Source organism: Notothenia rossii (assembly GCF_949606895.1).
Source record: "Notothenia rossii genome assembly, chromosome: 1".
NCBI lineage: Eukaryota > Metazoa > Chordata > Actinopteri > Perciformes > Nototheniidae > Notothenia > Notothenia rossii.
Window position 1 is genome coordinate 68,659,231 of NC_136912.1, and position 114,852 is coordinate 68,774,082.

The 114,852-nt window shown below is 40.8% G+C and overlaps 7 protein-coding genes and 4 long non-coding RNA genes across 28 annotated transcripts; 6 read left to right on the top strand and 5 right to left on the bottom strand.

Annotated features, from left to right (window-relative positions):
- Nucleotides 1–2,410: 2,410 nt before the first annotated feature.
- Nucleotides 2,411–10,467, top strand: LOC307035712. The gene is made up of 2 exons (XR_013807164.1): nt 2,411–3,769; nt 10,289–10,467. It is a non-coding gene; the product is annotated as an uncharacterized lncRNA (long non-coding RNA).
- On the bottom strand, nt 8,951–19,203 carry LOC307035601 (uncharacterized protein). 9 transcript variants are annotated; one of them, XM_079675143.1, is made up of 10 exons: nt 17,455–19,203; nt 14,616–15,841; nt 13,643–13,787; nt 13,221–13,292; nt 12,319–12,375; nt 11,899–11,980; nt 10,639–10,736; nt 10,323–10,526; nt 10,000–10,194; nt 8,951–9,083 (listed from the first exon to the last, which is right to left on the bottom strand). In XM_079675143.1, exons 2-10 carry the CDS (start codon nt 15,839–15,841, stop codon nt 9,045–9,047), a joined length of 2,118 nt encoding a protein of 705 aa, XP_079531269.1. In that variant the 5' UTR covers nt 17,455–19,203; the 3' UTR covers nt 8,951–9,044. The 9 variants fall into 9 exon arrangements, with proteins under 9 accessions (XP_079531269.1, XP_079531268.1, XP_079531265.1 ...); XM_079675142.1 differs by having other exon boundaries at nt 13,628–13,787; nt 17,455–19,202; XM_079675139.1 differs by having other exon boundaries at nt 13,598–13,787; nt 17,455–19,202.
- Nucleotides 19,204–21,342: 2,139 nt separating this feature from the next.
- LOC307035704 lies at nt 21,343–25,812 on the top strand. The gene is made up of 2 exons (XR_013807162.1): nt 21,343–22,784; nt 25,630–25,812. It is a non-coding gene; the product is annotated as an uncharacterized lncRNA (long non-coding RNA).
- Nucleotides 25,625–31,305, bottom strand: pycr3 (pyrroline-5-carboxylate reductase 3). Of its 6 annotated transcripts, none has more exons than XM_079675251.1 (7): nt 31,202–31,305; nt 28,879–28,972; nt 28,731–28,795; nt 27,908–28,087; nt 27,608–27,820; nt 26,231–26,323; nt 25,625–26,093 (listed from the first exon to the last, which is right to left on the bottom strand). In XM_079675251.1, the coding sequence occupies exons 2-7, from the start codon at nt 28,964–28,966 to the stop codon at nt 25,911–25,913; spliced, it is 822 nt and encodes a 273-aa protein (XP_079531377.1). In that variant the 5' UTR covers nt 28,967–28,972; nt 31,202–31,305; the 3' UTR covers nt 25,625–25,910. The 6 variants fall into 6 exon arrangements, with proteins under 6 accessions (XP_079531377.1, XP_079531375.1, XP_079531373.1 ...); XM_079675249.1 differs by lacking the exon at nt 31,202–31,305 and adding an exon at nt 31,046–31,194; XM_079675247.1 differs by lacking the exon at nt 31,202–31,305 and adding an exon at nt 30,246–31,029.
- On the top strand, nt 31,305–37,795 carry bmb (brambleberry). Of its 2 annotated transcripts, none has more exons than XM_079675222.1 (13): nt 31,305–31,470; nt 32,235–32,464; nt 33,323–33,451; nt 33,555–33,740; nt 33,820–34,042; nt 34,405–34,521; nt 34,631–34,810; nt 35,820–36,026; nt 36,116–36,242; nt 36,544–36,605; nt 36,711–36,838; nt 36,928–37,022; nt 37,528–37,795. In XM_079675222.1, exons 1-13 carry the CDS (start codon nt 31,320–31,322, stop codon nt 37,655–37,657), a joined length of 1,965 nt encoding a protein of 654 aa, XP_079531348.1. In that variant the 5' UTR covers nt 31,305–31,319; the 3' UTR covers nt 37,658–37,795. The 2 variants fall into 2 exon arrangements, with proteins under 2 accessions (XP_079531348.1, XP_079531349.1); XM_079675223.1 differs by having other exon boundaries at nt 31,420–31,526.
- Nucleotides 37,796–37,890: 95 nt separating this feature from the next.
- LOC307035674 (GDP-L-fucose synthase-like) lies at nt 37,891–42,344 on the bottom strand. Its single transcript, XM_079675299.1, has 10 exons — nt 42,244–42,344; nt 40,916–41,073; nt 40,710–40,824; nt 40,415–40,543; nt 40,250–40,323; nt 40,034–40,167; nt 39,630–39,761; nt 39,468–39,547; nt 38,485–38,584; nt 37,891–38,371 (listed from the first exon to the last, which is right to left on the bottom strand). Exons 2-10 carry the CDS (start codon nt 41,071–41,073, stop codon nt 38,316–38,318), a joined length of 978 nt encoding a protein of 325 aa, XP_079531425.1. The 5' UTR covers nt 42,244–42,344; the 3' UTR covers nt 37,891–38,315.
- An 891-nt stretch (nt 42,345–43,235) lies between these two features.
- Nucleotides 43,236–48,027, bottom strand: serpinb1 (serpin peptidase inhibitor, clade B (ovalbumin), member 1). Of its 3 annotated transcripts, none has more exons than XM_079658556.1 (7): nt 47,904–48,027; nt 46,687–46,875; nt 45,196–45,333; nt 44,987–45,104; nt 44,768–44,910; nt 44,497–44,664; nt 43,236–43,700 (listed from the first exon to the last, which is right to left on the bottom strand). In XM_079658556.1, exons 2-7 carry the CDS (start codon nt 46,852–46,854, stop codon nt 43,293–43,295), a joined length of 1,143 nt encoding a protein of 380 aa, XP_079514682.1. In that variant the 5' UTR covers nt 46,855–46,875; nt 47,904–48,027; the 3' UTR covers nt 43,236–43,292. The 3 variants fall into 3 exon arrangements, with proteins under 3 accessions (XP_079514682.1, XP_079514681.1, XP_079514680.1); XM_079658555.1 differs by lacking the exon at nt 47,904–48,027 and adding an exon at nt 47,707–47,851; XM_079658554.1 differs by lacking the exon at nt 47,904–48,027 and adding an exon at nt 47,632–47,815.
- A 9,641-nt stretch (nt 48,028–57,668) lies between these two features.
- Nucleotides 57,669–70,971, top strand: LOC307019408 (uncharacterized protein; the record flags this gene model as incomplete). Its single annotated transcript, XM_079650269.1, has 3 exons — nt 57,669–57,875; nt 67,677–67,929; nt 70,774–70,971. The coding sequence occupies exons 1-3, from the start codon at nt 57,811–57,813 to the stop codon at nt 70,969–70,971; spliced, it is 516 nt and encodes a 171-aa protein (XP_079506395.1). The 5' UTR covers nt 57,669–57,810.
- Nucleotides 70,763–100,326, top strand: mylk4b (myosin light chain kinase family, member 4b). 2 transcript variants are annotated; one of them, XM_079677467.1, is made up of 13 exons: nt 70,763–71,184; nt 90,938–91,019; nt 92,311–92,695; nt 93,148–93,371; nt 94,386–94,491; nt 95,631–95,724; nt 96,476–96,585; nt 96,685–96,826; nt 97,142–97,212; nt 97,292–97,420; nt 97,517–97,748; nt 98,811–98,859; nt 98,964–100,326. In XM_079677467.1, exons 1-13 carry the CDS (start codon nt 71,047–71,049, stop codon nt 98,972–98,974), a joined length of 1,773 nt encoding a protein of 590 aa, XP_079533593.1. In that variant the 5' UTR covers nt 70,763–71,046; the 3' UTR covers nt 98,975–100,326. The 2 variants fall into 2 exon arrangements, with proteins under 2 accessions (XP_079533593.1, XP_079533594.1); XM_079677468.1 differs by lacking the exon at nt 70,763–71,184 and adding an exon at nt 87,760–88,990 and having other exon boundaries at nt 90,944–91,019.
- Nucleotides 77,530–78,502, top strand: LOC307036872. Its single transcript, XR_013807503.1, has 2 exons — nt 77,530–77,658; nt 78,179–78,502. It is a non-coding gene; the product is annotated as an uncharacterized lncRNA (long non-coding RNA).
- Nucleotides 88,841–108,955, bottom strand: LOC307036866. The gene is made up of 3 exons (XR_013807500.1): nt 108,889–108,955; nt 108,353–108,413; nt 88,841–88,967 (listed from the first exon to the last, which is right to left on the bottom strand). It is a non-coding gene; the product is annotated as an uncharacterized lncRNA (long non-coding RNA).
- Nucleotides 108,956–114,852: the final 5,897 nt, after the last annotated feature.

The window sequence follows — 114,852 nt, forward strand, 5'->3', positions numbered from 1 at the left end:
ATGATGAGAGCCGGAGTGAAACGCAGCGTGTGGAGGCTCCCTGGCATGGCTCGTTGCCATGACGACCACAGAACATCTCGAGCATGTGCGCCCGCTCTTAGAGTGTCTCTCAAGCCTGCTGTTTTAACCTATTGGTTTATAAACTGCAGAACTCGCGGCATTCCTCTGTCCCAGATATGCCTCCTACACACGGTCATAATAACCCACGAGCACCGTTATAACGCCTCGTGTGGACAGCATGCACACACGTCTCATCCCCTGGGCGTGTACGCGCCTCATGAGGAGAGACGGAGTGAAAGGCAGCGTGTGGAAACTCCCTCGCAGCCCTTTTGCCTCACGGACAGCGGCGGCGATGGCGTGGCTCGTCACCATGAAGAACATTACGGCACTTCAAAGAGAAGCCTCTCCCCCCAGCAGTTCCATGGGATACAAGAAACACTCCTGTCATCCCAGGAACAGTGTCTTGCGCGGTTTTTACCCCCGCTATTTGTCTAAATCTCCTCTGTCCTGTGCGCGCGCTGTCTTGCTATGTGGCGCGCACGGCTGCCTTGCGCCATTCTCAGCGCCTGTTTGTGCACTGTAGAGAGCGCTCGATCGGGCAACCTCTGTCTGCACAACAGCTGTCACACAGGTTGTGTGAGGCTGTGTCACAGGCATGTCTCCTCTGGGGTGGAGCCCCCAGAGAACATCAAGGCGCACTCCACCAGAGGAATTTCCTCCTCCACGGCTTTGCATGGAGGAATGTGGAGTGGAAGATATTTGCAGTGCTGCATCTTGGTCTTCCCCCTGTTCGTTTATTCATTTTTATTTGAGGGATGTCTCCCATTCCTCTCTGACACACCCTGTACTGGGTGTCCTGTCGGAGTGAGTGACGTCAGGGAGCCAGCTGTGCGCCTCTCTCCTGCCTCTCGGCACGCGGAGAGCGGCCCTTTTCCCACACTTTGTACGGAGTGCCTGGTCAGAGTGAGTGACGTCAGGGATCCAGCTGGGCGCTCTCCTACCTGTCTGACACGCAGAGAGCTGCTGTTCCCCCTCTATGATCGCTGCGCAAGGTGGGACCTTCGTCTCTACTTTCTCACAGCGGCCGGTATGTATTGTTCCCAGCCTTCACCCCGTCGGGAAGATAGGCATGTTTTGCTATGTTCCAGGGACGGTGATGCGCCATTACGCATGGCACAACAGGCATGGGGTGTTATGTAGCAGGTGTGTCTGTGCTTCTAGTGCCGGGCGGACCCAGTGGGGCGCAGACTACATCATGCTTCGCCCTTAACCCAATAGCGATAGCCTTAGAGGGCGAAGCCATATACGAAATAGAACTGAGGTTACCTACTGTAACCCCAGCTTCTATGAGTAAATGGCGCAGCCCTCTAAACGCTGGGCCCCACTGGCTCTACGAATAGCTGAAGAAAAGTTATTTGGTACGGGAGCAGATTGCCGGGGCTCCTTCCTATTTATACCGGAAGGAGGCCCGAGGGTGGGGCGCACCTTGCGGGTGGGCGTGGACTACAAGTGTTTCAGTGCTGCGCGGGGGCGCAGGGGGATTACCCAATAGCGATAGCCTTAGAGGGCTGCGCCATTTACTCATAGAAACTGGGGTTACAGTATAACCTCAGATCCTCACGAAACTGATGTAACAAGCTAGATTATTTAGCTATGCCAAACAAACTAATATAACAAGCTAGGTTACTCAGCTATGTTCCACAAACTCATGTAACACAATATAATATTTAGCCATGTTCCACAAACTAATGTAACAAGCTAGGAAACTTATATGTTACACAACTAAATGTAACAATCTAGGTCACTTAGCTATGTTCCACAAACTAATGTAGCAAACTAGGTAACCTAGCTATGCTCCACAAACTAATATAACGTTATCTTACCTGATCGTTTTATCCAGCTAGCAGGCATTGTAGCTTAAGAGAAAGTGACCAAGAAAAAAAAAACAATTAACTTTCATGCTCTCTGCACATTCCTAGAGGTCAAAGTCTGTAGGCTACTGGATATAAAATCAATAAAGAATTTTACAATAACATTTCTGCCATGAATAGACGACTTCAAGGTTGTGAAAAAATGGTGAGCCTACACCTAACATCTGGGACGTCATCACTGCTGCTGAGTTCAATACCATTTATTCTTATATTGCCCTTAAAAAGAGTAAAAAAAGTCTGGCTCATTCAGATAGGCCACCGAGGGATCGTACTTCGTAAAATAAGTAGAGTAAACAGTGAGAGACAAATAATATTTTGTATGCCTTTTTTATGGCTACTAAAGGTCAAGAAAATCAAAAAAGTTGACGCTGGAAGTGTCTGAAAGAAATCCTCACTGTTATGTAGTAGTGAATGTGAAACAGAGTAATATTGAGAAAGAGCAAATCTGACCTCTTCCTATTCAAGATTCAAGGCTTTATTGTCATGTGCACAGTAGCTATAGTGTAGATATGGCAATGAAAAACTGAAGTGAGGCTCCTCCAACAGTGCAACATGAATATATATAGGACATAGAACAAATAAAACAGATAAAATAGTGCAAGAGAATGTTTTGAGTTGTGCAAGTAAATACAAACAAGATTGAAATAGTGCAAAAAAAGTCTATATACAATTAAATGGAATACGATATATTAGATAAATAATTAGCAAGATGCAAACAGATAAATGTTTATGGATTTTCTTTGAAAAATCCAGGTGTTTAATAGTCTTTCATTTTAACTTATTAAACTAAAGCTTTCCCTTGTAATTCTACACGAAAACAGCACATTTGCAATTTACTGAAGATATTAGATTGAGAAAAGTTCTGTATAGCAGTGCCTCCAACTTCCATCCCACTAAATGAGCCTCAGCTAATCTGAAAGTATGAAGCCCCCCCTACTGGTAACATGAGGGGAAGAGAAATTGTGTCCCTTACCGGGAAGACACAGAAGCCTATACAGCTCCTTACAGGACGTCCAAACCCTGAAGATTGAAGTCTCTGTGGAGGTTTGGATACCTCTGTCAGTACAGATCCTGCCAGCCTAACCTCCCGCTAGAAGCAGCCTGTCTTCAGTGTCTCTGGCTGTTTGTTCTGCAGGAAGCTGACCCACTGATGTTCCTGCTCCTGAAAGTCTTCATGCGCCGCCTGGATGAAGACGTAGTGTTTTGTCGACCGTGCGTTTTGGTTCCTCCTCGGTACGTGCTAAGTAATCAGTGAATGGTGTGTCGGTGCGAGTTGAGAGACGAGTGGGACTGGTTTTGTGAAGAGGAGTGTGGAGTGGAAGTGTGAAGAGTTTGATTCCAGTTATTATTGCAAAGGCTTGCAGAGGTTCATGTCATCTTATCATCACTTGAATTGACCTAAAACACACTCAATACAATCTCTCTAACAAGCTGCCAGGAGGAGGAAGGGGAAGAGGAGGGAGAGCAGAGGCCCTGAGGAGCCCCTGCAGAGATGACTCCGTGAGGGAAGCCCAAGCCCTCCGCTTCCCCCTCCACCTCCGTCCCCCCACAGGCCATGCTGGAGGATGTCTGGCTGGATGTGAGTCCTTCAAATGTTTCGTTTAAAGCCTGCTTCTTCTTTTTGTGTCTGTGCAGCTGTCTGACCCTAACCCTCTCTTTCTGTGTGTCCTAAAGGTTCAGCCAGGACCCCTCCAGGAGCCTGTGGAGGGCCCCCAGCCTGACCGGGGCACAGCCCTGCCCCTCCTGTCTGAGCCCTCTGGTCTCAAACCCGCTGAGTTTGATGCAGTGTCGGAGACGATCATGGCCCGGATGTCTCACACTCCATACAGCTGAGATATGTGAGCGTCCTGCAGGAGACAGGGCCACTGTTGAGACAGTACCTCTCTCTCACACACACACACACACACACACACACACACACACACACACACACACACACACACACACACACACACACACACACACACACACACACACACACACACACACACACACACACACACACACACACACGTGGGTTTTACATATTTTAGGAATTTAAATGGAATGGTCTTAACATCCCGATAGCAATGAATACATTAAATGCTTGGACAATAAATACATACAAATATTTCATCTGTGGAAGCCGTAGCGATGTAAAAAGCACGACCAATCATTTGAGCCGGCCCGGCTAAAATAACTGGATGGCCTACCTGCCTGTCAGCCTTCCATCTCGTGCACAAACTTATCTCGTGCCCTCATTGGTCATGTGCGCGTTTGTGTGTGTTGGAGGAGGGGCTCTGCAAGGAAGTCTGAAGGAATGGGAGATTTTTTCTGGTTGTGTATTTTCAAATTCTAGCGCACTCAAGCTGGTTTCTCCATTCTTACCTACCCTACCTTTACATCTATTCCATTAACCTGAGTTAAAAGTTTAACCTATGGTTAAAACCTGAATTAGAAGATTCTCTGTAACTTCAGCTACTAGAGGTCAGGAGCCGTATTCCCAAAGGATCTTAGGGCTAAAAGTAGCTCCTAACTGGCGAATTTAGGAGAAACTCCTAAACATAATGGGTGTGTCAGTCTTAAATGTAGGACTCCTAATTGTATTCACTAAGAGCAATTCACAAAATTGATCAAGAGATATAGGCTAAATCGTGAGGGTATCAAACTTGTTGTGGAATTAGTGCGGGTGCAATAACATCCCCGACTAACAGGAATAACCCGATTAGTCCGGAAATAAAATGTTTGGCAACACTACGATATTTAGCAACAGGGAAAATGTAACTTTCCAATGCCGACGATTTAGGAATATCGCAACCATCAGTCAGCCGTGCCAGAAACCAAACCATCTACGCGCTCTCTAGACCACATATCATCCAACAGTTTATCCGGTTTCCTTTGGACAATCAACAACTACACAGGATCAAAGCCAACTTCATGGCAATTGCAGGTATGCCCGGTGTGGTCGGTGCTATTAACGGGACGCACATACAAATTATTGCGCCATCAAAAGATGAGGACGTGTTCGTCAATAGAAAGAAAGTACATTCCATCAACACGCAGATTGTTTTCATTCATCATGATAGGCGGACTTGAACGGCGGTATGGGCTGTAATTGAAAGTGTTTAAGTGCTGGAAATATGCTCATTGGATAATAGTTTGCGGGGTGCTTTTAATTGCCCCCTTGATTTAATGCAATTTAAGTATTTTTATGGTTTGCTCTCTCTCTTTAACGTGCATATACAACGTCATTATGGTGGTCTGCACAAACTTGTCATCATGCGTGTATTCTGCTAACTGCACTGTCCATAACTATTTGATAGGAATACATTTCTAGCCTAGGCTATTTCCTTGTTTTTCGGTGATTTAGTGGGCTCGTTTGTGGGATGTTGCGGATGAGTTTCACCGAGACCGCCTGCTCTGAACAACCAATCACCGTACTGACCGCTTCTAAACTGCACGAGAATCGACGTAATCCATAGCAACGGCGCATCACTCTTAGTTCACTCTTAATGATTTATCCTTAGTATGAGTAGGTCTCAGCGGCTTTGTGAATAACTTTTAAGAAAAAACTCCTACGTAAAATGTTTTAGCGCGAGTTAGGAGCACTCCTAGCGGTAAGATAAAATGCTTTGCGAATACGTCCTCTGAGTGCACAACACGATCATCACGTTAATATAGTAATAGAAAAAATACAAAATAGTGTCTTTAAAAGACAATAGTACGTTCAAAAAAATAAGTGATGTCATAAATAAATAATAGTGTGTCACAAAAATATATTACCACATAGAAAATTCATTGCATAGTATGCTATAAAAACATATTAATAAAAAGTGGTTAATAATAATATGCCATAAAAGTATTGTTTTTTTATAAAGTCAAATTGAAGGTAGTCATAAATTGTTCATAGTATGTCATAATAAATGTATCATACAGAAAATCACTAAAAAAGTCCTATTATAGTATGCCACAAAAAAGTGTGACGCGTTTTTTAAATACTCATTGTAGTAGGCCTATGTCAAAACAATTATTGATAATATAGTTTGTCCAAATAATCATAGTATAGTAACTATAAATAAAGTTAATACAGTATGTCATTTAAAATTGATATTGCATTATGTAATTTATTATATAGTCAGTCTTTGCTAAGGCTTTAAATATAAATAAATAAATCTGTGAGATGTCTTTTTCCACCTTAGTGGTACATTTGCATCCACTAAGCAAGTTCAGTGCACGTATCTTTTGATTTAATTTGGATAGGTATATATTAACACTTTTTTTATTCAAGTACCATAAACAAAAATCCTCTTAATTCTAATTTATTGAGGTGGATGGGGAGGTCTAAAGATCTATACAAAATAAACACAATTCTCTGTGGCCCACCTAGAGGCAAGAAGTGTCATCTGGGAGAACTGATCCTTTTTAAAAATAAAAACCTTTATTTAACCAGATGGTTCCATTGAGATCATCAATCTCTTTTTCAAGGGAGACATGTCCAACATGGCAGCAAGTAGGTTACAACATGAACATAAAACAACAGATAACACAAAAGGACAGGTCTCCCTTGAAAAAGAGATCATTGATGTCAATGGGATTTTCACCTGGTTAAATAAAGGCTACAAACCAAAAAACAAGGACACTGTATTTACAGGGCTACATTTACATACCTAGAGACATTGACAAGTAGCAACAGTATCAAGTATCATTGCACCTATCCAAGCTTTAAAAACAGGCAGTGGAACCAATTTGTTAATTTTCAAATGTTTTGGAAGACTGTTTCAAGCAAGAGGAGCTGCGCACATAAAAGCTTTCGTACCTAAGTCTGTCCTTGCACTTGGCACATGTAACAAAGCCACATCATGTGATCTCAGGCAATAGCTACCTGCAACTCTCTGTGTGATCAGAGAGCAGATGTAAGTTGGGAGTTTACCCAACATGGCTTTATAAATGGACATGTATGACTGAGCCTCCGTACAGGGTACAGTGATGAGTAAGTGCTTCACAATTAGTAACAAATCTCAGTGCACTGTGATAGGCGGCATCTAACTTGTTCAGGCAATGGGCAGGTGCATTCATATAAAGCAGCACCGTAGTCCAGCACAGGTAAAAAGGTCACAGAGCCTTTTCCTGGCCTCAAGTGAGAAACAGGACTTGTTTCTGAAAAAGAAACCTTGTCTAACCCTCAGCTTTTTAAGCAGATTATTGACCTGAAGTTTAAAAGAGAGGCAATCATCCAGCCAGATAGCAAGGAATTTATAACTGGCAACCACTTCAAGTACTTGTCCTTGCCAGTAACAATGTCCAAAGTGGTCTCTGTTGTCTTTTTAGCTTTTGAAAATAGCATTACCTTGGTTTTATCAACATTTAAAAGAAGCTTTAGTTCAGAAAACTGAGTCTGAATAATATTAAAAACAGCCTGTAATTTAACAACAGCCTCCTTAATGGAGGGACCTACACAATACATCACGGTATCGTCCGCATAAAAATGTGAAGTTGCTCCATCCACATTTTGACCTAAGCTGTTTATGTAGATGGAGAATAAAAGTGGACCTGAAACAGAACCCTGTGGTACACCATTAGTAATGTTTAACCACTCAGAAGACAGCCCATCAAATTGAACACATTGGGACCTTTCAGAGAGGTAGTTCACAAACCACCCTACTGCATGGCTGGATATGCCAATACTGAGTAGCCTCTGCTTCAAGATGCGATGATCGACGGTATCAAACACTTTGGACAGGTCAACAAATAGAGCTGCACAACTCTGCTTATTATCTAAAATACCCGCAATATCATTTACCACTTTCATTGTCGCAGTGATGGTGCTATGTTGCTTTCTGAAGCCTGACTGATGTTTACATAGGATATCATTTTGACTAAAAACTCCTTTACCTGTTCACTCACTAGGCTTTCAAGAACCTTAGCTAGAACTGACAATTTAGAGATGGGCCTATAATTATTTAATAAGGTGGCCTCCCCTCCTTTTAGTAAAGGCAGGACATAAGCTGACTTCCATACTTTTGGAATTTTCTTAGTGCTGAGGGAGAGGTTAAAAAGAGAAGTAAGAGGTGGTGCAATAAATTCTGCAGCTATCTTTAAAAATAAAGGTTCTACGTTGTCTGGACCAGCCGGTTTCTTAAGATCTAACTTGGTTAAGGCTTCATGAACAACATCAACAGTAAAAGGAGTAAAACTTTAAGGGTTTTCCAGACCACATTGTTCAGAATCACAGACTGTGGTGTTCACAGAAGCAGAGTTAGTGACAGAATTAAACAGAGCGCCACAGGACACAAAATGCTCATTAAAGCAATTTAACATAGTGGCCCTGTCCGATATAGTGCCAGATGCAGTGGTAAGGCACGGAGGTAGCTCATTACGGATTGCACCGGTGGATATCGATTTTTATGGCTTTCCAAAATGTTCCAGGATTATTCAGGTTCTTTGTGGAAACTGACCGATAATACTTAGACTTAGCACTTTTGATTTGTTATGTGAAGCTACTTCTTAGCTGCCTAAAACGTAGCCATTCTACCTCTGAGCCTGATTTCCTAGCCTTTGCCCAGGCCTTGTTTCTCTCATGTAGGAGACGAGACAGTTCAGCAGAAAACTAAGGGTTGTCTCGTCCCTTCACTCTAAATGTACGCCGGGGTGCATGTCTATCAATAATTGCCATAAAACCAAAATAAAAATAAGACCATGCAGTTTTATCATCACACAGATCGATTTATTCCCAATCAAAATCAAACAGATCATGAAAAAAACCCTGCTCCACAAAATGTTTTGTGTCTGTCTTTATAATAATGCGAGGTTTACCCTTTTGGACTTTTGTGTCCCTAATTGTGGCTACAACACAGTGGTCACTCACATCATTTGCAGATACTCCCACAGATGAATATTTATGGGGAACATTAGTTAAAATGAGATCAGTTAAGGAGGATTTACTAGGGGACTTAATACTAGGGCGAGTAGAACTGTCTAAAATCTGAGTAACATTTAATGAAATACAAAAGTTTTTTTTAAATCAAGAACAAGAACAATAGTTTAAGTGCAAGAGTTTGTTTTTATTATTATTAACCGTTGACACATCATCAGAGAAACAAGGCGTGAAGAAAGACAGAAAGGGACATACTGGAATCAGATCTTGTTGAAAGCTGCGACGTCGACACTCTGGATCTGAAATAGAGAAAAGGAGGAACTTAGATTAGTTTACAGAAGATGGCTTGTTTTGTCAAGTCACTGAAGTAAATCTAATCTTCTCAGCTTCTGATGATGCTTCATGCTGATCCCAGAAAACTAGCAATGTGCTGACACGCACAATTGTACGTCGATTGTGGAGCAGGGACATTACAAAATGGCATTTAAAATATAATGGAGGCATTCAAATAAATGTGGTTTTCAGTTTTAACTCTGTATTGACATGGAGGGGAGGAGGCAAGGAGAGGACTATATCATCTGCATAATACAAATATAACTAAATATTTTGAGCTTGCGTTTAAGCGGAGAAAAACACGAGTAAGCGTGAAAACAATGCTAAGAACTTTAACATCTGGTAGAAAAGTAATAAACGTTTTCATGTATTCCTTTAAAAAATATTCATAATTTGTAGTAGAAGGTGGACTCAAGTCCAAAAACAGATTTTGTGTGTCCTAGTTGTCCAGTGTAGTAATAATATCTGGTACGGATTTGAGTCAATGAAATGGAAGCTATTGAAAAAATAAATATATATTTTTAAGTATTGTGTCAAAATCCATTGATGATGATCAAGTGTAACACCATTTTAAAGTGTCACAAATGACAGCTTCTAACTAGGAAACTTAACCATGTTTCACAAACTGTGTTAACAAACTGTGTTAACCTCTAAAAATAACTGGAAATCATAACCTCCATCAAGGCAGGATTTTTTCCTACATTAGTTTTAACTAGGTGTCGATAATAATCAGTGAGTCTGCAAACTGCTGCCATCATGTGGTGAAAATGTGTTGAACCGAGATAAGTTTACCCGTCAGGAAATTTGATTTAAAAGGATGTTCACATTTTGCAGTTCTGATTTTAAATATCAAGCTGAGAAGTCAAGGCATGCTGTACTTACATAGTCTTCGAACTTGGTGATTTCTTCCTCCAGCAGGTCTGTTCCCACCTTGTCGTCCTCAACCACACATGCAATCTGGAGCTTTTTGATACCGTAACCCACGGCAACCAGTTTAGACGAGCCCCATAACAGGCCTTCAGCCATCACCGAGCGCACACACTCCTCCAGCTTCACCATGTCAGTTTCATCGTCCCACTAAAATAAAAACAGAAAGGGATAATCACCTATTAGTATTTATAAAAAAAGTTCTACGTTTTTCCAACTCCCTGTATGTGGTATATTTTTTTAGGATTTTTGGGGAACCTGGTCTGAAGCAGACTTACAGGTTTGACGTCCAATAAGATGGAAGACTTGGCGATGAGGACGGGCTTCTGGGATTTCTTCGCTGCGTACGCTTTCAACCTCTCCTCTTTGAGTTTCTCTGCCTCTTCATCGTCCTCATCACTACCAAACAGGTCCATGTCGTCATCATCATCCTCCTCCTCCACTTTAACTGGGGCGCTTTTCTGCTGCTGGACGGTGGTGCCCTGAGCAGAGTGAAAATAATGACACACTTACACAAGGAGTAATCGACCGGAGGTTGGATAAAACTAGAACACAAGATGACTCCTTTGATGAGAACAATATGTAAGAACTCACGTTTGTGTATGGTACTGAGGGAGCAGCGGCAGGAGACTTCTCAAGAACTGCTACCCGACACTCCAGTTTGGAAAGTGCAGCCCTCAAGTCGTCCACCACTAGAGAAACAGGAATACAATCAGAATACTATTTCAGGGGGAAATTTTGTTTCACGAGAGTTGCTCAATTTGACTTTGACACACACACACACACACACACACACACACACACACACACACACACACACACACACACACACACACACACACACACACTAAAGTATATTGCAACAATAAATACTCAGAAATTATTATAAAATATATGAATGCTGTATTGCAGAGGTATTTAGCTGCTGACAGTGGAATAAGTCAAGTGTCAGTCTATTGACTCAAAAAACACCTTGGCAGTGTTGTGTGTAAAAAAGGGACAGGAATAAAAAGAGAAAATCCTAAGAAAAAAGTATTCCAAACAAGCTTCTTCATTGGATAACAGAGAAATATTTTGTGACATACTACTAGTGTGTTATTTTATGTTAGTTTTGTATTTAATAGTGTACTATTAGGGTGGTATTCTGTCTAAGGGCTGGCTGCAATTAGCGACATTGGACACACCTGGGCTTGGTGTGCCACATGCAGGAGGCAGAAAGGCAGCCAATCAGAGGGCAGACCCCCATTTTATTATTTTGTGTTTTAAAAATGTGCTGCAGACTGTTGTGTTTCCTGTTTTTGTCCCAGTCTAAGAGCTTGGCGGCAAAATATGCCACAGTCATAGTATAGTAGGGCCAAGAAAAAGTCATAACATATGTAGAAGAAAAGTAATACAATAGAGTGATAAAAGTTTTGCAGTTCATAAGAAAACAATGTTAAAATAAAATTATAAAAATACTATGTCATAAATGTCATAGACTAATTTCATAAGTCAGTAAGAAGTCAAATAATGATACAATCAAAAAATGTAGAGTATGGTATGTTATAACACATACATAAAAATGGTTACATTATAGTATGCGATCAAAAATAAAAGGCAGCCAAAATCAAAATGTCATTATAGTATGTCAAAGATTCAATTAATTGATGATGTACAATGTCAGAAAGGTCATTGCACCACAAAACGGTTTCTTTGTCTGTGATACAAATGGTTTGTAATATAGTATTTCAATTGAAAAAGAATGTCCTAAAATATATAATTTTAACAAGTATGTCATTCAATTCAAATGTTAATATATATATTTTTCTCTTAAGAAAACAAAATAGATTCCTATTTAATCAAGGTTAAACCCACCTTGGTGTAAGCTATGGTTCTCCAGCTCCAGGCCCTTGATGCGACAGATGATCTCTCCTGTATCACCTGCACCGCTGACGCTCTGCAGAGCCAAGAGACAAAGGCAGGAAATAATGGACACAGTTTGTAGACAGAGAAACATTTAATAACTAAACCAGAATATTATTCCTTTAATCACACCATAATCAATCAGGCAGACCCCATATGTGAACACACACACAGCAAGTGTCCATCTCGGCAGGAAATGCATAGAAAGAGCGTGACAGAAATATGAGTGACAGGCAGCTATTTGGACAGGGGGCACTCCACACACAAATATAATATCTAAAAGCCGACTAAAGGTCTAACAAACTCAAACTCTAGCAGGGTCCACTGATTGGCAGAAGATTCCAGAGACACACGCGGCTCGGAGGCACTTACAAGCTGGGACTGTTGGCTCAGGGGAGGTTGCCCTCTGTTACACAGTGTTGTCTTCAGCTGGGGGAGGCAGGGGATTAAAGCATGAAAAAAGGGAGGAAACTGAGGGAAGCATGTAGAAAAATCGTGTCAGAGAGTTTCAAACCGGAAGCAAACGAGCAACAAAGGGAGCTGGGAGGTTAAGGAAGATTAAGGCACAAATCACAACGAGATGTTGAAGATTGGATGCTGAATACTTAGTGAAGATCATGAAAAAAGACCAGGACAAGATAAAAGATTATTAAAAGATAGCATCCACCCCCATTTCTGTAGAGTAACATTTGTCTGGCATCAGCTGACCACCAAGCATTTACTTTTATTAGATATTGCAGATGGGCAAATTATTATTACCTCTAACATTTCAGCAACAATTAAATATTAACGAAAGAAGCTCAAATCTATCAAACAAGTTGTTCAAAATACATGTTCAATATACAAAAGCCTGATTTAAACCATCAACAACAAACATGCTTGTATTATCACCAGCATCGAAAAGTCTAGGTCCTTAAAATAAAAGTTTGGCTTGACAAAGGATTCAAATATGACCAAAGATGAGTTTATTGGTATTGTATAATTCCCAAATGTGTCCTTTAAAAACAAAGAAAAAAGTAGAGGAACCCTTAGGAGAAAAGATGCAGCAACTTTTGCCACTGCAAGATTGTGCAGAATAACTTACTATTTATCACTGTAGTTATCACTATTCATGAAATTCAGTTTCATCCCATGTGTCTTTTCCCTGGAAATTCTAAAGCCATGTGACGGGACATATGGCACGTTGTTGGCTCAGTCAATAGTACATGAGGTACCTGAGTAAAGGGTGATATTGTGTGATAAGAGGCAGAACCCCGCACAGAATGCGTACTTACTCCTGCTAAAGATTTCTGGATGTTCTCCCGGGCCCTGGCGATGTCCTGCAGAATGGTATTGGATCCGACATCCTTAAAAGAAAAAGAAAAAAAAGTCAACAACTTTCAAGTACTAAATATATATAAAAGGTACAATGCGTCTCAGTAGTTCTATCATTTCAATTTAGCACATTGACTACTTAATTCTATAACCTTACTTTTATGTGCATATTTGAAATTGTAATAGCAAGTCAGACTTTGCAAAAAAAACAACTGTCAAATTCAACATAAATCTTCTTGTTTCTTATGTCATGTAATGTCACTGGTGTAAGATTTTCACAAAAAATGAAATGGTCTAAAATCAGGATATAAACTCAAGAGTGACGAGACTTGCATACCTCTGTTGAGCGTACCTCTGTTGAGCGTACCTCTGTTGAGCGTACCTCTGTTGAGCGTACCTCTGCGGGCACCTCTGTGGTTTGTGAGGAGCCGTCTGTGCGCTCGTAGAAGCGTCTCTCTGCATCGTCATAGCGAGGTTTGTCAAACCAGATCTTCTCCTGGGCCAGAAAGTCCACGGAACTCATGGTGCTACAGAAGAGAGAGTAGAGAGGGACAAGAGAGGGATGAATGAAGATAACAGAGAAGGTCAAAGACATTTATTTTATAATTATTAGAAATAACCAATAGGTTATTTATGATCACAATGATTTCTTAGCAGGGAAACACACATTTTATCTTAAAGGGGCCCTATTATGCTTTTTTTCAGGTTTCTTATTTGTATTTTGATCCTCTGCTGTGAGATGTCTCCATGCTTTAATGTTCAAAAAGGTCTTAATTTTCTCATACGGCCTGTGCTGCAGCACCTCTTTTCAGCCTCTGTCTGAAACCAGAGCCCAGTCTGCTCTGATTGGTTAGCTGGCTGGCACGTACAATGCGTTGGAGCGCTAGCCAATAGAAGCACAAGTGTTATGTAGTGATGTCACTAAACAAAGGACTACAATCAATGCATTTCAGGCCTTCACCTGAAGTCAATTTGGGATTTTATTATTTGCAGAGCCTTTGCATGCACAAGAACTATATAAAAAAACTACAGCAAAGGGAGAACCCCAAAAAGCATAACATGGCCTCTTTAAAATGGCTTATTGTATGTATTCTTTTAACTACATCACCACGAAAAACCTACTTTAAATGAGATAAGTTGGCAACAATGGTTCATACGAACATCAATCACACAGTCAAATCTCAAACAGACAACAAGGAATAAAAAAAAAGGCATGAACCAACACAAATTAAAAAAGCAAATGGGCACACATTCCCAAAAAAAAAGAAGAAAACTCATGATTATAAAAAATAAAAAACAATGAAAGGTAAAACGGAAACATCTGGAGCGACTCCATTCTCCCGGGTTGGTCATACTTGTCCCTCAGTGGGGCGGTGGAGGCCGCTGATGCTGCTTCTGTCCGCCGACCCTTCTTCACCACCACAACATCACTCCCAGTGTAGCCATGGAAACGGCTCTCTGCAGCATCATACCGCCACTTGTCCAACCACACCCGCTCGCTGTCTGGGTGAAGGAAGCAGCAGACTCCGGTCCCCGATGCTTCAATCTTCTCTTGGACCTCAGCTGGCTCCTCTTCCTCCTGAATAGGAAGCAAAGCGTGGAAGACTTCCGCTTTCCCCTGCGGGACCACCCGTTTTTCCTCCACTGCCTCTTCCTCAGCTTCTTCTTCCTCCTCCTCCTCTTCAACAAGGCTTTGAGGGTGGTCGCTACTTCTGGAAGTGGAGGCGCAGGTGGAGCGTTTGGAGGAGTTGTTGCCATACAGGTTCTGGTAGAAAGTTGCTTCTGCACGGTCGTACAGAGGTTTCTCCAGCCACACGTCTCTGAGCAGCTCCACTGGAATGCGGGGCAGTCCGTTGATCGACTGACGATTGGTTGGGGTGACGGCTGCTTGCCAGATGACAGGGGTTGCAGGTGTCGGGGCTAGAGACTGATATCCTTCATCCGGTGTTTGAGGGGTGATGGAGGGGTTAGGTGGGGATGTGAGGACCAGAGAGTTTGGAATTGGTCGCTGCACTGATTCTTCAGCATATTGGCTTTCTGCCTGGTCGCCATGCTGGCACACCGGTCCTAAGGAAGATGGAGCCACAGACGACTGAGAGTTTGAGTGTTTGCCGGGGGCTGGGGAGGAACGCTTTGACTTGGTGGCCCCGTTGGAAGAGCTCGCTAACCAGCACTGGTAGAGGCTCTCGGCTTGCTCGTACATGCCCCGCTCAAACCACACATTAGCACACTCCGACTGCAGGCCCATCAGCCCAGCGCGGGGGTCAGATGCTGGCTGGCTTGTCCGTTTGTCTGGCTTCTCTTCTTTTTTGGTCTTACTGTCAACCGTCCCCTCAGGCTGACTCTCAGGATTGGATGAACGCTTCTTGCGGCGACGGCTTTTCCCACTGCGCTTTCCCTCTCCGTTTAGGCTGCCGCTCTCTGGGGACGATGATGCCCTATCTCCGTTTCTTTGACCTGATTCAGCCTTATTCATACACGGCCAGGCTGCAGGTGCGGACCGGTCCACCTGACAGTGGCTGGCTTTCTTATCTAACTCTGACTGATCAAGTGCAGAACACGAGGGATTCTTCTTAGACATCTTTGATCCGTGGCAGCGGAAAAAAGAGAATAACAGGTACAGGCTTTTGGGTTAGTAAGATAGACGCAGGAAGGTTTGGAGACACAAAGGGATTGATCTTTTAGACTCAGTCGTCCAAATGCAACAGTCAAAGAGCTGTACGTTTGAAACAGAGTCTAGAAATCAGACCCAGAAGGAAGCATGCAGGAAATTGAGAAGAAATCCATGCAGATGAACTAAAAAGGTTTAGTGAATGGAGTTACATGTTGGTGAATTGTTAGTATTGTCAAAACTCATGCACAGGAGATGCTGACTAAGTCGTACCAAAGCTCGGAGAGCGTTCAGCTGAGTTTACATGGTTTAAACTCAAGAATATAAGTAAGGGGCAATTAACACTGGGGCGCGTGCTTTTTTAAGTCTGAATGCCAGATTGAGATTGTCTAACTGAGTCCTTAAAATACAAAAAAATCAAGTCTGAATTGCAGTTTCTCCTCCAACACAATACTTAAAGGTGGGGTAGGTAATTTTGGAGAAACCAGTTCCAGTGGCTAGAATTTGAAAATACACAACCGGAAAAAATCTGCCACTTCCTTACAGAGCCCCTCCTCCAACACACACGAACGCGCACATGACCAATGAGGGCACGAGATAAGTTTGTGCACAGATGGAAGGCTGACAGGCAGGTAGGCCATCCAGTTACTTTAGCCGGGGCGGCTAAAATGATTGGTCGTGCTTTTTACAGTACTACGGCTTCCACAGATGACATTTTTATGGATTTTTTGTCAAAGCACTTAAGATATTCATTGCTATCGGGATGTTAAGAGCATTCCATGGAATATAACAAAGTGTAACTCGAGCCAGTTTCTCAAACTTACCTACCCCACCTTTAAGCAAACCCCCCCCCAAAAAAGCAATTTATTTTTGCCAGACGGGGAAATTTCTGAGTGGCCATTGCCATTAAAAAACTAGAGCTCATATTAACTATGCTCATCCCACAAAAGGCAATTTACCTGTTTTTTGATTAGGTGAATTTCTATGTATAGTAACCAAAATCATGCAACGTTATATTGATCTGACACCCAAGAGACCCTGGTCCTTTGTTTACTCAAAACATAAATAGCTGCAGTATTATAATTATAAAATGGCTTTTAAACATTCTTGAACAAAATAATATAACATGTTTAACCAACACTTAATTTAGAGCAATTTTATCACAACTATTGTATATTGTTCTTGGAACAAGACTTGACCAATCATGACACAGCAACATGAAAGCATGCAACAACAAATAAGTGTGTAACAAGTGCAGAGCAAAATATAAACAGGTTTAAAAACTGACATTAAAGATCAATTAAAATGATGTCCATGCAAGCAAACTTATTCAGTCTACAGCTTTGCGGTTTTCTTTCCGATACATTTTTTTTTTTTAATCAAACATTGCACAAGCCATGCTGTTTTTATGAAGTTACATTATTCTGTTGCAATACAGGAAATGCATTCCCTTAATGTTTCAACATGTGGAGGTTAGTAATATTACGATGAATAGTGGCATACTGAAATAATTTTGGGCACCATTTGGGAAAGCATTTCCTGCTTAATGCTTACAAAAAATCTTATTCAAGCTCTTAACTCACCTTCCTTGGTAAAAATGTGTTGAGCTTAAACTATTACTCAAAGTCAAATGCTCAACACGTTCTTTTCATCCAGTTAAATCGCAAGCCATTCAAAAGAAATGTAACAATCACCACCTTGCAAAACAAAGACAAAACTATGGACGTACCACAACTCGAATGGGAAAATGTCAACAATGTTATCAGGAGTACTCACTTGTCAAATTCTGAATGCAAGATGAGAGGAAAGAAGCTTGTGTTAAAATGTGAGTTTTCTTCATAAACAAGTTGACATGAAACTATCTACTCAAATGGAAGATACTTGCACTATCATCTGCTTTAGTTGATAAGAAAGAAAATCAAGCAATTACTTGGATACATCTCAAAGTTTTCCATTTGAAAGGCACCAGGGACCGTCTATTTTTGTCAATTTCATCAAAAATGAAATGTTCCATTAAAGCAGCTCTATCGAAAATGTAATCAAGCACATTAGTGGTGATATTTCAATTAAACAGATGTCAATCTACACAGACCACTGCAACTACAAATGCATTAATATGCTGGGTTGCTAGGCTGCACCCATTTATATGTCGCTCTAGGGACACTGGGACAATCTTTTATTTAAAGAACTAACAGAAAAAATTCTATATGTTGACTTCTCTACTCCGCCCTTGACACTCTGCATTTATACTAGCATATCAAATTAAAACAACAAAGGGTGAATAAGACTAGGCACTGAAGTTTTTTAACAAATGCCACTCAAACTGGGCTATTTTAAGCATCACTAGTGAGCATTTCTGGCAGCAGTAAGGTGTATGAGGGTACGATTGTCTTAAAAATAAACTGCAATGCTCATGTTAATTATTATGAAAGAAAAATGACCCTGGGTGCATCAATGTGGCATATTGATGTGTCATGTTTATGTACAACAAGAGTCAAATCAGTGTTTTATGTGGTCTTTACATGGAGTTTAATGATAATAAATAAAAATTGCCAGCTTTAACCTTTCAATATGCTTATGAGTGAATATCCCCTTTTGAGGAAGTCACCTCAAATAACCTCAGCCAAGTGTCTGATGCATTTAAGCACCCCAGTAAGGGTGAGGTACAGTGATATGCAAATGCTTAACTATACTATCACTGATATACTAACTAATAATATTGTATTTTAAAGATTGACGATAAAACCCACAGCTTACTTACAGGACTACGCCATCATCACGCCCTACAACTGAAAATAACTGCTTTATATCTGAAAACGTGCTATTTTTCTATTGAGAAAACAGGTCCTTTCTAAAATAACATTACATCCTAAAACAACGCAACACTTTCACTTAAGGTCAGAAAAGTGTGACTGTTAAGGTCATAAATGAAAACCTGTCATGCAACATATTAAACAATTTATGAAAGGCAGGGAGCTGTCTTCAGAAGGTGCGCCCTGCTAACCTCAACATTAGCCATCTTTCATCTGTTAGTAGGTCCTAGCTGCGATTAAACGCCGTCAGTGGGTGGTTAATATTAAATGCGACACAATTACTACGCGTTACAATTCGACACTTGGCTATTGTTTTCGTTTACTAAGAGTAAAATGTAAATGTGAAACAGCGTCTGAAGCCAGTGTCCAGCCGGCGTGACAGCCACTGCGTTAGCACCGCGGATGTTGAGCACTAGCAAGCTGTTAGTTCAGCTAGCCGCTAGCTAGCCTGGGCTAACCCACGCCGAGCACCTCCGGTCTGTAAACCGCTGAATCTCCATTCATTGCCCAAAATGTCTCTCAAATGATTGGAGATATTATTCCCCAGACTGATACCCCCAGCTGTCAGTCAGTGTTAACGTACTTACTGCTGTGTATTTTGTCTTGTCGGTGTGAAGACAGGCCGGTGGATTAAACGCGTGTTTCTCCAGCAGTCGGTGAGTGACAACGGGAAAGAGGAGGGAGGAAGGACAAGGAGCACCGGTGATTGTGTGATGTGAGTATGGGGGAGGGGCCATTTTCAATCTCAAATGTGTTGACATTGCATGATCAGATTAGTATTTACTAATATTAGTGGAGTGGATTCATTTGCATAACTGAGACAGAACAATGATGGGTATTTGGTTTAAATAACTAATACCCCAATGTTCAACCTTTGTCCTATTACAACAATCCCCAACTCTTTATGACGTTATGTTATTGTATAAAACGAAATCCCAGAACCTTGTTTTGCAATGGCAAGTAGGACCTTAAAACAGTGAGCAAGAAGTACTCAGACTTTTAGTAGTAAAAGTCATCCATTTAAAATCTGATTTAAATAAAAGTACACAAGTGCTTTAATATATTAGATTATGATTAGTAATGCAATAGTGTGTTCATTATTTTAATGTAGCAGATGGTTAAGGTAGGGCTTTGGATTTTTTTTTGTATACACTAGGGCTGCAGAAAAATAGTAAGTTAGTAGTAAGTATGTCCAAATGAATGAAATGTAGATTTCCTGCTTTTCAGTATTTTATATAGCACTCTTACTCTTTAAAAACAAACAAGAAATTGGAAGAAATCACCTTGATAATTATTTTATTATCCAACATTTTGGTTGTGTGCTTAATTTGGACAAATATTAGGCCTTTATATACATTGTTTCTTAGGTTGATGCTACATAATAAAGTTTGAATTTAGTCTGACACCAGTGTGACCCTCTGTATTCACCCTACATTGCCTTCAATAAAAATGCCTCAACATTTTAAAAAGTACATAAAAGTACTGTGCATCCAAGTGTATTTACAATACTAGCGAATGCAATTCCTGAATAAATTGCTAGTGGGAATGCTTTATGCTGAAAATCTGACGCTGAACTGCTATGCTGAAATGTAATGTGTAAGAAGAAAGTGAAGAATTTAGATTGAAATTACAGTTGCAAGAAAAAGTATGTGAACCCTTTGGAATTACCTGGATTTCTGCATAAATTGGTCATAAAATGGAGGAAGCCACTGCTGTCCAGAAAAAACATTGCTGCACATTTGAAGTTTGCAAAAGAGCACCTGGATGTTCCACAGCACTACTGGCAAAATATTCTGTGGACAGATGAAACGAAAGTTGAGTTGTTTGGAAGGAACACACAACGCTATGTGTGGAGAAAAAAAGGCACAGCACACCAACATCAAAACCTCATCCCAACTGTGAAGTATGGTGGAGGGAGCATCATGGTTTGGGGCTGCTTTGCTGCCTCAGGGCCTGGACAGATTGCCATCATCGACGGAAAAATGAATTCTCAAGTTTATCAAGACATTTTGCTGGAGAACTTAAGGCCATCTGTCCACCAATTGAAGCTCAACAGAAGATGGGTGATGCAACAGGACAACGACCCGAAGCACAGAAGTAAATCAACAACAGAATGGCTTCAACAGAAGAAAATACGCCTTCTGGAGTGGCCCAGTCAGAGTCCTGACCTCAACCCAATTGAGATGCTGTGGCATGACCTCAAGAGAGCGATTCACAACAGACATCCCAAGAATATTGCTAAACTGAAACAGTTTTGTAAAGAGGAATGGTCCAAAATTCCTCCTGACCGTTGTGCAGGTCTGATATGCAACTATAGGAAACGTTTGGTTGAGGTTATTGCTGCCAAAGGAGGGTCAACCAGTTATTAAATCCAAGGGTTCACATACTTTTTCCACCCTGCACTGTGAATGTTTACATGGTGTTTTCAATAAAAACATAAAAACATATAATTGTTTGTGTGGTTTGTGTGGTGCGGCTGCTAACGTGAGGAAATATCTGCCTGAAATTACAATGGGGTTTAATGGAGACATGTTGAACGTTTTTGTCACTTCATGCCCTCAAAAAGCATTTGGTTTAATTATTTTTGCTTAATTATTTGTCATTTTTCAAGCTACGAGATGTTTTCCTACATTTGTCATGATAAATTATGTCTCAGGAATGTAGGGTTTGGGAATAATGGCAGTTTAAAAAAAAAATATGAATGCGAATTTCAAGCTGTCCTCCACTCTAGCTGTGACATCACGCACTCTAGTTAATGTTAAAATGTGAAGAAAACCTCTAAAACAAGGTCTGAACAATGTTTAATATCTCTAAAAGTAAGAATCAGATTTAAAAGTTGTATTACACGAATAATATCAGAAAGATGTGTAAAATGTTAAAGTTGGAATGAGGTTTCTGAGTGAAAGTATGAATGAACAGTTAGCGGTTGAAGTCGCATGAAGATTTGTTGAAGTTGAAGATTTCCTCCATTGACTTCAATGTTCAAAATTTGATGTACCGGTATTATGGGATGTATCTCTGGAATTACGAAAGTTATGAATGAGAAAAGTAATAGCAATCGATTCCCGACCGAGCTGAACGTTTTGATGTTCGAACGGAGTTTCTGCGATGTTCAATGCTGGAGGATAAGAGGGCCAAAATAACCCGGCGGAATAATAATAAAAATGTTGTCCCTTGAAGAACAGTTAGTTGGAATGCTGTTAACAGCATTCCAACTAAATTACAAACTATGGGAGTAATCAAGTTTGGATTTCACCTTACATGTATTCAAGATTGAATTTTTGGTGTGCATGTAAAAGTAGTAATTCTCTCAAAAAAACAATGTCATGATCAAATAATTTACTTGTCAATTTCAAGATTCAGACAACATTCCTTTTTGATTAAAACAAATTCTTCTTGTCTAAGACATAAAAAGGAAGTATAAACTGCACTTGTTTAAAGGTCCCATGTCATGCTTTTCTGGTTATTACCCGTCCCCTTGTGTGTTATGTAGCTTTTTATGCATGTAAACGGTCTGCAGAGTCACAAACCCTCAAAGTACACCCTGTAGCGAGTAAAGCTCTAACACAGAAAATACCTGTCTATGCTGCCCCAGAACGCCTCGTTGGAGATTTTTATTTTTCCATTTTTTTTCCCAGAGTATAGTGACGTAACCATGCCCAGGTCCAAATGGACCAACCCGTGGAGCTCCTCACACACAAACATTCACTCAGCCTTATATTTTCACAGCAGCGGATCCGCGGATTACTCAGCCTGAGACAGCGAGACATCGCAAAAGAGTTTGTGTGTGTGCTCGAGCTGAGTTTCGTGGTGTGTCGCAGACCCCACGCAGCAAACAGGAAACAACACCAGGAGCTCCTACAAGCTGTTTAGAACAGAGTGAGCACACCTACTATACAGAGATGCTGTATGAGAAACCAATGTGAGTTTGGAAAATTGAACAATGTAAATCTATTCTAGTAGACCTCAACAATGGAATTATGATCAGTAGAAATGGCCATGACATGGGACCTTTAAGTTAGGATGGCGTCTTCATTCATGCACAGGACCACCATTTTTACAAAGCCAAGGAACAACAAAAACACTCAGACATTCTTAAAGTCCATGTAATGTCCAAAATAAAAGTTATTCTGTGTTAATAAATCGCTTCATCACTTTCCACTGTTTCATTTGACATATCAACATCAATGATTCTTTCCATAAATACCCCCCAAATAACATGAAATGTGTGCCACTTTCCCGTGTTATTCCGCTCCGGTAGCGAAAAGCTTGCCAGCCATTAACCCAGCTGTGTGACGTCACACGTGGCAAACACCAGCCTCGTCTGGATTGTTTGTTTTGTATCCTTCCGCTATTTTCGCTCAACATATGTGTAACCGGACCTCGCTAAACTTTTTTTATCTAACAATTCATGATGGGGAAGCGATGTGTAGTTGTGAGCTGTGAATGTTTCCTGATTGCTATAAAACATTGATCATGGGTGCTGGAAGATTGTGCACAAAACTCGGGTCAGAATTAAGTTACTACATGTGTTATGCCAGCTTGAGCTAAATGTCACCAGAGTACAGTGAACTTGCCTAGTGACTGAAATATATAAAAGTTGAAGTGAAATAAGTAAGGCAAAAAATGAATTACGTCTGAATATCTTTATTATTTTTACCACTTTTAATTATTTGTGGGCTCGCACATATACCAAAATAGACTAATGTACACTGCAATAAAGATAAAATGTTACAAGTGAAAAATTAACAAAAGAACCCTTTTTTATTTATCAAACAGTAAATTAATACAATCTTACAAATTTGTGATTTGGAAAATGTTGTTATATTTACATGTTTCTTTGGAAAAATAATATTGTAAATGATGTACTTTGTAAATTATTTACATCATGCGAAACCATTTTAACCAGTTCAGCTGCATGATTTATGTCAAATTACAGATTTGGCCATTGAAATCCCTGATAGCGGCCTCCCGGCTCAGGGTAAGTCTTCCGTATCTCGGTTACAGCACATGCAGCGGGACTCTGATTTTTGGGCCGAGTAGGCCTACACCCCAGCACCAACGTACAAACTGTCGATAAGCTGTATATCGATACTTCCTAATGAAAAAAAAGTATACAGATTATAAATATATTTGGAGAAAAATAAAATGTTATGTAGTAGCCTACTATTATGTAGCAATGGTTACAAATTGGCTTATAACATGATATTTGTATTTTACTTGTACAAAATAAATATGAGGTTATACATGACTGCTTGACAGAATCATAGACCTCTTATATATTTCCTCACATGTGTAGTTGTTTCTTTTCTCAAGCATACATTGAACTTGCATACACAGAAAAAATAAAAGCCAAGCTGTTTTTGACTGCTTGAAAGAGTTTAATGGTATCTTTAAAAGTGTACCATATCTGTAGCGACTAAAAGTATTATATGAAAGCAAAGCTGCAATAGGCAGTTGGGTCAATCAATATTTACTTACTGGTGTAGTGGGCCATCAACTGCTCTGTGTTGTTGTTTGTATTGAAGATACGCTATTTTCAGTGTCCAAACACTGAGACAGCCTTCTCTAAAGCCTGGGTGGCTAATAATGCACCTTGGTTTCTCGTCGGTGTCTTCTATCTGGCAGAGTCCTGCACGGGTCTGATTTTCAAGACCCGCTCCCGCCCCGCACCCGTGACGTGCAGTACCGAACCCGCCCCGCTACCCGCACATATTGCCAATTAGTCCCGCAACCCGACCCGACCCGCCGGCACATGATCCGCAACCCGACCCGAACCCGCATATATGTGACAACGTGCAATTATTAACACACGCAGTTGCATATTTGGCTCAAAAAGCCTGGGATGTTGTTTATTTTCTCCATCTAGGATGACACCAAAAGCCTCCCAGACGTTGGATTTTGCTCTTGAGGAAGAGTTATTGAAAATGCTGTATTCTCCGCTATAGAGAGCTTCACCTCAGCCATTCAGAATGTGGTGCGCTCAGCAGCAGATAGATGCACTGCAGAGGTTATGATTATGCTCGGTACCGCGGAGGAGAGGTCTGAGGATTTAAACATTAAACTAAATTATTATTGTTTAAATATATTTATTATGCAACACCCGCAACCGGACCCGCATCATCTTTGTTTTACCCAGAAGTGAACCCGGAAAAAAGCGTTTGAAAAAATACCACCCGCAAATCACCTTTTTTGCGGGTCACCCGTCGGGTACCCGCGGATACCCGACCCGATGCAGGACTCTGCTATCTGGTCAGTAGGTTGCAAACTGTCTATTTGTTCCATCACCTGCCAGATCTCTCTGCAGCATACACATTCATCTGCAGTGGGCATGCTTTCACAGCATTGACATGTAGCCCTACACCTGAATATTGTACATAACATTAAAAAACAAAACAATATCTGCCGGACGTGTGAGGAACAGATGACAAATTAAGATCGACATTTAGTGCAGGTCAAATTAAATAAAACAGAATTTACCATTCAGTATTGCCGACTCGAGTCTCGCCGGCTGCGGAATCCGCTTCTCTTTCACAAGTTTCTGCCTCGTTGTTCGATTGCTGGGCAGGAGGCTCGTACTTATAAGGCAAAATGCCTTGAAGTGAAAGGCTAGCTGGTTCACTCTCTACTTCTGTAACTGAATCCAGATAACCCACTGAATCTGAGCTTGAATGATCGCTGTCGCTGTCGCTGTCTGAAGTTATCGCGTTGCTTGCCATTTGGACTGATTTGATCAAATGGCAATGTTTGCCACGTGTGACGTCACCGCTCGTTCGGGAGTGATCGGGGGCGTACTCGGCAAACTTCGGAACCAACATCGGTTTTTAACGTATATGTCATTTAATTATGACGAAACTTTAAAAAAAATTATTTATTTTTATTCTGGTGATATCTAAACTACATGTTAAAAAACACCTGTGTTAGATGCATTACATGGCCTTTAAGGGCCATGGCCCATCACATTCTTTATGATACCTAAAGGCCACTGCAGTTTCTCTGAAAGGGAGGGGTGAGTGGAGAATCTGTCAGTTGGTTGCAATCTGCATTCTCACTAATTGATGAGAAAGGGAAAGAAATGAACAAAGAAAAGATGACAAGTCCTCCTTTGTCTTTGTGTTCCATGGTGAAGTTGAGCCAAAAAGTCAGTTTGTTGGAAGGCTTGTATTAAGTCAATGGAGTAGTAGTAGAAAGGCAAAGAGCAGCCGTTATTTCCTGGATCTTTCTGCTCACTTTCGGCCGAGCTCCCTGGCTCTCTCAGTGGCAGATTCCACGGCGCTCATGGTCGCCGCCCTCAGACCGCCCTGCTCCAGAGTGTGAAGCCCGTAGATGGTTGTTCCACCCGGAGTGCAGACCTCAGAGCGGAGCTGAGCCGGATGCTTCCCGGACTCACGTAGCAATTTCCCAGCACCCTGCATCAGATGGAATAAAGACCAAAATAATTATGGTGGGTTCAAATATTTTGCTGTCGAACAAACAACACAGTATTTCTTAGAAAAGTGCTTATGTTGCTAGAGAGAAACAGAAGCATGCACGCAATAGAACTGACCAGAACAGTTTGAGATGCGATGCTGTGGGCCAGAGCACTTGGCATTCCCATTTTTACAGCTCCTTCTGCCAGCGCTTCAGCAAACAGATACACCTGCACAGAGGGGGTCACATGCATCAGCATCAAAAGGTGCTCAAAATAAGTCCATCAAAATAAAATAAATGTGTATGAATTTGTATTACTGCAAAGTAATTAATTGTCACATATCACAATGGTGTTACACTCAATGTTTGCATTAATGACCTTTGTTTGATTTTCTTTTTCAATTCTCAGACTTGAAACATACTTCCAATAGGTTATTCATTCCAGGGACCATCTTTATAAGCCCTATTAATACAGGGGTAAAGTGTAAATAATTATATGTTGTACTTTATGTTACTTAAACTGACTGGATATGTATTTTAACTGAGGATTCAATGCAGAGCTTTCAATGTGTGCTCATGTAAATCAGTAAATCACTTTGTATTCTGCACCAGTCCCAGTAAAACACTGAGATGAATATAAAGTCTGCACCACTCTGTCAACTCAATTCTTGGATTCACATGCTTAAGAGGGCATTTAAAAACTTCCATAAATATTCTGTAGTAATGTGATGCAGACTTACTTTTATCAATAATAATTACCATTTTACAATAGTGGCAATAAAAGCTGCACCAAGATTTATTGTGATTATTTAACGGGTGGAACTTTCGAGTCTCTAAAAGATGAAACCTGATAAATTCATTTTCAGAGTAAATATTCCCAATCTTATTGTACTTCAACTCCCACTGCTATTTATTTCATTTTTACTTTATTATTTGCCTTACTTGTTTGTTTGTTCACAGCATGTAAAAGCGGCCATGGGTCCCTTGAAAGGCGCTATAAAAATGTAATCTATTATTATTATTCCTTCTTGTGTATATTTATATATTTTAAGAACTCTATGTTTGCTACTTTGTTTACAACTGAATCCCTCTTACTGTGTGTTTGTATTTGCCATTATACACCACAGCAAATTCCTTGTATGTGTGAACCCTACCTGGCAATTATCAGTACCTGGCCATTTTAAGGAACATGTTAGAAGAATTACAGGTTTCTATACTATTTTAACTAGTAATAAGATGGTCTGATCGGACTAAGAACGGAGTGTGGACTGCTAGCTGGAGAGGTGCCAGTTCACCTCCTGGGCACTGCAGAGGTTCTCCTGAGCAAGGCATCCGTGCTTGTGTGCACCTATATACCTATGTGTATTTGTACTGTGTGTGCATAAACCAGAGTGGAAAACTGAATTTCCCCCTAGGGGGATCAACAAAGGTTCCTTATCTCCTTTTTCTACTACAAGAGTAGGCCAGCAGTTATAAGGACTTTAAACAAAGCATAAAATCCTGGCCCACTCACAAAAGCAACTCCGCTCCCGCTCAGTCCAGTGTGGATGTCGATCCAGGCCTCCGGTCCCTCCTCCACCAAACCACAGCGGTGCAGCAAAGAACGCAGCAGAGCTCCGTCTTCCTGTTTCGCATGGGATCCCCTGGCAAACAGGAGAGCTCCCTCCTGAACCAAACATGGCAGATTTGGCATCAGCCTGATGGCGACTGAATTCTCTGGCAAGAGCTTGAGATCGGAAGAGAAAAATAATGTTAGTCTTCTTTAGATCCACACAATTTTAATTTGAAAAACCATTTCACATTATGCTCTCACCTCTTCTACTGTTGCCAGTGTTACCCCCGCTGCCACAGACACAATAATGTGTCGCTCTGTGACGTGTTCTGAGATCTCAGTGAGAACAGGTGCAACCAGGTGAGGTTTGACCGCAACAAAGACCAGATCTGACCCAGAGACCACCTCTTCGTTGGAATGAGTGACGGCAACACCGAGCTCCTGAAAGACAGAGGAAAGGAGGTTACTGACACAAACACGTGTTAGAGGTATAAATAAAACATAGTTAGTTAAATCATTGGCACGTTACATTCTTAATTTGGGTTCAAACTGAATGATAATTCATACACATATTCTTTAGTTGAAATAAATGTAAAGGTAATAAAAAAATAAAGGCAACTGAAAACCATTTTGATATCAGATTATATATAATTTTTGACAAAAAAAGTGTAGTGTGCATCACTAGTCAGTTTTATGGTAGGCATTTTTCACCGTTTTCTCACATTTTATAGACAAAACCAAAACAAATAAAATCAAGAAAAACGATTTGCAGACTTTTTATAATGGTAACATTTTATTTGTTTATGTTAATAAACAGCAGGGTCAACATAACTACTGTTTTTGTAAAAATGTAATTCATATCTTAATATTCTGTTAGCACACAAGTTTCAAATTTCAGTTACTTATTTGTCTCCTGCAATTGTTGAACTATGTGCACACATTCAAAAAAAGTGACACCTACCCGACTCATCAACAACAGAATAAATCACTGTAACTGATCTTACAAACAGTTACCATCATGCTCACTGTCCTGCAATCCATCCCATCCTACTGAGCACTGATAGAGAAGTAAAGTAAAACGTACCTGAAAGCGTCCCAGGTTTCTTGAGGATGGTGCGCTAACTTTGATGTTTGCAGGAAGAGCATTCCCTTTGATGGGAACAAAAGGGACAGTCAACACCTTTTTTTGTTTAAAACCTCTGTGCAGTTTCAACAACTTTATCATATCTTACCAGACAAGATGCCCTTTGCGATGCCGAATGCCATGTTCCCTGCACCAATAAAACCGATCTTCAGCTGCGAGTCCATCTCGGGGTCCATTTTGATCTAGAGAAAACAATTGGAAACATCAAAGAGTTAAACAATTGACCAAAGAACTGAGGAAGTGAATCACGAAACAATTTATAACACATTTCCAATGATGACAATGGTGTCAGACATTATCACAAATATACATCAAGATTATGCTAGACCCCATGTGTGCAAGACAGTTAAAGCTGCAACGATTAGTAATTAAATTGATTCATTTATGGAAAATAATGGAGGCAACTCATTTAAATTATGTTCTTGTTTAAGGTATTTTTTCAAGCATACACACGTATGGACAAGTAAATTATTTGATCATAACCTTGTTATTTCTTATGAGGGAAATGTGCACCAAATTTCAAATAGAAGTTGGGGGTTATCGTTATTACAGTTAGATGCCAGACACCATTAGTGTCATTTACCATAGGCAATGCAATTATTGACTGTGATCACATCATCACAAGTAACTGGATTACTTTCGGCGTCAGGTTAAATGACGAAAGATAACTTGTAAACTCCTGGGTGACAGTCATCAAATGTCTTCGCTTTCAGTGTAGTTGCTCTGTCCTAGGTCTTTTTGTCCTGCAACTGCATCGCTTACTGAGATTAGAGTTTAAAGGGCTAACACAGAGCTGGCAGCTGAGAAAGCAAGCAGTAAGTCTATCTGTAAATCACATGTCTTAATATTTGAAAGAAGCTTATACGGTAAACAAATGGAAGGCATCATGGTATTGATATTCGTCTACCGACAGAAAATGTTGATACTTATACTTGCAGATAATTTCTAATGCTAAAATCCCTGATTCAAACTGGTAAAAAATGTTGTTAATTTGAGAGATTGCAATGGGCATTATTCACCCTTACTGGAAAATAAACAATGAAACAACAGCTGGGATAGTACTACAGACCAATTGATATTACCATACTACACCAAGTTGACAGTTTATTATGTCACATTCAGTTTAAATCAACAGTCCTGCAATACATCTTAAATATTTTGTTTAGGTTTTGTAAAAACTGTGTTATTCAAGAGTATTGTGATTTTGACGAAAGTAGATTTTAATTAATTGCCTTATGCTCATACTCAAGACGTTTCTTGTGCTCATGTTGTCTTGTGAATATGAGATCTGAGCTCAATGAGACTGCTTGTTTAAAGATAAAGATACAAATCAAAACTGTAGTATCACACGGAGACATGTTCACAAGCGGTTGGGTAATGAATGCATGCATCATATGGCAGAAATGGTTACGATCTGAAGACAAGACTACATCGCATCCACGGCATCACCCCTACAATTAAACCCAGGTTTTGGGCGGTATTGTCCGGGCAGGGCTGCGGCCAGTGCAGCATCGATGCTTCTCCATCCGAGTCTTCTGTCACTTCATCATTCCTGACAGAGTTGACACCAGCTCCTAACAAGGGGTGTCTGGACTCCATGATAGCTATCATAGTCTTTTCATACCGCCACCAACCTTGTATTTTGGTCGTTGCCGGGAGGTTCGGTTCCCTCTTGCACTTATAATACGCACTTTTGAGAAGTTTCCAGCGAAACTTTAATTGGTCCACAGTTCTGTGATAACCAGCCGCTGTCATCCTCCTGTGTGCCACCTTAAACAGTTTATTATTCCTTACTTTCCTCCCGTCTAAGCATTTTTTCATGTCCAGGTCCTTCAGTATTTCCAGAAATAACTCTGTCTCCTTCACGTCCCAATTCTGCTTCTTGATACCGGGGTCGTCCATTGTTATGACAATGTAGCCACACTAGCTTTACGGTTAGCCCAAAGGTAGATTATCCACACGGCTAGGTTGCTAATGTGGTGCTAGAGTCATTTATGGTGTGGCAAGGGGAGAGTGGTACTGTAGCTAGCTTACATTTTAGCTGGTCGGTTAGCAGGTCGCAAAAATGCGTGACAAAATGTAAAAAATCCTGCTTGCTAAGGAAAGCGACAAAATAATCCGGCACCTATTAGCAATACAATGCACGTGTTACTTGTTGACTGGACAACCATAAAATAACACGGAGTGACATAACAGGTTGTCAGGCGATGCTGTAAATAACACCGGCTGACGTTGGTGGAAGGATATTTATTCACCTGATATGTTTCAGATTTGTTGACGTCCAACGTTTAGTAAAACCCAAACTGTAGTTTATTGAAACTGTCTGTCAGGTCGATAACACCCGCAGTATCCACGAAACTAACCACCTGAGTGCTGAGTCCCAGTGAACTATCGGTGAGTTTGTTTTCTACCTCCGTGCTGCTGCACCAGGTGGGCGGAGTCTACAGCATCCTCAGCTATACATTTCCAACAGATGATTCCGCACCTTTACTATTCCATTTCAGCCGTGACTCACATCTAACATACCCAATGTCCGTCCCCCCAAAATGCGAGTTATTCCATTGGCTGTGTCCTCCTCCTATAGCGCGGACGGGGGCTGGACAAGAACACATTTCTGTCATTGCAATCAGCTGTGTGAAGGAGACAACTCCAGAAAGAACCTGCACAATTGTAATAAAAGGTACACGTTTAAGCAATATTTTTAATGTTTGTTTAATCCCGTGTGCATTGACTAAGGTAAATCATAGTTTATTATGTTTTTCTTTTACTCGTATATGTTGCTGCAAACAATGTCGCTGAGTGTTTTAAATGTGTTTAATACAGTTTTAAATATGTTTGCAGTTTTTCAGGGTGTATGGGTGATGGGCTCCCCGGTGCTTTAAACAGACGGGCAATTTAGATTTAAACATGCTAACTGTTATATTATAATGTGTTTTGTATCATTTAAACAAATTATCGCATTTTTTCAACTCATACTCATAAACAATGCTGCGGCAGATCTGTGCTGTGTTGAAGCGCTTCAGCAGGGCAGACATGCCTGGGCAAGCCTCCGTGTGGTCTCCATCCAAACATATGGTTAAATACATTTTAAAAATTTGTGATATTATGCATATAGCTTTGACCATTCAGTATGGTTTTTATCACCACATACATTTAAATAAACCAGATCAGGAATATTGCATATATACATTTTCAAACAATCAATCAAAAATAATGCCACCGTTGTTGTCGCCATCTAGTGGCATCCTAACCTTTTTAGGGACATTACATCTTGTCCTGCGAATGAATGCTGATTTAAAATATAATCAAAGGACAAGGTGTTGTAACTTAAAATACAGGACTATAATATATTTATTTTTAGCTGTTATTTAGTGTTGCAAATCGCTCGCCTATATATATTTGTGTGGCAAATTGACAGTGCATTCGTATTCTCTTTTGTTGCAGACATGGCTCACCTCTACCTGCTGATCTGCATGCTGGCCTGTCATTGTCCTGTCAGCGGGCTGTTTGATTGGCTGAAGGGAGGGTCGGCACCCAAAGCAGCAGCAGCAGCAGCACCACCACCTGAAGCAGCAGAAGTCCCAGCACAGTTTGAGATGGTAACTGCAGATGAGAGGTTTTTGGCTGAAGCAAAGCAGATGGAGATCAGCCCGTTAGACGGCTGCCACTACAAGGTGAACAAATCAGGGTTTGTTTTAGTCTGTTGCTCAGAATTCACCTATGGTAACTTTTGTAAGAACAGGGTCATGATTGAATAATTTATATTAATGTTATTTTATATGTAAGGCTGCAGCCAGTATTTGTTTTCATTGATTTAATCTAACAGTTGCATACGTGATACATTGATTTGTCCAAAAAATTAAAAACAATTACTTCCTTAAGGCTAAAGAGATGCTTGTGTTTTTTTTTCACTTGTTTAAAAGGGGCCTTATTAGGCGGAATTCAGGTTTCATAATTAGATGTTGTGCCTCTGTGACCTGTCTCCATGCTTTAATGTTCAAAACGTTTTTATTGTTATCATACTTCCTGTGCTGCAGCACCTCTTTTCACCATATGTCTGAAACCAGATTGGTTATCTGGCCAGCTCTGTTGTGATTGGTCAACTGCTTAGAGATGTCCTGCACCTTAGCCTGTCATATGTGTTTGAGCACTAGCAAATAGAATTGCGAGTGTTACATGTTGATGTCACTATATTGTGGAAGTAAACAATGGACTAAAATTGAGGTGTTTTAGGCTGGGTAGAGTGTGTGGGAGAGAAACGACCTTTGGGATTTTGGCCTTTGCAGACCATTTACATACACAACAACCTGTATAAAACACTACAGGAAAGGGAAAACCCCAAAAATCATATTAAAGCCTCCTTTAAGACTTAAAATCACATGAAACCCTAAAATGTTTTGGGATCAATAATACACTCCAGAAAGGTTGAGAAACAACATTGTGAAGCCTTTCCATCTTTTATCATGAAGGTGTTAGAATGTGTCCACTGGTTTATCCTTGAGATGTAAACAAAGCGCTATCCTCTTGTATAGGTTGTTGCCCGTCTGAAGGTGAGCTGTGAAAACCTCCCAGAGGAACAGCTCGCCAAACTTGGAGTGGTTTTGTTTAACTGCCAGGCAGAGGCTGAGGGGCGTTGCACCTTCCCATGTACAGAGGAAATGGTAAAACATGATCCAAATTATCCAAATGTTTTATAATTGAAACAGGCTGTTTTAAAAAAAATCTTTCTGTGGAGCCATTCCTGATCTTACTTTGATGTTTCAGTCGATAAAAGAGTGTACAGCAGACATGGATTCAGACACATGGAATGCGTACCACATAGTGAGCAACAGAGCGCGCTCAGTCTGCTACGCCACGCGCCAGCAGCTGTTCCGGCGCAGAGCAGAGCACACCGTCAACGCTCTCATCTCCACGGCCACCAGCCAACTGAATGCAATGAAGGACCTGAAGGTAGGTCTCAGTTCAGTTTTGGTCTTCACGTGCACAGTATGCATGTTGGTTCTTCTTTGATTGTGGTGTTTTATAACAGGAGGGCCAGCTGGAGCTGAAGGAGCTGACTGCAGCATCCCTGGACAAGGTGCTGGACGGTCACAGCGCCCTGCAGGCCCAGCAGGGGAAACTGTTTGAGGGCCAGGGCCAAATGGAGAGCTCACTGAAGGACAACCTGGAGCAGCTGGGCCAGGAGAAAGCCCTCATCGCCTCTGGACAGGAACTGGTAGCCCAGCTCATTCAGGGCATTACGAAGAAGATGGGTGAGAGCTGTCATGTTGAGAATTGAGTTCACTGCTTAATGATTTGTGTTTACATTAAATGTGGACAAAGTCAAGGCTGCACTTCTGCTTTGCATTGCTGTGATTTCCTTTTTACTGGCATAAAAGTGTGTGAATTACGATAGAAAATCCCAGGCGCTATACCTGCTTAGACCTTTTGTGCTCTCTTTTTAAACACTTGTTTTAAAGAGAATTTCCCCCAAAAACTTGTAATTCAAAAACGATTGTGCTATAATTCATGTGTTATTGGACATAAACACTCCATCTAAACCAGGGTTCTGTCGTCATCTAGTATGAAATGTTATTTATTACCTCATGCCTGCATTCCCTTCATTTTTTTATAGAGAATGTGAGTGAGCATCTGCAGACCCAAGGCTCGGAGGTGCAGGACAGCCACAAGGCGATTGTTAATGACCTCGCAGCCGTCAGGCACCAAGCTCAGGACATCCACCAAAAAATTGGTAATCAAAACGGAATATTGCAAATAACTTAAATTCTAGAAGCTTTGAAAACGTGTCCTTCAAAGGAATTCTGTCTTATCTTTTATTTCCTTTGTGCCTGCATGATCAGACCACAGCGTGTCGGAGTTCCTGCAGTACCAGGACCAGACCTCTCAGTACTACACCGACCTGATGAAGAAACTGGAGCACATGAACGGCACCCTGGGAGCCACGCTGCACTTCCTGGACAAAATGCAGAGCCGCATCGAGGAAAGGCTTCACATGATCCAGAGCTACCTTTGCTGGGCAGGTGGGACAGTACACTCTCACTGAAGTATCCAAATGTGTTCACGTGACATCTTCCCTGACTATAACAACAAACATTGAGCTTAAAGGGAACCTATCATGCAAAATGCACTTTTGTATGTCTTTTATACATGAATATGTGTCAGGGAACTCACCAAGTGTCAGAAAACACAACCCTCTCTCTTTTCCTGCATACCCAAATCTCTAAAAACGGGGCTGCAACGGATCTGATTATTATTTGAATTTTTCTGACGTCAGAAAAGGGATGCTCCGCCTATATGGGCAACTCTCCACCTATCAGGGGAATGAGAGGTTGCCGTGGCATGGTAACACCATGGTAAAATGATGCTCGTGCCTCGCCCCCCTCCTTTGCAGGGGGGCGTGGTCAGCTGCAGCTCATTTGCCACAGAATCAGCCCTTGTGAAGACAGGGCAAATAGAGCGAAATGAGGCATGGCTAAAATGCATGATCTGTTTGGTATTTTCACAGACATGTTTTTATATAGGTATGGCCCTACAATATATTATTCAAATATAGCATGATAGGTCCACTTTAAATGATGAATTGATCAACAGAAAACGGCAAGTGCGCTAGAATTTGAAAATATACAGCAGGGAAAAATCTGCCACTTCCTTACAGAGCCCCTCCTCCAACACACACGAACGTGCACATGACCAATGAGGGCACGAGATAAGTTTGTGCACAGATGGAAGGCTGACAGGCAGGTAGGCCATCCAGTTATTTTAGCCGGCCCGGCTAAAATGATTGGTCGTGCTTTTTACAGTACCACGGCTTCCACAGATGACATTTTTTTTTTGATGGATTTATTGTCAAAGCATATGTATGTTAAGAGCATTCCATGGACTATGACAAAAAGTGTATCTCGAGCCGGTTTCTCAAACTTACCTACCCCACCTTTAAGGCTTTTTGAAATGATGATGGCCAATTCTGGCATGAGGTGTTAAATATAGGGAAAATAATATTGATTAATCTTATTTACCTCATGGTTACAGGTTTGAGCCTGACAGCCATGTGGACGTGTATCACACATGCAAGCTACTTCCTTCTGTCTGCTGTCCTGCTGACGTTCCTGCGTTGTCCCGGTTTCTCCCGGGCCATGCTGCTACTCACCGTGCCTCTTAACGCAGTCTGCGAGATGAACCAGCAGCCGGCGCTGGATCTCACCGGCCTCAGCCTGCTGCTACTCCTCCTCTGCCTGGGTACACACTGAAAGCTGCTTACAAGGCAAATACAAGGTCTCCATTCCTAATGTATTTGTCACAAAATAGTTGTTGTTTCATATCTGCAGGTCACTGGTTTTTAAGCAAGGCGTGCTTCCTGATTAGAGGAAAGCCAGCGACCCCGCTTGCCATTGAAGAGGCCCTGAAACCAGATCCAACCTGCGACTCATATCCAACGTCCTCCACCCCGCAGAAGTGAGTCAGCAGAGTTCCTTTGATACTGCACACTTGGTTTGTTTATTAAATGTCCAAAACATAGTTTAAAAGGCCCAATATGCTTTCAAAGAAAATCTAAATGTTGTGTCCAGCTGACCAAGATAATTAATTTACAATTGTATAAACAGAAAAATAATAATGGTATTATATTAGGCAGACCCTGATTCAAAACGTATAAACATTTGTTACAGTAAAACAAAATCAATTCAACAAATGGATGAGATCAGCACTTATTTGTGTAATTTATTTGATGTGGGCAATCTTGTTCTTTTATCCTCAGAAATGAATCTTATGGTTTCATGGCAAAAGACGACCTGTTGAATCAGGAAAGCTTCATATCAGGTTTGAAATACACACAGTAGATTAACTGTAAAATGTATTGCAATGAATTCCCCTGAAGTGACACCCTGCTAGATTTAGTTATCACATTTGCTCTCACTTATACAGGTAACTTTGGGATATCAGCAGTGTCCCCCCCTCCCAGGAGTTCGATGCCAGAGTCCAGGTTTACTCCAATCATTGGGACACCAAATTACTCCACCCCCAAGCTCGGGCCACAGCCACTTCTTTCAGCGGTGAGCAAACTGAGAGTGTGTCATATGTAGGATAACCAGAGTACCTTTTTATGAATAAAAATAAATCCTCATCCATTTACTTTGTTTAGGCTTTGTTTGCTGATAACCCCCCAAGGAGCTTGGGATGTTTTAATGATTCAGGGAACATCTCACGAGCTGCGAGTCCGACCCAGTCACCAAACAGGTCAGTTTTTTGTCTTTCCGATCACAACTAAAGTGCCTTTTTTAAAGGGGACCTATCATGCAAAATGCACGTTTTCATACATGCACATGTGTCCCCTCTGTGTAAAGAAATTCTGAACATTTCAGGAAAAAAAATTAGCTCACTTTTTGTCCTGATCCAATCACCAACCAAGGTACCCTCCCCCACCCCACCCCGATCACCTGAATCTCCTCCTAGCACCATTGAGTTATTTTTAACCAAATATCTCTCAGAGGGGCGTGGGGAGTGGCTCCTTATTTTCATCTAAAGTAACAGACAGAGAATCAGCACTTTTGAAACAGAGGGGATTATTGGATGCTACAATGATCTGTTTGGTATTTCGAGCCAAACACTTCAGAGACATGTTTTGTGTATATCTGAGACCTATAATATATTGATGGAAAACAGTATAATAGGGGACCTTTTTAAATTAAAACTAAATTTGTATCTAGATTTTTATGTAAACTGATGTTTTGTGTCATGGCAGCTCTCTATCAGGCCGTCAGCTGTGCAATGGAGTCACAAAAACAGGGAAGGCCTGTAAGAAGAGAGCAGTGCCGGAACAGGAGTACTGCGGGGTCCACAGAGGGGGGTACACCTCCTATGTTGCTAAATGAGCACTCCTTTTTTTAAGACTACAAAGGTTTTTTAAAATGTATTTTATTGCCTTATTTTTAACTGTTCTACTGTTATTGTGATGTCATTGTAAGTTCTGCCTGCGGTTCAGTTTTCACTTAATAAATTATTTCTTTACATATAAATCCGTCTGTAGTGTATTTAAACACCAGTAGTAGCATCAAAGTTGAATTCACAACCTACAGATTGATTGAGGAAAGACACACAAGATATATTATAGGCATAACATATTTATTCTGCTAACACGTAAAAAAACATCCAAGCCACCAGCTATATGGCCATTCCGTAACCCTATTCCTCTTCATTTAAAGTAAATCAAAGCTTGCAAAACCTTCAAAAATGAAGGCAATTCAGTGGCGAAATTGTTGAAAAATAAATGTATAATAGACAGATAATATAATATTAAACTGTACCAGCACCTGGATATCAAGATTAATGCAGTCAATTAAACTTTTTAATGATTAACAGCATAGTGAAACAAATCAACATACAGTATGGTGTTGCAGACTTGATTTCAAAGTGAGATATTCATTCCAGCTCTGAGTAACAGACTCAAGCTGACGGATTCTTTCTGTAACATGTACCCCTTTGTTCTCCTCCACATCTTCCAACAGAGGGGGCACAAACTTGTTGGTGTTTTCACTTCCGCGCTGAGTCATAGTTGGCAACAAACCAATCACAGGTTTCTTTTAAAGCTGTAAGTGAGAGCAGGAAGAATGAAAACGGGGAACAGATGTAATCAAAATGTACTTCATGTAAATATTCTGCATCGATGGCATCTAAACGGCCACTCAACGGTCAGTCCCACCTTGTGTGAATGGTGTGAAGGTGAACTCTGGCAGGTATCGGTGCAGCTTAGCATTGCTGGCTGTCTTTTTGAATTGGCCGTCTGCTTTACTGGTATCAAACTAAAGGTCAAAGATTAAGGTAAGTATACAGAACTGATGAGACATATTTTAAGCAATAGTAAATGGTTATAATTACACGATAGTTGAACAGCTAATATCACGGTATTTTAAAATTAATTTGAAGAGAACCTTTAACTGACTGCAATGAGAATATATTTATCAGTGAAGAAGTTTGCAGCTTTTATTTTTCTCATAGTATAAGTGTTTAAGAATACATACATTGATGGATAATTGACTGAGATGGGATGACCTTTGTTAGATTGCATTGTGAATTGTATGGTTTACTTTGATGGGCAACAATGCTTAAAGGTGGGGTAGGTACATTTGAGAAACCGGCTCGAGATACACTTTGCTATATTCCATGGAATGCTCTTAAATTCCCGATGGCAATGAATATCTTAAGTGCTTTGACAAAAAATCCATAAAAAAACGTAATCTGTAGTACTGTAAAAAGCACGGCTAAAATAACTGGACGGCCTGTCAGCCTTCCATCTGTGCACAAACTTATCTTGTGCCCTCATTGCTTCAAGCGCACTCAAGCGGGTTTCTACAAAATGACCTACCCCACCTTTAATATTGGCAATTTGTACCTGTAGTGTCCCCACCAACATAAGTCTGAACCAAGAGGAAGGTTTACAGATTAATCCAAACAACCTTGCTTGATAAAAACTGAAACTGCTGCACATCTAACATTTTCAATTGTATACCCCGTTTATCTAGGCCTGTTTTGTTTTATGTATATATTTCACACTGCGGGACTGCGGGAAACGGTATCTCGAGATTTCTGGATGTATAACACATGTAGTAATTTTGACAAAGCTGACTTTGATCTGGCGTGCAGACTATATAAACATTGGTTCACTTGGACTAATTAAAAGGATACCACAACTTCTCCTTTAAAGTCCAGTGCTTGCACAACTGCTTCTGCTGCGTCTTTGATGGACACTTCTTCTTCCTCTCCAACTGGAACCAGTGCACAGGACAAAGGCATTCATCAGGATTTCATTCTGCCTTAACTACTTGTATGCTTTGAATAAGAACTCACCAGAGAGAATGACTGGATCGACCTCTGGATACTCCCTCAGGACCCACAGGAAGAGACGAGCCAGGTCTAAAGAGTAGATGAACTGTCTTCTTGGAGAGCCGGAGCCCCAGACCACCAGGGGCTTCCCCTCCTCTGATCATCGGACAATTGAGAAAAGGATTTATATAGTTCCATGTATCCCCACTAAACCCTTAGTATCAGCTTCATAGTCAGATAATAAATATATTGCAACAACGCAATCAATTTTCTAAAACAAAACAAATGTTATACAATTACGAATCTGAAATGAGCATAATAGGGCCCCTTTAAATAAGACAAAGGGCAGCAAAATATTTGGTGTTGTCAGAAATAGTTGTGTTACATCAACAGGGAAACGTAACACTATGTAAGAGAATGTAACTTACTTTGAGCAATGTAAGCTTTGTGTATGAGGCCTGGCAGCACATGGCCGTCCTCAATGCTGAAGTTGTCATGGGGACCAAACACATTCGTGGGAATGACAGCTGTAAAGCAACGCCCATACTGCTGGAAATATGCCCTGTAAAACATACAGTTTAACAAACTCTTATTCACGCGATTGTGGTAATTTACTAAATAGTACAACATCTACAAGTTCCCACCTGTTATGAACATCAATCATCCTCTTTGCATAAGCATAGCCGAAGTTTGACTCATGAGGTGGACCGTTGTGGATCTTGTGCAGAGAAGTAAATTAAAGTTAAGTCGCCATTGTCCATACTTGCTGATACATGCTAGTTAACAGTACACAAATGGGGGCTTATCACCATGGTTTCATCGATAGGGTAGCTGGTCTTATCAGGAAAGATGCAGGTGGACAGACAGGAAACAACTTTGACCGCGCCGACTTCATGTGCCGCCTGCAGCACGTTATCATTGATGTAGATATTGTTTCTCTGAAAGGCACAACATATATATCATTGACATCAAAAACCCATCTGTAAAGAAATGTTAGAAAACAACAATCTACAATACAACAAATTCTACTTTCAACACATTTCAAACAACCGTTTCAACCATCTGTGCTACTTCATTAGCAGTGATTGCACAACTTCTTCATACCCAAAAGTCCAGGTTGTATTTCATGTTCTTGAAAAGCCCCCCAACCATAGCAGCCAGGTGAATGACGTGTGTTGGCCGATGTTTTTCAAACACTGCCCTTGTCTCCTCCATACTCCTATCAATCAATCAGTCAATCAGAAAAGTGGACAGACATTGTTTTTTTTGTCACAAGACACATGTTTCAGGCTAGAGGAAGTATGCCTTACATCAGGTTGGCATCCTTGGAGGTGAGGAATATCCATTCTTCCCCCTCCTTGGCTCCCCCCTCCTCTCTGACCACATGCTGTATGGCCCTGCCCACCAAGCCAGACCCTCCTGTCACCAACACCCTCAGAGGAGCGGAGTGATCACTCTGACAGTTCATCTGGAAAAAGCAAGGCACATGAAAACCTAAAGAGCTGAAGGTATTATACAAACAAACAAGGTATGAGTCTCTGCATATGATAGTGAGGTTGTACACCCATGAACAGTTAATAAGCTTCCTATCATGTGTACAGGTGGGCGTGTTGCAGGTGAATGCCACGTCATTCAGCAGGACGTTTGTCAATATGTGTTTTACAAGTCCAAATACATGTTCTTACTTACGAAGACATGGAAAACCATTTGTGAAAGTGTATGAACCCTGACTTCTCCATGATTTACCTAATTTTCCATGACCAAAGAAATTACTCTCAGCGGTACCACTGAAAATTGTTTATTTTAACATGGAACAGGAAAATAAGGTCTGAAGCATGTTGTGCCAATCTAAAACAAATCAAACGGTAGACTTACTAGCTTCTACACGCAACTCAAATCTCTCACCAGCAAAATACCTCGACAGTTAAATGCCATTTTACGTTTCATTACTATACGATACAGTATTTATTATCATTACAGTATTATTATTTCAGCGATTAGATAAAATATAAATTATATTTGATGCAACTTTAGTTACATTTCCATGACTTTTCCAAAACTTTGGGAAAGATATTGTTTTCCGTAACTTTTCCAGGGCCTGGAATTAGCTTTTTGAATTTCCATGATTCTTCCAGGTTTTTAATGAACGTAGGAACCCTGAAAGAGCATTTAACAAGTTAAGAGTCTTGGTCAGCAAACTAATGCAAGATAAATACAATGTCTAACAAATTCCTCGTATGTGAACCTACCTGGCAATAAACCCGTTTCTGATTCTGATAACTAAATGAATGAATATCTAACTTTCTGTGGCTATATTAGTTATTCGCTTGGATCTATTTTAGTGCATCCCAAGACAAGCTTGATTTGTTGTTACCTGCTTCTCATAACAGTTAACCCAGTCTGAACAGAACTATGCTGTGCAAAGACAGACAAGCTAACGTTATTAGCCAGAGTTGAAGTTAGCTATGCTAGCATGTAACCGCTGTCATATTTAATCCTGTGTTGTGAAAATGTAGCAAAACTAAACCTGAATGTGGCAACTCTATCACAAGTAAAAGGTATTCATCTTCGTTCTCCTAATGCAGTGAAGCACACCAAGTCAGATCCAAACAGACATGTAAAGTAGTAGTTGTGTTACCTGTTAGCTGTAAACTACACGGACTATAGGAGCCAGTGTAAAGAGCATGGATGGTAAAGAGTGGCAGATGGAGAACTCGGCTTCCGGTCAGAACTTCAAAATAAAGTTTCATTGAGGAGCTGGGTCGTTTTCCTGCCACAAATAAATTCAATGTAAATCTCTCCCTCACTTTGAATTATTGCAAATGTGACAAAAACAAGAAACATTCAACACGTTATTACCTTTCATTAATTTATTGTGTTTCTCACGGAATGTTTATATGATTAACTTTTATTTTGACATATAAAAATACGCTTTTTTTACATGTCAAAATAAAAGTGAATTACAGAACATTCCAAAAACAACTGCACGTTAATTTGATCTTTGTCATGTCTTTTAATAATTTAACTGCCCATTCTACCTCATATGCAAGAGCAAATCTACTGTATTCTATGTATTCTAAAGTAGAACACTGATCATTTAAATTACTAGAAATGGTTTCTGAATAATTTATGATTTTGTTTTAAATTTGGTCAAAGTAAATATTTTAGATGAGCTTCCGACCAGGTTGATGAAGCAATAATTGCTTCACATTTTGTGTCAAAATGAGTCTTAGAAACACATTATAAGCAGAGACTGATTATTAGTTATCACAGCCCCTGAGTGGACAGTTTCAGCTTCAGTTTGGTGTTTGATTTTCATTTTTCAAAACATTCATTTTTTTTAGCTAGTTATGCAATAGCATTTATTACATTTTTGTAAAAGATGTGCTGTCTTGTAGATTTATAATGAAACCAGTATAATGTACTGGACTTCTAATCATTGATGTTTATTATGCTTCATCCTTTTTAACCAATCCAGAACAATTATGTTTTCATTCTTTTGGCCAAAAATAATACAAATCTTGAAATATACAGACGTGCACAATAACCAGATAGCTACATATCTAATTTCAGTACAAAACCAGATCCAAAAAGTCAGTTCTTCATTTGGAAAAACTTCACAGAAAAAGAAACTTTCAAAGATTTTTTATTTTAGTTGGTTAAACATTTATCATCGGCTGTGTTTGTCTACTGAGGAGACGAGAGCCTGCCGAGGAAGAGGATGGACTTGGTCTTATTGTGCCTGATGAAAAAGAGGAAGGGGTGGTCTGCTGTGAAGTGTTCCTCCCTCAACATACAGAATGATGCCATTCCCGCTGTGGCTGCAGCCGCCTCCGTCCCCTCTTCGTTCACCTCCACGAAGGCTTTGTGGGCCACCGTGGACAGGAAGAGACCTCCTTCACCGTTCATGCCAGACAAATCAGCCTTTGCAGAGCAGAACACGTCCGTCATGCCCAGTTTGGAAAGAGGCTCGTTCAGCTCGTAGTCTTCCTCAAGCTTGAACCTTGGCAGGTGGACGAGGACTTCAGAGTGGACGTCCATGTTTTCCCTCTTGGTCCAATCGTCCAGCTTCTCCTGTGTGAGCTCCTTCTCCAGCTGGAATAAAACACACACCGATAATTAAGTCTTTGTTTAGCTAAAACAAATGCTTTTATTTATTTTAGTGATGTGCAGAACAACTCTTTTTCACAAGTTCAGTTCCCTTGAGTTGTTAATGAACTGTACCTTTCAAACCTTTTGAGTTTGGATAGTTTTGCATATAAGTGACACAGTTACACTACATACACATTTGACCCATAGTGCAGCCCGCCTCTTATAACATGTCTACAATGCATTACTAGTTTAAATTAAAAGAGATTAAAAACACCTATTATATGCCTAGACATAGCATCCCACTTGTAGATAGACTATGTATGTTCAGTAGGACGTTACAGAAATGGCCCTAAAAACCGTCTTTAGTCATTTGTGCATGCTTTCGTGTGATGTAAGAATTCCTGATCATATTTCAGTCATATCCGAGAAAGAAATACAACAAATCTTCATTGTAACATCTATGCTTTGTCCACATTATGACGCAAAGCTCACTAACTCTTCCAAACCCTGGACAAAAGACCAACCAAGGAGCTTTTGAATGTACCATTAACCTGCGATGCCGTCTCAGAAGCAGGCATGCTTACCCGTTATATAAAGACAATACAAATATTTCAAGATCTCAAGATCGTTATTGCAAGACGCAAAGAATGGGTACTTTCAGAGTCATTCCCCCGCATATCATTAGTGGTATAGATTATTTACTTTTGCAAGACTGCAAATTGTTCATTATTTATGAACACCTTCTAATACACCCCTTGCAACCCTGGTTATGCCAGGTAGTTGCTTCTAGGTTCATCACCTTCAGCAGAGGGTCAGAGCCGTCAGCGGCCTCCTCAGGCAGCAGGATGAACATGCTGAGCTCCTCATCCACATATGGCAGCTCCAGGATCTGCAGGCCGTGCTCATCGATGAAGTTGTAGGGCAGCTTCTTCATCTGGTACATCATCTGGACCGGCTTAGATTCATTCTGTAGTGCACAAAAAAGAAAAGAAATGCGGTCGGATCACCTTAGAAAGTCTGAATTTAGTTTGAAGCTCAAATATACATGTCTCTACATCTGCAAGCCTCACCTGGTTGAGTTTAAAGGGCATCTCTTTGGTGTTTGCCTTATCAAAGCGGTTCATCCAGTTTCCCTTGAAGTAGATGGCATTAACCAGGGCCAACCTTGTCATAGGCGTGACTGTTCCTGACTTCAGAAGATCTTTAATCTTGTCTGAAAAGAGGACACTATCAAATGATTGCTTTACAAGAGAGAGATATAATTTTTGTGTTCAATTAAGATTGCTCACTCTCTGTCTGCTGCTCGACCCAGCCGTTGATCTCCGCTCTGCACGCCTCTGCAGCTCCGATAAAATCTACAGCTTTCATATCTGCCTTGTAGTACTTTTGTGTAGCTGCAAGGAATTTCTGAAAAGAGCAGATATGTTGTGTCATTTAGAGTTTTTGATTTAGTTGAAGTAATTAGACATTCTGTGATGAGTGAAAACTGAAAGCTTACCGGGAGGAAGTTGGCAGTATTTTCTCCGTACAGGCGGTTAGCTACTTTCAGGATGTATGATGCAGATGGCGAGTTGATGTCAGCGTTTAGAGACTGGAAATCTGCGTGGACGTCTTTACCAGAGCTGAATGAGAGGGCCTGTGTGTGAGGATGGAACAACAGACTTTATTCTGGGATAAAAAACGTGTTAAAGATTGTGAAAAGTAAGAATGGTTCACTTTTCTTGAGCTATGCAACTGTAACAGCTTTTAAGACCAGATGTTTAGTCCTACGTGGTGCTATACATGGCTGCTATGAAGCATATTAGCTTGCCTGCCTTATGGAAGACATTTTCTTTATGACTTTATAATATTTTGTTGTGACTGTTGTTGTTAAAGCTATGTGCCTGTTCTACAAATCAAACAATATCATTCTATAATTAAGGTATGCAGACATGCAGGCCTCCATTCTTTTGTGTACTTGTTGTTAAGGTTTTTTTTTTAAGGCTAAGGTCCAAATAAGGGAATGCAAGTGTATACAATTATAATTTAGATAGACAACAGCGTTCTTCCAACTTTGTTTCAACAGTTTTAGGAAGGCTATTTCCTGTTTCTGCTTCCCTGCTAAGAGTCACGAATGTAATCCAACAACCTCAGGGTGAACTGGTTCCACATTTATCTAAGTTTACTGAGGAGTTTGGATGCTGTTGCAGTAATCGATTTGTGATGAGATGAAGGCATGGATAAGGGTTTCGGCAACAGAAAAAAATCGTATTTTTAACCCATGTTAAATCTTTTTCGAGGAAGGAGCATATTGTCCGGATGGTTAATTCTCTCCTGTAATGGGATTCATTTGTATAACTTGACTTAGTATCCAATTTGACTAATGCTCTAATGCTCTTGAATGCAGCCTTTAAAGTCAGGAGGAAAGCCTTCCCAGAGAAGAAGAAGCTGATATAGCAGCAGATTAATGCTCAATCATTTGGAAACAAACAACCACACATGGGTGAAATATTCATACCTCTTTATACCTTTGGATTTATAATGTATTTCTATATTTGGTATGCTTTTGTGTTGCTTGTTTTTATTCATCATTAACCTGCTGAACATGAAAATATTCATTTAGGCTAAAGCTAACACATTTCCAACAAATAAATCATTAATCAAAAGAAGAACTAAGCTCGTAGGATTTACTAACTTTAAAAGCAAACCGGTTTCGTGAATTGAAACAACTCAATGTACTACTTCAAGCTTTCACAACCATCTGCTTTTAAGCAAACAGTACACTTCTTTGTTTCACAGGTGCATACTGAGGTCAAAGTACAGGTGCCATTAGATGTGGCGTATCTGTAGACACACCTTTAATTTATGCCTACATACACACCTGAACTTCTGAACTCACAAAATGTTTTATTGAAACAGACCAGCATGAATGTTTCAAAATGCAGATAAATTATTTCAGCTGGGCAACAAGTGGAAGAGAGGAAGCATGTACTAGAGCCAGTGTGCTGACCTTTGCCATCTGAGCAGCGGTATCTCCTTCAGCCCCCAGGTGAACCATAGCCAGGGCCGAGCTGATGCTAAACGGGGAGACAAAGATGTTCCCGGCTGGATTTGCTTCGCTCAGAGTGCGGAACAGTTCCAAGGCGAAATCTGTGTTTGAGCTGCTGATGCTGGCCATGACGGAAGATGTACGGGTTTCCTGTAATGAGAAAATCAATATATAATTCTTTATTTTAAAATACATTACACCTATATTTAATTTCATTTGATTTTGTTTATTTGAAACAAACCAAACACACAGCGTTAAAGATGGAGGAGCAAATCCCAATTATTTTGGGATTTGAATGTATCTCACTTTGCCAAGTGTTGTGTTTATTTCTATTTTCAACTGTCAAATACAATTAAAATGCTATTACATGTTATTTGTTTTACCCTTTATGACCACGTAAGTAACTTGGAAGTATTAAAGAATAAAGTTAACACATAAAGCTTTTACCTTTTACTTGTTCTTTATTTACCTTCATTTTGTTGGACCTTGCATACTTTTTCATTATCTATTTGCACATGCAGTGTATTGGCATTGTGGTCATCGAGATGCTTATTCAAGAGATTTTTATTATACATTCACCGCCATAGTTCAACCACAGGAAATTCAGCATTTTAGCGAGTGATGATGCCAGAATATATTAAACAACGAATAATGTATTACATTTTGGTAACCTTTAAGCTGCCAAGTAACATTTATGGAAGCATTTATAGCCAAAGTTGATATAATATATTGTATTTTATTTGCCCACATGTTCCAGTCACGCAGTCTCCACTAGGGCGTGTAAAGCTGCGCTTACGTACCCGGAAACGACCGCACACGAACATCTTTACATAGCAAACTAGCTAGTTTGAAAAGCACCATAAACATGACGCTGTTTCAGGTCTATTAGCCCCATCTTTATATTACCTTATTGTGCTTGCGCAACGACTGCTGGCACGAACTCAACGTGTGAAGAAGTGAAAGCGAAAGGTAAAGACTCACACAAATTCGAAAAAATCCCCTGAAAACAGAGAATCCACAATGTCCAGGGACAACGGTAAAGCCCAGAGGAAGAGAGCTGCTCATTTATACGAAACACATTCACTGCAGTCTGTGGGTGGGACGCGTGACTGGGCGGCCGATAAGTCACTGAGTGGTAATAAATACATGCCATTATTCCGGAGAGAGAAATACATTACCTGCCGGTTCAAGTTTGAACAAGTTCGAAGTTTGAACACATTTAACTGCAAGCATGCTACTATTTGAATTAATGAAAATTATGTAGTTGAAATGTTTTGATACCTGATGACTGATAAGGGATGGAAGCAGGGGCGTAAAAACATTAGCCCGAAATCCCTGAGGAAGCCCCACCCACTGTCGGCCACAAATCAAACTGAGCGTTTTTTATTTATATTTAATAATTAAGACATTTTACCTTTATCTTTTTTCAATTAATGCTTCAATTATATTTTTTCCTGCAAATATTAGATTTCACTACAAATCCAAATGTTAATGCCAAGCCACCCCACCCTGTCTTGATGCAAACAAAAAAAGGATCTAGGATGTGTAATATGCTTGCGTGTATCAACTCGCAATTTAAATGCATATAAGATACAAGTCCAAAATAACTCAGCAGGACTCCACCCGTCACACACATTGTCCCACAAACCAAAGTAATTCATAATCATGAAATCTATATATTTTCATTTCATGATTTAGTTATATTTCTTTCTAAATCATACTTTTCCTGACAGTCTTAGCTTTCAATTAAATACTTTTCCAACCTGTCTTGTGGAAATGCCCAAAAAACTTTACATTTATATTTTAATATGAGAAACTAAGATGCGTGATAACACTTTTATCCAAAAATACATTCAATACCGTGGGCAATCCCCACAGGAGCAATATGGGGTGAAGTGTCTTGCCAAGGGACACAACGACATGCTGACTGCAGCGGTATTTAAACCAGTCCCCCCCTGATACGAAGATCAGCGCACTAACGCACTGAGCCAAATCCTCCCCTATTGTGCAATATAAACGCATGTTATGTTATTAAACCCCCCTTATTACCAGGAATATTATGAATATTAGAACATGGTCTTGGTGTCCTATTTGGCCCCTGTTGGAAGTGAGTTGGCCATTTTGAAGTAGAAATAATTAGTTAAAATTGTGTAAATTGAGTAATATCACTTTAAAAGTTCTCAGTGTCATCTCGATGATAGTGATAGTGAATCTGGAGACGTTGATTTTTAATGGAAAACCTTCAGGATTAAACAAATGTACCCTATTTGAAGCATTCAAAACAGGATATTGAGCAGGTGTTTCTTTTTCGCCCAGGGTAGAAATTGAAATACACTTTTATTTTGCGTTTATGGGCTTGAAGAATAGATGTAACTGTGCTTAGCCAAGAAGGAGCAGAGGTTATTCTTTTGAAACATTTCATGTGTAGAAAGGTGTGCCTGTGTGATTTACGGAGTAGAGATTATATCTTATCTCCACCCGTAACGGAGGCTTTACAGTACAGCCTTGGCAACCATTGAAACATGATAAACATTTCTGATTCATGGCAACCCTTGGACCCCAGACCTCTCTGTTGTATAACAACCATCATATAACCTGTCCCACTATAGAAGTGATCCTCCACTCTTTCTTCCTTACATATGAGTTATTTTTACATAAAGTATATACCAATATAATATCTTATACCCCTTAAACAAACCATTCCCCTCTGCTCGATTCATTGTGTTAAATAAGATATTTTGCCCCATTAAATTACCCTCCTAAATTAAGAACGCTTCCTAATTTAGATCAGGAAATATCTAGGCAAATAGTAGGGAGACTTCACAAGAATCTGACCAAGGATTTGATACCAGCACTCGATACTTGCCGCTTCTCAAAGGTGTTGAGCGGCGATAACCAGCCATGCCCTACTGCACGATCTAAAAAAAGAGAAAGATATAATTAAACCAACTTTGCTTGGCTTGGTTCTTTCTGAAAAAATGAAACATGAAAAGAAAAACATTAAACACAAATATGAAAAGAGATATTCTCAAAGAAACATTGCGTTTATAATTAGTTAAAACAATGCATAAGTTAATTTATTGTTTATTGAAATTATATACAAAAGGCAAAGTGTTTATGTTAGCAATGTATACTTACAGTATGCCAAGGGTAGCTTAGTGGCTGCAGGATAAGGAGAGGACATAACATGTGTCTTTCACTAGAGGGAGCCAGAGAGACGTGCTGTAGATTTTATTTCATACATTTGTCCTACCTACCTGACTTTCACTACAGTATTTTAGAAAAATGGGTCTATCTGTTTTCTGGAAATTGCGTTAAGATGTTTAAGTGATAATTAAAGAGAAACCCTTTGGTGGCTCAATATATATATTCCACTCATTATTGATCAATCCGTTTCCAGTAAAAAAGAAGAAGCATACTAATACATTGTGGTTGCAGATAAGTGCACATATGCCCTCTGAGCTAGCGGGGAATTGAGGTAAACTCACATGCAAGCTTTAAGTACATAACTAATAACAATAACAACTAATAACTAAATATAACTAATATTATATATGAATATTTTCATAGTGATGTAATTGTGTGGGCTGCTTTTATATTTTAATTTGTAATACCTGTTAGGATTAAACATGTGATCTTTCTTGTTGAAGCCATTTCTTTAGTTTCCTCTCAACAATTAATTAATTCAGTGTTATTTATGTACAGTATGAGCTTAATATGAATGATGAACTGTGTTAAAAGAAATTGTAGCACTCTAAGGAACATATGAAATGCAATAATGCAATAACAGTGCAATAATGAAATGAAATTACATCAAACTTTATTTTCACTCAAACAGTACAGGCACATATGATATATTGCACAGCATAAAGAGATCATGTAAATTGTGCATTATGTAAACAACAGACAACTGTTGGCTCCTGTGGGCATGACCTAAATAAGGCAGTTTATTTTGGTTTTAAAATGCTGAGATATTTACTGCAGAACTGTAACCTTCCCTCAACAAAATCGTCAACAATTTTCGGGAGCATGTGGGCAAAGTAGAATGTGCGCAGCCTTATGATATGCCTTCAGACTGTCCATTGCTTTTCCATCTATTGCCATGGATTGAACGAAGTAGGAGCAAATTTTGCTGTATGTTATGCTGGGCCACGTCGTCATGTTATCCTCCCAGTTTTGCACTGAATTCGGGTGGGGGAGAGTAACGCCATCTCCAGTCAAAGAAGTAGAATCGTGTTCCCAAGCTAGCATCACTGTTAGCATCGAAATCGCTGTGTTTACACCAGTGCCCGTCTGACTGTTTACACCGGTTTACACCGACAGACGCTGTGCAAAAGACTTCCGGCGGAAATGAAGTGCATTTGTGTAGGGTTATGGCGCTACCCGTGGTTTGGCGCGTAAACTTGTCTATAGGGCAGGGGTCGGCAACAGGCGGACCGCGGTCCGGATCCGGACCCAGATGCCGACCTATACGGACCCGGACGTATAATCAATACATTAATAGGGGATTTCGATTTTGACGGGGAGATTCTATTTTAACCGCCGCCGACAGGGGGCGAAAGAGATGAGTGAGCAATACAGGGAGAGAAACACAGAAGAAGAGATGAGAGTGCGGCACTAGAGAAGCAGAGAGGAAAGTGAGTGAAGAGAATAATTAGCGATACAGGGAGAGAAGCGGAGAGGAGAGTGAACAGGCGTGTTAGCGGCAGACAGGGAGAGACAAATAATTACCAGAACCAGTGTGTCTCATTTGTTCAGAGACCGTGGTGCTCATTAAAAGTGCCAAAACGCCACTATGAGACAAAACACAAAGTGTTTGACCAAACATTCCCTCTCAAGTCAGAACTGAGGTCGCAAAAAATAAGCAGTCTCAGAGCCCAATATGATCAGTCGACCAGGATCAAAACTAAAACGAAATATCGTTCCAGCACAGGCTAACCGAGGCTAACCGAGGCTAACCTGCATGTGCATGAGAATGGCCCTGACACCATTTCAGCCCAGATCTAAACTCCTGGCAGGACAAGCTCGAGCTCAATTCTTGCACTGAATTAAAAAAAAGTGAGTGAGGGACTGCCATATAAGAGGGAAAGAAAGAGAAACTTTAAAACTGTTCAATTGTTATGATGTGTAAAGACTGATATTGTTCTATAATCGTCTGAAACTGTTAAGTCATGATGTGAAACGGTTAACAAAGAAAAAGGGAAACTCAAGCTGCTGCTACACTTTATTTTATTTATCTAAAATTAAACACTTTTGAGATGCACACATTTTCAAAAGCTATTTAATTTATTTTCTCTTTTATTTTTAAATGCAGCCAGAGAGGAACATTACACATATCCACAGTATTTACTGTATATCTGTATAGTTCAATTTAAATTGACAATAAATATTGTTGTTTTTGAATTGTACTTTTTTCATTTGATTGGCAGTCAGCTGTTGATTACATGCAGACGTTGATAAAGCTACAGGCTACTTCAATATATATCACATTAATTCATAAAGCAAGTTAGGCACTTTGATGTTCCTGACCTTTACATGGGGAGGTTTTCTCTAACTGGACCTCGTTGAATTTTAGTTGAATACCCCTGGTATAGGGTTTACACACGGAGCCGTTTGGACCCCCAGAGCATTTCGTCCGCAGATCTACCCACCTTGGGAGCCGTTATCGTTATCCGCGTTTCCGTGTCGGCCTCGTGTAGACGAACCGTCCAAACGATAGAGAACTGTAGCGGATACAACCCGTTTTGTCTCCGTGTAAACGTGGCCAAAGTAGTTAGTTTTCAAGTCCCTTTTAATGGGTAACCCCACATAAACATCATATCCAGTACTTTCAATTATGCATTTAAAGGTCTGTTTAATTGGATTTTTGTAAACTCCCGTACCATTCAAACTACCCTAATCAAATGTTAAATAATTGCAGGGTTATGGTTATTACTGACTGCCTATATATTATTAATCAAGAGACGTATTTTGAGTCATTTTATCCGATGCCCCTCGAGAGATAGACATTATAAGACTGATTTACAAGCTACAACTGCCCATGACTTAACTGTTTTTAATTAAATGGCTGCGGCTCAGGAGGTAGAGTGGTCGTTCACCATTCAAAATGTTGTGATCCGATCCCCAGCCCCTGCATCAACATGTCAATGTGTCCTTGGGCAAGATACTTAACTCCTACTTGGGGTCCGTGAATGAACACCACAATAAAGTTGGAACTTGAACTTAGCTGACCTAGTATTGACTGGTGGCACACTTCTCTCCTCCTACATGACCTCCATAAACCTCATCACTGCTATTCAGACTTATTTACGAGCTGGAGATGAAACGGTAGTAGCTTGCCACCAACAAGTGGGGCATGAGGGAGGTGTGTATTTCACATTGTTTATCTTACTTTACATTTGTCCTTCATCATGCTCATGAAGGACTCCTTAATACCCAGAACAGTGTTAAAACGGTCGTACACAGCGGGGAACCATGGCTGCAATGGTTCCTTCCAGCCGGACAAGTTACAAAACAAATAAAGGCCTGTATCCCCTAATGCCAGCCTGCTGAGCTGCAGCTGCGATGACACAGAAGGCCTAAGCTGTATAAACAAACGCCTGCATATTGTGGTGTTGTGGAAAAAAAGCGAGAGTAAACAGATGCAATGGGATGAGTTTTTTGTGCCACAACAATGTTGGATAGCTGTTTGAAGTCAAGGTCTGATAGCTAACCAGAGCTAAACATGAATTTACGGGACATTAAATATAACTTGATCCTTACCCTGAGCAATCCTTGGAAGTCTTAATTCTTGGACAAGGGTGGAAGTTTGACTTCCACCCTGGCCGTACTTTGACTTTTTAAGTTAAATAAAAGGAGTATTAATATTCTTCCGGACAGGTGCAGATTTATTTTCTCTCTGAAAGTGAAATGAGAAAATAAAATGAACAAGGTGATATTGGTGGGTTTCATTTTCAGCACATTATTTTTGCTGTCCAGCCTACAACTTTACTGTTCGGGTTCACTCTAGTTGCTCAAAAACATGCAGCACACTTCCTGGTCAGCACTGTACAGCAGATATGATTTACTCCTAAAAAGTTGTAGAGTTAGCAACAAGCTGATGAACATCGAGTAGCATTTAGCGTCTAGAGACAAATATTTTTCTGAGACGTTTGTTCAGAACAAAAACACAGCTGAGGTAACGTACAGTACATATTCTGAATCTGAAGATTGCAGATACCTGTTTATAGACATTATGAATACAAAATGTGTTTGTCTTTAGCTAACTTCTTGTTCTTGAGCTAACTTATTTAGCTTCTTCACTGACTTGGCTCTAACTTTGTCTGTCTGCTTTTCAATGCATGACAGGAAGTTTACAGTTTAAAAGCTTGTTTTTTAGGAGAACAAAAAACAATACAGTAAATAGTGCAGGGAAACCAAAAACTGTTACCTAAATGAGGCAGAAGAGCTTTGAAAAAGATTAGTCAAATGTTAATCCTCTGACGGTTTATCACTTGGCTAAAAAAAAATGGTGTCAGCTGATTAAAACAAAAGAATCTGACTTTAATTTTGAGACTCCACCAATAAGGTGAAATGTTCATGCAATGAACTCTTAGTGAGTTTATATCTGCGGGGCCATGGTGAATAGTTCATGACATATCACTAGATACTACCATAGCTGAATATTCACAATGCTGGACTCTGCCTAATGCATGACCCAGGAATGAATGCTTCCCTTAGCTGCAATTAAATAAGGTGTCATGCACTTGATACAGAATCTCGAGCGATTCAGCTGCCCAGTTTAACCCAACAGAAGTTAAAAACTGTGTGCCAGCTCCTTCTGCGTTTGCTCAGATTTCTCAGGCTCTTTGCCCAAGCACTAAAACATCTGTCAAAGAACTTGTTTGTAATTACACTCTTTCATTTGTGGAATTAAATGTGACGTCGCCGATACAGAATATACACCGGTCTAGACGCCGACTTGTGCCATGTCAGTGCTATAATGTGTTTACATACAATATAAGCCACTTTGACTATAAAAAATAAAAACATTACTGTACACTCCATGTAAAGTCTTGACCCTGAGTGTGAGAAAAGTATAACATTTTTATGATGGGTACATGCACAGGCTTTTGGAGCATGAAAGCAGGTCAATTGGACTAACAGATTCAGAGACAATTTTAAAGGTATGGATTTATATAGTATTTTTCTAGGATTAGCAACCACTCAAAACATTCATTGAAATTCATACACTGGTGCCACTTGGGGTTCAGATTTTGGAGAAGGACACTTTGACATGTAGAGTTCAGGAGCGAGGGATCAAACTGACATCCATTTATTGGCATATGTTAGTCTGGAGAGATCTCTGCTGCTTGTTAATGTTGTATGAATGCTCAGGAATACCTTTGAGGAATCACCTGACAGAAAAGCATTGACACATGTTTTGTTTTTTGTCCTCAATATTAATTAATAATCTACCTGTGTTTATTTTTTTGCACTTCTCTTGCAGATTATATGGTAATCCATGGAACTATGTCCACAGCAACTGTCTTCTTTGATCACAAATGTATGATCCTGGCTTAACAGTCTATTAATTTACCACTCCATCGTCGCTTGACTGTTACCAGGCAGCAGAAACATAGATGTGCTCCAGTTTCTAGAAATGATATCATGTCTGTGTGTTGTACTGACCATCCCCGTCCGCCATGAATGTGCTTCAGGTCAAGGCTTCCAATGGTGCCCTCAGTAATGTCGAACAAGGAAAGAAGTCTCTGCAGCCGACTGTGGTGGTCAGCTTGTTGGCCTATCTTTGCGCCCATACAGCTCTGACATTGTCAGGAATCTTTAAGGAATCTGCCTTCCTGATTATGATTCCAGGCCAAATTAAGTGCAGCTACTGGAAATCTGTGTCAAGTCAACAGGGTGCCACCCGTCACCAAAAGTCTGAATCAACTTGGAAGAAATACATTAAATCGTGATTTGATACATCTTTAAAACTCCGCTGCCACCACACCAGACGGTTACACAGCATATGAAGCTGAAAATACCTCACAGTAAATGCCGCTCTTAAAATGTACCTGACTGTGTGACGCACGTTGAGTACAGTCTAATATGGATTGAGCCTTCCTTGTTTCTACTGGTAGAGGTCAGAGAGCTGCAGCTGACTCACCCCCAACTACTTTGAGACCAGTTTAACAAGCGGCAAGGCTCCCATACCACGCCACAATACAGAAGACCAGAACAGACTCCATGGAACTTCTTTTGAAGTCATCATTGTAAAGCACACATTACAGGAATTCATTGTGTGATCACAAGGTTTGTTTGATGTTGTGAGAGTGGTACTATAGGTTTTAGATGCCTTCCTCTTATGATTTCTGAAAGCCTTTTGTTGACAGGGAATCTGGTCATTGTGCGTAACAGGTATGTTACAATTGTAATGCTTTTAAGATGCCCATGTAGAAAATAACAAATTCAATTAAAAAAAAAGACACGTTTTCTATATTCTTCTTGTTTACACACAAATATTTTAGATAAGTCACTTATCTTTATCAACGGGAGATTTTCCTCGTATAGCCTCATGTTTAAGTTCATGGTCTTTAGGTATGTCATTGATAAATGAATAACAGATGTTTTGTTGCTGTGTTTTGAAGCAGGTGGTAGCCAGGTCAGCCAGCAGATATTTGTTTAACTGTGCTGTCATTTACTACCTTTTTAATGTTTTATTTACAGATACAGACTTCCTCGCTCTTCCCAACATCATATAGTATGTTGCGTTTCAAGTCTGAACAACATGTCTGGCACTCTTTATCTTATCTCTGGGTTATCGAGCTGTTTAGGATAATTAAATAGTGTGCCAAATATAGCACAAGTGTGATGCTAACATTTAGCCCGGGGAGACACTCTTGCACTGATGTAAAGCGCTGCTAAACCCCTATAGCAACAGGCACCAGTGTCACCAATTAGCACAAAGAGAAGGTAGAGGGACAGGAGGGCGACAGAGGAGTGAGGGGGGGATTTAGCGTTGGATGGAAGACTGAGCTCCCTAATGGGAAGGTCAGGAGGACAAGGAAGGATGGTGATAAACAAAACAGATGATAATGAGGCGATCCTGTGACAGGCTGGTGTAACGGAGAGACTTGTGTTCTCTTCCAAAATGTTGTTTACTGTTGACACTAGCTACTTATCAAATAATACAAGGTAATTATGAAAATTGTGAACATATTAAAAGGATTTTAAGTTATTAAATGAGCATAATAATCACACTGAATCTTTAACTATGATGTTATTTTGTTTAAACCTACAATAAATATATATTTTTCAAAATGGTTTGATTTGGTTTCATGCGTTTATTGTTGTATTAATTTAGACGTATATATTGAGCACCTTGACATAGAGTAGGCAGTAAAGACAATGCACTTTGTGAGGGATGAGTCTTTAACCATATGTGATGTAATTTTATATAATGTATTTTGCGGGATGGATACATAAGTAGAGTACGGACAATAAATATAAATGATCTCATATTTATTCGTAACAAATTAGCTTGTTGCTCCTTCAAGTGAAAAAGATGAATGAAATATTGAGGTATTAACTATATATATCTATATATAATACCTACAGTACACTAACAAGCAAAGAGATTTCCCTTGTAAAAGGTTACAAACATGGAAGACATTTTGAAAAAACCCACTTTGTATCTTTCCTCATTACCGCCCCCCTGTCTCCCCCATGCTGTATCTCTCTCCTCTCGTAGAGACACATGGCGCTCTGGCATGCCACTCATTCCGTTATAACAAGCCACATTCCATGGAACACTTCCTCCTCTATGTCCCTGCTTGTGGTCCCTGGGTCCCAGAGCAAACCCCCTCCCCCTTCCCTCTTTCCTTCACCCGCCCCCTCTGGTGCTTATCCCTGGGCGTCTGTGGCTCCCACTGCAGAGAACCACAATCAGCCAGAGCTTTCCATTGAACTGTCTCTGTCTGCCTTGATGTTCACCCTGGATAATTTTGCTGCTCGGTGTGTGTAGGGAAGGAAGAGAGCATCCAGCATCAGGAACTAAACACAGCAAACCAGTGGAAACCTGGAGAGACTGACTCCATCACACCCATGAGAGACATGGGAGGAAAGGAGAAGAAGATTTTGGTAATGGCAAATGTTCCCAACTACCAAGGGTGAGTCCTCTGCTGCACGTTTGACCCATCTACACTGGCTTTTTGTGTTATTTCGCAAAATTGCAAAGTAATCTTAAACTTGAATGATGATCATGTTTTGAATTCTAACACCTTTTTTCCTGTGGTATCAGTTACGCACAGGGCAAGTAGCCACTTGTCCAGTTACATGGCACACTTATTTGTTACAATAGCTAACCCAGCTGCTGGTTTGTGATAATCTTTTGGTAAAAGGTCTATAATTAATCTATTCTAAATATGTTTTATTTAAATATGTTTTATTTAAAAAACACATAAATGAAATATTTATTTGGGCTTTAGAATGAAATAACACACCCGTCATGATGTCATGATGTAGATTTCAGTGCAATAGTTCAACAAAAACATATTTTTCCCAATTAAAAAGAATGTAAAATTCATTTTATGCATTTAAATGTATTTATGTAAGTTTTGTTGCTCTTACGGCGGTGGACTAAAATAGGAGCTCTGCTTTGTTCTTGGCATAATGTAAGAGTGCTTTGAGTAGAAGTTCTACAGTTACAATCTTCTGCAGAGGTTGCTGAGTTGTTGTCAGAGAGACGGATTGTAGGGGCTGTGGGCACCGAATACGTCTGTTAGAGCCCAAATGAGTGTGTATACCTACGTCAATGAAAGTGTTTGTGTGCAAAAGATCCAAATGTATTATTGGAGTTTGTGCCTTTTTAAAGTTACTCTCGTCTACTTACCATGTTTATTTATGCTTGTGTATTGTATATGGTTTGTACAGCAGAATTTCAGGGTCACCAGGGGATCGATAACAATTTGGCCCCCATTCCAAGAGAAACAGCGGTGATACCTTGATCATGACTTGGCTCAGGCAGTGTCGAAAGCTTCAGTGAGCTGGCAGGCTCGAGGGGAGGGAATGTGGAGTTTGGATGGGGAAAAATAAACCTGTTGGTCACTTGATACTGTCGTGTCAGGCAGTGTTTAATTTGATGCCTATTCATTTGAGAAGTGTCTGCAACCCCTTGAGTGTCCCCCTAATTAGGGAGTGTGGGCTGGGAAACAAGTTCAGTGTTTTTCATTTTTTCCAGGTAACGTTGTAGCTGAACAGTTTGTCCTTTAGCTGCATGTCTGTCCGTCTACATTCAAGGTCCCTTCAGAAGTCTGACACTGTATAGGTTTACTGTATTTTCCTGAATTTTGATTAATTAAACTGACCGAAGACACATTTGGATGAATCATAATGTCCTGTACTGTTCTATTCTCTCCTATACACACCTACTCAGAGACACCTCCCTCGCATTCCTATGGTTTATAGGCTTTGATTGCTGTTTCCATGTGAATACTAAATCAGGACAGCAGAGGCCCCTGAGAGAGAGAGAGAGACAGAAAGAGAGAGAGAGAGAAAGAGATATAGCACCCTGGAGCGAAGACTATCCATTGAAGGCAGCCGCTCATAAGGAGCCCCCAAATCTAGCCTGTTGCTGTTTCTTTGTCACAAACAAACCCAAGGACTTGGCATTACTTGCACACTTGTACTTAACATGTATATGCACATGAATGCATGTACACGTGAACACAACACTGGCAGACATGCATCCGACTGTGTCTCTGCTGGCCAGTTGATGTTATCTTGGCTTAAAGCGACTGCAACGTCTGTTTACCTAGCAGCAGATACACAAACAAACTCACCGCGATTTATTGAGCAATATTCAAGTCCGACTGAGTCCCACTGCTTATTATTAGCTTATTATTATTAGTATTTTATTTCAATGTTTCATATACTGCCACTCAAATCGAACTATCATTTTAAATGTCATTACATCAGAATATTCTCATAGCCAGAGAAACTGATTGTTAAATTATATATTTTAAATGGTTAAGACACCTTGTTTTTACCTTACCAAAGTAAACAAGAGTCCTCTGGGGTTCTATTTTTCAGTTGAGAAACTCACTGCTGACAGCTGTTGATAATCAATAAATTGGCAGATGTTCTAACTTACCTTGTTGTATTACATTCTAGTTTGATTAAGGGCCATTTATGAAGAGGGCACACATATTTCTTGTGGGCCTGGCTAGAAGACTTTATTTCCACTGAAATAGTTTTATTATACCACTCTTGACCCCTGTATCCTTGTCTATTACAAGATATAAAGAAAAGTGACACATAGTGTTTGTTATCACCTGTTGCTTACCATCTTTCATAGTGTCCCTCTTTGTATTGTTTCAATTGTCCTGAGCTTGTACAATTAGCCTGCTGAACTAAACCCACATCTATGTGTAGACTTTTAAAAAGCATTTTGGCACAATCCGAAACATGGAGAAATAATCTGACCCCTCCAATAAGCTTAATCAACACGTATCGGTCGTATGCTTTTATAAATTCCCTTAAACCCCATTGACAGCCATTATAAATACATTTTGGGATATTAAATTCCTGTGGGCAGGTTTCACAGTGATGTTTCCTCTCATCACTCTGCTCTTGTGGCACATTTGGCATTTTAGGGGGGGATCTAAGCGATGCCCCCCCCCCTTTTTTTGTTCTCTGGCTCTTACTCATCTAAAGTGGTGGAGTGGACTCATACAGTCCTCGGGGGTCTCCTTGATCCATTGCTACTTTAGGAAATATGAGCCGCATGCAGGGATTCCGATCAGTTACATGGAAGGATTATGATAGAGAAGACAGACAGGAACCCCCCTGCTATTTTATAGAGGGGGATTACCAAGGGACCGCCAAGCAAAGTAAACATACACAACTACGGCATCGCTTGGACAGCGACAGACTCAGCATTGGCATGCATGCTCACATAAAAAAACGCCACATACCATACACAAAACCCTTATGTAAGTGCTGGATAAGGCAACAACTGCAATGAGTCAAGTGACCACATTGGAGAGCAAACTAATCAGCTTTGATTCCTGTCTGCCTGGCAACAAGCCTTGTGACTGCTCTGCCTCCTAACGGTTTTTATCTTATGGGCCTTTTCCATTTTTGGTGATGGCGTGCCCCTTGACCCTCGCCCTGAATAAGGGGAACCCAAAAATAAAGCCCTTTAAAGTGAGTGGCCCGAGGTCACTCAGCCTCCCAGGAGGGCCAGTGATCCTCAGCGGCCAACACCATCAAAACAGGCGTAAGAGTTCTTAAAAGGCCTTCTTCAAAACATAGAGTTTAAAGAAACAGACGGGGTGTTGGATAGGTCAGAAAACTGTTGTGTCGCTCAGTGAGTGGTGGAGGAAGTACTCAGATTCCTTACTATAAATTCAAGCATTTATACAAATAGAACACCTACTTTCAGGTGTTTTTAGAAAACTAAAAGACAAATATAGTACCAGTACAATTTAGTTGAATATCTTAGCCATTATAAACATGTGCCTTGGAATTTGAAAGATGCAGATTACAGTGCATTAAGATTAGCTGAAATATTACTCCCCAATAGGTTAGGTTTTGAGAGAGAGTTTTGCAGGCTTGCTAAAGCTTATGTTCAGGAAAAATGGTAACCTATCAAATTAACTTCAGACCTCATGGTCACTTTGGCCCAAACACCTATTTTGTGATTCTCCTCAAAATATTAAGAACGTTATTAATGAAAGTAGTTTGTTATGATTGTGTAAATTGTCTGCAGGCCTCTCATGGTAATGACAAACAAACCAACAAAGATTGTTCAGACGGATACTCATGTTGAAATTCTGTAAAAGTTGTCTCAAAAAAAATCTTTGTATTTCTAATGACAAAACTGCATTTTATGACTTTATCCAGATAGTTGCTATTGTTTTTGGTTAATAATTCTAATACTGTAAACATATCTTGTCTTAAATACCTAATTTCAAAACAAGCCTCTACCTTGTACAATAAACTTCGTTATCTTCTTATTAACAATATAAACTAATGAGTGGTCTGAATGTATTGGCCACATTGGTGCATCGGCAGACCAAACCCATGGCCTCATATCCATAGGAAGTAAACAATTATAAGATCTGTAAATAAATCACAGAATGTAAAAAAGGCAATTTAAATAACATCGCCAGGTGCATCCCTGGCCTCTCGTTTGGTTTCAGCACAGGAGTTGTAATCCTGCCCCGAGATTCTGAAGAAAAGCCCCTGGCTGTTACATGCCCTGTGCATCAGGGACTCATGCAGCTTGTTGAAACTACAGCCCCTCTCTGACCTCTGTAATTGTTGAGCAAAGGCAGGACATTTACACTTGAGGCAGTGGCGCAAAAAGTGGGTATGCACTATATGCGACGCATAGGGGCGCCACACCAGTGGGGGCGCCCAACAAGCGATGGTAAAAAAAAAAAATTAAATTAAATAAAAATAAAATGGTATTTTCTTTATGTTTCTAAATAGTTTCTGCATTTCCTTAAGGTTTTAAAACATTTTAGAGGAGTAATATGCTAGAGAAGGGCGCCCTATCTCATAAGATTCCATCATAGAATTTTGACATAGAGGAGGGAGCACGAGCAGGGACGCCGTGAACACTGAGGAGCAGGCGCTCGTTGTGAGTTAACGTCAAAAAGAAATCATGGATAAACCAAAAAAGCGGTCGGGGGCAGAAAATAGAAAAAGAAAGAGGGAAAAGGAGACGGCGTGTCAAGGGATGCGACAACAGCTAAATAAGTGGATGTTGAAAGGCAACAGGTAGGAATAGGATGATTTAAAGTGTGACGTCTGTCTGTGCTTGGAAATATTGACTGGCTAGCGTATGCTAACACTGGGCATGTAGCAGCCAAAGGTGGGTGGGTTTATGGCTAGCTTAGAATATGCAAACCAATGTTGCTGCGCCAGCGCTGACATGGAAAGTATGAGGTAGCATGTACAATAAATGACAAGAATCTGGAAAACATAACTAATGCAATAACTCTGGTTTATCATGGAATCATGCACACATTTGCTACCAAATAAGAGGCTTGCAAATGTCAGTTCATGTTAACAGACTGTTCTCAGATTGGCTAGTGTTTGCTAACACTAGCAGCTGAAGTGTGGTTTACGGCTAGCTTTAATGCAAACCGATGTTTCTGACATTTAGATTTTGGTTAAACCCCATGCATGTCACGTCCAAATTGTATTAAGGTAAAATAACAACTGGTAAATATAAGGTAGCATGCACAATAAATGTCAAGAAGCTGGAAAACATAGCTAACCATGGAATCATTTAAATATGTTGTGCTGCCATTAGCTGTCTATGTTAGCTGTGCTGTCAGACATACAGGCTATACATCTGTTTGGTGACACAGAAGCTGTTATTACAGGGTCACATCTCTTTACAGGTCTGTGCTAAGTAGCTCTCCGTATTTGTTCTTTTAAAATTCAAAATGTGAATGTACTTTCAACAGCAGCACAACCTTACACGGCATAATAGTGTTTTTTATTTGTTCTTTTAAAATCCAAAATGTGAATGTACTTTCAACAGCAGCACAACCTTACACGGCATAATAGTGTTGTTTTTTTTATTATTAAGTTGCCTTATCACTGGGCTGATATAATAATTTAATTTAGACAGCTGCTTTAACAGTGAATTCATTTTATTCAGGTGTGAGGATGGTGGCTCAGGAAAGACAGGGGAAGGCAACAGGTAGGTCTAACATTAGGTGTAAGTGTAGGGGTCTTGATACCAACAGATTCATTTCTTAATATTATTTTAATATTATTAATAAGGAAAAACTAATATGGAAAATCTATTTCATAATGTTTGTTTGACAATATATCTTAGTGGAAAAGAACACAGGCAAGGAGTGAATGAGACAGACATGAGGTCGGCGATGGCATCAAGTAGAGATGAGACCAGTGATGATGTCAGGTAGTAGGAGTTCTATTAGTTTGACCACACAAAACTCAATGTCCAGTATGGTTTGAAGTTCTGTTGACCAACCTATTCACTGTGTCCTTTTTGGGGATAATAGTGCAGACAGAGATGGAGAGCCACTCACCACAGAGGTGGAATTTGAGGAGATTGTCGAACCGAGAGGTGACGATGAGGTGGAAGAGAATGTCGAACCGAGAGGTGAAGATGAGGTGGAAGAGAATGTGGAACAGAGAGGTGAAGATGAGGTGGAAGAGAATGTCGAACCGAGAGGTGAAGATGAGGTGGAAGAGAATGTGGAACAGAGAGGTGAAGATGAGGTGGAAGAGAATGTCGAACAGAGAGGTGAAGATGAGGTTGTGGAACAGAGAGGTGAAGAGGAGAGGGCTGAGTCAAGGCCTTACTCAGAAGATCCATCAGACTGGCCACCACCACATCAGATTGGGGACTCATTTAGGCAGTGTGTTGTTGAAAATGGCCCACACAAATGTCCTGATGGGCCATATCCAAGATCAGAGAAGTCTAGAAGGTGTTTTTCGAAAGCGTATTGTTTTCGCACAATGTCAAATGGAGAGAAAGTTGCACGAGATTGGTTACTGTATTCTAAAAGTACGAATAAGGTGTATTGTTTTGCGTGTAAACTTTTCGGTGGAGCTAGCGTTGTTGACACACGCTTTGTGGTGGGATATAATAACTGGCAGAGTCTTTCAAAAACGCTGCAGCACCATGAAACCAGTGGTTTACACATCAACGCGTATCTTTTGTGGAAAGAATTAACATCTCGCTTACGCCTTGGTAAGACAATTGACAGTACCTTGCAAAAAGCCATAGAAGCTGAAAAGGCACACTGGAGAAGCGTGTTAACGAGAGTGATCGATTGCATACTCTTTCTCGCAGAAAGGAACTTGCCACTGAGGGGGAAGAATGCTACATTAGGAGATCCTAAAAATGGAAATTTTCTGGGTGTCCTTGAGGTCATAGCACGATATGATGTCACACTAGCAGAGCATCTTAGAAAGGTAGCGGCTAAAAAAACCACAGGATATCTTTCCTGGTGCACTCAGAATGAATTTTTAGATTCAATTGCAGACTGTGTACTTGGTAAAATTTGTGCCCAGGTCAAAGCCTCCAAGTACTTTGCTGTGGAGTTGGATTGCACTCCTGACATTTCAAAGCAGGAGCAGGCCTCAGTCATAATCCGGTATGTTCATACGGACGACAAAAAGAAAGCCACCATCAATGAGTCTTTTGTTGGCTTCATAGTTGTGAAGGACACAACTGGTAAAGGTCTCACAGAAACACAGGGCGACTGTGGCTGTGAGGTAGTGTGGTCGTCTTTCAACCAGAAGGTTGTGGGTTCGATCCCAGCCCATGCAGTCAACATGTCGATGTATCCTTGGGCAAGATACTTAACCCTGAGTTGCTCCCGATGGCATGGCCAACGGTGTGTGAATGTTAGGTCCTAGAGTAAGGTACACTGCTCTGTATGAATGGGTTCGAATGGGTGAATGACATGTAGTATGTAAAGCGCTTTGAGGGGTCTTAAAGACTGGATAAAGCGCTATATAAGTACAGTCCATTTACCATTTACCATTTACACTGACTGGGGTGCTGGATAGCCTGGGGTTGGAGTTGAAGAATTGTAGGGGACAGAGTTATGACAATGGCTCGAATATGAGAGGTATACACAAAGGTGTTCAAGCCTTGGTGCAGCAGAAGTGTCCAGAGGCACTATTTATCCCCTGCTGTAGCCACAGTCTCAACCTTCTCCTATGTGATGCTGCATCATCAAACAGAGTGTGTCTTACCTTTTTTGGCACTATCCAGAGACTATACACCATTTTTTCAGCTTCGGTGAAGAGGTGGGATATCCTCAAAGAGTTTGTGGACATTACTCTAAAGCCTCTCAGTGAAACCAGGTGGGAGGCGAAAATAGACTCTGTCAAAGCTGTGCGTTTCCAGTTAGGGGGGATTCTTGACGCTTTGGAAAAGCTTGAGGAAGTGGAAAAAGACGGCAAAACAGTCTCAGAGGCAAAGTCGCTCTCTGGCGAGATTGTTACCATGGAGTTTCTGATGTGCCTCTTGATTTGGTATGATCTATTGTCAGAGATCACGTTTGTTAGCAAGGCAATGCAAGCAGTGAACATTTCGATGGACACTGCCATAAGGATGATCGATTCTCTGAAAGAATTCTTCTGTAAGTATAGAGAGGAGGGGTTTCAGAAATCCCTTGACATTGCACGCAGACTAGCCATTGAGATGGATGCTTCCCCTGACTTTAAGGAAAGACGTTGCAGAAAGCAAAAGAGATTTCATGGAGATGATTCAAGCACTGGCCATTTTGAACAGGAACCTGAGACCCATTTTAGGTGCATGGTTTTTAATGTTATTGTTGACACTGTAATTCAGGAGTTGTCTGACAGATTTTGCAATCTTCAGCTTGTGTCCGAAAAGTTTAAGTTCATTTACAAAATGGAACACATGACAAAAGCTGAGTTGGAGGAATCAGTGACAAGATATGCACTGGCTACCGATGATGTTTCAAGGGATATCATTCAGGAAATTTACCCAGCAAGCCGTCTACTTAGGGGGCATGAAAAGGCTCTGGATAAACTAAATGTCCTCCTACAGGAGAACCTTGATTTGGTTTTCCCAAATCTGACAGTAGCCCTGAGAGTTTTCCTGACAATGCCTATAACAGTTGCCTCTGCCGAGAGATCATTCAGCAAGCTAAAGCTGATTAAAACATACCTTCGTTCCAACATGAGCAATGATCGCTTAACCCAATTAGCAGTCATTTCAATTGAAAACAGTGTGGCACGAACTGTTTCATTCGATGCAATACTAGATAAATGGGCAAGTGCAAAGGCACGCCATGTTACGATTTAGTAGCAACTAAAGAGTGCTCTACTACAATCTCAGGTAGCAACATTTTTACATAAGCTACATCATTTTTTAATTTTTTTTATTTATTAGCTTATTTGTCAGGGGCCGTGTACAAGACAGTTCAGGTACCAGAGTTAGCTATAAAGTGATTTACATCTGTGGTTGTTGTTAACAGAGTGTGTTCTAATGGATCTTTGTAAGCTTACTTTTGCATTTTAATGTTTTAATGTTTTATGTTGCATTGATTATAATGATTGTAAATGTGTAAATTTGTTTATTATTTAATGACGGTAGACCTACAGTGGCTGATATGCTTTAAAATAAACCCTTATTATTTAAAGGCCATGTCCAGCAGACTTATTTATTTATTATTACTATATATATATATATATATAATATATATATAAAAAACATTTTTTTGGGGGGGGGCGCCAACATTGTTGCTGCATACCCCCCTGACACAGGGCAGCTGCGCCCCTGACTTGAGGTATAAATATCCCCAGTGATCTTCAATGACTCCCCCAGAGGCTCAACAGGTAGAGCGCAGCAGAAAGCCAGCTGTCGCCAGCAGGCGTCAGGCAGGATTTCTCCACCCTATCATCCGTCATCCCAGCCGGATCAGAGACACTGTGCCCACTGAAGGCCTGTTCAAAGCATATGTTGGGCCCTGCTATTTCAACACTGTAGATTAGAGTTGAGCAATTGGTAAGGGAAGGGATTTCGCTATACTGTTTATGCCGACGCAGTAATCCCTTTAGAGTCAGGCAAGTAAAAGCCATGTCGTTGTTGGATTTAGGTATTTCATTGTCTTATCTTTCTGGTTAGTTTAACTCTAGATTGTTTCTTAATTAAATAGGGTTGTAAAGAAAGATTACTATGTGCAATTTATTTTTACAACATTTATTTTGCATATTTTCTCTTTTTTATATATTAATTTGAGTAGTAGCCCATAACACTTTGCAGAAGCAAATGTGTTCTTTTCAAATAGCTTGTTTTGCCTTGACCACCAGTCGGAATAAAAAAGATTTAAACCAGAAATGTTCAAACACAACACCTTTCTCTTGATGGATGATGGAGAAAGCATTCATTTTCCAATTTATTTTAAATGTTAATAAACAGCTTGATGTAATTTCAGGTCAGACAAGAGGACGCTGTGTAATGAGTCTGTTTCTGGCAAGAAGAACGTTCAACTTTCCTCATCTGCTGTACCACCACCGATACCCATGTCCCCCGTCGTAGAAAAGATGGAGGGGCTGAAGGCGATCCGCAACCGCAGCAACAGCCTACGTCTGGGCCGACTGGCCTTCTACCGGCACCTGGAGAAGGTGGAGACCATGCGCTGCTTCTGGGAGCTCAAACATGTGGAGCTGGAGGGAGGGAACCAGCAGGTAACAGGCTCTGCCTTTTTTTCTCCTCACCCTTATCGTTCACATAGAACTAATGCACCAGCTTCCTAAGAACTGGGGTTGATCAGAGAAAGTGGTGTGTTCACTGGTTTCTGGTACTCCCTACTTCCTTTTGTGTTTTAACTTTTTTAAGGACACTTTAGTAGAAAAACTCCATACCCTGATGCTTTTGAAAGGATAACTTGTCAAAAAAAAAAAACTTCTACATTTACTAGAATTTAGTATAAAGTATATTCAACTGTTGTGGAAAAGAAAATTGTGTCATACAAGAAAAAAACAGTATGGCTCTTAAAATCCTAATCTTAATCCCTCTTTTTGCTGACCAAATATAAAATAATGAGCAACTGAATCAAACATTGACCCTTAGGTCCACCATACAGTCGGTTACGGTAGTTAAGAGTGCATGAGATCTGCCGCTGTACGTGTGCCCCCTGATTGGACTGCTGCCATGTGTCACAATCAGCAGTTTGTGCAGAGGGGAGGAAGAGGTGAACTGAAATAAACCATCACAAACACTATTCCGCTTCAATGCACCTGTTGGCAGGAACACCATGCACCAACAGGTGGAATATAACAAGCTCACTAAAGCTATCTGCAGATCTTTTTGTGTTTTTATGGTCTCTTTGAACCTGCTCAACCAAAATATCTGTCACCCTCACACACAATTATATTTAACATCAATTTGCTTAGCTGCCACAAGATGGCAGCCCTGGCCAGATTGCAATACTCATTTGGAAAAATGAATACAGGAACCTTGCAGTTATTACCTTGAGTTATTGTTAAAACTTTATAACACAACCCCAGGCACTCGAGTTGTGAGTAACCAAAGGGAGCTCAGTCAATAGGAACTACTTATAGATTATGATGAAAAAGTCAAATTGACTGTCATCAGGCAGGTATTAGAATAAGTAACTGTAGAGCTGGCTGAAGAGGCCTTTGTAAAAGTTATTTTTAGGAATTTGTTCTCATTCAAAGTTAGTCTGATGAAGGGCAGAATATATTTTGATAATTTTTTATGATAAATAATTATTTGTTTCCCTGGCACAAAATAAATGAAAAACAGGCAAAAAAGAAACAGAAAAACGTTGGCATTGGTATGGATAAAGGCCAAAATGACATGTGCAATTTACTGCTGACTGTACTGACCTACAATAGAATCAACAAGCAACAGGGATTATCTTTGTAACCTAAAAAAAAAAAACTTGCCAACAGGTACATTTGAACAAATACTATTGAGTGAATATGAAGGACTTCAGAAAAAACATAAAATATATGTTTCTCAAGTGTTCTATACATATTGTGATAATATGATTTGTAAATAATTTTGGCCACAATTATCATGTAGTGAAATCTGATACTGTGGTTTGTGTTGTAAATATGTAGACTAACAGTTATTAAATATAAAGCGTGGAGGTGTAGAAGTTGTTCATTTCCTTCACTCATCGTTGGAAACAACTCTTGCTAAGAGTAATTATAATTATTTCCTATGTTTGTGACCAATTCAGACGCTTTTTAAATATTATTTATAACCTATGAAGAACCATGATAAGTTCTACACTCTTTCATATGTATGGTCTGATCTCAGTATAACTACTGTAGATGTAGGCAAACTTAGCATTTACATTATGTTTGGAATTTATTTTCTTGTCTGTCCAACTATAAATCAGTGCTGCTCTCAAAGTGACCACCAGGGAGCGCTAAAGGGAACGATTTATACACATGCAATTTAAGATCCTCAGCCTATGATAGGGCCAAGTAAATATCTCTCACCCTCCACTCTATCTCTGAACTCTGACCTTCACTCTGTCCTTACTTCCCCCCTGGTTTTCCCTCCTTCGTTTGTAGTCTTCTTCCACTACTTGTAACAGTTCCAGGAACATGCAGGTCAGCCACCAGATCCACCAGCTTCATTAACAAACGCTGTCACTCCAGCCCTGCTCTAATTCCCACTGGGGAATATTTCCCCTCCCAGGGGTCCTGCTCTGTAACCCCTCGTCCCGCCCCACACCTGTTGGCTTAAATTAAGGTTTTAGACTGTTCCAGAAGTTTATGAATTTATGACAACCTGCTCACTTTAGCTGCATGAAAAAAGTGTTTTTCTTCTCTATTTGGATAATAATAAATTTAAAACATTGGCAAATATCAACTGGCAATCTCTATACCCGTTTCCATTTAAATACATTTTTCTTTGTGAGATAAATAGTATAGGTGTTAATTTTAGGTTTGGCAGGTTATGGGGCGGGATCTGATCTGCTGGACTGCAGTGGTTTCATTCCACTATCCAGAATAAATAATACCATCCAGACACATAGCTGTCACACACACACAGAGGCATTCAAAGTCCAAATAGGAAACTGTGCAGTCCTCTGCTGACAGCACAAATAAATTGGATCTGCACATCTTAATTTATAGATTGTGTGTCCTGAATACAACATATATTATTTCCATCTTTCCCCCTCTCTTCAGCACTTTTGATTTACTGTGCAACATGTGCCACAAACAGGATAAACTTAGCACCACACAGATGCAGGTGTTTGTTTACATGCGTGCGTGATTGTTGACCTGTTTGCATATCGTATGCATCTGCAATGATGCATGCACATGTTCGTTTGTCAGGTACAGAGAAACAAATCGTCTGCCTGACACTTATACTTAGGAGTACGCACGCATTAAGTGCTGTGTCCGAGGTTAAAGGATATCAGGGGGGTCTCACCCACATGCCAGCAGCAGCGGGAGGCATCTGATTCTGCGTACAGCAACGACACCCTGAACCCAACACCACCTGTCCCGTTCTTGTCTAGGAGACAGCATGTTCTCTCCTTTTAGGTCCTGCTGGTGGGAGGCAGGGAGGAAGCCAGGGTGGCGGGTGAAGGGTTCACTTGCTGGGCAGGGAGCTTGACAGCACAGAGACTTTTCTTGTCCGAGTCTGTGGTGAGCAAGAGACTGATCATTCAGCTGCAGGAGCGCGACTATTTCATAATCAATGTGTCGCCACATGTCAACAACTCGTTGTCCGCCATTTGAGACCCCTTCGCCAAAGGAGGCCGAGAGGCTGAGATAAGACCCTCGGCCCGGGACAGGAAGCGGAAGGCTTCGATCATGGAGAACTTATTCAGGGATAAAGATGTTTGGATATTAGGGAGTATTTGTCTGGTTGCTACTTTCCTGTGGGGACGCCTGTGGAAAATATTCTCCACCAAGAAGAGGGGGAGGAAAACCCAGTCTGCAGACTTACAGGTAATACAGCCTGAGGGGGGGGTGTGCACCTGTGCTATAGTTCAACAGGTGAAATTGGGAACATGCCAGAAGTTCATTCAATCTGAGTGAATAGCAGGACGGTTGTAAAAAAAGACATCAACACGTTTGTTTTTATTGTACTCAGCTGTCATGTTGAGGATTAAGGCTGAGCCCAACATGCTGCAGGCCTGCATGAACCGGAAATGATCTCATGGATGTTATCACGTTATCACCCGTACTGAAGCTGCCTTGATGCCAAACTAGATTTTCATTTATTGTTTCTTTGACAGGTTTGGCTAAATTCGGTATTGTTTGTTGCCTTTTTACCAGAGAGTAATGTTTTACTGTTTGTTAGTCATTAAGATAGCAAGAATGTTTTTAACAAGCTGTTACAAATTTGGTATAAAGTTAGGCCATAGACCAAGGGACAGGTGACAAGATTTTGTTCTGGAAGTTCTTTAGATAACATCAATGGATGCACATATTTAAACATTATTTGCTGCAAAACATTAAAATATTGGAAAAAACAAACTTGCATTTAGATCTGAAACATAAGCACCTTAGACACAATCATGTCAACATTTTCTGATAAGGCATTGTCCATCTTTTAATGAATTTATTGTATTGTTGTTTTAGATATATAGCAGGAAGAATTGCCTTTTAAAATGAAATTGACAGATTTCGAGTATTGGAAGCATTGGAAGATTCCTGCGCAATCTGACTTCTTTCTAAGCAATAACACAGTGAAAACCTTTGTTGGCTACATTTGGATCTCTATAATTCCTGGCAGAGCTTCGGCTTGTTAAGCAGAGCAGTAGCTGGACACTTTGAATGCAGGTGGCCATATTATCATACTTTCTTGAAAGATCCTGAAATATCTTAGCACAGCAATTCTGGTACTTTATGGGGGGCCTAGTTTCTGGTTTCACTCTGGGAAGAGGAGTTGTGTTCCTGGTGTTGTTAACATGTTTCAGAACTGGATCATGGAGATCATTACTGAGTTATCTTTTCTGTGTACAAACTCCAGCTGTTTACTAGTATAGTAAACAGCTGGAGTAGTATAGAGTATAGACTATATAGTATAGTATATAAACTATACAGTATAGTTTACTGTATACCGGCAGTAAAACTAATGAGCTTAGGTATCTGTATTATTTTCTGTTGTTGGGCTGACCTGCTAGAGTGAACTGAACAACTTGCTTTGACTACACAATGCAACAACAATAATTTTTGGCAAGTCAAGCATCCCTCTGTAGCCAGTGTGTGAGCACAAGACTGTCAATGGAAAACATCTCACATGTGTCGAACATACTTGTCAACAGCAGGGACGTCTTAACAGGCGGGCCTGTGCCCTCTACGCTGCACATACCATGTTCAGTATGATCCAGTTTATTAGGTTATAATAATCCAGCAGGGGGTAGACGTAATTGAGATAGCGTGAGAGTTGTTAAAGCCTGTCAGTGTCAGCTTAATATTTCTATTAGTCTCAGTTATCTTGTCTTGGCTGACAGTGGGCTCATTACGGCTGGATTTATTACTCAATGTATCATGACCTTAAGGTCTTAAATTGAATACAATGTGATAAATAATAATTCAGGCTGATGTGAGAGGAGTCAAAGTAAAGTTTGCTTTTTGTAGAAGTAAATCCTCTAGAATTTAGATATGTGTGAGGGACTCACATAACCCAATTATGCACATGTTTCATTCATGCCAAGGCTCCACTAACTTGTAAACAAGTTCTTCATCATCAACATCTTCAGTTGAACAGGTAGGGTTTTCTTCTTCAACCTCAGGTTTACATGTAAAAAGCCAGCATGCAGTATCCTGAGAAAATCAAAAGTGTAAAATGTTAACCAGACAGAAAAGGCCCACATACCTGTGACTTTTTGCAGACATTTGGCAGCACATTTTTATTGTGCTCTGTTGTTTGTATTCATGCAACAGAACATTTCTCATTATATTAAACTGAGTTTTTACTCTCACTTTATGGCTGTTAAAGTGCAATAACAGTATAAAATCAGATCATTTGCGTGGCATGACTCCTGTGTTGCTACATTGACCAAACAATACTGGATTATCTTCTCCTGATCTGTATCTTCTCACAATTTTATATTTTATATTTTTGCCCAAAATACAGTAATCTAATTGTAGTGTTGTGTCTTTTTATAGGTTCAACTATTATAATTATGTAGATAGTAAATGTGTTAAACTTTTGACCTTAAAACGTATAACTTCAACATCAAGAGAGGAAAGTCAATTGTATGCATCTCTTAGAGCAGGGACCTAAAGTATACAAATAAATGTATTTGTGTGAGACTTGTACAAAGTATTCTGTAGCTCGTGCTAATTCGCGTGAGCATGACTAATGTGACAAGGGCTGCCTCTGTTTCTCACACTCACATAGCTCAGACCAAATTAGCACACTAACAGAGCCAGCAAGAGTTTCATTTGATTTATAGAAGATTTAAAACGACAATAGAAGGTCATTTAGGACGGAATGTGTGTATTTGTATTATCTTTATTAATTACTCCAATCAACATAAGATTTTATAAAAACACTATCTCTACTCCTTAATTTGAAGTAATTTCTTGATAAACTAGATCTTTGGGTAGGATATTAAATAAGGAGTCAACATCAACATTTCCATTTTTGATTAAATACAGAACAACTGGAATGTCCTGGTTTCCCAGTGGTTTTTATTATTGGCATAAAATAAGTGCAATGGAAAAAATATTTTCAAAATGATTCCTATTGGTATCTCACATTTTTACTTATATAAATATACTCAAAACTAAGTCACATTTATTTACATCTATGTACATTTATTAACCTTTATTTATTTATTACATACTGATGTATGATAAAATTACTCCTGAATATATCCTTTACTAATAATTAATTAATAAAAGCTCCATTTCAAATTGTTGCATTTAATAATGTTAGTGTTCTCTTTATTATGAACCGAATAAGTGATTTAGTTTAAGAAGGGATTACCGGTACTGTATTTCACATTAATCAGTAAGTAGACAATATGTACGTTGGGTACATTTAAAAATCGGGGCCTGCAATTCTTTTTTTTTTAGGGACCAAGTTGACCAGAACCTACATTTGACTTGGATCCTGAGCTCGAGAGGCTCCATTTTTCCTCCTGTGGGTCTTCTTGCTATGGGGACTCCAGGAGAATGTGCTTTTTCGCCGGGACTCCTCTGGCCTCTCGGGTGGTGTCCACTTTCAGACGTTTGCATAACTCATTACCAGCACAGTGCTGATACATGGTGGTCGGGCATAACACACACAAATAAAAACAACACACACTTTCAGTACACACAAGAGAAAGTGCTTTTAGTCTTATTTTCTGAGGTGAGCTGCAGAAGTTAATCAACAGAAAGAGTTTAGGGTTAACATAATTTTCATCATTGACAATTATAATTATTTTGCGGTTGACATCAAAACTGCTTAACTGCCTCCAGTCTTAATCCTAAATGTGTCAATAGTACACCGGACTTGTAACTGCGTTACTGAGCATTGTAACGGGTAATATATTACCCACATTAGTAATGCGTTGCATTACTTCGTTACAGCAAAAAGTAATATATTACTGTAACTCCGTTACTTTTGTAACGCGTTACACCCAACACTGACACCGGTTGATTAAAATTAAATTAAAATAGGGCCGGTTACATTTCTACATGGCTGATGAGGAGAGATTAAACAGGTGATTGGGTAAGGGACTGGAGGGAAAGGCAGGGGTTATTAAAGGATGTGGATATGGGAGTGATATGAGGTGACTGGGACAAGAGGAAAAGTCAGAGGAAATTGGTGGACACTGGACAGGTAGAAAAGGTGCATTTTGAGACACATACTGTAGAAAGGTTTTTGCACTCCACATCAAATGAATAACTATGTTTGAGCGAAAGCAAAGCAGCAATCATCATATGAGCAGTGCTGTTTTACATCACTAAAAAACATACCACAATGCAAAGCTTTTACTATGTGAAAACGACAAGGCAAGGCTGGCAAGGCTGTTCCTCAGACAGGAACATAGTTTTGATGATTCCTAAATATTTCGATTTAGGGAGAAAACTAAAGGTATTTAATCAGTGAGGAAATGGCAGTGTGAAAGTGTAGTTTACAAGCTGACCCAGTAATATAATATTAAATAATAACCAACACAAATTGTGATAAATGAACTTTTTCAATTATCAAAGTGATGACATGCTCTGGTAATGAAATTCGACAGACAAGAACAGCTAATGCTAAATTAGCTTGGCAGCATATCAGTGAAATTGGTGCAGCAACAATTTAAATTAAGATTAATCACAGCTTAAAAATTAATTAATCATGATTAATCACCATTCGAACTGTGTCCAAAATATGCCATTTCTTTATGTATATTGTTGTGGGAATGGAAAGATAAATGAAAGAAGGCGGGCATATCCATTTAACATGTATGTATGTTTATTATAACCAGGGCTGTAAGTCGATTAAAATAGTTAATCGCGATTAATCGCACATTTTTTATCTGTTCTAAATGTTCCTTAGGGATATTTTTCAAGCTTTTAATAATCTTATCAACATATGAGTGGACAAATATGCTTTATGCAAATGTTTGTTTATTATCATTTGATCAATGACATCCGCCTCAATTCAACCTGGAACCTCTCTCATACAATACAATAATACAATACAAAGTGTGTGTGTGTGTGTGTGTGTGTGTGTGTGTTTGTGTGTGTGTGTGTGTGTGTGTGTGTGTGTGTGTGTGTGTGTGTGTGTGTATGTGTGTGTGTGTGTGTGTGTGGAGAGAGATACTGGCCCTTTCTCATTTCTCTAACTCCCCTCCTCGACTCCCCTCCTCGACTCCTATCCTCGTGTCTTAGTCCCGCCCACAGGAGATGCGAGAGTAGGAGCCGAGGAGGGGAACCGAGGAGAGAGGAGGGGAAGCAGCAGGCGGTTAGAGAAAGGAGAACTCCTCTCCTCTGAGCGGTCATTTTAAAGAGACGTCCATTAATGATGACAGGAGGCATAGCAGCACTCTGTCTGATGGACAGATGTGTTCATGACAACTTATATATTTATATGTTCTGTATAACTAGAACATTTAAACGTTTTTTTTAATCCATATTAATTTTTTACCTGCATGTCTCTTGTGTGGATTGGATATTGCAATGTAAAATTGTCAGTGATCATTGTGATTATTGAACAAATGATGTATTTGTTGGCTGCTTGATTCAAAGAAAAGCCCTATATTGGTGTCTAAAACACAAAGGTATTGAATATCAAAAAATGGTGAGAAGTGATTTGAAGTAGTAGAACATTAGCATATACATTTCAATATAGTGCAAAACTGTAAGCAAGGCAATATATTTGTATTTCAATCAAAATGTGGGAAAGCTGTTGAAAGAACATGCCACCATATGCCATAAATCTGTTTTATGCAACAGATGTTCATGAAATATGAATAAAGGAGAAAAAAACATTTGCCAATGCAAATGATTCTTAAATTGAACATATTAAGTAAATGAAAACATGTAGAAAGATCCATAGTCCATTCAGTATCACAAAACCTAAATCTCAATACTCAAGTGTATCAATATTTTTTGGTTCGTGACCAACAATCTTTCTCTAGAATTGCTGACTCCACCTTTTGAGGACTGACATTAATGGTGCTTTTCCAGTGCAGCACGTAGCACGGTTTAAGCCCGGTTTAAGCCCGGCCCTCTTTTTTTTGCTTTTCCACTAGGGCAGGAGTCGGCAACCAACGGCCCTCGAGTCGCATGCGGCCCTTTAAGCCCTCTGCTCTGGCTCCCTTGAGCTTAGACAAAAATAAGAAGGAAATAAAATAAAAGTATTTGTAGGACTATTTATATTTTTTTGCATGGTTGAAAATGTTTCGTATCTTGTATTTTGAGGTGATACTGTGACACATAAATAAAAAACAAAACGGTTTTAATTAGGTCAACTAAAATATGCGTCACATCCTGCTACGGTCCCGCGCGAGCGCCATTTCTTGGAGGCGAATAACCTGACCCCCGGCTCGATGAGCGAACTATGGATAAATCAAAGAAAATTATCGGAGGAACACAGGATTTAATTCTGCGTGGACAGAGTTCTATGCTTTCACAGCAAACGATGCTGGTTTACCGGTATGTTTGATATGTAGAGAGAAGTTGTCAACGGTGCTGCTGCCTTTACTATCGAGGAACAAAATGGACGTAGGGTCCGTGACGTCACCCATAGGATTCTTCAGAGTTGCCAAGAAGCCCTTAGTAGGCGGAGTCGGCCACTAACGGCTTGACAGTGACGTCAGAGTTCAACTCCCACCTGCTCCAGCCTGCTCCAAATAAGGGTAAAGAGGCGGAGCCGAGGCGGGACCTGCTGCCACCGAGCTGAAAGTTCCAGAGCTAGCTGAACCTACCAAGCTAAGCTAACATGCTCCCCATCTGCACACTGCTGTGGCATTTTACGCTTCTAAGGTAAGCGGACATGAAACTATTCAGCAAAACTATAAATAATAATCTAAGTTTTTGAGTTTTTAGCATAATACTTCAGAATCTTAAAATCCCTTAACGTTTGTATGCAATTGTGCTAAATTCAACACTGGAATCAAGCAAATATTAATATGTTTGCATGACATTAGTTATTTATATTTTGATATCACTTAATTATACGTTTAATACATTTAAGTCAAGCTAAGGTACATGTGATGGTAGCTAGTTAGTGCTCTTACCTGTGAGGCCTCCTCCAAACAGCATAATAACCAGACTGTATCATTAAAACTAAGTACCAGTTCTACATCCTTGACTTTAGACAAACAATTCAAAAGACAACATGTATTTAAAGACCAATCTTTATTTGAATGTGCCTCTTAACCTGATATATTAGTTATATAGTAATAGTATTGAGAATCTAAAAAAACTGAGCAACTCAACAGTCAACTTTATGTTTCTTACTCTAAAGCATTTGTTATTTTCATTTTCCCCCTCTCATATTCAGTGTGGACGGATTGAGACGGCGTGGTGTCCAGAAAACTGCAGAGACTTCAGGGAGAAACCTCCGTGTGATGGACGTCCTGTCTGTTGGTATGGCCCGGAGAGGACTGAGGGTCTTTCCTCTGTGAGGAGGACCAGGCCTGATGGAGGAGCCCATGCTGGGCAAAGCTGATACCAACTGCACAGGCCTAGTCTGTCCCTTTATTTGACTAAATGTGTTTACTTATACATTTAATAGTTTTACACCTTCTGTCCATATGTGCTTTTTATTTAAAACATGTTTGATTAACTTTTGGTTCACATTTCAATAAATTGTATTTGTATTTGTGCTGTTTAATTTATTTTAAAGTAGGCCTGTGTATTATTTTTAATTCTCCTTATAGGAGTTCTTTGTTTCTTATTAGAGGTTAACAGTTTTATATAATGTAATAAATAGCCTAATAAATGCAAAAAAACTGTAATTTTTGTATGATATAACAATAAATACAACTTTATTAGCTATCAAGCTATGAAATATGTTTTGCGGCTCCAGACAAAAAAATGTTTGGGAAAAAGGAGCAAAATGGCTCTTTTGGTCAAAAAGGTTGCAGACCCCTGCACTAGGGGTAGTTCCGGCTCAGGGCTACTTTTTCACCTTTTTTCTGGCCCTCCAAAATCGAGGTTCTTACCGGGCCAACAACCGGGCTGAATATGCTAAACTAGTGACGTAAACACTCTCGACTGCTGATTGGTCAGAGAGAATAGCTGGCAAGAGGGCTACAACTACAACAAAATGAACATATTTTACCTTGATTAAATTGTAATACACATTTCAAAATGATGCCGAAGTAACTACATACTGATAACGGTTAGTAAAAACCATGAATTAATGCTTTGACAAGTCTGCAGACAAGAAGGCTGGCAAAAACCTTTTAAAATGTGGAGATCGGATCGATCAGGCTAAGCTAACGTTGTATATGCTCCGTCCACACTCACAACAACGGCCTACAGACATAAATAAACTAGCAACTGTATTCACCATGACAAAGACAGTCTGTGGTTTGTACTTGTTTAACTTTTGTCTAGTTTCTGAACAGATATGAGGAGCTCTGAGTGCTAACAGCTAACGGCTGATGTTTTGGTTTTATGGTTTGCGTTGAAGATGACGTCAAGGGGCGGGCGATATGACGATAGATATCATCTCCAGAATATTAGGTCTCCATGATATGCCTTTTCAGAGATATTATATCTATCGTGATACAGAGAGTCACTCAGTCATAGAATGTGCACTCACTGTGAGTGCTGCGAGTGCCCATTCTTCATGATTTGCAGTTCTATACCTTAATTTATACTTCTGCAGTACGACGGTTTTGTTTGCCAAAAAATAACAGATCTACAAGCTAACAACGCGCCCCGACCGCACCGCAATGACCTCATTGCTTGCTTGAAGGTCTGTTGTGTTGATCACACGCTCCCAAAGTCCCTGCCCCCTTTCTTCTTGGCAGCGAGGGAAACAACACTGTTGGGCAGTTTGCACACACAGCAATAATGGACGGAGAGTCAGATTCAGATGTAGAAGAATTAGTCCCCAAAAAGAACTCTAGGTCTGTGGTATGGAACTATTTTGGATTTTACAGAACAGACGCGGACCAAACAAACGTAATTTTGTAAAATTTGCAAAAAAGAAAATGTTAAAGCGACAGATGGCAACACGTCGGGCTTACGAGACCACCTCAAACGCAAGCATCAGAAAGAGTATGCAGAGTCTGTAAGAGTGCAAGGTCCCCCACGTGTGAATGCACAATCTACCGCAGCGACTGCACAAGTACGACCAAAACAAACCACCATAACGCAGGCATTTGATAAAGGGGCTCCGTATTAAAAGACTAGCAAACTGACGCGGTGGCGTTTTATGTGGCCAAGGATATGCATCCAATAAAGAGCGTGGAAAACAAAGGTTTCGTGAGGCTGATGAAAACAGTTGACCCTTTATTGTCTTGGTTGATTCTGTTGACTTATATTTTATTTTATCAATAAGGTATTTATATTGTTTTTCCCTTTTGAAGCAGATGTTCAGTTATGCTAAAGTCTTTGATTGCACTTCAAGTCTAAAGTTTACATTTTAATTGTTTGGCAGTTGGCACTGACTCTTCCTCATTGATGTTTTACTTAGTTATGTTTTACTCTCCTTTTCATGTTTATTGATGTTACATCACTGCTAGTGCTACCTAAAACAGAAAGTGAATTTGTAATACTGAGAAACTGTGCCTTGAATATTTTATTTTATTTAGCAAGAGAGTGCACTTTACTTGGTGAAGAAACCAGTGTTAACGTTTGTTGTAGGTTGTAGGCCTACCTACTTGAACACTGAGGAAGCCATATCAAAATTCCTGTTGAATTGTTCATTCAGATTCCTTTTTATTTTATTTTTTGTTACCTTGTAGATGGTTGTACTGTTAAGTATCTTGAACAATAACCATAATAACCGACATGAAAACATATCGTGATAAATATCGTCTATCGTGATACTGCTTGAAAAATATCGTGATATTATATTCTTCAATATCGCCTACCCCTGCCGGTCACGGCAGTTTTATGCAGCGTCGCTCCGCCCGCCGACTCGCCCCGCCTACACTGCATTACTATAGTTACTACAGTAACTAAACTAATGGAAACGCAGCATAATGTGAGCCTGCCAAGGCCTAACCATACCGTACTAAGACGTGCTAGGTCCTGCAGTGGAAAAGCGCCATTCGTCACAACTGGGGGTATTTATGGTCTGTCACTATGCACAGCAGATCTCATGGCAAACATTGGTTGGATTTGTGTGAATACATCTGTGTTGAGGGGGTTAGGTCGGGGTTCAAGGCAACCAGGGAACAGTTGGGCGTGACCCTAAAACCAAAATATCACCTATTGCTTTTAAATTCCCAGGTAGAGCTCAGTATGTTCTTTGGATAGAAGAGAATACCTCTTCTCCCACCCAGTGGTAGCAAGATAGAAGTGCCCTTTCTTTATAATCGCAACACTGTAAAGCCTGCTGTTGGTCTTGCATGCTAATTTCCTTCAATCATACTCTGAACATTGCTGTTAAAATGTTTGCAAAAAACACCAGATATTTTTGCAATAGGATCAAAATGTTTGCATTATTGTTGTCAAAGTTATATTAATCTGAGCAGTATAACAATACAGTGCTGTTCGATATAAGGATATTTATTGCAATCGTGCAGACGCTGTGACACTGATACAAGATCCTCTACTGAAATTCTCCACTAAGCCCTGCTGATTTTGTATGTATGTGTTTATGTGTGAGTTTGCGGGCGGTGGGATTGATCATTCCGAAAGGGTAGAGGTCAACATTTATCCTGAATCCTCTTTCAAAAGCTAATCCTGTCTCTCCCACTCATTTTGTTGTTGTTACATAACACTGATGGCCAGCAGAGAACTTACGATAGCCGAGGGAAGTGTGTATTTAAAAGTCTGGTCGCATACGTGTATTAGTTATATAACATATTTACAGGGCCAAAATGCCATCCCCAGTCCAAACGTATTTATATTTATATACACACACACACTTTGCTGGCGTTATACAGAGCCTCTTTTCCATGAAAGGAATTTCTTAGTGTCTGTCCGAGGTCATAACACAGACCTGGACGCATGTTATCACAGCAGCTGAACTGTGAAAGTACAGACTGTCATCAGCCAGTGGTGACACAAGTAGGTTTGTCAGATAGAAAAGCAGCAGGTGGAGCCATAGAGATAATGTGTAGCCTTCTTTCCATTGCCATGTGCACGCCAGACATCCATCCTCAAGCACCGAGGAATTATGCACTGTGAAAAGAGAATTTTAAAATGGCCTTAACCCTGCAAAATATCCCAATGATTCCATCAAGCACATTACATGTCAAGCTGGTCATTTTGGTATCCAAAGATACCAAATATATCAGGGTGAATATTTAGAACATTTATTAAAACGTGGATCTTTGGTTTGAATATTTATTCAGATTTCACAAGTGTATATTTGTAATCGCACATTGGTGTTTTGCAACTGATCTGGTTGCCTTTATTAATATCCATTAGTGTAATTGTTCTTTTGTATGCTTTTGTACAGTCATAGTCTAATGTAATATAATCACTGTTGTAAGGCTTTATCTTGTGAGTATAAGTTACACTAAGTGGTCATTGTGTGCTCAAGTGAAATAATGATTTCAGATGTAAAGAAAGATAGAATACATCACAAGATGCTCAGAAGTTATCAATGCTTGCTTAAATTAAAGTGAAAAATAAGTAGTGTGACACTTGACCTTAAAAGGCATTATAATGTTTAATGTGTTTTTATTATTGTTGCAAAGCACTACAAATATATATGAGTGTACTGTATTAAACTATGATTAAACATTGATATCGGCAGATTGTAGCACATTATGCCTTACAGGACTGTCTCAGAAAATTAGAATATTGTGATAAAGTTCTTTATTTTCTGTAATGCAATTAAAAAAACAAAAATGTCATACATTCTGGATTCATTACAAATCAACTGAAATATTGCAAGCCTTTTATTATTTTAATATTGCTGATTATGGCATACAGCTTAAGAAAACTCAAATATCCTATCTCTAAATATTAGAATATCATGAAAAAGTATACTAGTAGGGTGTTCAACGAATCACTTGAATCGTCTAATTAACTCGAAACACCTGCAAGGGTTTCCTGAGCCTTGAAAAACACTCAGCTTGGTTCAGTAAACTAAATCACAAGTATGGGGAAGACTGCTGATCTGACTGCTGTCCAGAGGACCGTCATTGACACCCTCCATCAGGAGGGTAAGACACAAAAAGAAATTTCTCAAAGAGCAAGCTGTTCACAGAGTGCAGTTTCAAAGCACATCCACAAAAAGTCTGTTGGAAGGGGGAAATGTGGCAGGAAACGCTGCACAACCAAGAGAGATGACCGCAGCCTTAACAGCATTGTGAAGAAGAGTCGCTTCCAGAATTTGGGGGAGCTTCAAAGACAGTGGACTGAAGCTGGAGTCCAGGTATCAAAAGTCACTGTTCACAGACGTGTCCGGGAAATGGGCTACAATAGCCGTATTCCCATGGTCAAGCCACTTCTGAACTCAAGACAACGGAAGAGGCGTCTGACTTGGGCTAAGGAAAAGAAGCACTGGACAGTTGCACAGTGGTCCAAAGTCCTCTTTTCAGACGAAAGCAAGTTTTGTATTTCATTTGGAAGTCAAGGCGCCAGAGTCTGGAGAAAGGCTGGAGAGGAGCAAAATCCAAGTTGCTTGAAATCCAGTGTGAAGTTCCCACAGTCAGCGATGGTTTGGGGAGCCATGTCAGCTGCTGGTGTTGGTCCACTGTGTTTCATCAAGCCCAAAGTAAATGCAGCTGTGTACCAAGAGATTTTAGAGCACTACATGCTTCCGTCTGCTGAAAAGCTCTATGGAGATGAGGAATTCATTTTCCAGCATGATCTGGCACCTGCCCACAGTGCCAAAACCACCAGTAACTGGTGTACTGACCATGGCATTACTGTCCTCGATTGGCCTGCAAATTCCCCTGACCTGAACCCCATAGAGAATATGTGGGGTATTGTGAAGAAGAAGCTGAAAGACACCAGACCCAACAATGCTAATGAGCTAAAGGCCGCTATTGAAGCATCCTGGGCATCCATAACACCTCAGCAATGCCACAGGCTGATTGCCTCCATACCACGCCGCATTGATGCAGTAATCCGTGCAAAAGGATTCCCAACCAAGTACTGAGTGCATTAATGGACATTTTCAATTGTTTGATTGTGTTTTGCTGTTATAAATCTTTTTTTTTTACTTGGTCTGAGGAACTATTCTAATTTTTTGAGATAGGATTTTTGAGTTTTCTTAAGCTGTATGCCATAATCAGCAATATTAAAATAATAAAAGGCTTGCAATATTTCAGTTGATTTGTAATGAATCCAGAATGTATGACATTTTTGTTTTTTTAATTGCATTACAGAAAATAAAGAACTTTATCACAATATTCTAATTTTCTGAGACAGTCCTGTATAGATGTCGAAAGTGCTCCTTCCTTTTGCTATCCCGTTCAGTGAAACCCGCTGGGGGTGAACTTGGAGAATTATAGGCTTAACAAGTTGTCGAGGACCATTTCAATGCAATTATTTTTGGTCTCAGTGTGTGAGGCGAGTCATCTCGATGGTATGGTGAATCCTTTGTGGTCAGGGATGCCATTTGAAGGGGAAACCCTGGATGATTCAGGGACCCCAGAGTTGGACTAGGGCTCTCGAACATGCCACAGGTCAGAGAGTCGTCACTGAGCTATGGTCAGGTGGCCCTACATTTCTAGTTTATGACCAGGCTCAGCTAGTAGTCCGTCTTGCAGGTTCAGCTCACGAGCCTCTAAAAGATAGTTAAGATGTTTTGAAGTGGGCCGGTATGAAGTACTTATTCATAGCCAGTCTACTATCTACTGTAGATGGCAGTAGGCATGCAAAACATATTTAAGTTGCATACAAAAATGCCATCCAAATACACACAATATATGTTGGAATTTTTGCAATATTTTGACAATGTTTTACAGTTTTACTTTGATGCGAGACAGCTATCCAGAATACTATCTCTGCCACGGCAAGCTAAAGAGGATACTGATGCTCTCGCCAAAGCCCCCAGACAAAAATAACTGTTTTTTTTAATACTGTCTGGTGGCTTTGGTGAGAGAATAGATATGACGGCTTCAGTTCCACATTATAAAAGACTGCAAGGTGAAACTATCCTAAATATATCGTACATGTAAATATGTTTTGTAGGCCTACAGTACATTGCTTGGTTTCTGTGCTAAAACAACTATACTACACATTTGAACTATCCCTTTAAGGTATTTCAAGTTTGCAATCCCATGCAATGAATCACATTTAGGCCACAGTAACCATACTGTATGAGTGAATATAAATGATGAATGTCATTGTATGATACTTTTGTTGGTATCGATGAAGTGACATAATAGAAGCCAACTCTATTTCTGGAAAGTGTGTACGTTGCTAAGTGCAGTAAAAAAAGTCTCAAATATGGAAATACATTGCAACTCTTTGAAAAATGTGTACTTTAAGGAGTAACTTTACTGTATTTTCCTGTACTGAACTTAGCCTACAGCACCACTTTCACCACAACAGAAGCCATTAGCCTGATTCACAGTCTATTATTGCACTATTGGCTAAAGCTTGTTGCATTCATGTTGTTCGGGTCATTGCACTGGAGTGATATTGGATTACTGGTCAGTCTGTGACACTAGAATAAGCTTTATGTATTGTCTGTGTCTTCCTGCTGAGTAACTTTATATGTTGTGAGAGGGCGAGGCTGCGTCATTCTCATTCCTAAACAGTGCTTCTATACCACGATGGCTCTCATTTGACCATGTAACCTTTTATGACTTTGGATTTCAGAGATTGTCCAACAGGGTACAGTTCTTTGTCCCACCGGAGCAGCTCTACTTCTCAGTCCTCTCGTGTTGGGCTGAAGGCAGCTGAAGCTACAGTTACCAACGATCACCTTTCTAGGTTAACGTGGAATAAGACAGGATGGGCCGTGGCTAGCTAGCACCCTAGCATTCTAATTTCAGTAGATAGCTCATATTCTAGAGTGGTTAACGTTTTTTTCTACATAAAATATGTCAGTAAATACCCCACCTGTGAATGTCTGTGTGAAAAAAACCCAGTTGCTAACAAGAGACTGCAGTGACATTAAGCCTTATTTAGCTTAGCGGTGTTGATGTGAAGTCTGTAACCGTAATGTAGTTTGTTTATAGCCTAACGTTAGCTTTATACTTATGGCAATGGCATTTAAACTTCAACAATAATAAAGGTGGTGGTATGAGGTACTATAATCCAAAATCCAATGGAAAAATCCCACTGCCCTATTAAGGCCCTGACACACCTAGCAGTCACCAGAGAACTCGCCGACGCTGACGCCGACTGTTGCGTCGGCGTGTTCTCCTGCGTCTTGGCCATGTGTCGCACTGGAACACACGCATAGACTTCAGCCAAGCACGTACGAACTGCGCATGCGTGAGTGGCAATAACTCTCCTTACCAGCAGGCGGCGGTAGTGTGTATTCGTCATTCAAAAGAGGCAACAACCGGAAGACAGAGAAGAAGAACAGTCTACGTGATACAAACAAACAACAAATAGCGTGTGCGTTCTCTTTTCACTCTCGTCCATCGAAAACATGTTTCGTGCGGTACTGGAGCTATCAGCCATTGGAGTGTTGTTTGTGGAAGACATTCTCAATCAACCGTTTCGCTTCTCATGCACTGATTCGCTAGCTGAACAGCCAATCAGAGTGATCTCTTTGTCCGACTGCCTGTGGCCGACGCAACGCACGGCCATGAAAGGCATGGGGCGTGTCAAGGCCGACGGTGCGGGACACACCAAATTGAGTTTGGGCGACAGGGCACGCTTCGTCGTCCAACTAACGAAAACGGCCAATTTCGGCCTGGTGTGTCCGGGCCTTTATTGAAAGGTTTGGTGACCACCAACAGATTCAACTTGGTTGTTCAGAAACCTATGGGTGACAGTACATATTTTATACAGTCTTAGATAAAGGCTATTAACTGTTTACTGATTTTTGTCGATACATGTCTCTGATCCGTTTAAAGCTTTGTTTTACGCCAAATCTAGGTGGGGTGGCCCTTTTAAATTCTTGGATATCTAAGAGTTGCAGTGCTGTATGTCAAGCTCAGACAAACAAAGTTGTATTCATTTTGAAATGCTAAGTTAATGTAAAACTCTTAGGAATCAGTGATCTCCTTTTTTTATTCAATATATTTCCACAGAATGTACTGTACTCTCTGCAGTTGCACAGTGTCCTCTTTCCTTCTCACCTTAGCTGGTAAATAGGCAGTGGGGATACGAGTGTTGGACCTGACAGCTGAGGAGCTGTCTGTACTGGGAACAGTGCAGGGGACAGGCTATAGGTCAGGTTTTTCCGGTGCTGACAGATGGAGGCCAGTATATAGGCGCCGGCGCTTTGTCACCCTGCCCACTCCAGATATCACTGGACTGTGCCGTGTAACAGTTTGAGGTCAATGTGCGCACTCAGACACGTCTCAATAAGCGTCAGTCATTCGTGAATATGAACTTCCGTTTCTATGTGTATCTGTGTCAGTTTAACCCTTTTTAATACTCAGCAACAACACGTGCAGTTGGTTTCCTGTCCCACAATGCCCTTCTCCACTGTATAAACAGTTCTAAGGTGTCAGGGGGATCACCTGTTTCCTGTTTTCTTCTGTTGTCTTGTCCCTCACTTTGCACGGACAGTGGATCTATTTTGGGAACAGCAGGCTCTTGCGGACAAAAAAAAGATATTTTGCAACTTTTATTTTTGAAGTGTTTGATGTGAGGGTATTTAGTTTCAGATTCATAGAGCAATCTTTTTTCTTTTCACAAAAAATTATTTTGCATTTTAACATTTTGAATGGAATTAATGCATTATGCTTTCTAAAATAGCTTTTATTGATTAATTTTTTTCAGAAATTCTTGACCTTGGGAATTTGTGGCGTTTATGTAAAGTTCTGCTGACACATGAACAAATCAGTTGTGAGAAGTGTGTGGCATTTGACGAGGTTCAGAAATACACACAATGCTTGCGTCCGTACCAGAGGTCCAAGTGGTTAATAACGTTTTTGGTGCCTTGCACACGCTAGCACCTGCCATCCCAACTTCCTATAATAGAACAATGTGAAAACCATATAACCCAAATACAGAATCTGAAAACAAAAATCCTCATTTTACGCCATATACTGTATCAACGGACGTTTACATCTACTGAAAATAGTGTACGAGTTCTTTATCCACAATCAGAGTTAGGATGTTCTTCTTCTCTGTCTTTATTGGCTGTAGGTTTTGTTTGTTTGTCTTACTTTTTACGGCGTCATATTTCAGTCACGGATTCTTCGAATTCTGTCACCTGACTGAAGGGCTTTTTAAGTGTCTCAAATGTCACATAGCTTTCCCCTCCAGAATCTCCCCCTAACCCTCGTCAATCCCCAACTGCACACCAGAGCCCTCAGCTCTTATCACTGGCCACTCACTCCCTGACGTCCACGGGGGGCTGCGCTTTAGTTTGGAGGACAGTCATTTGCTATTCTTAAAACTCAACTCAACTCACAGTGCTGAGGGGAGAGATCTCTGTTCCCCTCTGCTCTTCTGTTGGTGTTCCTTAGCTGTTAATATGTTTTTTGCCGTCGTTTCCACCGAACCTGCGTGACAGTGAATGGACTGAGTGAAACCATTTTCTGCTTGTGAGGAGATCTACTGTTCAGTCATGAGCTCCAGCCTTGTCAACTCTTTGGCCAAAGTCTACGATCGGAATCCACTTCACGGTCAGAAGCCTGGTGGAAGGAAGCTCTCACTCAATGGATCAGACAAGGCCCAAGCGTCTCCATCACCACCTCCTTCGCCTCAGAATTCCGCCTTGCGCTGTGTGGAGAGCAGAATGGACTCTTTGAGCTCTCAGATGGAGCGCTTGCTCAACATGCAGCAGACCGTCCTGACCCGGCTGGACGGCTTGTCCCAGGACGTCAGGGGCATGGGTCAGGATCTGGCCTCAATGCGTGGGGATGGCTGCGGGGAGAGACGTGAATCTGGGGTGGAGGCGGCCTGCCGAGAGCTGTGTGGGGCCATGGAGAGGGCCAGCGAGCGGATGGACAGGCAGGGATGCAGGCTGGATGGGGTGGAGAGGCTGGTGGAGGGCACCCAGCAGGTGATCAGCTACATTGGGGAGGTTGTGAAGAGCTCCAGGCTGGTGGAGCTGCTGTTTAAACAGCCTGGGAAGAAGGCGATGAAGAAGGTGAGAGATTTAACATTAGAAGTGAGGTTTTCCTGCCTCAAAGTCAAATTATTTTCCATCATCTCAAACACTTTGTGGCATTGCATTGTTCTAATTGTGCTTCTATTACTGTGTGTTGTGTCACGACAGTCAACATAGTGAGAGGTCTAATTGCATTGCGGTCATGGCGTCGGATGGATTATGTGCTGTCCAAAAGGTTGCAAATCCTCTTGATGGAATATGTGACTCGTTCATAGTCACATAATAAATAGCTGGCTCTAAGTCAACTTCATTGCCAATCTTCTGTGTTTGAAACACAGACAGGGAGATCTGTTTCTCACAATCCAGAGAAATACAAGTTAAAATATCTAAAAATACCTACATAATCAAACATAGACACATACAGTATATACAAATTCCCACTTTAAGAGGCATCAATAAAACATACAAATATAAAGGAACAGCAGTCAATATATACAAAATAACAGTCACTAAGAAACGGATGAAGATGAATATATTACAGTAAAGTATATCTACACTAATGAAAATGATAGCAGCATAGTTTGTGTCTGTGTTTGTACTACCTATATTTTAACAGTTTTATCTATTACTTCCATGCATTTAAAGCTTCTTGTCATTCTATATACCTCATGATATTGCTCTTTGTATCTATCATTAGCTCTGCAGTAATTCGACATGTTGTCCTCTGTAATGTAAAATATGTTTTCTTCGTTGAGTGATTGTCATTTGCTTCTGGGGTGTAAATGATTAGATCCAGACTGGTTATCTTATCCATGTCTTTATAAGCAGTGTGTTTGACTGCAGGCTCAGCTTACCTTCGGTCTGCAGTACATAATGTTTTTACTTTTATTAAATCTTTGTAATATTCATATTTTGCCAAGCACTGTTGCATAGCTTTTACTACCCTGTCTTCAAACAAATATTTGTGTGATTTCTGCAGTGGTAGAATGCAAGAGAGTTCATTTACTTAATTTTTAGGGTACTTGTACTTGACCTTTTTTCATTTTATGCTACCAACTAAACTTTGAAAGCCAATATTGTACTTTTTCCTCCATGACATTAATTTGACAGTATTTTTACAGTTTTATATTTTTAGCTAATACAAAATATAAATCAACAAATAAATAAACATATAGAAAGTAATTATAGGTTAATATATTGAGCAGCAGTTTATGAAAGTATTAAACTGAACTCCGATTCTAACTGCTGCGATGAAGACATGCATCAAAATCATAATCCAGTTTCTTTAATATGTATGATTATGAAATGGGCTAGTACTTTGACTTTTGATACTATAAGTATATTTTGATCCCAATTATTTTGTATTTTACTTTTTGTACTTCATTCTATAATTAAGTACTGCTGGTTTTACTCAAGTGAACATTCTGAGTACTTGTTCCACCACTGTTTAAATGATTCCATAATTGTGCCACTTCAGAGGTTGTTTTTAGGAGTTAGTATGTGGTTAAGCATGATTTATTAAACAGTAAGACATATTAATAAAAGAGAAACCACAGCATGGATCATCTGAAGTGTTCCTGATTGAACATAAATGTGTATTAATATTGCATTTGTTTATTAAGCACTCTTTGTGTGGGAAAGTGAAGGAAATATATCCCAGTGGTGTACAGTATGCGACACATGTGACCTGTCCTCTTTGTCCTGGAGGAGGCCTCTGTACCACAACACATTACACCTGAGTTACAGGGGCAACTGTAGCAACAGGGACAAATACTTTGTGCTTACTATGCAAATATAAACACGTATATGACCACGCTGTTCCCTTCAGGAATCAGACTCGGAATCTTTGACATGTAAATAAGAAATGCTGCATATATAAGAGCACACGCCAGGGTTTAAACTTTAAACCTGGCTCAAGTTGTGTCCAAATTTTTGTCACTTAATCGATTCCATTGTTTAATCTTTATTTCTCCCTTTTACCACAAGGCAAAGGATGACAAGGAAAAAGCCAAACTGAGCCTGAAGGGTTCGAAGGCCCAGAAGAAGAGGAGACCTGCCGACCTGTCAGGTAGCCTCAAACAGGAAATAACTGCACCTCAAATCAAGAGTTTATATTGAGACATGCTTTTGTCCACTATCAGCTGAAATCTATGGACTAGCTCAACATATATTGTATTTTGAAGGCTAACATTGATATTTTGGTGTTTTAAAATATGATGATTTATGTTTTTTCTTTTACAAAAACACATGTTTTAAAGAAATACTTCACCCAAAAACATTCATTCTCTGGCTTGCGACCAAGTTGAAGGAAGAACCAAAATGTAAAAACGTTTTTTGATGGAATCAAACACGACAGGACACATTTAACCTGGATTTAACTGATTGTTTGCAAGTTGTAAACAAATTTTTCAATATAGTCTTTTGATTCTCTGTTCCTCTGAGAGGGCTGGGAGGAATAAAACAATTTTTAAAGAATTCAAGGTAACATGGGGTGACTAATTGATATGCAGATGGGTGATGCGTTCACTTAAAGGGGACCTATCATGCAAAACGCACTTGTGTATGTATTTTATACATGAATATGTGTCCCCGGTGTTCCAGGGAACTCACCAAGTGTCAGAAAACACAACCCTCTCTATTTTCCTCCATACCCAAATCTCTTAAAAAGGGTCTGCAACGGATCTGATACAGACTGATCCAGATTTGAACACTTCTATGACGTCACAGAAGTGGCGCTACGGCTATTGGGCCAACTCCACCAATCAGGAGGAGACAGCCACGGACATTGCCGTTCGAAAGCGCTGGAGACGCTGTAGTACATATGCCAGGCCTGTAGATGGTGCTGTTCTCACAGAATCAGCCCATGACAAGACAGTGTTAAATTGAGCGAAATGAGGAATGGCTAAAATGCATGATCTGTTTAGTATTTTGAAAAATAAAAAGTATAAATATGCCTTATATAGGTATGGTCCTACACTATACTATTCAAATATAGCATGATAGGTCCACTTTAAACCAACAATCTTGATAAATATATTTCTTAGAGTAGATGATGTATTTACTTTTACCAAAATGGTGGGACACTATGTGAAAATCACTGTCGGTGCCTTCTAGTGCAATGGTGATGCTTTTTCTGAATAACCTAGGAACCGAGTTTGGCATTTTTAATTGACCATTTATCAAGCCACTACCAAGCTTAAAAACATATAAAATATAATATATACTAGTGTGCATTATAAGTAAACTTGATCAATTCAAGTGTTGTGTATTTTTGAATTGAAAACAGATTTTAATTTTCAATGTCACAGCATTCAAGACATTTGTAAAAAATGTTATTTGGTTTGTTTATTCCCACAAAGAAACGTCCTCCTTCAATGAGCCGGTGCTGCAGGAACAGTTGGAAAAGCTCAACAGGCAGAACACTGAGCATTCCCATGGAAAAGCAGAGGCCGACAACCAGAGGGGGGAGGGGGGAGGAAGTGGAGGGAAAAGACAGGAGTCGGCAGAGCTGATCCTGAACGGACAATTCACCGCTGAAGCCGAGTCAGAGGACAGGAAGAAGGACACACACTGGAAAGAGGAGGGGGGGGATCTCTTCCAGGACTCAGAATCAGATGAAGTGGAGGAAAAAGTAGAAGATGTTAGTCCAGAACAGACTGTGGAGGATGATGGGAATACAAAGCATAAAGGAGAGGCAGAAGAGTCATCAACATTGGATAAAGCCTCTCTCTCACCACAGGAAAGGTATTTTTAGACAATACAATTTCAGAGTTATAATGAATAATATGCATCACATTTTTAATTAAAGCTTTTGCAGGTGCTCAAAGCGCTTTTACAATTACACATTGCACATATTAGACATGTAAGACATGTCATTACTGTGGACATTACCCACAGGAGCAAAATCGGGTGAAGTGTCTTTCCCAAGGACACAACGGCCTGACGCAGTGGCTGCCGAGGCGGGTTTTGAACTAGAGTTCACCAACGCCCCTTGATCTGATGATCGTCATGCTTATTAGTTAGTTTAGTTAGTCATTATTAGTTATGATTGAATTTAAGTCACAGGACAAGATCTGTCAATATTGTGTTAATTATATGTTGTTATTATTTGAATGTATACATGTCAAAGGAGTAACGTTAGAGAAAATCATTTGGGGGTGGGAGAATCAAAATTGAAACAGTTTCTTCATGTGTAGCTCTGAGGAGGTCAGCGATGTGGCCACTTGCAGCAAACGTCGTGTCACTGAAGAAGACCTGGTGAAGGACGACCTCAAGAAAAGCAGAGTGGAAGATGAGGAAGGGAAAAACGCTGAGGTGGCAGAGGAAGGAGCGGCTCAAGCCTCCAAATCTGAAGAAGTAAAAACTGAGGTGGAAGAGGAGGGGAAGGAGGGAGAGTCAGCAGAGAAGGAATTTCTTCTTGGTGAGACAGACATTGTGTTTATACAATGCATGAATGCAAAATAATCCAAGAAAATAAGAGAATGCTTTAGAATATGGGGGTTTAGCTACTTTTTATAATGTGTCATACATGACTTATTTCCCATAATAAGAAAAATAACTTTTAAACGAAGGGGCTCTTTATGCCTTTATGGGTTTCCCTGTCCTGTACTGGGTGTATAGGTATTTGTGCATGTAAATGGTTTGCAAAGTCTTAAATCACAAAGTTCACAACACAACCTGCCCCCCCCGAAACGCCTCGATTACACTCCCTTGTTTACTTTCGTAACATAATGACATCACTACATAACACTCTTGCTTCTATTGGCTAGCGCTCCAACATATTGTACGTGATAGGCTAAGGGGCGGTTCATCTCTAATTGGTTGACCAATCACAACATAGCTGTCCAGCTAACCAATCCGAGCAGACTGGGCTCTGGTTTCAGACAGAGTGTGAAAAGAGGTGCTGCAGGACAGGCAGTATGTGAAAAATAAAGAGTTTTTGAACATTAAATCATGGAAACATTTCTCAAATATGAAACCTGAAAATGTACCTAAAAGGGCCCCTTTAATTGTACTTTTCTGCATGTCAACCCCTGTCTCTCCTAATGTTCTAGTCTTTCTTAATCAAGGCAAACACTTTAAAAAATACCCTGAAAAAGAATGCAATGAAATAGCAACCTTAGTTTTCCCTGCTTTTGGTACTGTTTCAAATGGATTTATGCCATATTCATGTGCTGCAGGCTCTCCATGTAGATCCAGTTTGGTTGTTAGTTGATGACATTTAACTTTCTATGCTTAGGACTTTGAAGCAGATCCAGTGTCATAACACCATGGCTGTTTGAGCGTCACTAACATGTGAGCCGATAATGAGACATTGGCATGCTGCTATTTTGATCCACTTTGTTTCTGGGCCCTCTTACCTCAGACTCTGTTTTCAGCAAAGCAAGTTCTATTATTTATTTATTTTATCTTAATTTCTTTATCGTTTCTCCAGACGTAAGCCCTCCACCGCAAGCACCTTTCGACCACCGCATTGTGACTCCCAAACCCCACCAGATATCCTCCTATTACACCATCAACAGAGACGAGGTCCTTGGAGGGTGAGTAGATACCCTCAAGAGTTTGTTTTCATATCGCTCGGTTAGAGCGCCCTCTCTAATGAAATAACACAGGACCTCACAGCCTGGGAGAGGGGACGCCCTAATAGTTTTTTTATTTTAGAAACCTTTTTATTGCCACTCCAAAGGGAATTACATGAGGGGGCACTTGCGAAAAAGCGGGCCCCTCTGATGTATAGACTAGTGCTAAATCCTGCCTCTCAAGATAGAGATTAGCGAGAACATTTTTCACATTATTGACATATTGGCACAGTACATAGCCCTATGGGTGAAGAAGCCAGTATGATAATTACATATCATTTTTTAATGTCAATTTATCTGAGTAGCTTCTAGAATTAGTCGATTCTCTTTTGGAAAAAACAAATTCCAAAAAAAAATTCCAAGAGCACAAACTTTCCCCCCCGAACACCAACAGTCCAAAATAGATGAATTTACAATGATATAAAACTTTAATTTTTCTGCATGAGATGCTGAAACTAGCAATACAATTTTTATTTGATGATGATAAATAACTAAATAGTTACTGTTAGAACAATCTCATTCGTCACTGCCTTTAGTTCCAATATCAGGATACATGTATTTATTTATCCATGCGAGAATGGAAGTAATCATCACATACGGTACATATGGTATAGTTCCCAGAACAGTGTCCTTCACATGCTTATACACAAGAGAGTGTTACAGTCACAAGATGCAGAATACCGGTTCAAAGCAGTATGCTTTGTTCAGATTAGCTAAGCAATAAACATGACAGTCATGTCTATCTCCATAGAGGCTGAATCATCATGTTAATCGTTGTCACATAGCTATCCTATGCCTAAAAGAGTGTGTCATGATGCTCTTCTAGGTAGTCATACATCCTGTTAAGTACACAGCTACAGTTGGTTATCATGTGCTACTCTGATATAGAAAGAGTACATTCAGTATTTTCCCAACAGTTACAAACACAACATTTAAACAGTTGTTTCTGTTGATGTTGATCTTATCAGCACCAGATTAAGTGATGTTTTAGAAATCCCAAATATCTTGTTTTTGGACCTAAGCTAGGAAAATGTATAATGATTTATCTTCTCATACTCTGTATCTTGTATTTATGTATTTGACCCCTCTCTGTGTTTCAGGGGACGTTTTGGGCAAGTCCACAAGTGCATAGAGAACTCGTCTAATCTGATGTTGGCTGCCAAGATCATTAAAGCCAGGAGCCAGAAAGAAAAGGTGCAGTAATAAGCAATTAAAGCTAAATACTTATCATTGCTAAGGATCATAAAGGATTACATTTTAAAAATAGATTCAGCTCAAAAACCCAGAGTGTGTGGACATGAGAATTTGTCAACCTCTTTGTTCCTTTCGTGGGTTGTCACATACAAATAATGTTTTTTTGTTTTGTTGGCGCTTGTAAATATATAAAAGCAACCTCTGTAAAACAGTTTTTTTTTAAATGGTTGCAATACAAAATAAGATATGCACGATTTACAGTATCTGTTTTACATTTATTTTGCTGATCCTTTTATCCAAATAGACAATAAGTGCATTCAACTACATGGGTACAACCAAACAGTTGAATATATTATGCATGTTGTACATTATCTTCATCCAATACGCTTTACTGGCTAGGTGCCGCATTTACAAACATGTGACTACAACTGTACTCGCACATACATTTGTATTCGCTTTTGAATGGAAAGCATTTTCTGTAAAGCAGCTGCAATAAGTCTTTGCTTAATAAATTGCTTACACAATGATATATTACCTTACAGGTCTGTCACCATAAAGGAGAGTAAATCAGATAACAGCCATTTAAAAATAAATAAAAGTAAGAATGTATTCATTTTTGGCAGAGCAAACAACTTCCTCTTACTGCATGTGAAACTTGACTTGCAGACATTTGCCGTTAATGAACTTCGATACATTTTGCCAGTAAAACAGTCTGAGATTGTGATTACTGAGTCTTCTGTCTGTCTCTCAGGACGTGGTGAGGAATGAGATCCAGGTGATGAACCAGCTGAACCACCCCAACCTCATCCAGCTGTACGCCGCCTTCGAGTCGCGCCATGACATCATCCTGGTGATGGAATAGTAAGTCAGGGTTCCTATGTTGGTACTCAGTATGTACCCTCGTATTTTTTCCAAGATCTTCCTTGCTGTAATGTGTCTGCGCTTCTCTTTGTGCCGCAGTGTGGAGGGAGGGGAACTGTTTGACCGCATCATCGATGAGAACTACAACCTGACAGAGCTGGACACAGTGCTGTTCATACGCCAGATCTGTGAAGGCCTGCAGTACATGCACAAGATGTACATCCTGCATCTTGACCTCAAGGTAAACCCTGCTTCAAATCTTAAATTCTCTCATTAAGAAATATCTTATGTTGCTGTCACATTGATGTTTACTTTTTTCCAATCCAAACGCAAGTCAAATATTGAATTCCATAGTTTATACTCTGTTGGTTTAAGTCTCTTTCTCACTTTTTTAGTTAATTTAAGTTGAAGATGCTTAAAGCACTATTTCTTTTGGAGTTATAATCCACATAGGGAAGGATTTGTCTGAAAAGCAGTATACAAAATCATCAAATTTAAACAATTGTATTTGTTTTATATTCTGTTTTTATAATCCTTCTCTTTTGTTACTTTTCAGCCAGAAAACATTCTTTGTGTCAGCAGAGCTACTAACAAGATTAAAATCATTGACTTTGGCCTGGCCAGGAGGTAAAATCATCATTATGTATAGTTCAAATGTTGTTGATTCTCTCAGACTCTTATATGTCTGCTTGTGTTTCTCTGACAGATATAAACCCAGAGAGAAGCTGAGGGTCAACTTTGGAACACCTGAGTTTTTAGCTCCTGAAGTCATCAACTATGAGTTTGTTTCATTCCCAACAGATATGTGGAGCCTGGGCGTGATTGCGTACATGCTGTGAGTTATGGGATGCTCATTCACATAGATGTCTATTTGCCAGTATAGATATAAAGGAACAGAGTAGCATCCCTGATCTCTTTCCTCTTGTTCCAGGCTCAGTGGGCTGTCTCCGTTTCTGGGAGACGACGACAACGAGACGCTGAACAACATCCTGGCCTGTCAGTGGAACTTTGAGGAGGAGGAGTTCAAGGACATCTCCGACGAAGCAAAAGACTTCATCACACTTCTGCTGGTGAAGAGCAAGAGCTGGAGGATGAGCGCAGCGGAGTCCCTCAGACACCCCTGGCTGTCAGACAGAAGTCTGCACTATCGACTAGATCAGAAGGTAATGAACCACGCTGAGTGTTTAGCACCACCTGAATGCACAAACAAATATATATATTTGTCCAATCAAAGCTCTTGTTTCTCCTCTTCGGGTTCATTCTTAGGTGGCACAATGCTTGTTTAAGCTGTATCTAAATGTAAAGCAGTCGTGAAGTCTGAACTGTAAAGCCACACATAATGAGATTCAATATGATAGGCACAAACATTTGCTTCTTTAAAATGTACACCTTATACATTAGAATTAGTTTGATATTATTGTGAGGGACACTTTAGTCAGTAGGTCAGGAAATTAATAAAGTAAGGGATAGTGTCATTGATCCAATTTAAATGTTTATTGTCAAAACATATACAGTACAAACTGACGGTGTAAAAATGGTGTGATGCCTGACTCCTAAACCCTAAAGCCACGAGGATAAATCGGACATTTTATTTAACGGGCCCTGTTATGTTCATTTTCAGGATCATATTTGTCATTTTAGCCTCTACTATGACATGTTTCCATGCTTTAATGTGCAGCACCTCTTTTCAACCTCTGTCTGAAACCAGAGCCGAGACTGCTCTGATTGGTTAATTTGTCAGCTCTGTTGTGATTGGTCAACCAATTAGAGATTTTCTGCCCCATACAATATGTTTGAGTGCTAGCCAATAGTGTGTTACACAGAGATGTCACTATGTTACTGAAGTAAACAAAGGAGTCCAATGAATGGAGGCGTTTTTAGGCAGGGGGGAGTGTGTGGAAAAGAAACTCCTTCTGGAGGGTACTTTGAGATTTTAGCCTTTGCAGACCATTTACATGCACAAAAACATAATAATAATAATAATATAGGGCCCCTTTAAAAGGGAAATAATATGAAAAATTATATTTGACAGTGTTTGTGCACAATACATTCATGTACTAACCAGGGGTTGGATTGAAGCGTCAGCTAAAGGAAATGTAATGTAATGTAAAAAGAGACAGGCGCTTGGCAGATCACAGTGACAGTTTGTAAAAAAAAACTAAAACAAGTTTTCATACCGGTATTTTATGCAATGCACTAATTCATAGGATCCTTTTTCATTGTAGAAAAATAAGTGCCACTCCACACACGCCCCTTCTCCAGAGAACCAGAAAGGTGAGATTAATACATTCCTAATAGCTTGTAAATAGCTTTTTCTTTTTGCATTCTGGCTACTATAATCTTTAAACCTGCATTTATTTTCTCCGTTTCCCTCCCAGAAACACTGTGAGGCCCTCAGCATGCCTTGTAGAGCCCTGGAGCTCAACACTGGACCAATGCTGCTGTACCTGTATGGCAACTGGATTACTACTATCACATCCTTCTGTCAGCTTAGCTTAGTTTAGCTTCATTAGCTCTGATCTGAAAAGTGTGAGGCCCGCAAGAGAAAAAGTTGACTTCTTTTAATGCTGCCATTGAGGCACCAACCATCTGCTTGCATGCTTACTGTCCTGTAGAGCACCAACCTTCAGACTGACTCGGTGGTGTTTAGAACGACCCATATTGCAATGGTGAATCCATAATATTATACACAAAGGTCCTGAACAACTGTCACTTCTACAACTTCCACATCCACTGCAGTTGGAAAAGGTGAAGAAACACTGAAGAAAAGTAACTTAGCATCAAACAAGTTGTTCTCTCTCTGACAATGTCCTGGTTTGTTGCATGCTTTGCACCTTTTGGCCTACTTCTTCAAGGTTTAGCAAACATTTTAAAATAAAATATAGACTGAATTCTTAAATATATTTTTGTGAATACAGATTATTTTCTTTTCATTTACAAGTCTTATTGAAATGTGTTTATTTCTTGAACATAAGGTAGAAGTAGAACTTGGTCGAAGTTGAAGTCACACCACGTTAATTTATTATGTATATATCACAACACTGCATCCATCCTCTCATTTCCCTGGAAAGTGAAGACATCTCAATGACTGAATACCTTCGGTTTGGAGCCATATTCAGACTGCATTTCTGGTACATTTTCACTGTAGACTTGATTGCTTTCTTTATGCGTTCATGCCACTAGCTTGCCTTTGCTTCGGCAGTTTGGAGTAGCCCTCTCACCTTCCATGAAGGCACAACGGACAACAGAATACTACCTATGAATGATTCGTGTTTATGACTGAAGTGGATTCTTATGTTCATTTATTTACTGGTTCAAACGCCAGACTTTACTTGAGGTGCAAAGCTTTTCTTTTCAAGATGGGGTTTCTTTACAGGGAAGAAAATCAGGATTTCACCTAGTTCTGCACATGTATGCTTTGAATGTGTAAATGCACACTTCAGCTTGACGGACAGCCAACCACAGAGAGGACACCAGTCTGTATTTTATTGTCCTTTTATTTCTAATACATGGGAAGTTGGATTAATGTTGTTCACTCAGTTGTCGGTTGCTCCAAGTAGAAACTGAAAAGCTTTGTGATTTTGTTTATTTGAATTTATGATACGATTTTCAAGTGCTGTTGTGTAATAATGAGATTATTAAATGTAAACTATAAATAAGCAAAAAAATAAACCACACCAGAAAATATTTGAAGTGTTTGTGAAAGTTAATTTCTTTGGAAATAAAATGTGAATATTGAAATTGTGTGACACTTGCATTGTAATTGTACTGAGTCATATACGAAAAATATGCCTGAAACGCCTCCATTATACTCCTTTGTTTAGGCTACTTCTGTATAGGGCTGTCAAGTTAATGCGTTAATAACGCATTAACGCAAAAAAAGATTAACGCCACTAATTATTTTTACGCGATTAATGCATGTGTATTTTTTGTCCTCGGCGGCCCCGTAGTTTCGGAGCGCATCGCGTTTAAAATACCATCTACAAGCTGATGCTGACAGCCCCGCTCCTGCCGTCCGCTTGCGGCAGACCACACTTCCACGCTCACCGGCAGGCACCGACTGGCCATCGGGAGGACCGGGAGGGTGTGTGTATGTGTTGCGCGAGAGAGAGACCTTACGTGTATTGTTGTTGTTGTTAGCATCTGGTGCTAGCTAACTGCGCTAACGGATATAAGCAAGGCCGGATTAACCATATGGGCAACCTGGGCAAGTGCCCAGGGGCCCTTGAGCAAAGAGGGCCCTCAGTGACAAGATAAAAAAAACCTCACTCATCATACATTGTTTTAAATGACACTCACTCTTCGCAATAAATAACACAGCTTTTCCATAGGGTCAAATTACTGTAGGCCACTGTACTGTAGGTCTCACTATGTATGCGCTCAACTTTATTACTACGCGGCGGCGGTGTATAGCCAAATCACAGCCCCACCCCAACCACACAATTTCACTACATATTTTACTTTTGTAACTCTCGATGTTTGTGACAAATAGAACTCCTCGTGTACTTGCACAGCCAGCCAGTCATATTTTGGCATTAAGTGGGGTGCTGTTCTGAGGTTTTGATTGATATTACCTAGGTCTTCTTGAGCAGGGGCGGACTGGGACTAAAATTCAGCCCTGGAAACTGACCCAGTCCGGCCACATGAAATGTCAAATGTTAGAAATCCACTGTTTATTATTTAAAGTTTTACATCCGATTCGCTCCTTTTTTCCTCTCTGTACATAGCTCCAGTTTGGGCATTGGCCTGTCATCAGATTTAATTTTTAGTTGCTGCTGCCTGTAGCGGAAGTTTAGTAAAATTATTTTTGATGAAATACTCAAAATCTCCACCCTCCATAATTGCACTTGCTTCAGTTGCTTGCTACTTTTTAAGGGCGGTGATGACAGTTACAGTACGAACTGAAGTTGATGCGATTTGATTGGATTGTGAGGCATGACGTGAGCCTCATCTGATTGGTCAATCCCTCGATTTTTTTCAACAAGGGAAGCCAATTTCGGCTAGTCTCCTTTTGCAACAGTGCCATCTACTGTTTCATCATAACATCTAAAGGGGCGCTGTTTCACTCTTTGTAAAATACTCAATGAGAATGGGGGAGAGATGGGCCGGCAGAATAATTACCGAAACTAAACAAAGTGTTTTTATTTATTTATTAAAATTATAACTACAATCCAAAAAAACAGGGGAAGCCTAGCTTCCCTTGGCCTCCAGGAGAAAACGCCACTGAGTTCAAGGGATAATTCTCACCCACCTCTTGCTCTTGGGAGGCTGGCTATCTGAACTCGCACCCTCATCATTCTCTTAATAATCTTGCACTTGTTCTAAGCTGCTGCTGATAGTGCTTGTAGCAGCGCTGCTGCCAAAAAGGTCTGTCAATTTGCGACATTTATATTCTTCACCTGCGAGTGACTTCACCTTTTTTTCTCTTGCCTTCTCGGCCCCACCTTTTTCGTTTCGTTTTCTTTGATTTTGATCCAAGTTTTTTCATTCTCCCTGTCTGCCACGGCGTCTAATCCCTTCTCTTCGTGTGGCCGGTCTTTTTTCTTCTTCGTGTGTGATTATTTGACTGATAAGAACCACATAACTGCATTAGCGGCCGCTGTCGCCCTCTGTCGACCGTCAGCGCAACTTAAATGATGACGTTAAACCAAAAATGTTTAAAGGGCCGGCCGGCCGTCAACGGCCCTTGACGACCGGCCGTTCTGTGGTTCTCCAGATTCTACAGATGGCCAGTCCGCCCCTATTCTTGAGCCATACACTGTCTTGAGATCTTATCCATTGTATCTTTGTCTTGTGATTTTTGACTGAAAGGGCAAAAGGCTAGACCTACTTTGGTTGAACTATGTGGCTCCGTCCCTGCTTTTGACAAATAGTTGTGCGATTTGACATGCCAGATAGACTGAAAATTCTAAATATTGGTCATGTTGGTAGGATTGGGTTGGCGTGGTGCTACTTGTTGGTATGTGGGTGGGGGGGGGGGGGGGGGGGGGCATGAGTGCTCAGTGCTCAGGGGCCCCTGGAGGTACTAATATGGCCTTGGCTATAAGGAACTGTTTAAATGAAAACAGAGGACTGACATTTAGCCGACAACTGCGCCGAGCACTTGACTTTATGCAGGTAGCCAGACAGTGGGACATTGTACGAAAGGTCAGCACACTCAGCACGGATAGTGCGCACAACATGATTGCAGCGTCCAGACAGCTCCCGTTTGAGCATTATGCCTTGAGTTACACACACACACACACACACACACACACACACACACACACACACACACACACACACACACACACACACACACACACACACACACACACACACACACACACACACACACACACACACACACACACACACACACACACACACACACACACACACACACACACACACAGTATTGTATTATTGTATGAGAGAGGTTCCAGATTGAATTGAGGCGAATATTTGTAATGTTCAGAAGTTGTTGTGTTTAATATTCATGAGAATATTTTTTATTGTTCAAATGATAATAAATATTTGCATAAAGCATATTTGTCCACTCATATGTTGATAAGAGTATTAAAAACTTGAGAAATATTTCTCTAAGGTACATTTAGAACAGATAAAAAATGTGCGAATAATTTGCGATTAACTATGGAAAATCATGCGATTAATCGCAATTAAATATTCTAATCGACTGACAGCCCTACTTCTGTAACATCACTACATAACACTTGTGCTTCTATTGGCTAGTGCTTCAACACATAGCACTGATAGGCTAAGGGGTGGGACATCTCTGGTTTGAGACACAGGGTGAAAAAATGGGGGCTTGTCTGGTGCCTTCCGCAAAGCAATACATATTGGCAAAATGTTAGCATATCAGATATAGGAAAAAAATAAATCATACATTTAATCAATATCAATGGTTCTTTGAAGTACTTATGAACAACTGCAAATTTTGTCATCACTTCACAAGGTCAGCGGCTGAGATTCCAAACTCTTCTAATAACTAAGTTCCAACTATGCTCCCCTCAGTATCATTCACCTGGAACAACAAACACCTCTCTGTGCACAGGGAGGGATTTTTTTTGTTAGGGAGAGTAAAAGCGAGTGTAGGAAAGAGAAGATGACTAATGAAGTAGGTCAAAGTAGAGAAATCTTGGATAGGAAAATTAAGGCATCTTTCATCACCTGATAAGTTATTTTATGATCTATTCAAGTCAGCTTTCCAACTGGCTTATAGTTCTGGTTTAACACTGTTAATTTAAGCCTCCCTGTGACATTTAACATTCAACAAAATACCAGATTACGGTCCAAAGATGATCTTGATTCATCAGCGTCAATCAGCATGTGAAGTAAGTGAGGGAGACAGGAGGAATTACGGCTCCAACCCAAATCAGTTAGTTGACATACATCATTTTACAATCTCTTCTCAATAAAATCTCTGACATCTTCATTTCAATCTCAGTAGAAATAGACAAAAGCTTTCTGTTCTCTAATCGGATAAATAATGGGATAGTAAGGGTATTCAAGCTTTTGAGAACAAACATACTGAGACTGAACATGTGCAGATAGGCGTATAAATCTTATGTTTATGATCCAGAAGAGACTATTCCCATCAGGATATAAATATTACATTAAAGTTACTAATACCTCTTTATCCAACACTCCGGTACTGTAACAGAGCCTTCTCAGATCTGTAATTTCAAATCATTCTTTATTCATATGTTGAAGTTGATCCTATATTTATTCATGTAAATATACAGCCGTGTCATCAGAGGTCAGGGACATAGAAACCAGCAGGTTGTGCCAGAGCTTAAGATGGCAAACAAAGCTGCGTACTCTCAAGGGTGTGTGAGTTTCACATTCTGCACAAACAAAAAAGAAAGGAATTTCTTTGTGTTGCTACTGACCACTCAGGGAAATGTACTTTTCTACAGTTTGTTAGTGGATTCAATGACTCTTAACCCTTAGATGCACGAGTGACTGGACCCTACACTCTTCCATAAGTGGGTCAAAAAGGACCCGTAATAGAATAATGTGTGTTTTTATGCCATTTTTGTCATTTTGGTTGAGGAAAATCACTTGTATAATATTTAGTATTATATTTTGGTTCACAATAGAAATATTTTATATTTAATTTTTCACTATTTAGAATTTTAGATTTTCTTTTTACATTTTGAAAAAAAAAAGAAATTCCATAGAAAATGCATGCAGGTCATTTTTGACCCACTTACTGTATGGAAGAGTGTAGGGTCCAGTCACTCGTGCAGCTAAGGGTTAAGAGAATTTGGGAAACTGGGAGACTGATTTTTGTTTTAATTACATTAACATTTTAAAAGTTGGAATGGAAGCTTGGGGTAGTAATACAAAAACTACAATTTCTTAAAATGTAAATAAAAAATGTGAATGGCATGATATCCAAAACATGTTTTTTGAGGAATAGCTTGAATATGAAATGATAAAAACATGTAATTACAAAGATACTTCAAGAAAACCACCACACCGGGTCAAAAAATACCCACTTATGCATCTAAGAGTTAAGAAAGAATAGATACATGCCAGGGGAGACCTTTATGAAGAACAAAAATGTAGCTACTGGGTTGATCTAGCTCTCCATCTCCTATTATCTCAGAAGCGCTTAAAGCTACAAATATGTGTGCTCAACCTCAGAATGTGAAAGAGGATACAACAGAGGAATATCTTGCACGAAAAGAGGCTAAAAGATAAACCATAGGCTTACCGTAACCAAAACCTCATGACTGTGGCTAGCATGAACCTTAAGCAATGTTTTTTCTTTATTGCTAATAGTTTAGCATTCTCTATGAGCTCACCACTTTGGTCTAGAAGCATTGGTTAGGGTTAGCAGAAAGCTAAGCTAAACTATTAGCAACATTTTCTTTCCATCTCTGCACTCTGCAAACACTTCACATATATTGTAGCAGGCTAGAGTCTTGAGTTTTTCATTTTCAAAACACTTCTGTTCCTTCTGTGTGAACTCACCACTTTGGTGTAGCAGCTGTCATGGATGTGATGATCTTTAAAGAACTGAATGCTATGATGCTGTATAAATAATAATATTCTGTAAACCTTACATGTCAAAAGATAGTAGATCAATGTAGTTGAGATATCATCCCTCAGGTGGCTGATCAGTCACGCCATGTGACCACAGAGAGGGTGACAATTGATCTGATCATGGGACATTTGTCCTTTTAAAGTGTCATGGGTCAGTTATCTCATGACTAAGCATGTATTTATGAAACTTTATAAAAGCACACACTCAGCTGTAGAGACATTGCTTTATGTATGCTGTGTGCCTCTTTTGCAGAAGATGACTAAAGACTCAGATGAACAACTCTTTGACCAGTTCATTGCAAGGATTTCCACATCAAAGCAATGGCTAGGGGTTAGCAGAAGTCTAAGATAAACTATTAGCCTCAATTCTATACATCTGTGAAACCGGGGCGGCTGTGGCTAAGTGGATAGAGTGCTGGACTTCAAATCAGGGGGTAGCAAGTTCGAGTCCCACTAGAGTCAGTATGTCGTTGCATCCCTGGGCAAGACACTTCACCCCAAATTGCTCCTGTGGGGATTGTCCACAGTACTGAATGTATGTAAGTCGCTTTGGATAAAAGTGTCAAACAAATGACATGTAAACCCTTTGCAGATATTGTAGCAAAAGAGCCTTGAGTGTGTCATTTCAAAGTGCTTTTACGAGTTTACAAAAAAACAGAATGGGATCAGGGTCACAATCATGATCCCATAATGTTTGAAAAGACTGACTGGCACTTGTACAGGTAAGGAGCGCCCATGCTCATCTGGAGGGGAGGACTTTGGAATGAAAGGGGATAGGGGTCCTATCAAGAAAGTGTTCCTTGATTTGCCAATGACCTTTCTTATCCATAACCATTTAAGGTATGGCATTTCTTTTTTTCATTTTCCAGAAAACTGCCTACTCTTGGCTTCCACTTAATTACGATATTGGAAAAGTAATTGAACTTTTGCCCAATGAAAAAAATATACTGCCTATCCCAGCTTTCACACTGCACTATGTAGTGTTCCCACACACAACACATGTGTGATGGATGAAGTTTTCTGCACAGCAGTGGACACACAGTGAGAGTGAAATACCTCGACGCACACAGCGAGACACCTGCCGTCCAAACAAAAGAAAAGAAGAAGAAGAGCCCAGAGCTGTAACAGAGCTGTGTGTTGTTCTCTTTTGATCAGGCGGGGTGGATGAGCAGACCGCTGTGCTTCTCAGGACCCGGGGCACTTGTTTTTATACGATCGTGTTTACTTTAGACTGTAATGAAATCACACCTCCCATCACGCTGTGCACTCTGGGAAGTGGAGTGGTGGGAGAGGGCTTTCACAGCGCTACTGATGCTCTCAGCTGGAGCAGATGGTGTCATACATGCTCAAATGTACAAGAAAAATAAGAGATTCGGAGTTGTTCATATTGGCTGATCGCTCCCGTTAAGATAATGTCTCAAGTGATCTGAAATGGATTCCTCTATGAAGGTCAATATATCAAGTACTGCTCCTAAAATTGTGTTTATTTTGGCTGTGTGACAGGTCAATTCTGTAACAAATGTAGCAGCTGAAACCCAGATGTTCCTCTTAAATTCCCTCTGAAATAAAGTTATAAAAACAACTTTCTCCACACTTTTATTGCTCCGATCTATTTTTTTTGAAAACCGTGGATTTTTGGATCTCCAAAGAGCTCAATTACGATGGCCAGTCATGCAAACAATTACATTCGATCATTGGAAATCGACAATCGGTCTTGATATATGGTTAAATTAAAATCAGTAGGCGAGGCTGTAATTTCTCCATTACTCTCATGAGCGAGGCGGAACATAATAGTTTTATCATGCCAAAAAAGCTGCTGTGTCATTTATTGCACCTCAAACATTAAAAATAATCAAGAGTTCAGTGTTTCTGTACTTCCTCTAAGAAGAAAGGACAGTAAAAGAAGAGCTCTGTGGCTTCAGGCTCGATCGCCATTCAAATAACAGCGTTGTTTCCCCCAAAAGTGGGCGGGGCCGTAAAGTCACGGAGATGTTACTCTCATCTATGAAAATCGATCGCCTACTGCTATATTTAACCATACCGGTTGATGAAAGTATTTGTTACAATGTAACCAGACTATATCATTTTCTTTTTTTCAAGAATGCAAATGTAAATTGTAAAAGTAAAGAAACATACGGCATGGGAACGTTTTTGAGGAGAACTAGGCACCACACCAGTCCCTAATTTGCTGCATGTTGGTCTTTGAATATAAAAAGCACACAACCAGATGGGTCAACAACTATTATGTCCTGAAAAGTCTTGTATCCACAAGTGATATCAATGAAAAACTGAAATATTAAACCCATATTTATACATACCTCATTGAAATCAAATTGGGCTATTCCCACAATGTAACATGCATACTGTAAATAAAGAAATAGTATATTATGTTAGGTTGTTGTGATGCTATGGTGTTCATTGGCAAATAATATTCCTCCGTGAATGTTGTTTTGGATATAAATACATCACAACATGTCTCAAAACTATGAGCAATAATGGAGTGCATAGCATGCTGAAAGCATTATACATTTGTATACATTATTATAAACAGAAAAATAGGACTACTGTATATTCAGTATCCTACCATCAAAACAAACACCCACAGTTGTTCGAGAACCCTTGTCTAGGTAGGCCCTGTAGTGTGAAAAGTCAAAAGTGTCAAAAATGACAATTACATCATACTCTTCAGTAGAATAATTTTAACAAATCTTACCTGGACATCATCCACACCAAGACTTGCCCAAGGCCCAGGGCACAAGATCTGAGCAAGGTTTCTGTGAACACAAAGCATGTGAAAGTTAAGAATAAGTACAATTAAATTGTACTTTTCTGTTCAATGCCTTTTATTTAATACAATGTATCCCATGTTAGTTCAAATAAAACAGAGCCATACATTAAAAAAAGATAGACAAGTGGTCTAAAACAGAACTACCACTGTCCGGATGTGATGTAACTGTGCGCCAAAAAACCTGAATGGTTTGGTGCGACAATCATCTCTCCAGCCAGTGCCACGGAGGGGATCTAGAAAGAAAATCTCCCTAGCTTGTGGCCTCAGTATCTGTTAATATCACATGTTCCAATATCAATAGGTATACTTTGACATACAAACGTTATATTATTAAGTTGTAGGATCTGTATTATACAACTAAATTAAGCGTTGAATTTAAAGATAGAAATACTATTTTCGGCATGGCAAACGTCATTGTACAGTAAACAAACAATAGCAAAGACTGAACTACATGTACTTACACAGAGTGTCCAGTGTCCAGGTTCCCACACTGGAAGGAGAAGTCATTGGAGATTTGCTGCATTTTTCTGGAAAAGCAAAAAAACAGTTGTGTTGATGTGACTACAGTAATGAGTTGGTACAAGAATATGGAGCAGCAACATGGATAATCATGATAAAAATATAACATGGCTGTTGGCAGCAAACACGCCATCTACTGTACTCTCTGTGACAGATGTAGTTTCATAATGTAATAAACCAAGAGGAAAACATAACAGGGAGAACAGCAAAACACCCAAAGCTAGACATAGAAACGTGACATGACATAATAATCCTTACAGAACCCCCCCCCCCTCAAGGGACGGATACTAGACGTCCCTAAACAAAAAAAAAATCCAAAAAGTCCAGCAGGGTGGGTGGAGGGGGTCCGGAGGACGGGCTTTGACTGACATCCCAGGGCACGGCAGAGGACCAGGAAGGAGTCTCGGGCGGACGGCCCGGGGGCAAGGCCGAGTTCAAAAAGGGGAACTCGGGCGGACGGCCCGGGGAAAAGGCAGAGTTCGAGGAGGGGGTCTCGGGCGGACGGCCCGGGGGCAAGACAGAGTTCAAAAAGGGGGTTTCGGGCGGACGGCCCGGGGGCAAGGCAAAGTTTGAGAAGGGGCGAAGACCACAGCTCTCAGGGGGCCGGGCAGGAGCCGGTGTTGACCAGACAGGAACCGGAGCCGGTGGGACAGGTGTCTGCAAGATCCCCCACGGAAGAGGACAAGGAGTTGGCAGGACCCCCGGCGAGACAGGTGATGTCGAGGCCTCCAACGAAACAAGACATGGGGTTGGCAGGGCCCCCGGTAGCTGAGTAGTCGGCGGGACCCCCAACGGGACAGGACACAGGGCCGGCAGGACCCCCGGCAGGAGAGCAGACGGCGGGACCTCCAACGGCACAGGACATAGGGTTGGAAGGACCCCTGGCAGAAGAGTAGTCGGCGGGACCTCCAACGGCACAGGACATCGGGCTGGCAGGACCCCCGGCAGAAGAGTAGTCGGCGGGGCCTCCAACGGCACAGGACATAGGGCTGGCAGGACCCCCGTCAGAAGAGTAGTCGGCGGGGCCTCCAACGGCACAGGACATAAGGTTGGCAGGACCTCCGGCAGAAGAGTAGTCGGCGGGGCCCCCAACGGGACGGGACAGGACATAGGGTTGGCAGGACCCCCGGCAGAAGAGTAGTCGGCGGGGCCTCCAACGGCACAGGACATAGGGCTGGCAGGACCCGCGGCAGAAGAGTAGTCGGCGGGGCCTCCAACGGCATAGGACATAAGTTTGGCAGGACCCCCGGCAGAAGAGTAGTCGGCGGGGCCCCCAACGGGACAGGGCACACAGTTGGCAGGACCCCCAGCGGAACCTCCAACGGCACTTGAGTAGGGACTTGAGAGGGAACTCGAGAGGAAACTTGAGAGTTGACTTGAGAGGTGACTTGAGAGGGATCTCGAGAGGGAACTTGATCGGAGACTCGAGAGGCGACTTGAAAGGGGACTCGAGAGGGAACTCTAGAGGTGACTCGAGAGGGAACTCGAGAGGAGACTCGAGAGGGAACTCGAGAGGAGACTCGAGAGGTGACTCGAGAGGGAATTCGAGAGGGTACTCGAGAGGTGACTTGAGAGGGAACTCGAGAAGTGACTTGAGAGGGAACTCGAGAGGGAACTCGAGAGGAGACTCGAGAGGGGACTTGAGAGGGAACTTGAGAGTTGACTTGATAGGGAACTCGAGAGACAACTCGAGAGGTGACTTGAGAGGGAACTCGAGAGGGGACTTGAGAGATGACTTGAGAGATGACTTGAGAGGGGACTGGAGAAGAGACTTGATAGGGAACTCGAGAGGGAACTCGAGAGGTGACTTGAGAGGGAACTCGAGAGGGGACTTGAGAAGTGTCTTGAAAGGGGACTCGAGAGGTAGATCGAGAGGAGATTTGAGAGGGAACTGGGGAGGAGACTTGAGAGATGACTCGAGAAGGAACTTGAGAGTTGACTTGTAAGGAGACTTGAAAGGGAACTCGAGAGGATACTTGAGAGGGGACTGGAGAAGAGACTTGAGAGGTAACTCGAGAGGGAACTCGAGAGGGGACTTGAGAGGAGACTTGAGAGGGAACTCGAGAGGGGACTCGAGAGGAGACTCGAGAGGGGACTTGAGAAGGGACTTGAGAGGGAACTCGAGCAGGGACTTGAGAGGAGACTTGAGAGGGAACTGGAGAGGAAACCCGAGAGGAGACTTGAGAGGAGACTTGAGACGATCGGTACGCCGACAGGACACGGGGAGCTGGCGTCGGCTGGAGAGCCAACAGGAGACGAGGTGCTGGAGTCGGCCGGTACGCCGACAGGACACGAGGAGCTGGCGTCGGCTGGAGAGCCAGCAGGAGATGAGGTGCTGGAGTCGGGACCATGACTGCTGGGGCCGGTACTTGAGCCGGAACCATGGCTGGAACTGGGGCCGGAACCATGGCTGTATGGGCCAGCTCTGGAGCAGGGACCATGGCTGCATGGGCCGATTCTGGAGCCGGAAACATGGCAGTAAGATCCAGTTCTGGAGCCGGAAACATGACTGTAAGGTCTGGAGCTGAAGCCTGGATCATGGTTGTGTGGGCCGGTTTTGGAGCCGGAAACATGGCTGTAAGGTCCGGTTCTGGAGCAGGGGCCATGGCTGCTGGGGCCGGTAGAAGCATGGGTTGACTTCAGACGGATCCCACCGAGGCATATGGTGCCATTGGGAATTGGAAGACAGGGAGCTAGCATGCCTGGGGCTAGCAGGCCGGGAATCCCCCACCGGGATCATGGCTGTTGGAGCACGGGCTGGGATCCTGGCCCTGCGTCTCCTAGAGGCTCTTTGGAGACTCCGTAGACCTCCAACAGGACCGTAGTCGGATCCGAGGAAAGGGTTAGAAGCGTCGGACCAGTCCTCAGGACAACTTGTGAAAAGCTGTAACTACTCCGGCAACGAACTCCTCAACCAAGGCATTTCGGCCACCTCCATTCGTGCCCTCTCGAGAATAGCCTCTTTGTTCTTTCTAGAAGAAGTTCCTTTCCACTCGGCATGAGAACATTGAAGGGAAAAGTCCAGATCTAACTCAAAATCTTCCATATCCGCTGGGTCCATATTTTGGTCAGTTCGTTCTGTTAAGAACTCAGGCACTTAGGATGTTGGACCCAATTGCAGACAGAGGTAAAGTATTGTAAGATACTTTATTTTTCCATGGACAGCAAAAAATGAACAAAAAGGTAACCACCAAAACTCTAGTCGAGATGACAAAAAACAGAGAACAACAAATGAATGCGCTCACGCAGTGAGGAATCAAAAACCTTTCCAGAGTACCAGGAGCATAGACCTTACCATGACAATAGACAAGACGAACTGACACTGAACACTGGGAGACAGGGGAATTTAAACACAGGGTAACAAGACACAGGTGGGAACAATCAGGGGCGGGGCTGACACTGATGAGCACAGGTGAAAACAATCAGGAAATTAGACACACCAGGGAAAACTAACGACAGACAGGAAAAACACAGGGAAAAGGACCAGACAATAAACCAAGAGGAAAACATAACAGGGAGAACAGCAAAACACCCAAACCTAGACATAGAAACGTGACATGACATAATAATCCTGACAAAACACACAGTCAGTAAAGTCAGGTTAGGCAATAGGCAGGAATAAAATAAGCTGCGTATATTTATCACGTAAAAATCGAATTGAAATATAGTTATTAGTATTTCTCAAGTCGTGCAAACATAATATAAAGTTTTCAGGACTTTGCTCATACAGCAATCCTACTATTTTGAAGCGACACAAATGTAGTTTTACTTACTGCATCAGTAGGTCATGCACGTCCTAGTAGCGACAGCCCACATTTGACAGCAAATAAGTGAGACTTAAAATCAACACATTTTAAACCGCAGCAAAAACAAATAGTTAATTTATTCAGGGATACTTACCTCCATCGTACTCTGAAGCTAGGATAAACAGAACATAACTGCTACCCCGGAAATAGGATGCAACGCATCATCTGTGAAGCTCCGCCCACGTTGAGCTCCCGCCCACATTGAGCTCATTGTGGTATTGCGCACTGCATTGAGGGGTGCTACGACCATGCAAGCATTCACCTAATGAGATATCTATAAACTTAGCCGGCCCCCGGGGCGGGCCTACCTGAATGCGCGAGCAAGCACACTGCCTCGCCTCCTGACCGTCATCCTTTTCTCTTCAGCGAGCAGGATAACAACTGAACGTAAACGAGAGAAAAGAAAGAAAGTATTGTATCGAAGATGGACTCACCACTCCTTGAGCCCCGGCCCTGTCCTTTGTGCCCTGGCTTAAGCGCGGGTGCTGATCCCCACCGCGTCTGCTGATCCCCACCGTGTCTGCTTTGAGTGTCTGAGGCCTGACCACGCCCGGACGGCCTGACCCAGTCTCCGGCCTGCAATGCCTGCCGCATGCTCCCACGGCTCAGCCGCCGGCATCGTCTGGAGCAGTTTCAGGCATATTATGTCTCGCCGAAGGAGGCGGAGGACCAAGATATCGAGGTGGTGAAAATGGAACAGGATGTCGCGGGAGAGGTGCCATTCGTGTTCGCCATTCCGGCGGGTCGGTGGCGTCACGTCGCGTGTGGTTGGGACTCACCGTGCTATCCAGTAACGATCGAGAGGATCTCCTTGGAGCCCCCGTTTCCACGGAGGGGCTCTTTGGATCGATTACCTCGGTCACACAGCGCTTCAGTCGACTGGAGGAAGAAAGGGTGAAGCTCAGCCGCATGCTGCCGCTGGCTCTTCCTTGGGCTCCTCCTCAGGGGATAGAGCGCGGCGCTACGGTGAGAAGGAGAGAGAGGCGCTAGTACAGAGCCCCCGCGGCTCCCGCCGCTCCCTCTACCTCCTCAGCTCACCCCGCGGAACAGGCTCAATAGCGGCATTCGCAGGGCCGGGCTGCTCTACCTCGGCAAGCCCCACCTCAGCAGAGGGCTTCGGGGTGGGGTGCACCGTCTTCCCGGAGCTGACTGGAGGTGGGAGGAAGCGTCCTGGCGGAGAGACTGGCTCTCTCCACCCAGGACGCAAGGGCGAATCCCGCCTCCTCCCTCTTTAATGCAAATATTGTGAAATACTCCAATAAAAATGATTGCATTTATCCCAGTCTAAGTGTAATTTGTCTCCACAATTCCACACTTCCACATAATGTTAACCGTACAGATTCCCCACTCGCTGCCCCAGTTGTAACTCCAGTAATGCGTGGGCATGCGTGTCAGGGTTGAGCAAAGCAGGCAGGACCCAAACGCAGATTTCACAGAAAAACACCTTTATTCCAAGGCTAAATTAAACAAAAACAGAACTCTTCCCCATGAACAATGTCAAGACACACAACGAGGAACTAACAAAGATAGACAGAAAAATCTGAACTTAAATACACACAAGACTAATCAAAGAACAACAAGGGACAGGTGAGGAGGGAGGAGAAAACACAGGGGCACAAGGTGAACACAATCGGGTAATCAGACAGGAGGGAACACAGACAGAAAGCAACAGGCAAGACAGGGGGTGAACGCTTTTCAAAATAAAACAGGAAACCAAAGACAGAAAAAGACAAAAGAAAACACAGACAGATCGTGACATTACCCCCCTCCCCTCAAGGGAAGGATCCCAGACGTCCCGAGAAAAAAAAACAAAGTCAGCAATGTCCAATAGGGTGGGTGGAGGGGGACCGGAGGAGGGACTTAGACAGACATCCCGGGGCAAAGCAGAAGCCAAGAAGGGGGACTCGGGCGGACGGCCAGGGGGAACAGCAGAAGCCGAGAAGGGGGACTCGGGCGGACGGCCCGTGGGCAAGGCAGAGTTTGTGGTGGGGGTCTCAGCCGGACGGCCCGGGGGAAAGGCAGAGTTCATAAAGTGGCGAAGGCCCACAACTCAGGGGGCCGGGCATGAGGGCGAAGGCAGTGGCCGGGAAAGTCAGGGGG

Coding starts and splice junctions, on each gene's coding strand:
- LOC307035601 (XM_079675139.1), bottom strand. CDS start 15,841: ATGTCTAAGAAGAATCCCTCGTGTTCTGCACTTGATCAGTCAGAGTTA. Junction 13,788..14,615: donor ACCGCCCCACTGAGGGACAA/GTATGACCAACC, acceptor TCTCTTCTGTAG/CACCATGAGTTCCGTGGACT. Junction 12,376..13,220: donor TCCAGAAATCTTTAGCAGGA/GTAAGTACGCAT, acceptor TGCCTCCCCCAG/CTGAAGACAACACTGTGTAA.
- serpinb1 (XM_079658554.1), bottom strand. CDS start 47,790: ATGAGCAGCTCTCTTCCTCTGGGCTTTACCGTTGTCCCTGGACATTGT. Junction 44,911..44,986: donor GGTCGAGCAGCAGACAGAGA/GTGAGCAATCTT, acceptor TCCTCTTTTCAG/ACAAGATTAAAGATCTTCTG. Junction 44,665..44,767: donor TGCCCTTTAAACTCAACCAG/GTGAGGCTTGCA, acceptor TGTGCACTACAG/AATGAATCTAAGCCGGTCCA.
- mylk4b (XM_079677468.1), top strand. CDS start 88,466: ATGAGCTCCAGCCTTGTCAACTCTTTGGCCAAAGTCTACGATCGGAAT. Junction 96,827..97,141: donor TCCTGCATCTTGACCTCAAG/GTAAACCCTGCT, acceptor GTTACTTTTCAG/CCAGAAAACATTCTTTGTGT. Junction 97,213..97,291: donor GACTTTGGCCTGGCCAGGAG/GTAAAATCATCA, acceptor TTTCTCTGACAG/ATATAAACCCAGAGAGAAGC.
- pycr3 (XM_079675247.1), bottom strand. CDS start 30,692: ATGGACGACCCCGGTATCAAGAAGCAGAATTGGGACGTGAAGGAGACA. Junction 28,796..28,878: donor CGCAAAGGGCATCTTGTCTG/GTAAGATATGAT, acceptor TTCCCATCAAAG/GGAATGCTCTTCCTGCAAAC. Junction 26,324..27,607: donor GCGGGAGCGGAGTTGCTTTT/GTGAGTGGGCCA, acceptor CCCTCTGTGCAG/GTGTATCTGTTTGCTGAAGC.
- LOC307035674 (XM_079675299.1), bottom strand. CDS start 41,073: ATGAACTGTCAGAGTGATCACTCCGCTCCTCTGAGGGTGTTGGTGACA. Junction 39,762..40,033: donor CAAAGCTTACATTGCTCAAA/GTAAGTTACATT, acceptor TCCGATGATCAG/AGGAGGGGAAGCCCCTGGTG. Junction 38,372..38,484: donor CTTCACACCATTCACACAAG/GTGGGACTGACC, acceptor TCTCACTTACAG/CTTTAAAAGAAACCTGTGAT.
- bmb (XM_079675222.1), top strand. CDS start 31,320: ATGTCCGTCCCCCCAAAATGCGAGTTATTCCATTGGCTGTGTCCTCCT. Junction 31,471..32,234: donor CTGCACAATTGTAATAAAAG/GTACACGTTTAA, acceptor CTTTTGTTGCAG/ACATGGCTCACCTCTACCTG. Junction 32,465..33,322: donor TAGACGGCTGCCACTACAAG/GTGAACAAATCA, acceptor CCTCTTGTATAG/GTTGTTGCCCGTCTGAAGGT.